Source organism: Stegostoma tigrinum, chromosome 15 (assembly GCF_030684315.1).
Source record: "Stegostoma tigrinum isolate sSteTig4 chromosome 15, sSteTig4.hap1, whole genome shotgun sequence".
In the NCBI taxonomy this organism is placed as follows: Eukaryota; Metazoa; Chordata; class Chondrichthyes; order Orectolobiformes; family Stegostomatidae; genus Stegostoma; species Stegostoma tigrinum.
In genome coordinates, this window is record NC_081368.1 from 65,090,356 (window position 1) to 65,212,251 (window position 121,896).

Consider the following 121,896-nt stretch of genomic DNA (forward strand, 5'->3'; position numbering starts at 1 on the left):
CTTCTTTTCTCTCCATTTTCGGTCCGCCTCCCCCTCTCTCCCTATTTATTCCAGAACCCTCACCCCATTCCCCTCTCTGATGAAGGGTCTAGGCCCGAAACGTCAGCTTTTGTGCTCCTGAGATGCTGCTGGGCCTGCTGTGTTCATCCAGCCTCACATTTTGTTACCAGCACTTCACTGGTTTACAACATGCAAATTGCTGTGTTATACACATTTCATAAAAGCACAATAATGAGATGCTTTCGTTTATTATTAAGACTTTTCATTGATCTTTCTTGCTTTTGCGTAAGGGCTTACAAAACACAACTGAGACGTAAAAAGTCCTTCAGAATATTTAAACAGCAGTGAATGATTAATAGGAAGTTGCACATTGTTCGGTCTCTATTTAAGATTCTACTGATTTCTGGATTCTACATTGCTCATGAGAGCTGCATTCATTCTCTGTTGAAAGAAAACAGCAAAGCTAAGCAGCTTGCATGTTTTTCTGGGCTATACTTCTTAGGCTGCTGTGCGTTTGCACAATTTATTCCCAATCCCTATGCTGCAATCAGCACTAACACTGTTGATCAAAATCTTAACTGGGCCACTTATTTAGACACTGTAGTTATAACGGCAGTTTGGTAGAATTTTTTTTGTAAGGTTACAAAATATTTCATGAGTCTATAGAATTATGTCATACAAAAGACAAAATTGTTTCATTGTTAGCATATCGAATAATTACAAGTAGTGCACTAAAAACTTAATACACAATACCATACATTACACTGCAAGTTACATGTAGGCCCAATGAGCACACACCTGACAGATGAAATTCAGTGCAGGGAAATGTGAGATGATGCATTTTGGTAAAAAAAAATGAAGACACAATGCAGGTTCAAAAGTACAACTTTGATGGCAGTACAGAAGCAGAGGAGGGCTCAAATGTATAATTCTCTAAAGATGGTCAAACAAGTTGAAGCAGTGAAGAAGGTTTATAGAATCTTTGGGTACATAAGTAGAGGCATAGAATATAAAACAAGCAAGTGATTTTACACCTCTACAAATCATTGGTCAACCACTTTTGTCATATTGTGTTTAGTTATGGACACCTTATCTAAGGATATTAAATCCCTGGAGAAAGTTCAAAGGAGATTTACTGGAATGATACCAGGAAGGACGGACTTTAGATACCGGCAAAGATTTGAGAAATTAGGCTTTTTTCTCCTCGGAACAGAAAAGACGAAGAGATGATCCGAGCCGAAGAGTTCAAAATTATGAAAAATTTTGACAGGGTAAAGAAGGATATTCTGTTTCTACAAGTTGGTATATCAGTCTATAGGAGTCACAATTTTAAAATTGTCAGTAAAAGAGATACAACTGAGATGTGGAGGACCTTCGTTACTCTGAGGATAGTTCAGATTTGGAATGCGCTGCCTGGGAGAGTGATAGAGGCTGATTCCGTATGAGGTTTCAAAAGAGAACTGGGTATACATTTGAAAGGGAGAGAGAATGGAGTTGGCTGCGTTGTTCTTTCAGGAGCTAGTACAGACACAAAGTATCAAATTGCCTGTTCCTGAACTGTAAACTTCTAAGATTCTACAATGACATTAAGAAGACACAGCATCGGAATTAACATTACCATAGAGTTAATTTCAGAGATAGGCCAAATAGAACAAAGAATTGGAAATCCCAGAGAAAGCGTGTTCTGAAATCTGGATTTGCTTTTATGCACAATTGAGAATAAAACCAATGATGTTATTACCCACCAAGAGGCAAAAGGTACAGATATTTTTGAAGAGATACTGAAAATATCTTTTGGCAATTATATTAATCATAAAATTAATAAAATTCTGCAAAGAATGCAATTAAACAGCATAGTTCAGTATCCAATGGAATCTATAGATAATTTCATTAATGATCTGTTAGGTTAGTGGAGAAATACAACTTTGGTAATGTCAAGTCATAATTTATGAAAGACAGAAATATTGTAGGAATTATTGCTGAGACTTTATCAGATTTATCACAGTCTAAAGAAGACCTGACTCAAGAGAAGACTTTTCAAAAGTAGCAGAGATGAACGACAAGAGGTGACAATCAACCTTGGCATAAGAGCTCAGCATAATCCTTCAATTTTTTAAGGTACAAAACAACATGAGGCATATTTGAACAACCACTACAACAATCAGAGTTGGCATTGAACACCAAATTCCTCATCAGCATTGCAGAGCAGAGAAACGTCAACTACCAAACAGTGGCCCACTGTTAAAAGTGAACACTTAACTGTCATATTTTACCGTGTGGACAGTTGAAAGTTGGGCACTGCTTCAGAATTGCAAGACATCAAATAGGTACCCTCACAAGGAGCTTAATGAGAAAGAAGGAAATAAATGTATCCAAAGTGCCGATAAGAAATATTTCTTGATTAACTCTGTTTGTAAATCATGGTGGTCATAAAATTCTATTAATCTATAAAGATTATTAATAATGTTATAAATGAGTTCTCTTGGAAGCTGTATACTGCTGTTAAATCTTATTTCTTGTTGTGGCTGATACTTAAAGTGAAGCAATTATTAAACACTCTTAGAATATTGTCAAAGCCACTTATCTCTTCGTGTACATTGTGTTGTGTTATGTACATGATCTGCTAGACCTACAGAATATATAAAGGTATTCACAATTAATCAAATTATATTGAGGACTTTCTAAATGACCGTACTGTTCTCAATGACTGTAGTTTTCCTATCAGTTTGGAATCATTACATGATGACTGTTCTAACAACTTAAGCTTTCCTTCAACTTCTCAGTGTAGAATGCTTTTCATGAAGCATAAGAATGTTTACCTTTATTCTAAGGGATTTAATTTATATTTTATGTCTGATATCAACCAGTCTCAGGTAGGTAATTGAAGAGTTATGTCTGATTATAAGTCTTGGCTGAGTGTGCAGAGACACATGACACAAGAGCTTTATCAGAATACATCGTTTTGCTTAGACTTACATCTTCCATGAAGCCCTTTGAGACTAAACCATGTGATGCTGCATCACTTCCTGTGATGATGAACAAAGTATATTCTTAACATATTACATAATTAGACCTGAAATGCTGACAGTCCAGTATTCAAGATAACACATTACATTAGCAATTAGAGGGGGCTCCTTTGTTATAGTAATAATGTTCACTCCCTCTGAATCATCAAAGGCCTAGATTCAAGTCCAAGCTAACTTTCCCCCATTCCATAAACAAAAGGTAAGAGCACATCTACCCATCAATTCTCCCAAATTTACAAAAGCTGCCTACCATCTGCAGGGCACATGTGGGAGTTTGATGGAATATTCTCCATTTGCACAGAACAGCCTGTAAATTTAATCCTTATGGTAAACCTTAACTCCATTCCCTCCCTCATGGGTTCACTTAGTCAATCATAGTGTCTCAGGTACACTTCAGCACATACACACCAAGGCAGAAACAGGCCATTAACCACATATGAAGAAGGGCCACTGGATCCAAAGCATTACCTTTGCTTTCTCTCCACAGATGCTGCCATACCTGCTGAGTTTCTCCAGCAATTTCTGTCTTTGCTAAGCAAAATAAAATGCACCAATCCTTATGGTTTTAATTTTTTAATGTTATTCACTTTACATATATATATGCATAAGTATACATAATCAACTTGTAACAGATCTTGAGTCCTGAATTCTCCCTTCGGAGCTGTAGCCTGCAATCTAAGCCTTTTCAGAGAAATTCCTTCTGAGTCATTCCAATTTGCATGGAGCAGGTTCCTCCATGGGCTGTTGCTACAGACTCTTCAATTCCTTGTCCTCGTTGACCATCCAGACATATCTTTCATTCCATCTTGTTGACAAGAGGTGACAGAACCCTTCAGTAGAGGGCTATCTATGCACTTAGCTACTGGCGATTCAGTTTAGAGATTACTGTGTGCAGCTTTGTCCTGCTATAGAACGTCAACCCGGCTCAGGGGCTCCCAATTTGATTGCATTTCCTGCTGCCTTGCTGAGTCCATGTTCCATGTGTACATAAGGTGCACCTTTTCTTAAGTTTTGTTTGCACTTCAGAACCGGCCCCACCCCTCTCCTGATCATTGGCCATCCGGTATCAGAGGGCTTCCTCATGCCTCATCAAATTCTGCTTGACTGACTTGATTGAACTTGCCTCCATCTGGCTGAACAACGGGAAAACAAGGTTGATAATGGACATGGGTTACATCTTTGCCAAAGACAAACAAGGCACTGGGCTTAGTACTGTCACTTCCAAACAAAGACAGTACCAGGTAGAAAGTAATTTTGGAGCTAAAGCCTAGTCAGTTGGGCATTTAGATAATCTACTAATCTTTGTTGATAGAATTTATCAGAAAGGTGCAAGTGAGATGTAGCCATTGAATGGTAAATTAAGGAGATGGTTAGTTACTCTATTTAAAAATTGTGGAAATTTAACCAGCTAAATACATGATTGCAGCCAGGAAATTTCTTGTTCAGTGCTTGCTTTCATATTGTTGGAATGTGTTATGGTGTCATGCATGGAAAGGTTCCTGGCATTAAATGGAATTTGATTCTCAGAAATGGATAGATAGCTCAATCAGATGTCTGAAGATTTTATCAAGAAAACAATTCTGGTAAACTAGCTTTTTCCAGTGGCCTTTGTGGCTTTAAATGGGACATCTGGCAGATCCAATGATCACTGCATTTTAAGGCTAATCAGATCTGGGGCAATGGCATCATAACATCAGCAGGATCACAGATAAAATTTATGAGAATGGAAACCAATTTGCCAGATATGGCAGGTGATAATAGAAGAATGATCCCCAGGAGAATTATTAATAGGTATTTGAAATATCATAATGTGGTACGTTATCCAAAGTGAAACTGAAGCACATTCATGGTTACCATATTGAATAATTACAACTAGCACACTAAAAACATAATACACAATATAGCACATTACACTACTCATTGGCCCAATGAGCACACACATGGCAGATGAAATTCAATGCGGAGAAACGTTAGATAATGCATTTTGGTAGGAAAAAAAATATGAAGAGACAATTTCACACAACATAGTAAATTCAGAAGAGGAAGTTGACAATATTGATCAGTCTGAGGAGATTATTGATTACATATAAAATTGTTGAGTGTGCCACTTTTTTATACATGCAGTAAGTAGTGAAATACTCTAGCTATATGTACAAATGATCCACGGAAATGTGAGAGCCGACATTAAACATGGACTATGATAATGTCCTTGGAAAGCCGGTAGTTTTGCAATTTACTCAATCAGACTGCTTTGTGCATGTGTGTAACAGAACCGTTCATCTCCAGCCAGAATCCTGTGAATAGCATCAGGCAATAGGAAATTAAAGGGAAACAATAACAAATTATCTTCAAGTTACATAGAGAATTTGCTCATCTCTCTTGTTCTGAAAGATATGCAGCTGTGGATGAGGACTATACAAAGTTTATTGAAGATATTGGTGAAGAATAATATGTGCAGAAAGTATGAGTGGCCACCATCAGAGCCTGTTGCAAACTTCCCATTAGCACCAGGCTTTACTGGAGTCGTAGTTATGGAGTTACAGTTATGAGATAAGGATGGAAGTATTTTCACTTCACACTTCATAGATATGGCAAAACATTTCAGTACACCTGTGGTAATTCATTGTAAAAACACAGGAGACAAATCATGGAGAAGTCGATAGGAACTAAAATGGGGAAGGCACCAGCTAAATGGGATGATAAATTCACCAATTATAAGAATATGAATATTGGAGCTGAATTCTGAAAAGCTTTGAAAAACTGTAAATCTGCAGCTGAAACTCCCTTCCGTAATGGGATTTGTGAAAGAAATAATGTGGTGATTGATGAGATATTAGTTGCCAACCAGATTGTAACATTTATCCTGACATGGGCAGTCCATGCAAAATGAACACACTTGAAATGGCTAGAATCATTGGTCCATAACAGTTGGTGTATGGAAGGAATCCATAAAGTTGTCCACTGGCCTTGGGAGAAGCTATAGTTAGCCCATCTTGTCTGTGCACTTGAATGTCCTACATGTAGAGGGAAGGGCATTCATCAAGGCTGAAGTCTCAGAGAAAAATTCAGTGAGCTCTATGGCATCACCATCAGAAATAAAATTTGGTCCTGTGGATTTTGGAATGCATAAAAGACACAGTCTGACAAAGCAGAAAAGTCTCAAAAATGTACTGCAGTTAATGAAAAGGCAATGAATCTCCGATATGATGATCGTACAATAAGGATACATTTGCCTAAGTTAATTGGGTTTAATTGTAAACTTCTAGAATCTGAATCAGCAGCAAAAGATGATGAAGCATCTTGTACATCACACAGACATATTTGCAAGTCATGAGGAGCAGAATATTATTGATACAGGGACAGTAGGCATTAAGAAAATCAATAAGAATGCATAACACAGGGTTATTGTTCCACAAAGCACAAATTCTGAAAATCCACATGAGGTTAACAATACAAGGGGCGATTGAATGGAGGAATGTGACCATTGTAGAGAGTGAGGAAAGCCTCAGGTAAATTCTGCACTTGGTGGTCACAAACAAATCCTGGTGTTGCTGCGGGAACAGCCTGTTCCTTCCTTCACTCTAAGCTTGTTTCTCATGTATTTTTCTTCAATTGCTTATTGCCATGTCCAGTTAGCCTTTAACAGCCTCATTTGGAGATATCATTTGCCAGCCTAACGCTGCAAGACTGAACATGAGCGTTGAGTCTTTATTGAGGCCCTGACAGATGGACATACTTGGGCATTGCCAGGAATCCTAACTTCTCACTGGCAATTCCTTTACTTCCTAGGATCCTCTGTGAATCACTGCAACGCTGAGCTAAAGTTGGAGAATTCAAACAGTTCCACAGTACTTACCAGGCGAGGCAAATGAAAATAGCATCTGATATGTTGGGAGTGAATTTATAGGTAAGAAGAGAGGACAATTCAAAGTTGACATCCAAGCTTTGGACATCTTTAAACATGCAGGATTAGATATTAAGCAGGCTAGGTCAGGAGAAACATTGAATCAACAATCTTGCTTAGAAAATTTAATCATTTCCTGATAAATTAGCTCACATTCTCGCATAGATACTTTTGCATCCAGAGAAGAAACAGCGCAGTTAAAAATATTGACTAGACAGTTAAACTGACATTGGGCTGGGAAGTGCTCTAGGACAATTATGGCATGTTGGAACTTTCTATTGTGATAAAACATTTTACAGCTGAGGAGGTTGAGAGGGCAAATGTAATTAAATTTGGAGAAATGTGCACCAGATCTCCAGCCTTGGGTAACTCAAAAAATATAACTTTAGTCATTTTTTTGAAACATCACACTCCAATCTTCCAGATGGGCATTTATGTACAGTTAGGTTGTTTGTGTTCTTGACGGGTAAAAATGAAAAATCTTGTCCTTTGGCATTGGAAGCCAAGAAAATAAAAAGACACAGCTAAAATTACCTTAGCAGCTGAAACAGAGGTGCTGCTTGAACTGATAGATATGATATTCTACTTCTGTAACATTCTAAAGGAAGTTCAATGCAAAAGCATTCTGAGAAAGGATCATAATTGAATGCTGGCGAATAATCATGTTTGGAAAAATGGGAAATCAACTAAAAACTCATTGACAAATGTTTGAGGATTTAACTTATTTGTGTAAGGGAATGTTGGAGAGAAAAGACATGCCTAAAACAATGCAAAGTACCAATTATCAGACTGTTGTACAAAGCGGAACTTTTGCTCTGGAAATAGTTGGAGGTCCTCAAAGAGCTTCTGTAATAATGAATTGTGAGAAAACCAAAATTGATTGTTTTGTATTTCTTTAATCATTTTACAAAGATTTTGTTTTGAGAGGAAAGGAAACAATCTGTTAATGATTGGTTGACTAAAAATATAAGTAAGGACTTTGTATGATGAAGGACCAAGATTGTATAGAAGGTGAGTCAGTCCACTGATAGTTTTCAGCCCTGCTGTGGTGGGTGGGCACCGTACAGGTCAGGGTGCATCATCACACCCACTATGATACTTTAGTGTGTCTTGTTAGAATTTTATTTTTTGTTACATGGGGCTATCTGCTCTGGTTTTGTTTGATTTATTTATTTCAAACAGCAGTAAGAGAATAAGAAAAACAGTCGATTAATAGTGAGATGGAACAGATCTGTAATGCTGCATGCAGTGAAGAAACCTACTAACAGCGAAAAGATTGGGACTCTGGTTTGAACTTTGCCTTCTGGCTCAGATCCATCTAAAAACAGGTGCATAACTGAGATATACCACATCTTCAATGCATCGTTCAATCCATAATTCATACATCTGTGCGCTAGCCTGCCCGAAATTGATGCCTGCAGTATGGGCAGAAGAAACATCAGCCAAAGTTGTACTTGAGACCTCAACTCTAAGTTATTAGCAGTTCTAGCAAGCACACAATGAGGTTCTAATGGGAGTAAATCAGAGTGATAGTGCTTTCTCAGGACATTGTTTACAAGCTGAGCAAGGCATACTCTGTTAAATGTTCATATTTGAGGAGTAACCAGAAGTTGCATAGGGATGGGTGTTTCTGCAGAATCCAGCTTCATTCTGTATCTTTCCCCTCTGTGTTGTTTTAAGTACGGACCCCAATCAGGGGCTGATGTGCAAGCGGCAGAAATTTTCTGTGAAAGAAAAAGCGAAACATTTAATCTTTTCTGTCTACTTTTTATCTGCACTAGCTTCCCACCAAAAACAAATCTTGTTCCTAACCATTTTTTGTGCAGTTTGTTCTAACAAAAAGCAATTCATATTATACTGACAAATATTTAACTTGTATGTTTATGACAGAGGTTATAATCTTGTCTAAGTTCTATTTTTGCATAGGCAATGTACTGTCAGTGAGATACAGTTAAGGAACTTGTATAACATCTCAATAATAATGGTTGAAAATACTTTACTGAAACTATTGTCACAGCAATTTGAGAAGAAGGTTCAATACTATATTCTCGTTTGATGAAAAAGCTACAAGATCAATACCATAACAATTTAACATACATGGAGTTTCAATATGTAATTATAATGAGTTTTATTAATCAATGCATCATTAATTTCTCATTCTGGAAACACAATGAGCATTAAATCAGAGATAATAGGAATTGTAGATGCTATAGTTGCGGGATAACAAGGTGTGGAGCTGGATGAACACAGCAGGCCAAACAGCATCTCAGGAGCAGGAAAGCTGACATTTTGGGCCGAGACCCTTCATCAGAAATAGGGGAGGGGAGAGGGTTCTGAAATAAATAGAGAGAGAGGGGGAGGCAGGTAGAAGATGGATAGAGGAGATAGGTAGAGAGGAGACAGACAAGTTAGAGAGGCGGGGATGGAGCCAGTAAAGGTGAGTTAGGTGGGGAGGTAGGGAGGAGATAGGTCAGTCCAGAGAGGACGGACAGGTCAAGGGAGAGGGATGAGATTAGTAGGTAGAAAATGGGGGTGTGGCTTGAGGTAGGAGGAGGGGGTAGGTGAGAGGAAGAACAGATTAGAAAGGCGGGGACAAGCTGGCCTGGTTTTGGGATGCGGTAGAGGAAGGGGAGATTTTGAAGCTTGAGAAATCCACATTGATACCATTGGGCTGCGCCCCCTTGGCCTGTCCATCCTCCCTGGACTGACCTATCTCCTCCCTACCTCTCACCTACACTCACCTTTAGTGGCTCCATCCCTGCCACTTTAACTTGCCTGTTTCCTCTCCACCTATCCTCTCCTCTATCCACCTTCTATCTGCCTCCCCCTCTCTCCCTATTTATTTCAGAACCTTCTTCCCCTCCTCCATATCTGATGAAGGGTCTAGGCCCGAAATGTCAGCTTTTCTGCTCCTAAGATGCTGCTTGGCCTGCTGTGTTCATCCAGCTCCACACCTTGTTACCTCGGATTCTCCAGGATCTGCAGTTCCTATTTTCTCTGATACAATTTTAACCCCACTGCAAAGCCACTTCCAAGGATGGCTAACCTGAAGAAATTACCCTCCTCCCTCCAGACAAACCTCAGGGGATCTCTCTCCCACCGCAACTCTCTTGTAATCTCTTCGGCCATGAAACAGCTAGACCATGCCCTGAAGCAAACCGGGTACTACAGCCACATTACCTTTCTTAGTACTTGCCTATGGAACAACATCATCCCCAATGGACTACAGTCCACATTCAGGTCTACCCAATTTTGTCCCAACTGTGGCAATATCTACACTCAGAACATTGAGGCCCTTCAGAAGCCTGAAACACACACTCTCAGCCATGCGCTGGCATCTCCAGACACTGCAATCCAGCTAACCCCAGCTCAGACCCTCTCTCTCACAGACCTGCAAAGGACCTCTCTTGTTTTTTTATTCTTCGTAGGATCCACAGCCTGAAACCACAATTCTACTCAGCTTTATTGGTCACTAAAACCATGAGTACAGTAAACTTACTGGTGCCTGCCCACCCCAAAACAGGATTCCTCCACCTGCCAAATCCCCAGCCGTACCCAGGGCCTCCCCCACAATGTACCCGCCGCCATTGGACATGTGCCTACTTCGAAGAGTGCACAGATGATGTCACATCCTCCACCGGCAGGAACACCACTTCCGGGGCAGCGAACGCCATCGTTCGGCTGTCTTCTCTGGGGTTGCTGGCTGTGGACCATTTCAACTCCCCCTCCCATTCCTCAGACGACATGTCCATCCTAGGCCTCCTGCAGTGCCACAACAATGCCACCCGAAGGTTGCAGGAACAGCAACTCCTATTCCGCTTGGGAACCCTGCAGCCCAATGGTATCAATGTGGATTTCACAAGCACAAATCTCCCCTCCCCCAACTGCATCCCAAAACCAGCCCAGCTCGTCCCCACCTCCCCAACCTGTTCGTCCTGTCAACTATCCCCTCCTTCACCTCAAGCTGCACTTCCATTTCTTTCCTACCAACCTCATCCCACCCCCTTGACTTGTCCGTCCTCCCAGGACTGACCTATCCCCTCCCTGCCTCCCCACCTATACTCTCCTCTTCATCTATCTTCTCCTCTATCCATCTTCGATCAGCCTCCCCATCTCTCCCTATTTATTTCAGAACCCTCTTCCCTTCCCCCATTTTCGATGAAGGGTCTAGGCCCGAAATGTCAGCTTTCCTGCTCCTAAGATGCTGCTTGGCCTGCTGTGTTCATCCAGCCCACATCCTGTTATTGCAGATTAAATTGACCTGTATAGCCACTGTTCTTTGAGCTGTATAAGGCCATATAAGGATTAAAAACATAGACAGCTTGGAAGTGTGCACAATATTATCTTGCAAAAAGACCAACAAGTTAGAAACAGCTATTATTGATTTTTATATGTGAATGATAGAGGACTAAAACCTACTGCTAGTTTCTGCTGCAGCTTCACTTTTGTATACTAGTCCAGTTAATCCGACTCAAATCACCATTTATTTTAGAAAAAAGGAATGCTTCCAGTTTCAAGCCATATTTACAGGCATCTTATGCGCAAAGTCAGAAAAATTCTGTGTATTAAAAGGAACTGTTCTGGTTTCTTCCATTCTGTTTTTTCTTGAAAAAGCTAAGGAACATTAAAGTGGTTAAATTCCGAATTATGTTTGCTAGTCCATTCAATGTGTCCATGCAATTTTGATATATGATCATCACCATGGCTAGAGCCAAGCTTTCTGGATCTTTGGAGACTGTAAAGTGAACCTAGATTCCCGTGTGGGGTCTGAGGATATTCTCCAATTTTGATCCAGAGTGGGTTGGTGCTCAATTGCTGGTTCAAGAATCCAGGATAATACAGACTGAATGCAGCCTAACGAATCTTTCTATTGATGGCAAACTGCCATCAAAAGAAGTACATCCTTAAGTAAGAAGACTCAAACTGTACACAGTACAATAGGTGCACTCTCACTAATTCTCTGTGCAGTATTACCAAGAGATCCCTAAATTTATTCTCCATCACTCTTGCATGCCATACCCTTATGATTAAATTTTGAGATTCATGTATGAGGACACTCAGATCACTTTTGTGCACGTTCTCTCTCTATTTAAGCAATATTCCACTTCTCTATTGTTCCCATTTAAAAGTATGTTTCTACTGCCAAATTCTGCTTCACCTATTTCTCAAAACCGTCTTTGCAAACTGCTTGTAACCTCCTCACAATTTGCCTCTACATCCATCTTTGTATTACCAGCAAATTTACCTAAAATACAGTCCGTACCTTCAGCTAATCGTTGACATAGATCATAAGTGGTTGAGGTCCCAACCCTAATCCCTTTGGAACTTCTTAGTTTCAGTTTACCAATGTACCCTAACTCAGTGCTTCCACTTTGTCAGTTAGTCCTTTATCGGTGCTAATATATCACGTCAATACCATAAGGTCCTACATTTTGGAGTGAAATTTTCTTGGGGTGTCTCAGTGAATAACTTTTATAAATCCAAATAAATTACATCTCAAGTTTGCTCTTTATTTACCTTGTCTAGTGCATGTTCAAAGAACTCAAATAAATTTGCCAAATGCGTTTTTCATTTCAGAACATCATATTGACTTTGCTTGATGATATCATGATTTTCTAAATATCTTGCTACTATCTCCTTAAAAATGGATGCAAGGATTGTCCCAACAATAGATGTTAAACTAACTAACATGTAGTTTCTTGCTTCATGTCTCCCTCCTTTCTTGAATAGAGATAGTAATGCTTGAAATTTTCCAACCTAGAGGAATTTCTCCACAATCCAGGGAATTTTGGAAGGTAACAGCCAACAATGAACCAAATAACAATGGTGGATGAACAGAGTAGGTGCTTTGCATCAGTTTTACAGTGGAAGACACCAGCAGCATACCAGAATTTCAAGAGAATCAGGGGACAGAGGCAATTGTGGTGGTCATCATGAAAGAGAAGTTGCTGGGGAAGCTGAAAGGTCTGAAAGAGGGTAAATTGCCGGGACTCTATGGATTACACCCCGGAATTTTGAAGGAGATAGCTGAGGAGATTGTAAAGATATAGATGGTGATCTCTCAGCACTCAGGGGAGGATCCACAGGACTAAACAATCAGGGGAGGTCCCAGAGGACTAACGTAACACCACTGTTTAAGAAGAGAGGGAGGCAGAAAACAAGAAATGTTCGGCTGGTTAGCCTGACCTTGGTCATTGGTAAGATTTTACAGTCCATTATTAAGGGTAACATTGTGGAGTGCTTGGAAGTGCAACGTTAAATGGGGCTGAGTCAGCATGACATCTTGGAGGGGAGGTCATGCCCTACAGATCTGTTGGAGTTCGTTGAGCAGGTAACAAGCAAGTTAGATTTAGGAGATTCAGGAACATGATCCATTTGGATTTCCAGAAGGCTTTTGACTACTTTGCAGACATCTCATTTTAACACCCTAAGAAAAAGTCTCTCAGGAGCCGAAGACTTTAAACTTGCAGTTCCACCCATTTGCTCAGTACCACCTCACTCAAGGTTGTAGTTCTTTTACGTTCCTCTCTCCCTTCCACTTCTAAATTTACAGCTGTTTTGGCTGTTGTTTACACCATCTTTGGTGACAATTAATGCAAAAAATCAGCTCGATTCATTTGCCACCTCTAACTTTTATCATCAATTTCTTCAACTTCTTTCTACAGGACTAATTGTCACTTTGCTCATGATGTGCTTCTTTAACATATCTATAGAAAATCTTACTATTTTGTTTTCATATTTTATTGCTTTCCATCACGCTAATATTTTCCTTCTAGATCTTTTAGTTGTTCTTTGCTGTTCATTGTATTCTAACCGATATTTTAACCAGCTACCTCTTGTGCAATAATATGCTTTAAGTTGACAGTATCTTAAACTTTTTAGTTAGCCACAGACAGTGTGTCCTTCCCTTGGCATTTTTATTTATCATTGGAAAGTGCATATTCTGTGTATTTTGAACTATGCCCTTTTATGTCTGTTATTGCATCATTATTGATCTATTCCTCAAAATAAGTTGCCAGTTCACTGATACTAACTCTGCTTTCATACTCTCATAACTGACCTTATTTCAGTTTTGAATGCTAATTTTAGACCCACTCTTCTCTCCCTCAAACTTAATTTAAGATTCACTAAAATGATGTTTCTGCTACCTGGAGGAGCATTTAGTATGAGACCAGTAATTAATTCTCATTGCATAACACCTTCTCTAATGGTGATTGCTGCAGGCTAGCTGCAGATTGTGCTGTTTGAAGAAAATACCCCAAAATCATTCTATGAACATCTCATTTAGGCTACCCTTATCCATCTGACTCTTCCAGTCTACATATAGATTAAATTCCCCTAAAATAACTGGAGTGCATATTTGATCCATAGAATGTAACTTCTCTTGTGTGTAATTGTGCTTGGACAGGGCGTGGGGGGATTTTTTTTTGTTACATTTACCTTTCAGCCAGTTGTGGGAATAGACATTTATCTTTTCTTCTGATTTGAGGAAGTTTTATTAAAGTCACAACACTCAAAGGGGTCTAAGGCGCTGCCTCTGTAACATTCCATGTTGCAGTCAACAACCAGAAGTCAAGAAAAAAAGTAATCCCACTGTGGTCTCTCTCGCATCTGTAAAATAGGGGAGGCAATGGTCTAGGGGTATTATTGCTGGACTGTTAATCCAGAGACCCAGAAACCGTTCTGGAGATCCAGGTTCGAATCCCACCATGGCAATTGATGGAATTTGGATTCAATTAAAAAAAAATCTGGATTTAAGAATCTAATGATGACCATGAAACTATTATTGATTGAGAGGAAAGAAACCAGCTGCTTCATAATGTCCTTTAGGGAAGGAAATTGCCATCCTTACCTGGTCTGGCCTACATGTGACTCCAGACCCACAGCAACTTAAATGCCCCTCTGAACCATTAGGGAAGGAATATAAACACTAGCTGGTTAGCAACATCCTCATCCATTGAGTGAATAAAAAAAAACATGCCATTCTAACTTTCAGATGATCTACCAATGAAGATACTTTGGGCACTCAGAGTACGTCACAAATCATTTTACATCATCTTTGAAATTTATGAAGGTACATCCCTACCTGTTGCAAGGTGGAGCCCTCAGCTTGAACTATTTTCAATATTGCGACAAGGGGGATCCACATAATACCAAAGACTGTCATACACCAGCCCAGTGCTATTGCCCAGCCAGGGTATTCAACAGCTCCATACCTTGGGGGGGCAAATGTTGCTAAGGACCAGAAGAAGATTACCTAATAAGATGAATGCACATAACAAGATCAGAAAGAGAATGAGAGACTGTGTGAAGTTTCATTACTTTCGATTCAAGTCTCTAAAAGATGTAACATCTCCTTACTGCCAGCAAACACGGGGTGATAAAAAACCAACACATTCTCCACCACAGCCAGAAGCACCAAGTCCTTTTCCCAATCATCATCTCAATGTCCTTGATGAATCTGTTTATCCCTGTGAGCAACAGAGAGAGACACCATTACTCGCTTTGTCTGCCTTCAGGGCAGCTTGTTTGCTGTCGAAATTTATCAGGTACTGGGAGGCACTAATGAACAGGTTAAAGCAGAGAAAGGATCACCTAGGATTTCAAATTGCTTGAGAACATTATGTCCTGATATCTCAATGCATTTTGGTTGCAAATTCTGATTAATAAAGTAGCATCTTGGCCATTTTATAATTTTACCAGTACTATATGGATGCAGATTGCATTTTATTTTCAGTTTCTGACCAGACGGCATGCGTGGAGCTGCTCTGAAAAAGGAGTCAGTCATTCATAAATCTCTGACTGCTCCTTTAGCGCCTGCAGACACTCAACACTCTGTCTAATGAGTAGGAGGGCGGTTACTCTTGTGCACCAGGGCAGATGAACCCAGCTCGGTGGGTGGAGACGGGTCAACACTGCAAGCAAATCACAGCCGCAAGTCACATTGTTGCAGACTGAGATTGTGAAGGTCTCTGATATTCTGCAAAGGGCTGGAACCAAAGCAGAGATTGTTCACCTGACTGTGAAAGAACATCTGGAGTCAAATGTTAAGTGCAAGCTTCTGTGTGTACAGCACCAGGTATGTGGGGATGGGGCAGGGATTACTGAAGGGGGAACGTTGAACCCTGCGGCACAAACAGTGAAGGAGTCCATGCAACCTATAAAAGCTACAATTGCCTACCCTGCACAACTCCACTGAGAGACTGTCAAGGAGTGTCAAGCTGAGCAATTCATGGATGGAACACTCGGTATGCATTCTGATGCACCTTGTATTGGAGCAACAGTGCCCAGAACTAGAGTGAGGGCTGGTGGTGGTGATGGTGGTGAAGGGGCTGGGGGGAATGAGCAGCCATGACAGGGTATGTCACAGGGGAATTGATGGGGCCATCCTCCCCACTGCTCCTTTGCCATTGATACCAAGAACTCAGCATGCTGCAGTGACAGATGGCATTCCTGCTACTGCCCAGGGGAAGCCCGGGATGCTGAGGTCCTCACAGTTTCAGGCAGTCAGAGAAATTTGGCCAAAATCATTCCACGCAAAGGACATAAAGGTCAGCAGCCTTAATGGAGCATAGCTGGCAATGAACTGGGCACACCATCTGGAGAAGAATCAAGAAAACGCATTAATCACACATGGATTCACAAAGATGGTTGTTTCGGTTTGTAGGTAGGTTAGTTAGACTCTATATTAAATGACTGTTCTGTGACTATTTGCTGTTCTAGCTTCACTTGTGCTCCTTGTGTGTGCTATCCTGGTACAAACTGTTTATTCAATGAATGTATGGATGTTTGGGAAGTGTCATACAGAGGTGAGTGAGGCAAAGATGCTACTGCATAATAAGGTCCACATTCCCTGTTAAATCATCTCATTTTAACAGGTGCCTGGATATTTCCCTGCTGCCGAAAGTAGTGCGCTTTCTTCTGCAGCTGGAATATCGTCCTTTCCTCACCCTCAGATTCATTGGCAGAAATGTGGCACAGCGAAATAAATCATCTATTTCCAAAGATTTCCCCCTCTGGAGTGCTACGTTGTGCCCTGTGGACCACAATGAGTGAGACATCATTTGGAGAATACAGCCAACTGAACACTCTGATATAGACCCTGATCCCATGCTGAATGTAAGGGGAGCAGTCAGACATCTAGACATTGCATCAGTCACCCCCTTGATACAATGATACACTGAGACTTGTCCGGTACTACAAAAGTCTTTGGCTGATGCTGGAATGCAAAAGAATTCCAGGCTACTCTTAGCAAAAGCACGTCAAGTAGCCAGGATCGGTCTGCCCTGATAATTGGCAGTAAGGGGAGCTCAACTGGCAAATAGCTGTTCAATCTGGATGAAGATGTTTAAGCAACGTTTCCATCAGAATTTAACAAGAAAATACTAGCAGGTCAATTTTCTCCATTAAAAAACAAGTATAATGCAGGAAGAGCAAAGATACCATGAGTGAAAGATATAAAAGGCATTGAGAAATTTTCATGATTTCCTACAGCATGATAATTCTGTTTTTCTCTACAAATGCTGTCTGGCCTGCTGAGTAAGTCCAGAATTTCCTGGGTTTTTTTATGACTGGGGACACTGCCTATCTTGTATTGGCTTCTGGAACTAAATGGGGAGATATCTTTGATAATTGAGGAGAACTTGCATTTTCTCAAGCTTTCAAAGAACAATATGCATCACGTCAGCAATTCATTTCTCATTCTTCCTCTAAATAGACATAGTTGTTGATTTTTAAAAAATTTCTGCTGGGTGTATTTCTGCTATTAATGTTCAATTGTTAATTGTGGAAATTATAGCTATGATTTTCATTTCCATTCAAATTAATGTTACTGATAATGAATTTGTGTTATGCCACATAACACAAGTTGAGAACTTTCCTTGTGTAAACCTTCTCAATTCAATTATTTCATTTTATTTTAATGCTTTTCTTGTTACATTTACCATAGATCCAGCTTAGACCCATCTGTTCCAGTAGGGCTGACACAATGAGAACCCATCCGATGCAGAAATGATCAATTAAATTTATCCAGTAAATCCCAGCCTAATAAGAAATGAAATTTTTTTTTAAAAATGCCTCATGACATGCCACACAAACACCCTAATTTTCTAGATGATCTGATACATTGCTGAAACCAGAGGTATCACCCTGAACAGAAGTCTTCAGTACCACTATTACCATGTATGTTCCCACCAATGAATGGGTTTATATACTCAACATATATAAACTTGCATAATCTTGCTTCATGCCATAACACCCACTGTTTCTGAGACAGTAAACAGCACAGCCCCTCCTCTGTACGTCAGCATTCTCAGCCCTAAAGGGGGATGCCCTGATTGACTCAATCCTGTGATGGCTCTATCATTATGATAGATGGGCCTGTATACATTTAAGTTTAGAAGACTCGGAGTTAATCATACTAGACATGTAAGAGGGGTCGTGACAGGCTGGTTCCTTTCTTATTCTGAAGTGAATGAGGATTAGGACACACAATTTAAGAATAAGGGGCTTTGCCTTTAAGAAGATGATGAGGCATCTTTAAGGAGATGATGAGAATATATCTTTCTCTCAGATGGCCATGTGTCTGTGGAGCCATTAAGATAGCGCTGGAGATTGGTGACACCATACAATGCTTTTCACTGTATTTTGTTACAAAATACACATGACAACATATCAATTCGAATAAACCTGTAGGTCTGAGTGACCCTCTGCATTTAAAGCACAGCAAGATCCTGGATGTCCTGGTTTGGATATGTTATATCCTTAGTTTGATGCTTCATCTAAAGGATGGGTATATCTGACAATACCAAACTCCTGGTAGTCACTGCTGTGGAACATTGACCTACGTATGTGCTTGAACTGTTGATTGGGATTCACAAGTCTCTTCTGATTTAAATACAACAGTGTTATAAACTGAGCCAAACTGAAAGTGAGATGGAAATTTACCAAATTACGTAAGTGGAGCTATTAGACAATGTCCTGCTGATTTAAAATGTGTGCAGTCACAACCTGATTTGCATGGTATTAACAAAGCTGAGTTCCAGCTCTACTCAGGCTCTGTGTTGAGCTACAGACAGAAACATTTCTAAACTATATTAAATAACAGCAAAAAATGATAAACATACAAGGTTCTTTTTAATACACAATGCTGTGAACTTTCAGATTTCATAGTTTTCTAATAATCACACAAGCAGAGCTATCGCAAATTATTACATGACAACATACCTGTGTTACAAGTAAAAGACTGAGGAAGTAAAATATCACACAAGCAGCAGTCGTCAGAGAAAGGCGCTTGGATCGTAGAAATTTGGGGAATTGGTCCAGCAGGCCTGTTATAATTGTTTCTGATGAAAAGATGAAAATGAAATGAAATCAGGATTTAGCTGATTACCATCAAGCACCCTCCCTCAGCTGATGAATTATGAATCTTTCAAGTTGAATGCCACTTGGAAGAAGTACTGAGGATCCATGGGTTCAGAATGTCCTCAGGATGGAGGATTTCAGTGTTCATCATTGAGAGTAGAACTTTTACTGACTGCATTGTCTAAATTTCAAAGGACATACCAGTCAGACTGGATTGCAGATTGTCTTAGGACCAACAAGAAGGAAAACATTGGCCTTATCCTAACCGAACAGCCTCACAGATGCATCTATCTACGATAGTCACTGGTAGGAGTAACATCAGCACAGTCCTTGTTATCTCAAAGTGTACTCTTTACAACAAAGGCGCCTTCATCAAATGGTATTCCCAGAACTGATTCCAGTGGCTAAAAACTAGATAAACTACTGTAAAAAAGTCGGCCTTGTTGATCATGGAAGTGTCTTCAACTACAATATAACTCAAGTGTTTCAGTCATAACTCAAGTGTTTCACTCACTGTGCCAACATTATCAAGTCAGAGGACCAATCCTAGTTCAATAGGCAGTTCAAGAGAGTATGCCAGGAGCAGCACCAGTCCTGAAAAAGGTGTCAAACCTAGTAAATTTACAACAAATGATGAACAAAGAACAAAGAAAATTACAGCACAGGAACAGGTCCTTCGGCCCTCCAAGCCTGCGCTGATCAAGATCCTCTGTCTAACCTGTCATCTATTTTCTAACGGTCTGTGTCCATTTGCTCCCTGCCCATCCATGTACCTGTCCAAAAAAATCTCAAAGGACACTATCGTGTCTGCGTCTACCACCTCTGCTGGCAACACGTTCCAGGCACCCACCACCCTCTGTGTAAAGAACTTTCCACGCATATCTCCCTTAAACTTTCCTCCTCTCACTTTGAACTCATGACCCCTAGTAATTGAGTCCTCCACTCTGGGAAAAAGCTTTTTGCTATTCACCCTGTCTATACCCCTCATGATTTTGTAGACCTCAATTAGGTCCCCCCTCAATCTCCGTCTTTTGAATGAAAATGATCCTAATCTACTCACCCTCTCTTCATAGCTAGCACTCTCCATACCAGGCAACATCCTGGTGAACCTCCTCTGCACCCTCTCCAAAGCATCCACATCCTTTTGGTAATGTAGCGACCAGAACTGTACACAGCACTCCAAATGTGGCCGGACCAAAGTCCTATACAACTGCAACATGACCTGCCAACTCTTGCACTCAATACCCCGTCCAATGAAGGAAAGCATGACATATGCCTTCTTGACCACCCTATTGACCTGCGTTGTCACCTTCAGGGAACAATGGACCTGAACACCCAGATCTCTCTGTTCATCAATTTTCCCTCGGACCTTTCCATTTACTGTATAGTTTGCCCTTGAATTTGATCGTCCAAAATGCATCACCTCGCATTTGCCCGGATTGAACTCCATCTGGCATTTATCTGCCCAACTCTCCAGTCTATCTATATTCTGCTGTAATCTCTGACAGTCCCCTTCACTATCTGCTACTCCACCAATCTTAGTGTCATCTGCAAACTTGCTGATCAGACCACCTACACCTTCCTCCAAATTATTTACATATATCACAAACAACAGTGGTCCAGCACAGATCCCTGTGGAACACCACTGGTCACAGGTCTCCAATTTGAGAAACTCCCTTCTACTACTACTGTCTCCTGTTGCCTAGCCAGTTTTTTATCCATCTAGCTAGCACACCCTGGACCCCATGTGACTTCACTTTCTAGCACAAGTTAAGGAGCAGAAGAAACGTTCCATTGACATGATAAGTGATTCTGCTGCCAAGGGATCAAGTCAGCGCTCTGCTATTCTGACACATCCCGTCATAAATCCAGCGAGCAATCAAACAACCAGCTGGAGAAAATGGCTATGCAGACACCCCATCCTCAGCAGGTCAGTTCAAGTAAACAGGCTGAAGCATTTTTATTCACCCGACGGCCTTTCCTAGATTTCATATCAACAAGGATGAGGAGAGACATGGGTGGGTTAAACTGGCATTCCCTTCCTGAATAAGGATTTCAGGGAGAGAGGCAATATTCCCAGCAGCCATCCCACAGTGACTGGAAGACCGAAGGTGTCTTCTATCATGGATAGCTACAGCCTTTGCACCGTGGGGTGGGGGACGAACGGGGGAGCCTGAAAGTGTGGGTGAGTACTTGCTCAGCAATATCAGCAACGGTGATTCCTCACGGTTCTTCCAATTTCCGCAGAGACTGTGAACATGTACATAGAAATGCGAACAGCCCAGAGCGGTCGAGTGAAAGAAAAAGATGCCGCAAGATTCCGCGAATTTGATTTGTTCACTGTCGGATGTGCCTTGTCACAAAATACGGCGTTGCATAGGTCGCGACTCTCTGGCGCCATGTCAAAACACAGAAAACAAAAATCAAAACATAGAATGTAGAAAGATGAAGAAGTAAGGAGAGTGCCCAAGTCTACAGTCCTTCCTGTGAAGTGCTCCACCACTAGCCCGGTGGCCAGGCACGAGCCCCCTTCACCGCGCTGCTGCGGCTGGAATGACAGAAGCCACCCTTCAGCACCTTCTCGCCTCCACCACATTGCCCTCGCCACTGTGAGCCCTGCGTCCGACCTTGCCAAAGCCGACGTCGCTGATGCTGTTGGGTGCCGCACTGGCCCAAACTCGACTCTATCGCTCCTTAGGCCCACCTCGCCGCAGCTGATGCCGTCGGGTTTCATATCGGGCCTAAATCTGCCCCCTTGCCTCCGGCACCGTGAATTTCAGCTGGGCACCGATGCCACCGGGAGCCCAAGCCCACCTCCGGCCCAGCAGTCATGAGTCAGTGCTAGGACTAACTCAGTGATGCAGAAGCTGCCAGGAACCCGGTACCAATTCAAGAAAACCGTGCTGTACGTAAAGAGCAAAGTGAAACAGAATAGACAAAGCAAACACTACTACCTTATCAATTTTGTAGAGCCTTAGGTTCGAGAATAAAGAGTTCCTTTAAGTATTGCAACGGAATCTTAGAGATTCATTCACTGCTGCTGGGACTAAATCATGATTTTTAAGCATTCACTTCTCAGCATTCCAGCTATTCTCTGATTAATGAGGTATTGTTAGGATCCTTCCGTTAGCATTTGGCTAAGTGGCCACTCAGCATTTTTTCTAAAGCCCCATTACTGCAGATTTCTCGACGTAATGTGGAACTCCACTGCATTGCTGCTTTAGAGAATGAAAATTCTCTAAAATTCTCAGAGCCTGAGCTTTCCAATAGAGGCATTAAATACAAAACTAAGGAACTTCATGATGTATCTTTATAAGATGTTCTGTGTCAATGAAGTGCTGTGTTACATTTTGTGTACCAATCCTTCAGAAGGAGGTGAAGGTGCAAGGGGTAATTCAAAGAAGATTGGTGAGAATAATTTCAGGGATGGTTTCATTCACATGGATAGATTAGAGAATTTGGGACTCTATTCCTTTTAGAAATGAATATTGAGAAGGAAATCAAAAGCAACATGATTTTATACAACAAATAAGTCGATGAGCTGTGGGTACTGGTGAAAAGCAGAAATCGCTGGCGAAACTCAGCACATCTGGAGGCATCTGTGAGAAGAAAGCAAGGTTAATCCTTACAGTCTCTGTGCTCCATGTACTGAGCCTGGACAGCCATAGACCACTTTCTCCTAATCTGCTCCCACAGCCCTGGTCCCCACTACTGCTCTACATCTCCTGGACGATTCTATCATCTTCTGACATCTTAAAGGGCTGAAGAACCTAGCTAATGAATGTTTCCAATGAGCAAACACACAAATAAATTGAAAGAAATGCACCTTCCTGTCCTCACAGCCCATTTCCATGGCAATGTGACATACTTCAGGATGTCGTGAACTGAAATGTAAGCTGACTATTTTTTAACCTAGAAAACAACACTTTTACCCTGTCACCCACATAAATAATTTTCCTGCCTAATGGATGTAATTTCACTCTTTTCACAATTGCTACGTCTACCAAGAAGCCCCTTTGTTTACAAATTGTTTTTGACTTTATTTGGATCCAAGAACAAAATGAACAACTGTAGGTGTTTTGGGTAAACCCAGAATTTGTTATTTCAGATTTTCCCAAAAATAAATAAAATCCCAAAGAACAGCGGATGCTGTAAAACAGAAACAGAAACAAAGTTGTTGGAAAAGCTCAGCAGGTCTGGCAGCATCCGTGAAGGGAAAAACAGAGTTAACGTTTCGGGTCTGGTGACCAGGCTCTAGTGTTTTTTCCTTCACAGATGCTGCCAGAGCTGCTGAGCTTTTCCAACAATCTCTGTTTTTGTTTCCCAATAATAACTTTGATTTTGTAAAATAAACTCAGGAAACAACCACCCCGCACCCCCCGCCCGACTTGTAATCATCTTGTTAATTTTTAACCGACTTCTCAGGCAGGATGTTATTTTCATTTTTAAAAAGCCCATTCCACATAAGGCAACTTACAGTATTTCTAAAATATGTGTTAATAAACGAGATATTCACAATATCTTATTTTACTTTAAAGTTCTTTGAAAGCATGAGAGAATAAACTCCTGTGTAACAATTACACAAAAGAACTAGGAAAAAAAACATTTCCCTTTAACTTTGATTAAGGTGGATTGTAAAGATACTCACCAAAATCGGCAAACTGACTGTCCAGTCCCAGAGTAAGCAGCATGAAGAAGAATAAAATGGACCATAAAGGTGCCAATGGTAACTGTGCCAGAGCCTCTGGATAGACAACAAAAGCCAAACCAATACCTAAAAAAGTAGGTACAATTAGTCCTGTAAAATTAATGGTGTTTAAAACAGACAAACGATAACCTGACATAACTCTTAAAAAAATTAAATTGTCAAAATCAACCCTATTTTGTTCAGCATTTGCTACTTGAATTTTTTTTTCATTCTTCAAGCTGAGCAACGTCACTCTAGAAAATTGGGTCATTTCCATCTCCTGCAACTAGGATTCAAAATGCTTTGAGCAGCTTACTATTCTAATGGTCGGAAACTAAGCAGGATCCATTTATGCAGAGTTTTGGTTCTACAGTGACGTTTCTAAAACAGGCATGCAGGGATGGAATTTATACCCACAGGTTATACAAAGTGTTCAATGATGGGGGACTGCATCAGTCTTTGAAGGGTGTGGTTTGACATCTACAAGGCTTGAAACTTTAATGACACATTATCAACTCTATTGTCTTTAGGATGAGACATCAAACCAAGTGTCCATCTGGTCTCTCAGAAGGACACAAAGATCCCATGGCACAATTTTGAAGAAGAGCAGTGGGTTTTTCCCTGCAGTAGTGAACAGTATTTATCCTTGAATCAACATCACAAAATCTGGTCATTATCATTGTTCCCTTTGTGGAAGCTTGCTGTGAGCATATTGACAACCACATTACATTACAAAAGCAAATACAACTGTGGTAGGGGTGGCCTGTTGTGTTCATCCAGCTCTACAACTTGTTATCTCTATACCTCAATAGTGATTCATTGGAAGTAAATTGCCTTGAGATGCCCGTTGATTATAAAAGACAAAAAAAATCCAAGCCTTTTGTTTATTTCTGCTGTAACAAAAGTTCTCAGACAAATGTTGCAGTAGCAAATTGGAAACATCACTGAAAATTCAAGGCCCTACACGATATTATGTATTTCTGAATGAATGAATTTTATTGCGATCAATATGCTGTGCTGATTCAAAGTTCTGGCATTTAATGGAGAAAGTTGAACGAACTTATTAGATCCCCTCGAAACCTTTCAGTTTACAATTCATCATCAATCCTTGACTGACATACCACTGTTTCACTGCAAGAATTTCAGAACTTGAAGTCATCTTTCACCAGGATAACTGCTTGGAATGCCAGTGAGTGATTATTGGGCCTGCAGGCTAGAAGAATTATAATTTCAGATCTAATGAAAAGATCTAGTTTACCTGACTGCACAACCTCTGAGACAGGTTTGTCTTGCACATGAGCCATGTGTCCAAGGACAGAGAAGATGACAAACCCAGCAAACACACTCGTAGCACAATTAGCAACACAGACAATGAAGGTATCTGTGTAACAGTCGTTGTGGAATTTGTTATAAGATGAAAGTGCTGTTAAGCCTCCCATGGATACAGCGGTAGAAAAGAATATTTGTGCTGCGGCATCTTTCCAAACCTAGTAATTAGGAGGTAAAAGAAATGAGCAGAAGGAGATTTTACTCGAACTCATTCAACACGGGAAGATAAAACTACATTAACAAAGAGGAACATTGTTAGCAGCACAGGTCAACAACAAGGGGAGAGAATGAAGCTTCTTTAATCAATAAAATTTTCATTGGAATTAGAGCTATCATTTTGTTTTCCAGCCTAATATTTGCTGGCAAATTCTCCCTTGGAACATTATTGCTTTTCACTGCTATGTGAAAATTGAAGATCAAGTTTAATACTGTGGTGTAGTGGGAGACTCTTGTTCTTTTCCATGGCGACACTTTTCTATAATTGTGATTGCTATTGACATGCCACTAAGTTACAATGTGTCTGATAACTGCAATATTGCTATTAATTTGCCTGTACACATAGATTGATCAGCTGATTATGCAATAGCTTTTTGAATGAATTTGTTACTAGTTGTTAAAACTAAATGTGTCACAAAAAATATCAAGAATTGTTTGCCATTCCACTCTGTCGCAGTCCATTCCACTAAATCTCATCTCATCCAAACCAAGCTCGCCTGATCCCTCCTTTCACTGCTTCATAATATCTCGTCCATCCAGCCCTACTAGTCCCATCATCACTGAATTACTGCTGAATTAACTCCATCTCATCCCATTCCTCCCTATCCAATGTGGCATCAACCTACTTCAATCAGTTCCAGCTCATCCCATCCTCCTCTGTCCAAGTCCATCACATCCATTCTATTCTGTCCTTCACATCACAGCCTACACTGTGCCATCGTATTCTATCAGAGCTTGCCATTGAATTGGGGGTCAGTTAGCACAGTTGGTTGGATAGCTGATTTGCAATATAGAGTGATATCAATAGTGTGTGTTCAATTCCCACACTGACTGAAGTTACTATGAAAGAATCTGTTTCTCAGCCCTTCCCTTCACCTGGAGCATGGTGACCCTCAGGTTAAGCCACCACCAGTCATCTCTCTCAAGTGAGAGAACAGCTTCAGGGCTGGCAAGACAATGGCAAATTGACCTTACTGTCTAATTCCATATTTCCCATCTGTTAAAACAAGTTGTCAAAGGTCTTTTTTTAAAGAAATGTCCATCGGAATAGTAATGAGAATGATTGAAATGGTGTTTTATGTGTTTAAATATGGCCCAAAAACCAATATTCCATCCTTAAAATGCTTATGTAAAACAGCAAACTAAACAAGACTGAAAAACCAAATACAACGGCAAAGAATTATTCTTAAAATTCAATCATTGACTTTGTTCTATTTACCTCAGCATCAGCCAGTTTGGAGAAATCTGACTGACTTCCGATGTAGAATTCAATACCGTTCGACGCTCCCTCTAGGGTAATCCCTCGGATCAGGAGGATGGTCAAAGCTACATACGGAAATGTTGCAGTGAAATAAACCACCTGACCATGGAAAAAAACATGTTAGATATTCTTGCATTGCTGGTACAACATTTGGAGTACTGGGTCCAAAAGAATGGAAAACAAATAGGATTGGATTTAATTTATAACTCATTTATTTCTCATATTCAGGAAAGCATCAAACTTAAATAGAAAAATAGAGCAGAGTGTGACGAAGATATTTCATTCCTCACTTTTACACCTCAGGTTTCTTTCCCATTCTCGTTGTTCAGACAAGTCTTATTTCGCTCAAATAAAACTCTGGCCCTAATCTGTTCAATCATTTTCCCCAGGCCTGCCCAGTCTCCCAGAAAAATTGGAATTACAGCCCAGAGCGCAGGGATTTGGGGGGAATTGCTGCTGTTCTTTCCCTCAGGAGAAAGATCTTCAGATCTCCTTCAGGCCTGAAGTGTTGACGAATTATGGATCTCCCACTCCCCAGACAGACACTGCTAACTTCACCTGGGAGATAAACCAGCTACTTCACAAATGATTTATAAATTCTAGTTTCACTGTTTCAGAAATCTGTACTTTGTCACTAGTTATATCTCATTTCATCACCAATCATTTACCTTTCCTGACGATTTGATTCCTTTAGATAACGCTGCCCCAACTGTCAGACGGACCAGAAGCAGACAGAGGGCTAAATACCAGACTATCCTCCCAGTCTCATCCATTGAACTGGAACGCTGTAAGACCACTTTACTGAAGAAAATGACAATAGAAAATATCTTGGATCAGGATAATATTTGATACACACAATGGGCAGTCAAATAAAAACAGATTTGCAAGGTAAATAATTTAAAGAGAAGTTCAACATTTAGAAGTAAATTAATATGATGATACTTCATATGCTTTTGTATTTTCTCTGTGTCTCTTGACTTTCTAAAGATATGATTTTGTTTAAACAGTGAGTGCTGACAAGATTCCCTGGAGGACTGACTTGATTTAACGGGTTCCTGTCAATGCTTCATTAACTACCATACATTGCGCTGTTGAAACTATCAGTGTACTTAGTCACTGTGGCCTCGAACAGATCAAACCCCCTCAAGATATATTAAGAAGGTAGCCTAGACTCTAAATTTTATCTTACTTTGAAGGTATTATGTCACTGATGCAATTGATTGGTTAAACTACTCAATGCTATTTATGCACTGTTGTTAAAATACAACAAAAGAAAAAGACAAAAAAATCCACTTAGTTGCAGCTCTATTGGAACACTTAACAGAACAACAGATTAATTAGCTACTAAACAGTCACTGCTCCAATCTTCCAACATCCAATGAACACACCTTTGGCAAAGGGCAAATTCAGAAAACAGGTTGTTTCACATGCAACTCCAACAGCTCAGGAGAAAAAAAACGTTAAGAGAACTCTGAGAGAATGTAGCAGGGAGAGATGTAGTGCAGCAGTAGACCCAGCAACAACTGCTACTGAAAAACTAAGAAACTCAAAACCTTGGTTCTGTGAGAGCTTGACCAGAAACATTTAAGCTGCTTCTATCATTCCAAAGTTTAAAAAAAAGGCTTCACAAGCTGTTTACTTTATGAGTTTTCAAGAGACCTCTGTCATAAAACCTATCCTCAAAATAATGCAGAACAAAATAATCTCTTAAAGCCATAGTATCATCAAGGAGTGCAGGGTCAGGAGAAGCAAATACTCTAGGGGTTGAGATTTCCATTCTGGAGGAAGGGGAAGGGGCGGGGGGTGGAAACTGGTGGTGTGTAGTGGAGCAGATGAAAATGGGCGACCCCAAGAACAGGCCTGTGGCATCACAACTGGCTCTGCTGTCGAGCAGTGTCAGGCAAGATCCAACTGAGCGATGGTGGTCAGAGACTCGTTAGTTGGGGACACAGACAGACATTTCCGTAGCCACATTTGAGACTGCAGGATAGTGTGTTGTTTCCCCGATGCCAGGGTCTCTGAGCAGTTGCACGAAATTCTCAAGGGAGAGGGTGAGCAGCCAGAGATCGTTGTGCATATTGATCCTAACGACATTGGAAGAAAGAGGGATGAGGTCCTGAGGAATGAGGACAGGAAGTTAGGAAAGACGCTGAAGAGCAGGACCTCGAGGGTAGTAATCTCTGGGTTACTACTCATGCCACGTGCTGGTGAGGCAAGGAACAGAAAGATAGGAGCGATGAATGTGTGGCTAAGGAGCTGGTGCAGGGGGCAGGATTTCAGATTCTTGGAACATTGGGACCTCTTCTAGGGAAGAGCTGACCTATACAAGAGGGACAGATTGCACCTAAACTGGAGCGGAACCAATATCCTTGCATGGAGGGTCTCCAGTGTTACTCCAGAGTGTTTAAACCAGAGTGGCAGGGGGTTAGGAATCAGGTCAGCAAATAAAGAGATTGAGGGGAAGGTTGATGTTAGGACCAGAAATTCAGAAAGAAAGGAATGTCAGAGACAGGTAAATGAACAGCATAGTACTAACGGGCTGAAGTGTGCTTATTTCAATGCAAGGAGTATCATAGGTAAGGCAGATGAGCTTAGAGCTTGGGTCCGTATATGGGACTATGATGCTGTGGCCAACACAGAGAAGTGAATGAGAGGGGGACAAGACTAGCCACTCAACATTCCAGGGTATCATTGCCTTAGACAAATAAGAGAGGAAGGGATAAGAGATGGAGGCGTTACATTGCTAATCATGGAGAATGTTACATCTGCACTCAGAGATGATATGTCGCAGGGCTCATCCACTGAGGCAGTAGGCATAGAGCTCAATAATAAGATGGGTGCAATCAATCTGGTAGAATTATACCATAGGCTCCCCCAGCAACCACCAAGAGATTCAGGAACAAATATGTAGGCAAATTATGGAAAGGTGCGATAAAAATGGAGTTGTCATAGTGGGTGACTTTATCTCCTCTATTATTGACTGACCGTTCAGTGGGACAGCATTCTGGAAATAGTGACTAAAAGTCCTTAATTTTTAAGACAGCTATGAAAAACGATAAGTCAGGACCTTGCGGAAAGGTACTAAATTGGGGAGGGCAAATTATGTCAGCATTAAGGAGGAGCTAGGGAGTGTTAATTGGTAGGAGCTGTTATCAGGCAAGTCCATGTTAGACATGTGGGGATTGTTTAGAGACCTGCTGATCTGAGTTCAGGACTGGCATGTTCCAGTAAGGTGGAAGGATAAAGATGGCAAGGTAAGGGACCATTGGATAATGAGGGAGGTTGTGGATTTAGTCAAAAGAGTAAAAGAAGCATATGTAAGATTTAGGATGCTAAAATTGGGCAGAGCCCATGAGGAATATGAGGGAGGCAGGAAAAAAAACTCAAGCAGGGAATTAGGAGAGCAAGAAGGGGCCACAAAATGACATTAGCAAGTAGGGTTAAAGGGAATCCCAAGCCATTCTATAGATGCATTAAAAGCAAGAGGATAATGAGGGAGAAGGTAGGACCACTAAACGATAAAGGAGGGGACTTGTGCTTGGAGGCAGAGAATGTGGGTGAGATCACAAATGAGCACTTCGTATTGGTATTCACCCAGGAGAAGGATATGGAGGATGGTGAGATTTGTGTGGAGTATGCTAAAGTGTTAGGGCATTTTAAGATCAAGAAAGAAGTGTAGTTTGAATCTCCTGAAGGTGGATACATCCCCAGGTGCTGATGGTATCTACCTCCGGCTGTTGAGAGAGACAAGAAAGGAGATTGCTGGGGCCTTGACCAAAATCTTGGTATCCAAACTAGCCACTGGCAAGGCCCCAGAGAACTGGAAAGTAGCTAATGTTGTTCCACTGTTCAAGAAGGGAAATAGGGATAATCCAGGAAACTGTAGGCTGGTGTGTCTTACATTGGTGGTTGGGAAGCTATTGTAAAGAATCCTTAGGGATAGGGCTTATGCACATTTGGAAAAGCATGGCCTAATAAGGGACAGTCAATATAGCTTTGTGCGCGCCAGGTCTTAGTAACTTTATTGAATTTTTTAAGGAGGCGATTGATGAAGATAGAGCAGTGAATATTGTCTGCATGGATTTTAGTAAGGATTCTAACAAGGTCTCTAATAGTAGACTCATCCAGAAGATTAAGACACATGGGATCCACAGTGACTTGGCCACATGGATTCAGAATTGGCTTGCCTATAGAAATCTGAGGGTAGTGGTGGCAAGGTGTTTTTCAGGCTAGAGGTCCATGGCTAGTGATGTCCCCCAGGCATCCGTACTGGGACTATTGCTGCTTGTGATATATATAAATGACTTAAATGAAAATGTAGATGGGTGGATTCATGAGTTTGCAGATGATTACAGAAATCAGAGAAGTTGTGGATAGTGTAAACGGTTGTCAAAGGATACAGTGAAATACAGATCAGTTGCAGAAAGGGGCAGAGAGATGGCAGATGGAGTTTAATATGGTTAAGTATGAGGTGTTGCACTTTGAAAGATCAAATGTTGAGGAAAAGTATACAGTTAATGGCAGGGTTTTGAACAGCACTGATGTACATAATGATCTTGAGGTTCAAGTCCATAGTTTCCTGAAAGTGGCCACGCATGTAGATAGGGGAGTAGAGAAGGCATATGGCATGCTTGCCTTTATTGTTTGGGGAATTGAGTACAAGAATCAGGATGCCATGTTGCAGCTTTATAAGACTTTGGTTAGACCACATTTGCCAACTATTGTGTTTAATTCTGGGGATGTAGGGGCTTTGGAGAGGTTTACCAGAATGCTGCCTGGACCAGAGGGTATGAGCTAAAAGGAGAGGCTAGAAAGACTCGGGTTGTTTTTCTCTTGAGTGGTGGAGCCTGAGGAGAGACTGCATGGAAGTTTATAAAATTATGAGATGCATAGATAGGGTTGATGGTCAGAATCTTTTTCCTGGAGTTGAAACGTCTAATACTAAGGGCCATGCATTTAAGGTTAGAGGGGAAACATTCAAAGAAGATGTGAGGGGAAAGTATTTTACACAGAGAGTGGTGGGAATCTGGAATGCACTACGAGGGGAGGTGTTGGAGATAGATATGATAGGGCATTTATGGGACATTTAGATAAGAACATGAATACTTAATAAATGGAGGGATATGGACCAAAGGCAGGCAGAAGGGATTTGTTTCATTTGGCATCATTTTTGGTACAATATCATGGGCCAAACAGCCCATTCCTGTGCTGTAGACTTCTATGTTCTGTGTTGTAATTCAGAGGCTACTGCTACAGAGACAGTCTAGACAAACATCTGGCTTATGTGTACTGGTATATTGTTGAATAATGAGTTAAAAACAATAAATCAAAAAAGAGATTCCCAGCCATCTCATCTCAGACCCCTCCACTCCAGTTTACTCTCCATGCCAACACATTATCGTATGCTATCTACTAAGCCCATGGCTTCTTATTCTCCCCCATGCCAAACTATTCCCCATAACACAAAGCCTTCAGCCTTTTGTCTATCCTCATGGTAATTTATACTCTCTGTGATACCAATGCATGACTTCTGTTTACACCCGCCATGCCAACTCATCCAACATTCATCAAGCGCAGAACTCAGTAACCTTGTTAAGATTAAGGAAAGTTTTCATTGCCCATCAATTTAATCACTATTTCAAAAGAAATACTTTCATTGAGAATGCATTTTAATGCAGTTCATCCCTTATGAAAACAAACCCTTGAATTCATAGACTAATTTCATTGACCACTTTACTTAGTCAATCAAATTGTGAATTGTTGGGCATCCCATTGTGATAATGAATGGTTCTGAAATCAGCACTAATTCTGTTATGATAGCCCTCAATCTTATGTCAAGAGGGAAACAGCAAATGCTTTTGTTCTGGTTAAGCACTAGTGATAATTTTCTTTCAACTGTTTCAAAGGCATGAGTTTTCAACATCTTGAAAGAATTACATATTTTCTTGGCAGTCAAGTTGATGTATCCTTTTGAAAGGTCTGTTGAGGGTTTCAAAGAGCTTATGCTTTTCTTTCCCACATTTAAGTTTAGTTTCAACACTTCTTAAGAGCAGTTACCTCTCCAAAAGTGCGCCTAACCTCCCCAAATGTGTCTAGGGAACACATCTAAAAAGGTTAATTTGCCTCTCCAAGAATACTCCTCAATTTCCCTGAGGAAGAGTGCAGAAGTTGTATTTTAGTCAGTCCATGAGTGTAAATTATATCAGACTGAGGCAGCTGCACCTTCACAAATGCTGTCATCTCGATGACCCATGCCTATAAAAAAATTGCAATCATAGAACATAGAACATTACAGCACAGTACAGGCCCTTCGGCCCTTGATGTTGTGCCGACCTGTCATACCGATCTCAAGCCCATCTAACCTACACTATTCCATGTATGTCCATATGCTTATCCAATGACGACTTAAATGTACCTAAAGTTGGCGAATCTACTACCGTTGCAGGCAAAGCGTTCCATTCCCTTACTACTTTCTAAGCAAAGAAACTACCTCTGACATCTGTCCTATATCTTTCACCCCTCAATTTAAAGCCATGCCCCCTCGTGCTCGCCGTCACCATCCTAGGAAAAAGGCTCTCCCTATTCACCCTATCTAACCCTCTGATTATTTCATATGTTTCAATTAAGTCACCTCTCAACCTTCTCTCTAATGAAAACAGCCTCAAGTCCCTCAGCCTTTCCTCGTAAGACCTTCCCTCCATACCAGGCAACATCCTAGTAAATCTCCTCTGCACCCTTTCCAAAGCTTCCACATCCTTCCTATAATGCGGCGACCAGAACTGTTCGCAATACTCCGGTGCGGCCGCACCAGAGTTTTGTACAGCTGCAGCATAACCTCTTCGTTCCGGAACTCGATCCCTCTATTAATAAAAGCTAAAACACTGTATGCCTTCTTAACAGCCCTGTCAACCTGGGTGGCAACTTTCAAGGATCTGTGTACATGGATCTGTCCAAATTAATCACTCCCCGTTAATCACCCTTTGCCCAACACTTGCGACCCCAACTCCCAGTATGAAAATGGTAGGTGCTGTAGTCAAGGGCAGGACTTCTGAAAGTGGATGTCCATCTGAATTTTAATAACAATGGAATCCTCTCAATACAATTCCCACGTTGACTAATTAAAGGGATAAAAGGAATCATTTGATTTCAAGATGAACCATTTTAATTAATGGATAAAAGGGATCAATGTAGGTTTTGTTGCATAACTGACTAATAATCCTCGAATATAAGCATCCAGGAGGGAGTTAGCCAATGAAAGGGCCGCTGTTGTGATGTTATTTTGTAACAGGTCTAGGATGTAAGATGCATCTCTACCATTGCATATCTCAATTTTATGCCCATTAAACATTCAGTGGTCTAACCAGGGAAGTGGTTATGCTGGACCTGGTTTTGGGGAATGAGCCTGGCCAGGTGAGTGAGGTTTTAGTGGGGAAGCATTTCGGGAGTAGTGACCAGAATACTGTGAGTTTTTAAAATACCCATGGATTGGGATAACAGCAGTCCTTGCGTGAAAGTATTAAAATGGGACAAGGCAAACGACAACCATATGAGGCAGGATCTGGAGAATCATGATTGGGACCAGCTATTTGAGGGTAAATCTATATCAGACATGTGGGAATATTTCAAACAGCAGTTGATAAGTGTTCAGGAGAGGCACGGTCCTGTAATAATGAAGGATAGGTATAGTAATTTACGTGAATCTTGGATGACCAGGATGTTATGCCCTTGGCCAGAAAGTAAAAGGAAGCATACATAAGGCCTAAGAAGGATGGGAACTGTCAAAACTGCTGAAGTATAAAAGGAAAATAGGGAACGACTTAAACAAGGAATTAGAAGTGCTAAAGAGGGTCATGAAAAGTCATTAGCAAACAGGATTAAGGAGAAGCCCAAGGCTTTTTATATGTATAGGCAAGAAAATAGATAGGGAAAAGGTTGGCCCACTTAAGAACAAAGGATACAATCAATGTGTGGAATCACAAGAGGTGGCTGAGGTCTTAAACAAATACTTCGTGTTGGTATTGACCAAACAGAAATAATTAGTTAAGGATGTTCTCATTTCAAATTTCTAAGCCAAGTTCCTTATTAATAGGAAGAGGTGTTGTGTCTTAAAAAGTATTAAGGTACATAAGCCCTTATGTCCTGATGGGATCTATCCCAGAATATTGAGGGAGGCAAGAGAACAATTGCTGGACCATTGACAGACATCTTTGTGTCCTCCTTAGCTGCAGTTGAGGTCTCAGAACACTGAAGAATAGACAATTTAATCCCATTGTTTAAGGAGGGTAGCAAGGATAATCCAGGAAATTACAGGCCTGTGAGCCTCACGTCAGTGGTAGGGAAATCATTTGAAAACATTCTCAGGGACAAGATCTATGCACACATGGAAGTAAATGGACTTTTAGCGATTGACAGCATGGTTTTGTGTTGGGGAGGCAGTGCCTCACAAACATGATCAAGTTTTTTGAGGAGGTGAGGAAGATAATTGATGAGGGCAAAGTGGATGATGGTGTCTACGTGGGGTTCAGTAAAGCCTTTGACAAGGTCCCTCATAGCAGATGGTACACAAGTTGAAGTTACATGGTATCAGGGGTGAGCTGACAAGGTGGATACAAAACTGGCTTAGTCATAGGAGATAGAGGGTAGCTGAGGAAGGATCCTTTTTGGAAAGGATGGCTATGACTAGTGGTGTTCTACAGGGATCAGTGCTGGGACCCCTGCTGTTCTTGGTCAACATAAATGATTTGGAATAAATGTGGCTGGTCTAATTAGTAAGTTTGCATATAATACAAAGATTGGTGGAGTTGCAGACAGTGAAGAGGATTGTCAGAGGATACAGCAATGTATAGATCAGTTGGAGACATGGGCAGAAAAATGGCAGATGGAGTTTAATGCAGGCAAATGTGACATGATGCATTTTGAAAGGTCAAATACAGATGGCAATTATACAGAGAACTCTTAAGAGTATTGATATGCAGAGGGAGCTGGGTGCACAGGCCCACAGATCACTGAAGGTGGCAGTGCAAGTAGATAAGATAGTAAAAAAGATCTGTAGCATGCTTGCCTTCAATGGAAAAGACATTGAGTGTATGGATTGACAAGTTATGCTGCAGCTTTATAGAACTTTAGTTAGACTTCAATTGGCGTATTGCATACATTTCAGGTCACCAAACTACCAGAAGGATGTGGATGCTTTGGGGAGGATACAGAAAAGGTTTACCAAGATGTTGCCTGGTATGGGAGATTTTAGCCATAAAGAAAGGTTGGATAGACTGGATTTGTTTTCACTGGAATGTAGGAGGTTGAAGGGTGACCTAATAGTAGTTTATAAAGTTGTGAATGGCATGGATAGAGTGGAAAATTTGAAGCTTCTTCCCAGCATAGAGGGGTCAATTACTAGGGGACACAGGTGCAAGGTTCAGGGTTGGGGGATAAGTTTAAAAGATATGTGCAAGGCAAGTTTTGAGTGCCTGGAATGCGCTGCCAGGTGATATCATGGAAGCAGACACAAGAGCATCATTCAAGAAACACATGGATGGATCCATGAATACAAAAGGTTGAGAGATAAGGGTCCTGTAATTGAAGACAGTTTTAGTAGGCAAGGGCAAAATGTGTCTGTACAGGCTTGGAGGGCCAAAGGGCCTTTTCCTGTGCTGTATTGTTCTATATTCTACGTTTCGTAGGACATTTGCCTACTAACTGTCCCAAGATGAGTTGCTGGCCCAGCTGTGCAGGTTATAGGTACAGGTCTCTGCAACAATCCACTTACTCCCAGTATTGCTCACTCGGGCTTTGGTGAGAAATGGAAATTTTTGATCCATTCGGGCAAGTTTCATTGTTTTTCTGTAGCCATGTTGTATTAACGATTTCAAAATATCCATCATCCAGAGTGAAATTGCAGAGTGGATCTAGATTGCATAAAATTAAACTTCATTAAGAACAAAGCAGTCATTTCTAATCATATAAATAAGACCATAATTTCACTCTGACTGAATCGGCCTAATCCTTTTCACTTTATTGTATTCCTAACAGCGTTTCCAAGATTTTGTATATAGTTTAAGTAGTCATATTATAGGAAATCCAATCTCATTAAGGAAGTAATGGATTTGAATTTTTAAAAATTATTCTCCATGAATCATTAGTAACATTCTTTCTGGGATGTTGGTTCTAGCAAGGGCCAGTGGATGTAACAACCAGGAATCATTATCGATTTGGCAGAGTTACGCACCGAGCAATACTGCCCATGTGAGCAAAGTCAGCAGACCGCAAACATTATATGAGATAGTTTGTGTTTCAGTACATTCCAATATTTATACCAGAACTTGAACCCAGCAGATGTTCTGAATATTTACATATGGGAATTGTTTTTCAATCAGTCCGGGTGTAAGCACTTAACTGTTTGTCATAAACTCACATATCCAAATACCCCGTCGTGGAAAGAAATAAGGTAATTTCTTCCTTTCCAAGAGATTTTGAAGACTAAATGATTTTTTTTTTAAATGGAAAGCATCAGAAAAAGAGGCAAATAGAAAACATTTGCAAGACACTGAAAGATTGAATGACAACATCATCCAGAAGATGGAAAACAAAAAGGAAGAATCTTATACAAACAAGGATGAGATTGAGAAGACTGAGCAGAATTCATAAATCTGTGAAATGCAAAATAGATACTGTGTAGAAAGCAGGAGACAAATAGGTAAAAAACGAAATGAAGAATCAAAACTGTAAAAAATAAAATCAAAAAACAAGTAATGATAATGGGAACTGCAGATGCTGGAGAATCCAAGACAACAAAGTGTGGAGCTGGATGAACACAGCAGGCCAAGCAGCATCTCAGGAGCACAAAAGCTGACGTTTCGGGCCCTAGGCTCTCTGATGAAGGGTCTAGGCCCGAAACGTCAGCTTTTGTGCTCCTGAGATGCTGCTTGGCCTGCTGTGTTCATCCAGCTCCACACTTTGTTATCAAAAAACAAGCAAACAGGTTTAAAGGGATAAAAGCACATTATCAGTAAGGAACACCACGGCACACAAGCTAATTTTCTTCGCATTCAATAAAAATCTGCAGATTTAGACTATCCACTATCCTGAAAGCTCAATGACTCACTCATGTTAGCGAGTTTTGAGAAGATTTGTAGCTCAGGTTGAAGTTCTGGATGTGAGTTTGCTCGCTGAGCTGGAAGGTTAGTTTTCAGACGTTTCGTCACCATTCTAGGTAACATCATCAGTGAGCCTCCGATGAAGCGCTGGTGTTATGTCCTGCTTTCTATTTATCTGGTTAGGTTTCCTTGGGTTGGTGATGTCATTTCCTGTTCTTTTTCTCAGGGGATGGTAGATTGTCTCCAAATCAATGTGTTTGTTGATGGAGTTCCGGTTGGAATGCCATGCTTCTAGGAATTCTCGTGCGTGTCTCTGTTTGGCTTGTCCTAGGATGGATGTGTTGTCCCAATCAAAGTGGTGTCCTTCCTTATCTGTATGTAAGGAAACAAGTGATAGTGGGTCATGTTGTTTTGTGGCTAGTTGATGTTCATGTATCCTGGTGGCTAGCTTTCTGCCAGTTTGTCCAATGTAGTGTTTGTCACAGTTCTTGCAAGGTATTTTGTAGATGACGTTCGTTTTATTTGTTGTCTGTATAGGGTCTTTTAAGCTCATTAGCTACTGTTTTTGTGTGTTGGTGGGTTTGTGGGCTACCCTGATGCCAAGGGGTCCGAGTAGTCTGGCAGTCATTTCGGAAATGTCCTTGATGTAGGGGAAAGTGGTTATGGTTTCTGAGCCCGTTTTGTCTGTTTGTTTGGATTTGTTGCTGAGAAATCCGCGGACTGTGTTCATAGGGTACCCATTCTTTTTGAATACGCTGTATAGGTGATTTTCCTCTGCTCTGCGTAGTTCCTTTGTGCTGCAGTGTGTGGTGGCTCATTGGAATAATGTTCTAATGCAGCTTCGTTTGTGGGTGTTGGGATGGTTGCTCCTGTAGTTCAGTATTTGGTCCGTATGTGTTGTTTTCCTGTAGATGCTGGTTTGAAGTTCCCCATTGGCTGTTCGCTCTACTGTGACATCTAGGAATGGCAGTTTGTTGTTGTTTTCCTCCTCTTTTGTGAATGTTATGTCAGTAAAGGGTATTATTGATGGTCTTGAAGGTTTCCTCGAATTTGTTTTGTTTAGTGATGACAAAGGTGTCAACTTTGGGTCCGCTATGTGGTTGACACCTTTGTCATCACTAAACAAAACAAATTAGAGGAAACATTCAAGACCATCAATAATACCCTTTACTGGCATAACATTCACAAAAGAGGAGGAAAACAATAACAAACTGCCATTCCTAGATGTCACAGTAGAGCGAACAGCCAATGGGGAACTTCAAACCAGCGTCTAAAGGAAAACAACACATACGGACCAAATACTGAACTACAGGAGCAACCATCCCAACACCCACAAACGAAGCTGCATTAGAACATTATTCCAACGAGCCACCACACACTGCAGCAAAAAGGAACTACGCAGAGCAGAGGAAAATCACCTATACAGCGTATTCAAAAAGAATGGGTACCCTATGAACACAGTCCGCCGATTTCTCAGCAACAAACCCAAACAAACAAAACGGGCTCAGAAACCATAACCACTCTCCCCTACATCAAAGACATTTCCAAAATGACTGCCAGACTACTCGGACCCCTTGGCATCAGGGTAGCCCACAAACCCACCAACACACTAAAACAGCGGCTAATGAACTTAAAAGACCCTATACAGACAACAAATAAAACGAACGTCATCTACAAAATACCTTGCAAGAACTGTGACAAACACTACTTTGGACAAACTGGCAGAAAGCTAGCCACCAGGATACATGAACTTCAACTAGCCACAAAACAACATGACCCACTATCACTCGTATCCTTACATACAGATAAGGAAGGACACCACTTTGATTGGGACAACACATCCATCCTAGGACAAGCCAAACAGAGACACGCACGAGAATTCCTAGAAGCATGGCATTCCAACCGGAACTTCATCAACAAACACATTGACTTGGAGCCAATCTACCATCCCCTGAGAAAAAGAACAGGAAATGACATCACCAACCCAAGGAAACCTAACCAGATAAATAGAAAGCAGGACATAACACCAGCGCTTCATCGGAGGCTCACTGATGATGTTACCTAGAATGGTGACGAAACGTCTGAAAACTAACCTTCCAGCTCAGCGAGCAAACTCACATCCAGAACTCACTCATGTATTTCCTGACTGTTATCCAAACTTTTTTGCTGTAATATCAAAATGGAGATAGCCAGTGAAAGTACTGGCAATGTTTTCTCCCTTATCTTTTTAAACAAAAATGAACAACAAACAGTCATTGAATGTCCCCAGTAGAAGTGAGCACTGTACCTTTGGGAATCCTGCTGCATATTTCATCTGCTCCCCACCAACTGAAGCAGTCTGCCCATGGCAGGGGTGATTGGAAGGAAGCAACCAGGTAGTACAGACTGTAGGTGAGGATGCAGGCATAAGAAATAATGGCAAATATTGATGAAAGCACCATAGTGATTCCTACACCTTAAAATGGAATGAAGGAAGACAGGTTGGATGAGATAAGTTATTGGCGTTGAACGCATCACTTCATGTAGATTCAGCTGCTTAACTGAGCAAATCAATGAAATAAAAATCTCTGAAATGCTTTTTTTTTGATATTTTTCTCAATTCATTGGGCAGTCTAGGCCCAACCCACACTTTTTGAGTCCAGTGTATTACATACAAAATACCACAATGTTCCAATTACAAGAGATTTCTTAGTTTAAAAGCTCCAGAGAATGTCTGGCAATTTCATCACAAGTTTACAGACCCAATCATTGAGAGGCTGGAGAAAATCTGTCTCAAAAGCACTTCAAAAAAATTCAAAGCTGCGAAAATATTTTGCAGAGAAACCCCATGTGAGCAGACACATTCTTATTGAAGCATTTGAAGTGAGATGAACAAGTCCATATAGAGCAATGGTATCCAGTGGCATCACTTCCCCTCCTAGTTAACATCCCTATTCCTTTCCTGATCTCTATATGCAAAGTGTTGATATTGCATGAAGTGATCAATATTGCCGACAGCACTGAGTTGTACAACACATAGTGTCCTGATACATTAGGATGACCAGGGTTTAGAAAGCCTGCAGGCCCATGCCCTGCAAAATGCATGGGTCTGTGTGTAATGTTCTTACTCTCTAAACAACCTCAAATTGGTGGGTCTTCCATTCACCCTTTCCCAAAGACTGAGGCCCCTAACTCACTCTCCTACTTCTAATTCTGCAGCATTAAGCTTAGTTCAAAAGGTTTGCTCACTAGCTTAATACTGGATATACTTCCCAACTTAACAAACCCTCTCTGATGAAGGGTCTAGGCCCGAAACGTCACCTTTTGTGCTCCTGAGATGCTGCTTGGCCTGCTGTGTTCATCCAGCTCCAGACTTTGTTATCTTAACAAACCAGGAATTGCCAATGAGAGATGGCCAATTAATATTTGCTTTGCCAGCAAGATGTGTAGTCATCTGAGATGGGAGTGTTAAAATCAACAGAAAATATTTATCCATCTCTGACAATTCTGTTCAACAGCTGATGAGTCCCCAGTTGCATCAAAATTAAATGAGTAAAACATACATAAGTCCCTTAATTAGCAAGTCTTTTGTAAAAATTATTGAAAACATGTCAACAACAAAATGGAATACTGTACATTCTACTGATATTACAAAAAAAACCTGGCAAAAATTACAGGAAAATAAAACATTACACATGTTACTTCTATCTCATCACTGGACTTTTTAAAAGTGTACTATGAATCAGATTGCAGGTAACTTCAATTATTATTTTTTATATATCACCTATTATAATAAATAATATAACATTTGCTCAATAAATATTTACCTTGTAATATTGGCACAGCTTTCCACACTGCAATGGGCCCAAGGCTGGTAAACTGCCCAAATGAAGTTTCCAAGAAAAACATGGGGATCCCAGCGAGTGTCAGCATGAGAGCGTAGGGAATAAGGAACGCACCTGGAAAATATGGGAATGGAAAAATATATTTGATTGTACAGGTGTTGGAGTGACCAGGTTTATGTTTGCAGTTTTTTGATTGTTTGTTACAAAATAATACAACTTTACTCAAGAAACATGTTCAGTATGAAAGCTGGATTGCATTGTGACTAACATCAAAATATTCATTAGTAGACTAAGTAATTGGGTTAAAACCATACAAACAGGTAACAGTCATGTATAAGAAAAATTGACAACAACTTCAGCGGGTACTGGGAAATGGTGAATATGCATTTAAATTAACAGTAAACGATGAAGTAAAATTATGTTAAAATTATGAACCAATACTCTGCTCATACATTCAATGCACTGAAATAAATTTAAATGCCATTACTTAAGTGCTTTGTTGTACACCCGAACAACGTAAGAAATACAGCTACAGCAATAGCTATGTGCCCTGTATCCTGCTTGAAGAGCTAAACAGACCAGTTTTTACCAACACAGCAACTAAATGGTGTAATTACAGGTTTACTCACTAACTCAATACAAAACAACAAAAATTCAGGCTTTTCTTCAACTGCATTATGAATGAATGAAAAATACAACAGACTACGCTCCTATAAGACACTCGTCTCTCTCTCTCCTTTTCATATTCTCGCAAACTGACCCAGTCTGCGATGTTCAGTGATTTTTTTTTGGGAACAAAACTTGCAAGTCAACCCTATAAAGACTTCATTTGAATTCTTTACTTCTCGAAACCTATCTCCTTTGCAACATGTATCACATAGGCCTTGTATGCAAATAGAAATGCTGCTTGGATATTCTTGAGATCCCAATCTCTTTCATGTGGAAGTAAAATGTTTAAAAAGTATTCAGATAATTACATGAATAGGAAATATTTGGAGGGATATAAGCCAAGCACAGGCAGGTGGGACTAGTTGGGACTTTGGGAACATGGTCGGCATGAACTAGTTGGACCAAAAGGTTTATTTCTGTGCTGTATGACTGTATGACTTAATGAAAGGGACAATTGGAAGCAAAGTTGTTTTCACCCTGATATACTCAACCTGATATTCCTGATATACCTTCCTGGGATGCTGGAGACTCAGAATCTCACTATTAGCACAGAGGTTGTGTCATTATCTGCAAGGTTAAATACCTTGTTTATTCTTTCCAGTATAACAATGTGGGCCTGCTTCTAATCTATAACCAGGCTTGCTGTCAGGGCAACATTATAACGGGACACTAGATCTTCATTCACCTGAAATTCAAGACACAGCCCCAATATGAACTATCTTATAATCATAGATAATAAAATGTGAGGCTGGATGAACACAGCAGGCCAAGCAGCATCTCAGGAGCACAAAAGCTGACGTTTCGGGCCTAGACCCTCCTGGAAGGGTCTAGGCCCGAAACGTCAGCTTTTGTGCTCCTGAGATGCTGCTTGGCCTGCTGTGTTCATCCAGCCTCACATTTTATTATCTTGGAATCTCCAGCATCTGCAGTTCCCATTATCTCTGATACTATCTTATAATCATAATGGGTACTATTTTCTGTTGTGTGTCTCCATTTTCTGTCTCTTAACCCTATCCTTCTTTTCATTATTGATTTCTTCTTTTGTACTTGTTTTGGCTTTAATTTCATCTATTTAAGTGAATATTCCCTTCCCGTTATTTCACAATCCTTCACTTTGATGGTTAGGGAGATATCCCATTCTTTTCTCTGTTCTCTCAGGCTCCAGATTCCCAATCTATATAATTATCAACCTGAAAATTAAATAAACCTATTGCAGATGTTGTTTGGTCATTTTCTACACATGAAATACTGATGCATAGGATCTATACTTTTGATTAAACTGCTTGTATGCATTATGGTACATGACAACATGTCTGGAGCGAGTGGGACCTAACCCAGACCTCCTGACTCAAAGGTAGGACACTACCACTGAAAAACAAGAACCTTCCAGCTCAATTTGGCTCAAGTATTCTCTCTAACATGAATATGGAGTCACCAAGAAGCAAAGAAAGACTTAAATTTAAAGATTATGCATGCTAGCACAAAAATGTTGACCTATAAATATCCAGGAGGCAAGATCTGTCCAGATAATATTTACCAGGTTTGTCAGTGAAGTAACTAACTTGTTTATTTGTTTTGTTTTTGTTTTCTAACTATTCCATTTATCAGATTAAAATTTGAACCTGCCTACCCTCTTGCAAAGTGCGAAAGTTCTCATGATACTATTTTAGAAAGAGCAGGAGTTTTCTTGTGCATCTTCTGATAATATCTAACCCTTCTATTCCTTGCCCTGTACTTTGAATTTAATTACGGTACCTCCTCCGTTTCTGTAAGCCAGGAACGGAAATCGACAGACATTGCCCAGACCCACGGCGTAACCAATTATCGAGAGCAGGTAGTCAGCCTTCGATGACCAGTTACCTCGCTCCACATTCTCATCATTTTCACCCACACGTTCACTGTTGGCAGCCTGGGGGAAGGAGAGGAGATGGCCAAATTGAAATCAGTCTTCTCATGCAATCGAATATAAAAGTACAGTTTTCACCCACTTACAGAAGCATTGCATTGTTCCACATTTAACAAAAATTGGTTGCTAGTTTGTGGAGATATTGACCCCAACAGAAAGTCTCTTCAATTCACAGCAAACAAAGTCTCAAAAATTATCAGTACCTCTCAAGATTTGACATGAATGAATTCTCATATTTTGATAAAAGTCTCACCATGTCTCTGGGAAGGTGTGTTTGATGCTAATTCTTTAAGAATCCAGTTAAAGCCAACTGTCACTAGTGCATCTTTGGATCTTTGAATTACTCTGCTTTTTAAGGAGAGTTTAGAGTTAAGCATGAAGAAACTTTATTGCAACAGAACTTTGGTTAAAGATTTACATTCTGAAACAGAGCCCAACAACAGGACAAAGTTCATTAACTATTCCACATGTAATTGCAAAGGAGTATAGTTTCATCGAACATAGAACAATACAGCACAGAACAGGCCCTTCGGCCCTTAATGTTGTGCCAACCTGTGACCTAATCTAAGCCCACCCCCCTACACTATCCCATCATCGTCCATATGCTTATTCAAGGACTGTTTAAATGCCCCTAATGTGGCTAAGTTAACTACATTGGCAGGCAGGGGGTTCCATGCCCTTACCAATCTCTGAGTAAAGAGGCTGCCTCTGACATCTGTCTTATATCCATCACCCCTCAATTTGCAGCTATGCCCCTTTATACAGGCTGATGTCATCATCCTCAGAAAAAGACTCTCACTGTCCACCCTATGTAATCCTCTGATCATCTTGTATGCCTCTATTAAATTCCCTCTTAGCCTCCTTCTCTCCAATGAGAACATACCCAAGTCCCTCAGCCTTTCTTCATAGGGCCTGCACTCCAGACCAGGCAACATCCTGGTAAATCTCCTCTGCACCTTCTCCAATGCTTCCACATCCTTCCTGTAATGGGGCGACCAGAACCGCACACAATATTCCAAGTGAGGCCGCACTAGCGTTTTGTACAGTTGCAGCATGACATCACGGCTCCGCAACTCAATCCCTCTACCAATAAAACCTAACACACTGTAAGCCTTCTTAACAGCACTACCAACCTGGGTGGCAACTTTCCGGGATCTATGTACATGGACACCAAGATCCCTCTGCGCATCCACACTACCAAGAATCTTTCCATTGACCCAGTATTCTGCCTTCCTATTATTCTTCCCAAAGTGAATCACTTCACATTTATCTTCTACAGTTTATTCAAGTCTCCCTACAAACTGCAACATTCTTCCACACTGTCCACCACTCCACCAACTTTAGTGTCATCTGCAAACTTACTAACCCATTCACCTATGCCTACGTCCAAGTCGTTTATAAAAATGACATTTCATGCATCAATGTTACATCAAAGGTGAATGAATGAGTGACTCACTGGGCCAAAAATTTCTGTTGGCTGCGTGCCAGTTTCAGAACATTCAGTGTTAAAGTGCAATTATTCTACAACAATTACAAAAACAACTGGCTTGGCATTAAATGAATTTTTCAATGAGACAGCACCAAATGGAATTCCAACAATCATGGGCTTGAGTGGAACAGAACTCAAAATGCAGTTGTTAAACTTTAGATTCCAAATACCCAAATGTTGCAGTGCATTTTAAATTTCAAGTTTGAAATTTTGTTTCCCCTCAGTTTCATGGCACAGTGGCTCAGTGGTTAGCGTTGCTGCCTCACAACGTCAGGGACCCGGGTTTAATTCCACCCTCAGTTGACTGTATGCGTGGAGTTTGTGTGTTCTCCCCGTGTCTGTGTGGGTTTTCTTCGGGTATTCCTGTTTCCTCACACAGTCCAAAGATGTGCAGGCTAGGTGTATTGGCCATGCTAAATTGTCAGTAGTGTAGATACGTCGATTAGGTGGGTGACAGGGGGATGTTCTGAGGGTTGACATGGACTTGTTGGGCCAAAGCGTCTTTTTCCACACTGTAGGGATTCTATGATTTTATGATTCTTGATTATCCGTTCTAGTTGCACTGACATTTTGGTTACACTGAGACCCTCTGCTCCAGTTAAACTGAGATTATCTGTTCCAGTTACACTGAGACCCTCTAACCCAGTTACACCAGCAACATTCCAACACCTAATTAATAAAGGCAATGTATGATTATGTAAAAAATGGCAAAAATTACTGGAGAAGCCGATCAGGGCTGGTAGCTTCTGTGGAGAGAAATCAGAGTCAATGTTTCAGGCTGTGGCCCTTCCTCAGCTCCCCATTGTCCTCAATATTATGAAAATCTACCTACTGTCACTTTAAAATGTTTAGCCTGAGACATTTGATTTGCAAGACATTGATGTGAGTTTGTTTTAATCAAAGCCCATTGCAACAGAACAGTTCTCTTTCGCTGGTACTGTTGCTCATGCCCATAAATTGGTACCCACCTCTTTCATACCAATTTTTGAGCAGCACGTTTACATTGCTACAAAAACAAAGTTGCTGGAAAAGCTCAGCAGATCTGGCAGCATCTGTGAAGGAGAAAGCAGAGTTAACGTTTCGGGTCCAATGACCCTTCCTCAGAACTGAGGGATGGCCACTGGACCCAAAATGTTAACTCTGTTTTTTCCTTCACAGATGCAACCAGACCTGCTGAGCTTTTCCAGCAACTTTGTTTTTGTTCCTGATTCACAGCATCAGCAGTTCTTTCGGTTTCCATTTATTTTGCTAATCTGATTTTCCTTATGCAAATTTGCACTCAGGTAGTAATTCTGAAATTCTGAAATTCTTTTCTTTATGGCCCAGCATTTTTAATTCAACACTGAGTTGCTTGTAATCGCTCAGCAGAACCTCCTTCCTAGTCCTTCCTCTGTCATTGGTACCTACAAGGACCACAACACTTGGATTCTTCTCCTCCCTTTACAAGTTCCACTTCCGCCCAGAGGAGACGTCCTTGATTTTCGTACAAGGTAGACAACATAGCCTTAGGGACTCCATCTTTGCTGCAGGGAGCAATATTAATTCTCTTAACTTTCCTATGTTAGTCTTATATTTCTATTTCCTACCTCCCTGCCCTTTACCCCACTTGAACGGCACTCTGTGCCACAATGGTTTGGCCAGTTTACTCAGTCAACTTGCACTCTGTGCTTTTGTCCACATGTATAGCAAGAACCTCACACTCGGGGTCACTGAATTATAGAGTTGTACATCATGGAAACAGATTCTTCAGTCCAATTCGACCATGCCAACCAAACATCCTAAATTAACTATTCCCATTTACTAGCATTTGGCCCATACACCTCTAAACCCTTCCTATTCATGTACCAATCCAAATGCTTTTTAAATGTTATAATTGTACCGAACTGCACCACTTCTTCTGGCAGCTCATCCCAAACATGCACCACCCTCTGCGTGAAAAAGTTGCCCCTTAGATTCCTTTTAATTCTTTCCCCTCTCACCTTAAACCTATGCCACCACTGTTTGGATTTCCCTACCCTGGGGAAAAGAACTAGGCTAGTCGCTCGATCGATGCACCCAATGATCCTATAAACCTCTATAAGGTCACACCTCAGCCTCTCACGCTCCAGGTAAAGCAGCCCTAGTTGTTGAATAAGGGGAGGAAGCACCTCCAAAGTTAAGTTCTGAATCCCAATACTTGTCTCACCATCACTGCCCTTCCTTATTCAGATCTGTTCTTGTTGCCTGTTTCTCAGTGTTGCCAACTTGTTGCACTCAACTCCCAGTCTGCTTCACAACAATACTGGCCTGACACACACTCCTCCAAGTCTAATTCACGGTCACACTGACCTGCTGCACACTCCTCCCTGTCTGCTTCACCGTGATGCTGACTCATTACATTTTGAAGCTTCAAATCTCCAGCACATCTTGCTAAAGACAGATCTCCCATGAATCAATGTTGTCCTGGGTCAGATACAAATTGCATTGCAATCACAATGCGTTAATCAATTTCGATGCCTTCATAGCGTTTGCTGTTTTGACCCATGCATTCGGTATCTTATTATTCTTAAAATACTTCACACCTCATCCTTGGCACTGTAAGGACATCCATTTCAGCCACTCTGTCCCCCACTAATTTTTATAATTTGAGTTTAGCATCCTCACCAAATCCCTTCTTTCTTCAATAGCCATCTCCTCATTGAGATACACACCAATGTCTGCAGGGGACCAAAATCTCTCGCATCACCTTTAATTTCATCAGCTCCATTACTATACCTACATGACTGTCCTTACTAAACTGGCATGATGGCTGGACGATCTTGTCTTCAGATTGTTCCAGTGCCACAAGCTTTTGCACTTCAAATCGCAAAATGTCCAATCCACCATCTGTATTGCGGGTGTATAAAATCCTATCCAATGTATAAATGGGTAAATGTAAAATTTTCTTAATAAAACCTCAAATAAAAGAGTCCAAAGCATGTAAAATATTCTGGAGTCCCTCTGCTAAAACCGAACGATAATGTAACCTGAGTATAAAATAGTTCCTAAAAATCTCAACTTTCTGTGTTGGGTGGAGGACTAATCTTTTCAAATTCTCTGCCCATTCTTTCAACTTACTCTCCCAGCCAGCTATTTGTTACATTGTGTAATAATCTTATATGTGGACTTTTGTCCAATACCTTCTGCAAAACCAAGTACAGGACATCAATGGGTTGCACTTTACCTAAAGTACATGTTAATTATTCAAGATTTCCAATAAATTGCTTACACACAATTTTCCTTTCATAAAATATGGTGACAGTTCCTAATTACCTTGAGCTTTTCCAAGTGCCCAATTATAACTCTCTTAATGATTGGTTATAAGACCTCAAGACAGATGCCAAGCTAACTGCCTATATTTTCCTGTTTCTTTGCCTCTTTTCTTTCTTAGAAGAGTTATATCTGTTACTTTTGGTCTGAAGGACGCTCTCCAAGTTCTAATGCATTTTGGGAAGTTAGCAGTAACTCCCCTACTACCTCATCACATTCCCTTTTAAGAATCTAGAATGAAATCTGTCAAGACTCCATGACTTGTCAGGCATCAGCTCCATTAGTTTGGGCAATACTGCTTCCTTAGTGATTATGATCTCACTGTATTTCCCTCTCCCTTCAACGTCCTGATATAGTGATATTGCTGAGATGCATTTTGTATCCTCTATAATGATGACAGAAACAAAATATCAATGCATTACTTCTGTCATTTATATTTTGTTGACTAACTCACCAGTCTCACCGTCTTGAGGATCAACACACACTTGCTTATTCTTTTCCAATGTAGATACATCTAGAAGTTCTTGTTAACTGGTTTACATTTCTAGCTAGCTTTAATTTATTTTACCTGAATAATCTTTTTGTCATTCTCTACCTTTCCCGGGACTCAGATCAGCCACTTATCTTTGCAGAATTATATACTTTTTTAATTTTGATGATTTCCTTCATATCTTTCTTTAGTTAAATGTAGATGATGAGTCCACCATTTGGAAATTTTCTTTACATTATGAAAATTCTTTTTCCATGTGTTCTGAAATAGTTCCCACTGTTTCTTTACTGATGTAACTGTTAAGCCAATATCCCAGCTCACTTCAGCTAGCTCTGGTTTCAGTTGCATTTAGTTGTCTTTCTTTGCTTAACTTTGAAATAGAATGTCTAGAGTGATTATTCTCCCTTAAGAACCTGACATAAAATTAAAATCGTATTGTGATTGCTGCAACCTAGAGATGATGTCTATCTGAGGCTAGTATTCCACCTTCTGACATTGCTAAATACTAAATCTTTAAAGCCTGCACTCAGGTTGGTTCCAGAATGTGATGCCATAAGAAATTATTTTGAAAGCACTTGACCCTTCATTAAAGTTATTACTACTTTCATATTTTCAGTTAAATGTTGACAAAAACTTCCATTATTGCCACTCTATTGTCACAAACACATTGAATCTTTTCATGTCTGTTCCTCTCTATATCTGGATCGATATTTAGGGTCCGTAAATCACTTCCACTAGGGATTTATTTCCTCTAATATTCCTCATCTGCATCCAAACTGAGTCTACATTCTGATCCAACATCATTTTTATCTGTTGCACTGATACCATCCCTGATTCGGAGTGCACACATAAATGACAGTCTCATCACACAAGTTCCAGTCAATGACCATCTTCAACAAGAAATAGCCCAACCGTTGCCTTTGAGAATCAACAAGAATACCCTCGTTGAATTCAACATCCTGGGGTTACTATTGACGAGAAACTGAACTTAATACACCATATACATACTATGGTAATGTCTCACAGATTTGTTTTGATTCCCAAGATAAAGTCAGCGCTGTGCCAGGGAAGTAGAATTCAAAAACAGTTTTGGGTTCCCTAAGGTAGATGGTGCCATCAAATGCAACACATGGCACTGTATCACAATGCTGTGGAATCATCAATAGGAAGGGGTTCTATCCCATTAATGTTCAGGTCATCTGTGATCACTGTGACCACTTCCTGGAAGTGTGTGCCCACTGTCATGATTCCTGCATCCTGGAGCATTCTCGTGTACCTGGTACATGCGAGGGTCCAGGAGCTGTGCAAAGCTGGTTAATGGGTCACAATTTTGACCATGGCTCATGGCACCATTGCACAAGTGCCTGACTGATATCAAGCACTGATATAATGCCAACCATACTCTCAACACACGCCGTGGTGAAGAGGATGGGGCTCTTGAAGACATGGTTTCATCTTTGGAGCAGTCTTGGAAGACTCTAGTATAGTCTGGACAGTATGTGAGTATGATGGAAAATTTTGAGTGATCAACCTTGAGCAATATCTTTAGAAATGGTTAAGGGAATGGCAGAAGTATGTAAACAAAGAAAACCACATTGCTATGTGAGCACCTTCATAAGCTTTGCAAACCACATTGCTACGTGAGCAAGGTAAGGAAGTAGACGGCTAAGCTTTGCATAGTACATTGCTACGTGAGCAACAAGCTTGTAGAAGATTTCCATACATGGTATGGAAAGGTACTGGTTCAGTTAAATGTGTAAGCCTTAATGTAACTAGCCCAGCACCAGCATATGTATAAAACCTGATAAAGTCAAGCATGGAGCGCGCCTTCCTCTTACTCAAGTGGTGCGAGGAACACGTCCTCTGCGCAGAGTCTGAAATAAAGAACTTGCTCTTATCCATGACAACCTGACTCTGAGTCTTTAGTGTTAATTGCTAACCCTATTGTGACAATTTTACTAAAACCACGACATGAGACATCATCGTGGCATGCTGTACCCAAAACAGTTGAGGCATTGGAAGCAGGAGGGCTTGGGAAATAGGAGCTGTATTCCCAAGGAAGAGGATAAGGGCATTGTGGTGGAAGAAGCTAATGCTGCTCATGACAGAGCCCAGATGCAATGGACACTACAAACCTGACAGAATCTCATTGACACCAGGTTCCAATCAGACAAAACTGTGTCCAGTGACAATGGTTAGCGTAACATAATTTTGGTCATGATGTTGAAATCTGATTGGTACTGTGATGGTGGCATTCAGCTTCTAATGCCTTCATTTCCTATTCTGATGTGGAGATGCCAGTGTTGCACTGGCGTGGACAAGGTCAAAAATCATACGAAAGGTTGCAGTCCAACAGGTTTATTTGAAGACACAAGCTTTCAGAGTCTTACTCCTTCAACAGGTGTCAGTGAGAGAGGTGGGGCATCAGACACAGAATTTATAAGCAAAAGATCAAAGGGTCACAGAACTGATGCAAATGCATTGAACAAATCTAAGATGGCTGTTAAATCTTTAATCAGTTAGAAAAGATTAATATGCAAATCCCAGAATTTCTGTCATGCCAGTGTCCTGAGCTAACTAAAGGTTTTATCTGTATACAAGAGGTGACATCTCAGGTCAGACAATGCATTTTAGATGTCTTGTTTAGAATCATGCTGTTTGTTAACTCAGAGTGAGACTGGTTTTATTTCCAAAGTAGGAATTTATAAAATGCCACATTGACTGTCTACGAATTGTGTGCTTTTTGAACAAAATAGAATGTATCTACAATTACAAATCTGTAAATACAAATTGACCTCATAGATTTATATGTGCTGCACGTGTGTGTGTGTGTGCGTGCGCGTGCATGCATGCGTGTGTGAGCGTGCGCCTGTGTGAGGGAGAGTGTGTGTGTGTGTGTGTGTGTGTGTGTATGCTTGTGTGAGACAGTGTGTGAGTATGTATGTGTGTGTGAGAGAGCGTATGCTGCGGTGGGGTCACCTGTAGTGTGACATGAAGCAAAGGCCCAGGATGAGGCTGTCCTCATGGGAACCGAACTTGGCTATCAGACTCTGCTTGGTGAATCTGTGTTGTTGTGTACCCCGAAGTCCACCTTGGAGGATGTTTACCCGAAGATCTGAGGGCAACTGTCCTTGATTGCTGAAGTGTTCCCTCATTGGGAGGAAACATCCCTGTCTTGCAATTGTTGCATCGTGTCCATTCGTCCATTGTTGTAGAGTCTGCATGGCTTCACCAATACACCATATCACAGGACATCCTTCCTGACAGCGTATGAGCTTTGGCTGAGTCGCATGAGTATCTGCAGTGCACATGGGTGGGTGGTGTTCCTTCATTTCTGTTCCTTACCTTTCTAAAAAGAAAAGCTCATATTTACGTTTGCATTTGTCCAGTTGCTCAGTGAATGGATATTCCCCTACTGGACATCTTCAAGAGCAGGTCTCCAGTCGGCATTGGAGACAGGGCTAGCTCTGTTTAGAGGGTGTTTGGTTGCGTTATAGCTTGGGACAGGGAAACTGTATGACCTGCTAGTTAAACAGCAAACAAGGTGAGAGAATGATGTTGCATGTACAAGGGAATGCCAAACATGTCTAGCTATTTGTGTTGAGCAATTTGGCTTCATTTTTGCTGTGAAATTAGTTTAGTGCATAAAGAAGATAAGTGCTATTGATCACTGGCAGATATTATATGGATTAAAACCACATTTCACTTGTATAGCTGCTTGAGTTATAAATCACTTTCACTTAACCGATTCAGTATTATAACCTCGAACAAATTCATCTTTCTCATGAAGTCAACATTTTTGAATGTAGTAGCTGAAATTTTCTGGTATTACCCTTTTTCTTCGTTCATACCAGAAAGAGCCAATAACAAATTTCTGAACTTAGTTTGATTCCAGTTGGAAACACATCCATAAATTCTCAAAACTCGCAAGCATGAAAGGTTAGACAAAATGCATTCAATTAACGATGTTGAAAACAAGATAAAGTTATAGCCCATACCAAGACATGTACTGCATCCTTTTAGAGTAGCTCAGGTCCCGAAAAGTATAACATACCATGTTGGCTTATCTGTAAGGGCTTTCTTAAGCGAAGATACTTGGGGCCAGAGAAATCCAATCCATGCTCTGGCAGTTCTGTTGTTTCTCCAAGGAGCACATGGAGAGAATCCTTTTCTCTGTCTTTTGTCCCAAGCCTTTTCCTTTTGTAAAACTAATTTGTTAACTCTTTTCTGCCTGTATTCAAGTACCTTGTTACTTTTGATCTCAATTGTCATACTTATATTGAAAGTAATTTAAGTGAAGAAAAAAATTTTGAGAGAAAATGACGAGAAAGAGAGAAAATTTAGAACTGCTCTAACGATGCCTGTTGATATTTGTGTAGACATATAGAAATTAAGTTCTCTAACATGTTGTCACCCGCTTCTTAACATTCAAAGCAGAAGCTTGTCTAAAGCATTTATGTATCTATGTGAATGTGTAATACTTCATTTGAAACAGTATAAACATGATTGTTGAGTCAATTTAAAATGTAAGAACGGCATTACCAACACATTCTGCTTAAAGCTAGCATTGCCCTTTTAAACTTTAATCTGAAACCCTGAAATAGCTGGCAGAAACCCAATTGAAACTATTCAAAACACTTGTTGTTGAAGCTTTTTTCTAATTTGGAATATGTATAAAGTTAGAATTAAATTGGGTGTTTTCAGCAAAACTAACCTATTAACTGTAAAGGTAGAAGTTTCCCTGCCAGTCACAACGAAAACTTTAGTTATAATATTGAAGTTTGTATGTCAATATCTTTAATTCTGAATAAAAGAAAAGGCTCACATATGTACAGTTTGGCAATTTCAAATCTTAGGTATTGACTTATGTGAATTGAAAATTTAACCTGACTAATTACTTATCCCCGTTATACCAGAAAGAAAATTAATTCTGGAAAAGAATGCATTTATAAAATTGCAAAAAGGTTTTGAAACAATTGTTTATTTAATTGAGAGTGACATTCACCTTGTTGACAGCATGAAATGTTTTTCTTCAGAGTTGATCATACAAAAAATTACTTATTCTTTTCAGGCTGTTTCAATTCCTAAGGATTTAAAGTTGATAAAAAGACCAGTTTACATCTTGAGTTTGGTTCTTTTTCATCGAGAAGCATTTTAAAAATTATGGAAGGTTTTACAGCTGCTTGCATCTAATAATATTTTATGTCCCACATAACATCCTGCAGTGAAGTTAATCCTTTATGCTGACAGATCCTTTCAGAAAATCCTCACACAGATTTTTATATTGTTGCGCATAACCTTATGTGTACTGGACATAATTAACTTCCACTATTGCTTGACAGTTTTGACTGAGCCTATTAATCCATTGGATTCCCAAGCAGAACCATGGGGCTTTTTTGTTGCATTTTTTTTTAAAAAGCAAGTAACAATAGATCCTGGCTTGATGCAAAGAACAAGAGAACTGTAGAAGGCTCAAAAAAAAGACACAGAGTGAAATTTCCTCATAATCGTAAGAAAGGTGAGAAAATGTGGTGTAGATGAAGAAAACCTAATTCACGATTTAGTTTTCCCTCAAGCCTAAAATGGTGAATTCAGAATCACACCATTGAATAACAATCACCTTATTCCCAATGTATTTGGATCTCATTAAAGCCTCAATTCACCATATTTATACACCACTTACAATTCTCTTCCACTTGACACAAAACTGAATGATGTAAATTCTCTCTATATAGAAACCAGAACGGTTATCAGGCAGCTCACTGAATGTTTGTCCACACATTATATATCTACTTCTTCACAATAACATATTTGCACACACCATGAGTACTAATCCCCTCAATTTTGCCCATGCCAGTCAGCACTGCCAAACCACCCACTTTACCGCATTATCATTCCCACCCTCTGCCCAATGCACTTCAGCTCCATAATGCTTTACCTTGGAGCTCAGTGGTGCAAACAGCTGTGCGGTTCTGCCAGCTCACCTTCTGCACAGAGCACATACTCATCTCATGCATCTTGCATCTCATTTTATTAACATTCATGCATTTTGTGCTTACTTGGAGACTGCCAGCATCTGTGTGGGTCACATCACTTCTTGATCATGCAGGGCCTTTAGCACCCAGTTACTGTCTGCCTCTTTGGCTGGTGATACATGTTAGCACCAAAGAAGAGACAAGCAGCATAGCATGGAGGGGAGCACCAAACAGTAAAGGGGACTGACATGTTGTTGCTCAGCTCTGTACCATATCAATGTCAGACCTATGGTATGTGCCAGCAGCTTCCACAGCAAATGCACTGCGAGTGTTTCAAGCAAATGGCCATGTCCGAAAACAAAATTGGAGTTGAGCTTTGTGGGCTGACAAAGTACACAAATCGCCCTGTAATTTGCTTTGACTGTGGGAGGAGACAGTGGCTTGGTGGTATCATCACTAGACTGATGATGCAGAGGTAACATTCTGGGGACTCAGGTTCCACTCCCATTGTAGCTTAGGGTGGAATTTGAGTTCAGTTAAAAATCTGGACAGTCTGATGATGAAGAAAGTGTTGCTGGTTGTCATGAAAAGCCCTTCTGGTTCACAAATGCCTTTTAGGGAACAAAATCTGTCATTCTTACCCAGTATGACCTATATATGACTCCAGACCTACAACAATATGGTTGACTCTTAATTATCCTCTAGGCAATTAGGGTTTAGCAATAAATGCTGGCCTGGCCAGTAATGCTCACAACCCATGAATGAATTCTAAAACAGGCATATTTTTACTAAAGGAACCACCACACATTCTGCAAAGATTTCCTTAACCAGGCCTCTACTGTGCTTTTGAGTGGAATTTCTTCATCTCCAGCCAAGAACTAAGTTTGTCAGTATCTTTGAAAATGTTGATTCCTTTTTCTGGTTTTTGGACAAGTTTGGAGTCAGTTTCCCCTTAAACAAAATAGCTCCGATTAAACCTGAATTGGTTGCTGTAACATTTAAACACAAATTTAGCACTTTCACGGCTGCATGGGTTTGACCACTGAGCCTCCTGCTGGTCAACATTGATAATGCCAACTTATTTTTAATTCAAAAGTATACTTTATCCATAAAAATATCTTTACATACATACATAGTCACTTAAGCAGTTCTTTTCTGTGCAGTAGCAGATGAAGAAACAGAAACAATGGAGTTTTACTCTATCCAACACACAAACCAAAGGCATTTCTCTCTCTCAAGACTAATCCTACAGATATTTGAGGCATTGGAAGAGTCCGATAACCAAGTTAAGTTTTCAGAGTGCTGTGACTTCCCACTCTGATAAAGCACTGGGTCTTCCCCTACCAAGTTATCTTTCAAGTTCCTTTGGGAAGGGTTGGGAACTGATCTATGTGTTTTTTTTTCCTTGTCTACTCTCCCTCTCTCTTAACCTCATTTTGCTCCAACGAAATCCACCTTATCTCCCACCTGCACATAACAGTAGCCAGGTCCAAGATTGTTTTGAATTGCAGATTTGTAGATCATTTCACATTCATATGCTATACAGAGGCTTCCCTGGCATTGGAAACTCTTTGTTCCTCCACATGATATTCAAGAAGAGCCAACTTTTTTCCCTAAAATGATTACATCTCTTAATCCTCCCGAAGCATGTGCAATTTTGAGCATTTACACCCACTGGTCGCGCAAAAACTGCTTAATTCTCTGAAATTTGAGTTCCCTTACTGCGAGAGTTCCTCAGGCTCTGGTGGCATTCTTCAGGCACTAACTCAATAGCACTCAGTGTAGATTTTTCATTTGTTGTTGGTTTGAAGAGTTCTCAGCAGGCACTATAGAGCAAACTGCATTACACTGTCCCGCGAACAGACCCTGCATTAGGAAGGTGGAATTTTTTTGTTGAGGTAACCTTTTTTTTCAAGTTCTCCGTCTCTTTCCCGTTTTGTTTCAGATTTTTCATTTAACATGCTATTCCAATTGGTTCAGGTTGTAAATACAGCCCCGGCTCCCCCATCTTGCTGCTGCGAAGGCTAAAAGACAATTAAAACTGCTGTACTCTTGTTGTCTGCAATCAGTCCAGTTTTAGAAAAGGAAGGAGTGTGTGTTTCTGAACCCCTGAGAGTACAATCAATTTGCACACTTTTCATAAACTTAATAAAGCGGATTATTTATTCACATATTTATCCTTAAAATCCTAACTCACTCACTGACCACTCACACATACAGATGTTCGCTTGAGTAGCATTGAGTTAAAATCCATAGTGCAGGCACAAGTAATAATTTAAATTCACTGACCACTCACACATACAGATGTTCGCTTGAGTAACATTGAGTTAAAATCCATAGTGCAGGCACAAGTAATAATTTAAATTTAATGTCAATCTTGCTCTTTGTGCATCTACTCTGCAGCCATAACATAGTATTCGTCGCTATGTTCTGTCACCCTGATGCACTTTGTATGGTATGATCTGCCCCTATTGCACGCAAAGCAAAACGTTTCACTGTACCCAGGTACATGTGACAATAATAAATCGAATCAGACAACAGGATATAATAGAAGGCATGTGCTTGCTGCATCTCAGTAGTGGTCTGGCAAGGAAGAGGGTCATTTCCATTCTTGGAACGTCGGTAGGTGTATTTGATAGGCTTGGAGGGCCGAAGAGCCTGTTTCTGTGCTGTTTTGTTCTTTAGGTGTTTGGTAATCGAAGTTATGTATCAAAGTTCTAGGAGGGTTCCTTCAAACAGGTGGATTTTCAACACATCACAAAGGAGTTGCTTCTCTGTTCTGAGGAAGGGCCACTAGATTCAAAACTCTGTTTCTCTTTCCATAGATGCTGCCCGACCTGTTGGGTTTCTCCAGCATTCTCTGCATTTGTTTCTCGTCTCTTTCCTGGGAAGTCATTCTTCAGTACCAAGGAACTGTGGACGCTGGAGATCTGTGACAAACAGAAGCAGGAATTGCTAGACAAATTGATCTGGTGGCATCCGTGGACAGAAAGGTCTAGAGAAGTCTGAAGAAAAGTCAAAGCATTGACTGTGTTTTCTTTCCACAGAGCTGCCAGGTCTATCCAACAATCCCTTTTGCTGTACTGGTGGATTGACAAGGGAACAGGCTTGGAGATCTTATGGTGATGCAGCCTCCAGTTCTAAGGCATAGATTTTGCACATTGAAGTATGAGTTAAAAGCAACAGAAAGCCTTCATTATTCACCTATGGGATGTGGGAGTGGTTGGCTGGCTAGCATTTAATGCTTGTCCCTATGTTGCCTTTGAACTGAGTGGTTTGCTTGGTCATTTCAGAGGGCAGTTGAGAGTCAACCATATTGTTGTGGGTCTGGAGTCACATATTGGCCAGACTAGGTGAGGATGGCATATTTCCTTCCCTGATGGAGATTAGCGAGGAATAGAATGGAATAGCAATATATTGGCACGTGGATTTTCACAAAAAAAATCACAGTGAGACGCTTTGTAAGTGGCTGTACCACGGCACCTAAATTAATGACAGAAGCCGTGAATAATGAGAAAAAAACAAGGTAAAAATTCATCACAGTTCAATTAATGGCCCCTGGGTTAGAGGTACACGGGAAAACCAGGCAAAAACGCCACGCAGGACGGGCCGAGACTGCCCTGTCAGGCCGAGATGAGAACCCCACGCCGGGCCGTTGGAAAGCCCAGAAGCTGCCGACGAGACCCTGTTGGGACAAGGCTGCCACTCCAGGCCGAGGCTGCCTCTCATGATTAGGCCCACTGTACCAGGAAGCTGACATACCCAGGAGACCGCCACACCGGGAGGATGGAGATAATGCGCCCAACATACAAACTCTCCTCCCACACAGCGCCGCCCCCCCCCCCCCCTCATTGGTTTGTGATTCATAATGGCCTTGCTGGCCATGCCTTTTCTTCATGTTCAGGCCACAGTCATTATGAGTTTGAGAATATCCTGCTTGGGGCATCTTCTCCTCTCCTGTACTCTGTGAGATCCTACCCTTCTACCTGAATATCCCCCTTACATTGCCATCATTCCCTTGGTGACCAGGCCCAATGAAGCCCAACCCCAAACTTGAGATTCCCTGATTGCTCAGGACTTCACAGACTGTCTACCGTCTGCTCCATGACATAATACCCACCCTCAGATTCTTTCCTTTTCTGTCCAGGTATGATGGAAAAACATAGGCTACTGGGTGAAGTATCAAATTCAGATCCCTTAAAACATTCATAACTAAATACAGTAACACCTCCAAGAGGGAAACAACTGGTCACGAGTCTCATCCATGCCTTTCTTTTGCTAAAATACACATCAAAGCCAGTTCCGTACATATTCAGGGGTTGGCTCAGTGGTCAGCACTGCAACCTCACAGCATCAGGGACCCAGGTTCGATTCCAGCCTCGGGTGACTGTCTGTTTGAAGATTGCACATTCTCCCAGGGTCTGAGTGGGTTTCCTTCGGGTGCTCAGGTTTCCTCCCACAGTCCAAAGACGTGCAAGTTAGGTGGGTTGGCCATGTTAAAATGCTCATAGTGCCCAGCAATGTGCATGCTAGGTGGATTAGCCATGGGAAAGGCTAACTTGCGTTCTTAGCCCAGAACTCCCTCAGATTATCGAGGCACACGTCTGGGGTGGAACCTGCACAGGGAGGAACCTTTGAGTTTTAATTGGGAAATCAGGCGACAGCATTAAAGTACACATCAGTTAGTATCTCGCCAGGAGGCCTGCAATAGCAGCCTGAGGAAGGAGGTGACGGCTCCCCAAGTGGGCGGAGGAGAATGACAAGACCTCCCATCTGCTGACCTCAGGGCCAATATCTGCAACTTTTGGAAACTAAAGTTATCCCTGGCCATCCTAATCGAATGGTGTACTCTGTTGGAGCAGGGCCAATGCCCAAAAAGATTTGAAGGACATGGGGTTCCAGCCTGAATTTTTAAGCCAGTCGTTTATTTCAAGAGGGGTCTAAGGAACAGCGCGGCATCTCGCAATTCTCAACGCACAAATGTATTTGAGATGTCGTTGGTGACTCTTTGTCCCTCAAGGATTTTGCCTGTTTACATCCCCCGGCCTCATCGAGGAGAGTGAAGCAGCTACGGCCATGTGATTATCATCCATCGCCAGCTTCTACCAGGTGTATGGTGCTATACATTGCATTGAGAGGGCCCCATCACCCAACCTGCAGAGCTCACCAACCCAAAAGGCTCCCCCTCCATCAATGTCCAGCACCATTGTGACCGTAGGTGGCAAATCGTGGAGGTGTATGCTAGGTACCATGGACACATACCAGAGAACTCAGAGGTTCCCAGTTCATTCCTCAGTTCATACAAGGATGGATGCCAGGAAACAAGGGCTATCACCTCCAACTAATAGCTCTGGGAATCTGATGCACGACAGAGTTACAACGCTGGTTGTTCTTCTACCAGAGCCAAGAGGAACTGATCACAGGCCGCCCCATGATGAGGTTTCAGCGACTGGAGCCCTCTGGTGGAGAACTGCAGGATAGCCCAGAAAGGCTGGGGTGCTGAATCATTGTGGTATGCTGTGCCCCTCACAACCAGAGCTGACAAGTGGAGGAATGTCCCGGATGCAATAGCGCCTTGAGAGCAACTTTCAGATGGTGAGGTTGACAGTCAGGACATCCAAGAGACCATGACAGAGCCTACACCCCAACAAGCACAAAAGGCTAGACAGAACCTGACTGAAATGCAGGAATAATGATTGAGCCCGGGCATCCTTTCAATGTGTAACTTCCTGTTGGTCATATTACAGGCAGCCCCTGGGATTCTGGCCCACTGGGATGGCACGGTGGCGCAGTGGTTAGCACTGCCGCCTCACAGTGCTAGGGACCAAGGCTCAATGCCACCCTCAGGTGACTGTGTGGAGTTTGCGCGTTCTCCCCACGTCTGCGTGGGTTTCCTTCAGATACTTCATTTTCCTCCCACAGTCCAAAGATGTGCAGGATAGGTGGACTGGCCACAGGGAATGCAGGGTTACAGGGTTAGGATTAGGCATGGGTCAGGTGAACTCAATGGGCTGAGTGGCCTCTTTCCATACAGTGGAGATTGTATGCTGTGGACCTGGCCATTTCTGCAGTCCTTGAACTTTGCTGTTGCTGAATATCCAAATAATGTTGTGTGTGTGTGTGTGTGTGTGTGTGTGTGTGTGTGTGTGTGTGTGCATGGTTTCTTCAAGGGATCGCACTTTGAAATATCTGTACTTAGCAGATCCTCCTCACTGTTCAGGAGAAAACAGCGGGCAGTGAGAAGGGGCAGGGATATCACAAGATACTAAGGTTATGAGGCTTTAAAAGCTTCAGTATTATGCAATGTAGACCCTCATGCTAGAGCCAGTCCTGATGAAGGGCCACTAGACCCGAAACGTTAGATAGGATGGACAATGAAAGTCTTTTTCCGAGGATGGTGACATCAGGTCGTACGAGGGGGCATAGCTACAAACTGAGAGGTGATAGGTTTAAGATTGATGTCAGAGGCAGGTTCTTTACTCAGTGAGTGGTAAGGGCGTGGAAAGCCCTGCGTGCCAAGGTAGTTAACTCAGCCACATTAGGGGCATTTAAACAGTCCTTGGATAAGCATATGGATGATGATGGGATAGTGTAGGGGGATTGGCTTAGATTAGTTCACAGGTTGGCGCAACATCGAGAGCTGAAGGGCCTTTTCTGCACTCTATTGTTCTATGTTCTATGTTAAACCTGCTTTCTCCCCACAGATGCTGCCGAACCTGATAGGTTTTCCAGCAATTTTTGTTTTTGCCTCATGAAATGGCATCATGTTGGGATTATAGCTGAGACCCACCTTCTTTTCATCCTTCAACATTAATACTCAACTTTACAAGAATTCGAGTCGTCTGCTCAACTGAGCGTTTAACCAGAGAAAGGCAGGAATTTGTGGATGCCTCATTGTGCCCTAAGGGAGGTTGGAGATGTGAACTGTCCACTGGCCGTCTCCCAGCATTGGCTGGCTGTAACTCTCTCAAAAAGTCGAGAGATGGTACAAAGCAATGCCTGCGCTGATTCCATCCTGTCACACATGTGGGGTTGGGGGGTGGGGAGTACGTAAGTGTGGACAGTCTGTGCAGGGCAGGTCCTACCACTGCCACTGCACATTGCTTGTAGCCTCAGTTCTGTCCACATTAAAGTCAACCTGGGCCACAGTCAACAACAATGATCTATGACACCTGACGCTATCTCCCAGATGAGGATGGGGGAGTTTCTTGTGAACGATGAGCAATGCTGAGCCACTCCAATCTTGTTCATCCTTGAGATGGATTACCTCTCAGATGGGTACAACATAACCATGGTTCAACAATAATAATGACGCCAAAGCTGACATTTTAAGAGTGTGCTTTAGTACTTGCAAAGATGTGTCACTCGTGCCATTACATGCCCTTACTAAGGTGTTTTTTCTTTGTTCCTCATCTCCTCTACAAACAAGGGCATTGCTGACAGCTGGGGCCTTACACACAACTCCCCCAGCTGCCCTGGGAGACATAGCTGGTCCATGCCAGAGGTTTTTGGGCTTAGAGTTCCCAAGTTGTTTGAGAGTGCCTTGCCTAGATGCGGGTTCATCTGAAACAGAAGGTACAGCTCGAGGGTCAGGAACTTTGGAGTGTTCCTGTATGTGTAGCTTCTCTTGTCTAATGTTGGCACCAATCAGTGAGAGGAAGCTCGGGCACCCCAGAATGAGATGTCAGAGCTCCTCATCCTTCGTTTGCCTTTGATGGCAACACAGAGGGCCAATGCTACAGAGACGGAGCGTGGATTTTCACATCTCTAGCTGACACTGGTAATGCTGGGCCTTGGTTTCCATGGCCGCAGCCAGCTTGTCAATGGAAGCAACCAGAAGCACGTCCACCAAAGTCAACAGAGAAAGTTGGCTGACTCTTCCATCCTCCGACCCAGCTCACCACCCCGCCTCTGTCAAACCTGCCTGTTGTTGATGAGCCTGCCCTTCCATTGTGGTAAAGTCACCAATGGCTGAGAGCACTGGAGCATCTCCTCCCTGGGTTACAGTGAGTATTCGCTTTCTATAGCCCTTGGAGTGTCAGGGACCTGGGGCCATTCCTTCTTCCATGAGCTATGGAAACATGGCGGTGATGTTCTCACCAGTCTGTGCTCCCAAGTCTCATCTAATCTAAAGAGGTGAGCATGTCTGAGTTTTTGGAGGCTTCAAGCCTCACGCAGTCAAGTCTATGTAATGACTATCAAATCACTTTCATTCATTTCAACATGCGAGATCAATTTAAAAACTGAAAGGACTGTGGATGCTGTAAATCAGGAACAAGAACAGAAGTTGCTGGCAACTGTACGTGTGTGTGTGTGTGTGTGTGTGTGTGTGTGTGTGTGTGTGTGTCTGTGTGTGTGTGATCAATTTGTTCACTTTGTGATGTTCTTATGATAGAGTTTTTAGTTTTACCTTTTTGCTATAATTGTAACATTTGGCCTTACCTATTGGTTTATTCCTTCTGCTATTCTCTGACTTTAATTATCCATATTACATTTTTTCTCTCCCATCTTAGGCTAACTCTTGATATGCTGCATTACCTAAGCTTGATCCCTTACACCACCCACTTTGTTTAATTTAAAGCCCTCTATACTATCCTCGTTTCAATGTTCCTTGAATACTGGTTCCAGCATGGTTCAGGTGCAGACCAGGCCAATGGATCAGCCTTCACATTCCCCAATACTGATACCAGTGCTCCACAAACAGTAACACACTCCACCCACGCCAATCTTTGGGACAGGTATTCAATATAACATTCTATGTGATTTCTGGCAATTAATTGAATGTTACCCCAGCCACAATCCAGAGAATAGTACCCTCAAGGTTATGCACTTCACTTTGATGCCTAGTTCCTCACACTGTCTAAGCATGACCTCTTTCTTTGGCCTGCCTATGGCATTGGTGCTTATGTGTTGGGACCTCCCACATGAGATGGAGATGTTGATGGAAGGCACTGGGCAAGGGAACTTCACCAGTAGGTGGCGATGGTGTGGGAGGTCAGCTGGAGTTGAACTGGAAGGGTATCCTCAGTGGGGAAAGAATTGATGGGGAAGAGGGAGCAGACAGGAAAAAAGAATTCTTCAGTCTAATATCATATTCATAGTGTAAATAGATCTTGATTTATATTTAATTTCCTGACTTGTTTGGGATGACCTAATGACAGTGGAATAAAGAATCCCGCTTCATGATTTTTATGTCACCTGAGCATTCAAATCTCATGTGACATTTCTGGCACACTCAGCAGGATTCTACAGCGTAGGCATTACGTCATGGTAGATGAGGTTAAAAGGTATCTTGGAGAACTGGGGCTGATACCGGAGGAGTTGAAACCAGAGATGTCCAACAGGAGAGGCTGAAGTTGCTCCAGGGCTATTGGAGGATCAGGTATTGACAGGCAGACTTGAACTTTAGGGCCAAACTGGGCAGAGGATCCCCATGTGCATTCTCCTAATGCTATAAAGGAAGGAAGCAATGTGCCTGGTTAGATATTCTACTTGCTGATGAATAGGAAGCTGGACAGATTTGGGGAAAGACCAAATGATCTGATAATTGAAGACTGGATAGAAGATACACAGCTCTTTTTGATGATGGAATTTCGAAGTGAGATAAATCCACCAGGAAATACTGGGCAGAGATATCAATATTCAAAGAAGCTGAATTCAAATATGAGTCACGGCAGAGAGAGCTAGCAGCAGTTAACGTGAAAAGGATTGATGCCCATTCAACAGTGGAGTTTGAAAGAGTAAGCTCTGCAAGAGGTTTAAATCGCAGGGAGCAGAAAATAAATTGTTGGTTTAATACATGGAGTTTATTTTTTAATATTCATTTGTGGGATGGGAGCATCACTGGCTGGCCAGCATTTCTTGCCCCGTCCCTGGCTGCCCTTGAGAAGGCGGTGGTGAGCTGCCTTCTTGAACTGCTGCAGTCCTCCTGTTGTAGGTTGTCCCACAATGCCCTTAGGGAGGGAATTCCAAGATTTTGACCCAGTGACAGGAAAAGAATGGCAATATATTCTCAAGATAACAAAGTGTGGAGCTGGATTTACACAGCAGGCTAAGCAGCATCTTAGGAGCATAAAAATTGACATTTCGGGCCTAGACCGAAGCGGCGTCTAGGCCCGAAATGTCAGCTTTTATGCTCCTGAGATGCTGCTTGGCTTGCTGTGTTCATCCAGCTCCACACTTTGTTATCTTGGATTCTCCAGCATCTGCAGTTCCCATTATCTCTGATCACAGTATATTCTCAAGTCAGGTTGATGAGTTGCTTGGAGAGGCTTCTTGCAGGGGTGGTGTTCCCACATATGTGCTGCCCTTGTCTTTCTGTATGGAAATGGTTGTGTGTTCAGAAGATGCTGTCTGAGAATCTTTGGAAGTTTTCTGCAGTGCATCCTGTGGATGTTACTGAGTGTCGGTGGTGGAGGGACTGGACGCTTGTGGATGTGGTGCTGTACAACAAGAAGAAATATTGAGGACCCAAGCTTGATCTAGGGCCACATGAGAAAAATTGCGAGGGAGAAGCAATCAGCTGGACAGAACCCAAACAGATTCGAGCAGAAAACTGAAGATATAGGGCAGTGAGACTAAAAAAGTGAAACTGCATTTGGTGTACTTGGGACTCCCACTGAAGTTTTAATTGAAGTACACTAGAATGGTGGTTGATGTTAGGACAATTGTTTCCAAACTCAAAGTAAATGGTTGCTTCAAAATTTCACATTTCGTGTGTTGCCAGAAGCTGCACCCCATGAGGACCGTCTGTTGAATCAGGTCTTTTTCTGTACCTTCCCCCTCTGTGTTGTTCCAAGTACGGACCCCAATCAGGGGCTGACGTGCAAGCGGCAGAAATTTTCTGTGAAAGGAAAAGCGAAATGTTACGTTTCTACCTGATTTTAACCGAACCGTTAGCCTCTAACTGATTTGATTTGATTCATTGTAGTCACGTGTACCCAAGTACAGTGAAAAGCTTTGTTTGTGAGCAGTACAGGCAGCACATTAGCAAGCAAGGACATACAGAGCACAGGGTGCATAGGCAGAGTGAGGTGTACAGGTTACACTGCTCAGGAGGTGCGCGAGACAAGATCAACATTAACAAGATCGATGATCCTGCTTCTAATCAATTAATCCTGATTTTAATGTAGTGAGTGAATCACAAGCGGACGTCTAGGTGGTCCCATTGCTTCAGATGTGGACAAGGTCAGAAGTCACACAACACCAGGTTATAGTTCAACAAGCTTATTTGAAATCACACCTTTCGGAGCGCTCTTCCTTCATCACTTGTTGGACTGTAACCTGGCGTTGTGTGACTTCTGGCCATCATCTCAGTGCTGGGCTTAGTCGTGACAGTTTAATTTAACTGGGTGATTCATCCCTGCTCCGGGATTCATGACCCAGTCCTAGAATCCCAGTGTTGGCTCCTCCCTGTTTATTAAAGGGACCCCAGCAACAGTTGGAATGGCTACGTCCTGTTTTCTTTGGCACAAAGATATGAAAAAGCTGCCTTCAAACCCCTGCCTCCTATCCCAATCTCTGACTCCTTTCCCAAGGCTCAATGTGATGGGGTAGGGGTTGGAAGGGAGGGATTGATCCCCATGGAGAGAAGGGGGGCCAGCTGCCTAGTTGTGGCTGGAGTCTGCAAAACCAGTGAGTAGCGGTAGGACTCTCCTGAGAATATGGATACAGCACCCGGGGGTTTAATCTCCTAAAAAAGGAAAGGAAAGGTCAATCACAAAGCACCTACAGGTGACCGTCCCAACTCTCTGTCTACCCGAGCATTCTCCTGCACAGCATTGTCAAACCAAATTACCTTGCACCTCTACTCATCCATCTCTCTTGAGAACAATTCTGACATTGTAACAATGGAAAGGGAACGTTCATGCAATATACAATACATAGTTTCATAAAACAATATCCCAGCAACCCAGTTGAGGAACAGCTTGCACTCATTCTGATATTTTATGATCAGAAAAATTTCACTGCAGAGAAGGAGCCTCTGTGGCAGAATGATTGCAGTGTCTTTTCTATTTCATCTTGAGTTTAGAATGCACTTTACTTCAGGTCGAGGGTGTTAAATCCAAACAAAAGGAAGATAATATCAGATCAAAGGCACAGTACAAAGTGATCTGCTGCTCAGGCCGGTAGGCCTACACACTCAGAGGATGATATATCAGAGAATTGTGAATTAGAGATTAGTAAGGAAATGTAACAGAAAATGCAGAGGCCATGAGCAAGGCATATGAAAATGACTGAAATATTTCTCTCATTATGGCAAACTGGAATTACCTACTGAATTCAAAATAAGCCTGTTACAGGCAGAGGCACATGTCACGTTAGGGAATGAGGAAACAGCGGAGAGCTTAAACAAATATTTTGTACACTCCAAAACAAGATAAAGTATAAGAAACACTTTTGGAGATGGCGAGGAACCAAAGGTTGAACTTTACCACAAGGACATGCATCCCAATCCGCTATCCTGCCACTGGTACTCGCCTTGGAGAGAAATAACAGCCATACAATAGCATGCTTGACTTTGGTAAATACAGTGTAGAGTATGGAATAAAAGACCGTAGGCACATCTCTCCATTCGTGAAAGGTAATTGGTTCCATACAGCTTGAGGATAGTCACACCACAAGCATGGGATAAGGTGAGGGGACAGGATCACCATGGACAATCAGAGCCAGTACAGAACTGAATAATTCTGCACAGTTGGCATTATTCTGTACCACATTCTGGATGTTTAATCAGCTGAGCTAACTGATGCATCCCTCGAACCCTGGAAATAAATAAATCTCATTTAAATTGCCAGGCAGCATGAAATTCTTATACTACCTGAATGGGTTAGCCGCACCTTGCTTTCGGCCTTGTATAATATTTCTTTCCACCAGTTTTGATGCATTGACACTATTTAAGTGATGGCATGAATAAATATGGGTTCAGCATGCAAAAACTTAACAGATTACCCGGGAAAACAGCATAAAGCCGAAAAAATTTGTTTGTTTATTATCTCAAATTTTCTACTGACCTGCTGAAAAAGCAGTACAAATTGGGAGACCAGAGTTAGAATAGAAGAATTAGGGGCAGGAATAGCCTAATCAACTCCTTGATCCTGCTCTGCCATTTAATGGCTGATCTGATCTCTGTCTCAGCACCACTTTCCTGCCTGCTACCCAAAAACCATTAATTCATGAGTAACTAAAAATGTCTATCCCTCCTTAAATTTGTTCAATGTCTTGGCATCCACCACACATTGAGTGCCACAGATTCGTAAACCTCTGTCAGAAATAATTTCTCCTCATCTGTTTTCAATTGCCCCACATGTGGAAATATCCTCTGTGTCCTCTTTGAAATTTATTGAGGAGGTTCCTTACCTGCCACAAAGTGGAGCCCTCAGCTTTGACAACTCTCACCACGGCCACAATGGGGACCCACATAATACAGAAGATGATCATACACCAGCCCAGTGCTAGTGCCCAGACAGGGTATTCAACAGGTCCATATGTTGGAGGGGCAAATGTTGCTAAGGACCAGAACAAGACTACCTGTTCAAGATGATGGCACAAAACAAAATCATGTGCAGAATGAGAGTGATGACCACCAGCTTGATGGCTGAACAGTACTGAAAATAAAACATTACGAAGTTACATGCAACATAAAAACAGGCCATTCAATACAACAGATCGATGCTAGTGTTCAAGTTTAAAGCAATAGCTCTCCCACTTTTTTTTAATTCAGTCATGAGATGCAGGCAACGCTGGCTGGGCAGCATTTATTGCCCATACATAATTGCCCAGAGGGCAGTTAAGAGTCAACCACATTGCTGTGGGTCTGAAATCAGATGTAGGCCTGACCAGGTAAGGATGGCAGTTTCCTTCCCTAAAAGACATTAGTGAACTAGATGGGTTTTTTCAACAATCGACGATGGATTCACTGTCATCATTAAGACTCTGAATTCCAGATATTGATCAAATTCAAATTCCACCATCAACCATGGGCAGGATTCGAACCTGGATTCCCAGAATGTTCTCCCATTGCTGTCGATCTAAGTCTATCTGTGTAATCTTTCACCCTTTTTCCCTTATGCACCAATTTGGCTTCCCCTCAAATATATCTCTCCTATTTGCCTGAAGTGTGTCTTGTGTTAGCAAGTTCCACATCGTTTCTGCTCCTCGATTAAAGAGTTCTCTCTGGGCTTCTTCCTAGCTTCACAAATGACTGACCTGTGGTGTGTTCCCTCTTACACTCAGTGCATGCCACACATCCTAAGTTGTCTAAAACTGTAGAAAATGCAATCAATCCCCAAAATATCACATCGCTTAGAAATGTAACATTTTGCTTGTACTTGGCCTGGCCGCCTGTACTGTCTCGTACTACATAATGCCCAGGTTAACAGTTTGGCTATTCAGGGAGCAGCTTTTATCCCATCATCATGGGTAGGGAGTACACTGTACCTGTTGGATAGGATTCTATCTGTGGAAACTCCTTAACTACCTCCCATTAGCTCCCCTGCCTTGCTTAGTAACACATTCTATCCCTGTTTCCCTACTTTGCTCTGAGTTGTGACTGACTCTGGAGAAAACTGTACTATTTTTCCCGATCCCTGAAGCCGGTGCGGGTCCATACTACTGAGGTGGACTACCACGGCAGGAACATGTTGCTTAGATACAGTAATTCAGGAAGCCTTGTTTCCTGCAAGTTTCCATTAACTGCAGTTCCAAACTCTGCCAATGTTGATGTCTCTAATCAACATTAATTTGATATTTTAATAAGTTAGCAATAACTTTGTTTAGTAATAATGTAACATCTCCATACCACCATCAAACACGGGATAACAAAACTCCAACACATTCTCCACCACATCCAGAAGAGCCAATTCCTTTCCCCGATCATCATCTCAATGTCCTTGGTGAATCTGTTTATCCCTGTGATCAACAAGGAAGCAAAGAGGCACCATCACTCACTTTGTCCTGTCTTCAGGGCTGCTTGTTTACTGTCAAAGTTCATCCTGAAGGAGCCTCTCTAAGAAAGAGAGATAATGGGAACTGCAGATGCTGGAGAATTCCAAGATAATAAAATGTGAGGAGGCTCTAAGAAAGACGCATGTTTCTGATCTGTGCTGAGATGGGCGGACCCGTTATCAGACTGGGGGAGGACTGACCATCAAAGGTTGTCCTGTGATAATAAAATGTGAGGCTGGATGAACACAGCAGGCCAAGCAGCATCTCAGGAGCACAAAAGCTGACGTTTCGGGCCTAGACCCTTCATCAGAGAGGGGGATGGGGTGACGGTTCTGGAATAAATAGGGAGAGAGGGGGAGGCGGACCGAAGATGGAGAGAAAAGAAGATAGGTGGAGAGGAGAGTATAGGTGGGGAGGTAGGGAGGGGATAGGTCAGTACAGGGAAGACAGACAGGTCAAGGAGGTGGGATGAGGTTAGTAGGTAGGAGATGGAGGTGCGGCTTGGGGTGGGAGGAAGGGATGGATGAGAGGAAGAACAGGTTAGGGAGGCAGAGACAGGTTGGACTGGTTTTGGGATGCAGTGGGTGGAGGGGAAGGGCTGGGCTGGTTGTGTGGTGCAGTGGGGGGAGGGGACGAACTGGGCTGGTTTTGGGATGCGGTGGGGGAAGGGGAGATTTTGAAGCTGGTGAAGTCCACATTGATACCATTGGGCTGCAGGGTTCCCAAGCGGAATATGAGTTGCTGTTCCTGCAACCTTCGGGTGGCATCATTGTGGCACTGCAGGAGGCCCATGATGGGCATGTCATCTAAAGAATGGGAGGGGGAGTGGAAATGGTTTGCGACTGGGAGGTGCAGTTGTTTATTGCGAACCGAGCGGAGGTGTTCTGCAAAGTGGTCCCCAAGCCTCCGCTTGGTTTCCCCAATGTAGAGGAAGCCACACCGGGTACAGTGGATGCAGTTACCACATTGGCAGATGTGCAGGTGAACCTCTGCTTAATGTGGAAAGTCATCTTGGGGCCTGGGATGGGGGTGAGGGAGGAGGTGTGGGGGCAAGTGTAGCATTTCCTGCGGTTGCCTGTGCTGAGATGAAGAATGGAAAGTGGATCCTGGGAGGTCACAGGAAGCATCATGCTTACGCAAGTTGTTCTGCTTTCCCACCTGCCTTGATGATTGGGAAGAACTGAACACGTACAGCAGTTACCTGCAGATAAACTTGGGATGAAGGCATTTGAACAACTTCCCCATGAACAATTAACAGGAACATGCTAGCAGCAAAACTGACCCCAACCACAACCAGCTGTAACACAGCAATACAAGGCGTTCACACATGGTTGGTGCAGGGAGCACTGGAACTACTCAAGGACAGATCTTTGACAATTAAAGAGGGTACACTTCTAATCCCATTGTCTTCCCACGTGAAGATATGTCATTCAATTCACTCATCTTGTGTTTTCTGAAGTACCATGAAAACCTGTGCCGGAAATTTTATCTGAATTACTTCCTATTGTTTCAGTTCTTTCTCAACTTACCATACAGCCAGCTTACACCCATGAGTTCCAGCAGCGTTATTATAATGGGGACCCATCCCACACAGAAATGATCAATTAAATTTATCCAGTAAATTCCAGCCTGAAATGAGACATGATCACTTGAGAAAACCACAGCAGTCTGATACACAAAATATGTGATTACTGTGACATAAAAGTTCTGTGCTTCTATTCAAGTACAATCTGAACTCAACTAGGATCTCAGGCACTGTATTTAGTAACAGGAGACGGGGACGGGTCCATGAGTCCCGCAAAATCATTGCATATTATTAATAATATAGCAAAATAACCGTCATCAAAATTGCAGTTTTTATTTCGGAATAAATTGTAGTTTTTGACTTCCAAGCTATAACTAGCAATACATAAAAACTCACCACAAATTATCAGAGCAACATACCTGTGTTACACTCACAAGGCCAAGCAGATAAAACAACATGCAAATGCCAGTTGTCAGACAAAAGCGCTTTGGTCGCAGGTATATAGGAAACCTGTCCAGCAGAGTTGTTATGATTTTTTCTGGGAAAATGAAAATTGCCGTTTGCAATCAGTAATTAACTAATAACTTACACAGTCCCACAGTTTCCTGGCCAGGAGGTACCAAAGCTCAGCAGAGCAGAGGAGCAGATGTAGACACATTCCATTTTATCATGATAATAAAATGTGAGGCTGGATGAACACAGCAGGCCAAGCGGCATCTCAGGAGCACAAAAGCTGACGTTTCGGGCCTAGACCCTTCATCAGCTCTCTGATGAAGGGTCTAGGCCCGAAACATCAGCTTTTGTGCTCCTGAGATGCTGCTTGGCCTGCTGTGTTCATCCAGCCTCACATTTTATTATCTTGGAATTCTCCAGCATCTGCAGTTCCCATTATCTCTGATACCATTTTATCATGAGTCTGCTGTCTCAATCATTGGAGAGACTCTCAGGCTTTCAATCCTTTACAGTATTCAAACTGGAATATTATCACAAGGGTCATTTGTGGTTAAATATGTTTGCACCAAAAACAGAGATTTGACCATGTTGGATCTGTGTTTGGTGAGACACAATTGAGACCTGGGCAAATAATACCTGACCAGGGGAATCAACACAGAGTTATAATGGGTAAACCATGTCTAACAAACCTGATTTGAACATTTTGCAAGAATTAACATGATAGATAAGGGAGTAATAGATAAATAAGAGACATTGGGTTCTGTTCAAGAGCCCATTAAGAGAAATGTAAATATATACTATGATCTCTGATAAGCATGCGACATTGGTTAGCAAGTAGGGAACTGAGAGTAAGAATAATACTTAATTACTGTATTTGGCAGGATGTGGCTATATGTTTTCAAAAAAAATTCTGTACTGCGTTATCAGTTTTTCACCAATGACTTAAATGAAGAAATGCAAAGCCATGTATTAAAGTTTGCTGACAAAATGAAGTTTGGTGGCATGATAAGTCATGCAGAAAATTGCAAGGAGATATGATTAAGTTAAGTGAAGGAGGTAAAATGGTAGATTGAGCTCAATGTGATAAATTTCAAACATCCACTTTGGATTTAAGATATGTGAACATGTAATAGAAGTGAGACTCAACGGTTCAGGCATAAAAATAATTAAAAACATGATGGACAGCTCCAAAAGTAATCTTAGAAGTTTAACTGAATCTTGTCTTATATTTCAATGAGCTGAAATAGAACACAGTAAACATTATGTTACAGCTGGAGTATTGAGCTCGGTTCTGTTTACCGTTCCTCTGGAAGGATTATATTAAACTCGAAGGAAGTCAAGTGAAGGTTTATCAGAATTACATCGGGGTAAAATTATGAGGAGCTGTAGTGTAAATTAAGCTTCTAGACCCTCTAGTATAGATGATTATAGGTGAGATGTGTAATGCGGTGAAAGCATTTGACCGAATTGAGTCCAGTGGGAAGTTCAGGAAAAGAGGAAATAACCTCAAAATCTCAGCTTGACCGTGGAGGGGTGATGGCAGGAAGTACTTCCTCACACCAAGAGTCACAGAAATTTGGAATTCACTCCATCAAAAGGGTGTTGAGGTTCAGGTTCAGTTGGAAAATTTCAGAACTGAGATTGACAGACTTGTATTAGACAAGGATATTGTTTCTGTGCTCCTGCACAAGAATGGTGGAAGATGAGATGAACTGGGAGAGGATTAAAGGGAGAACTGAAAGAGACCAGTGTGGGAATGAGACTGAGTGTGACTGTGTGGGAGAAATCCAGATAAGAAGCAGTGAGAAGGTTTTATATCATGGATAGGCATCTGAGATCTGTTACATGGTCTTCCTGCCCCATGTAGTTTCTTCAGGATGCTACATTTTGTCTTGCATGGCTTTGTGCATATAGAGTGTCTCTTGCAGCTTCACTTCAAGATTAGGATTTCTGGGACTGTGGAGAAATTGGACTCACTGTGGAGAGTCAGGAAGGAAGAGAACTTTCTGGATCATTCATTGCAGAAGGTGATCAACCCACAGGCATTGAGGGGTCAGTATAATAACCTGATAACATATAGAAGAGCAAGAAGAAATAGGAAATTCAGGAGTCCTTGAGAGATATACCATTCCCAAACAAATGCACCTTTAGAAACTGCTGCACCATGCGTGCTCCGCTAAGAGTCTAAACTCCCATATAATTTAACTTGTTGTCACATTTGGGAAGATGTATGACAGTTTATGGTGTTATAATTAATATTTTTACTTGTGATCTGTTTTGCCAATGGCTCAATGTAATTTGTACAAGCTAGAAAGATGTCAGATGTTGTTGGTTATTGGTCTAGTTGACTGAATTTTCTTTCCGATTACAGCAATGTATTTTCCGAAAAGTGTGAATGTATGTTTGTAAGCAGTTCCACACATGCCATTGTTTCTATGGATATCATTGTTTCTGTGCAGAGTGTGAATTAAATGGGCGGGCATGGGAATGCAATGCGTCAGAAGAGAGGGTATTAAGTATGGGTGTGGATGATGTGTCGGCATATAGCGTTTGCAGGGCCATTGGGATCGAGGGGATGGCATGAGTCGGCATGGAGAGGTACTGAGTGGTATTAAATTCAAATAGACTACCGGGGTCATGGGTTCAGGCATGAACTGGCATTGAATTGGCATGGTTGGGTTGGGAAGGCAAGGATTGAGCCCAGAGGGCATAAAATGCAATCAAACAACTAGGATACACCATAAAGTCCCAAGGCCAATCTGTTTAAACAGTTTACCCCAGCATCAGGCAGACCACACAGGCACCTCTGATGCATATCTGGACACAGTGGATTTCACTTCAGCTCAAATCCCGTCCATCCCAGGATGGAAAACAGTGTAATTCCAGGCACTTTCTCCTGAGGCCGTGTGACATGATGGGACATTTCCTGAACAGAGCTATGCATCTTGTTAACACAAGCAAACCATACCATTACACTGTTCAAAAGGGAATTGAGCAAAGGTGTGAAAAGGAACAATGAGAAAAGATACATGAGAAGGGTAAAAAACTTCAATGTGGATAGCTGGAAGCAGCTTATAAAGGAAGAAAATGGTCTAGGCCCGAAACGTCAGCTTTTGTGCTCCTGAGCTGCTGCTGGGCCTGCTGTGTTCATCCAGCCTCACATTTTATTATCGTGGAACAGCTGGGCTGTGGTGGGCTTAGTGGCTTCCTGCAATTTGTATTAACTTTATTGTTTTGTTAAATATATCTAAAATTTGAAACTGAGCAATTAATTTTTGCAATAAATGTTCTGGTGAACCGGAATTATTCTGAGAGTTTTTTTTAAGTGCAAGGGTGATTTCCTTTGAATTTTAATGAGGTTGTTAACTCATTTAAAGCAACCTCATTCTTGACTAAGACAACAAGCAGATAATTGATGCAAGGATATTGAACATTCATCCAACCATTTACTAAGAATACTTTATCATCTTCTTTTATAATTCAAAGCCACACAGAAAATGATTAAAACATGTCGTTCTTACCCAAAGCTGCAAACAGAGTGTCGATTGCCAAAGTCACCAGCATGAGGAAAAATAAAATTGACCATAAGGGTGCCCACGGCAACTGTGCAGCAATCTCAGGATACGCAATGAAAGCCAAACCAAAACCTGATATGGTAAAAGTAATTGTGCTGTAAGAAGAGAATAAAGGTCCATCTAACTTAACCAACAATGTCTTAGAAGGCCACTCTTGAAACAGTGACCATTGTACCATTTTCCCGTTATCAATCCATCTCGGGACACCATTGAGTAATATTGTCAATTCAGTACCAGATTTGAGCTGTGGAAGCATTTCCAAAATGTTATTTTCACAGTGTGCGTATTTTTCAAAACTATACATTGACATTAAATATTGTTTCAATTTTTTTTGAATTGCGACTAATTATTAACTCGACAACTTTTTTTGAGAACATGTCTAAAACCTAGGACTCAATTTTAAATGCAGCTAAGGCATACTCAGATAGTCCATTCCCATTCATATGTAGCAGCTAGCTCATTAATGTGGTGCCATATGGTTCTTGACCACTCTGGACAGTTGGCTTTATCTATGCTGTCCGACTGCTGCATGCATCAACAGGAAGCTGCCCTGCTTGCAAGTGTTTAATTCTACTTTAAGACAGACCAGCTCCTCAAAGGCCAGGTTTATTATCACTGCACAAAGTGACGTTTCAAAAGGCCATCTGCTCTGCATTAGTTTTGAATAAAATTTAACATCCCACAGTGAATACAGGTTTTCAGAGAATGCGCTAAATGTCTTGATGTATAGGAAACAAAATATTCTATCTAACTAGGGGACAAGAGGCACTCCTGAAATACATGGAAAAGGCAGTAGGAGAAGTAATAGTTGGATTCATTCCCAGATTGTTGCTCCGAAAATGTGGATGTCATGCAGGAAGATCTGACACAAATGTCCTGAATGATTTTGCCTCCAAATGACCTCTAAAAATAAGTTGGCTCACCAACTTCTCAATTCCCCACTCTCATAACCTTTAACCACGATCAGGACTTAATGATAAAATCCATGTATTTTACCCTTGCAGTCTCATTGTATTGGAAATGTTTCAACTGATCAACTAATTTGGAGTTATTCGGGCTGCTAAAACACATTGCCTCACAAGTAAACCCTTGAAGTTCTATCTTAAAGCATAGCCAGTTCCCCAAATAAAAGACAGGTTTGTCCTGCCCAACCCATTTTCTTCCAAATTTCATAGCTTTCCTATAAGTACACCCATGACTACAACAGCACAATCCATTGTTACAGCTCATGCTGTGCCTTTTTTTATATAGCTTTAGAGATTATCGACTCACCCAGCAACTCCCTTCTAATATACAAACCCACTCCTGTGACATTCTCCTCTTTAATCCTCTCCATAGTGAGTTTTTTTTTCAGCACTTCTATCCTGTAAGTGACCTTTACTGAGTTGAGGCACCTTCTAAAATCACCTGATGGTGACCAAAGCTCTCACATTTTTCAAACTTTGAAAACTTATGATTACCTCACACAACATCTATGTAAATCAATTCCATGGTCATCAGGAACAGTGGAAAGTGGAAATGATATTTAAGAATCCATGCATTAGTCCCCACGTAATGAGGAAATGTGAGAATTTTGACTTGCTCACCATTGTCTCAAGAAGGATCAAAGAATGGTTACAACATAGGAGGAGTCCACACAGCCTACCATACCTGCGCTGGCTTTCCAGAAGAGCAACGCGCTTTGGTTGCACTTCCCTGGCCCTCACCTTTGGGCGTGTAAAATATTCTCCTCAGGTAATGAGCCAACTATCATTTGAAAGCCATGGTTGAATCTTCCTCCACTACGCTTTCAGGCAGTGTATTCCAGATCCTAAACATTCGCTGTGTAGAAACCTTTTCCTCATGTTACCCACAGTTTCTTTTGCCAATTGATGTGAATTGGTGTCCTCTGGTACTTGATCCTTACAATTAAGGACCAATTGCTCACTATTCATACTGTTCAGACCCCTCATGATTTTGAATACACTGATCAAGTATTCTTTTAATCTCCCCTTCAAGCTCAGCAGGCCGAATTTCTCCAATCTATTCATGTAACTCAAATTTCTTCTCCCTGGAATCAACTCCTATGAAATTTATCGGTATGCTATCCAATGCCTTCACATCCTCCAACAGTGCTTCATAAAGTCTTTCCTAATGTCCTGACCTGGACACTAGACTCCAACTGTGGCCATAGCAGTTTTCTATTCATAAAGCTCAGAATCCTTTTTGCTTCACAATCATTATCTCAACCTCTTCTTCCAGCTTCAAACTTTTGCGTGTTCACATTCAACTCCCTCTGATTTCATAGCCTGGCACTTGTGTGATCTAAATGTTAGTCAAACTTATATAAAGCCAAGCCTGAACACAACCAAGATCTTGCTGCACATGAGTTGGGACTATGGAGTCACAAATGGCAATGAACATTTTGTGATCAACAACCAACATCTCACTTCTGACCTTACATGGAGGGGAGACCATGGACGAAGCATCTGTGAAGATGGCTAACATTAGGAGTTTCTGCAGTTAGGGCACAGGCTGGCTCCAAGACTGCCACAATCTTACATGCAAGGCCATCTTGTAAGCGAGCATTATGGAAACATGTAAACTGATAGGTAGGAGAAGTGGGCAAAGAAGTTTAGTCTGTGATGAAGTTGGTTAGGTACCATGTACCGAAGGGTATAAAAGTGGAACAATTTTCCTTCAAAATCTATAATCCTCTTGTAAAAGTTATAAATCCTTTCACTACATTGGGATCATAGAGACCCAAAGCTATCACTCTGACCTTAGGAGCCATATTGCAACAAATTGCATGTATTGACTTATTCTGCAGACCAGATCATACTGTCATTTATCAATTTTGATTAGAGCCATTTGTGCCTGAATTATTCAATGGTTACTGTTGCAGTTCTGACTAATATTTGTTGTAACCTTGGCTGAGAGAACTTAGTTGACCTGGGACTTCCCCAGTTCCTACCTATAAAACCACCCCAACCCCAGTCCATAACTCAAAACATTTTGGCTCCTAAATTATATCCGTTCAGTTGGAAGTTCACTTAGCAAACTTAACTAAAATTTTCTTGTGAAGCATCACAATATTTAATGGAATGTTGAGCCTCTTCAGGACTGATCTCCTCTAATTGTTAAAAGTCAGTTTAGTTCATTATGCAGCTACAACAATCAGATCCAGACTTTGCCAACAGGATGGAGAGGTTGTGATTGGGTGAAATGCGAACATGTGAAAAAGAGGGAGGAGTCATCCATTCTGTTCCTTGACCCATCTCTACCATTCAACAAGATCATGTCTAATCTGCCTATAACCTCAAGTCCACATTCCTGTCTACCCAGATAACCTTTCACCCACTGCTTAACTAGAATCTATCCAACATAAAAAGTATGCAAAGACTCTGTCTACACTATCTTTTTGCCAGAGTTCCAAAGGCCTTAAATTGTCTGTGAGAGAAATGAAATCACCACATATTTTAAATAAGCATACCTTTATTTCTGACACACAGTTCTAAATTTTTCCATGATGACCCACCAGGATCTTAAATGTTTCAATCAAGTAACTTCTTATGTTCCATCTGACATAAGCCTAGCCTGCCCAACCTTTCTCATAAGCTATCTTATACATTCCAGCTATTAAAGTAATTAAATTTCTCCCAGCTGCTTCCAATGCATTTACTTCCTCTGTAAATAAGACGACCCTACCTAGGCAGTCTCACCAATGTCCTATATAACTGAACAATAACCTACCTACTTTTGTATACAGTTCCTACCACAATAAAATATAACATTCTATTAGCTTTGCTAATTACATGCAAAGTTGGCATATTAGCTGTTTTTTTGTAATTCAAGCAGGAAAACAGTTAAATACCTCTGCAATTTAGAGCTTGGAACTCCTTTGCCATTTATATGAGATGTTTTATTTGTATTCTTCCTGCCAAAATGGACAATCTCATCTTTTCCCACATTTATCACATTTTGTCCACTTACTTCAGCTATCTGTACCTTTTTGTAGCCTCCTTTGTCCCCTTCTCAACTCACATTTCTAACTCACTATTCTAACTAATGAGACTAGGGCTTTAAGAGTTGTGTTCTGTCCTGTTTTTATTTTATGAACAAAGGTTGAGATAGAGAGACTAAGCAGTCTGCTCATGGCTAATAAAGTAAACAGCTTGTGAGACCTTAGTGTTTTTAATTTTTTTTAAAAGTTGGAACAGTAGAAGCAGCCTGAACGGGTGGGGCTCAAGCTCAAACAGAAGAATGATTTTTACTTTAGTTGTTCAGTAACATTTGCTGCTGGGATCTCGAAGTTGGATGCAGACGCTGCTTTTCCTCCCTCTGTTATAGCTAAAAGTCAGGGGTTCTCTTCCTGCTGCTAGAAGTACCTGTGAAACAATTTATTTCACTGAATTAGCCTTTGCTAAAGGTGTGTTTATAGGATGTTATAATATTGAAACAGTTACTATTTAGTAGTTAAATAATCTATTATTCTACTAAGTTTTCCAATACAGTTAAGTTATTCCCATTTCTTCTCTCATCTTGTCTTTTAACTGCGGTGTATGAGAAAAGTGTGCTTAGCTTCAAGACTGGTGTTGCATCTGGAACGCAACACCTGGCACTGGCCTTTAAAATAAGAAAATGTTAGGGTGTAGGCTATTTCCTTGACATGGTTTGAGGGGGTTTGGTCTGGCCCATAACATTATCCTGATGTTGTCAACAAATATGGCAAACTTGCTCTGCATCTCTTCATCATAGTCATTTGTATAAATTGTAAACAATTGAGGTCCCAGCACTGATTCTCATGGAAGAGCATTTGCCAATCTTAAAAAGACTCATTGATATGTATTCTCTGCTTCCTGTTAGCCAGCCAACATCTTCTACATCACAAGCTTTAACTTTCACGACAGCTTTTGTGGCACGTTGTCAAATGCCTTCTGGAGGTTAGAACATCTCAGTTTACTCTTTATCAGGAACACTTTAAACCCTTCCTTAAAGAACTCTAACAGACTAGTCAAGCATTATTTCCCTTTCACAAAAACATGTTGGATCTTCCTCGTTATCTGACATTTATCTAAAATACCACAATATGATTTATAGCTTGTAACATTTTTCCGATGAAAGATGTTAACTTAATTGATCTGCCTTCTTTCTCCCTCTCTTTTTGAACAAAGTGGTTCCATTCACTACTCCCCAATCCAATGGTACCTTTCCTGAATTGAGGGTGCTTTGGAAAATTAAAGCAAATGCATCACTACGTCACTAGTCACTTCTTTTAAGACATGAGAATAAAGTTAGTCAGGACTCAAGCATATGTCAGATCACATTCCAACAACTTGTTTATTATCACTTCTCTGTTGATGGTGATTTTCCTGAGTTCCTCCCTCCTTTCTGCTCCCTGATGTATTGCTACTTCTGGAGAGTTACTTGTATCTTGTATGATGAAGTCTGATGCAAAATCTCTGTTCAATTAATTTGCCATCCCTTTATTTTCCATGATTAATTCTCCAGACTCACATTCTCGATGACCAATGCTTAGTCTGTTCATTTTTCTTGTCGAAACATTTATAAAAATGCTTACGACCTGTCTTTGTACTTCTGGCTATCTTTTTTTCCAACTCTAATTACTCCCTGAGAATTACTGTTTCGTCATTCTTTGCTGTTTGTTATATTCTGCTGAGTTTTCTGACCTGCCACCTCTCTTTCCACAATTAAGTTCTTTTTCTTTAAATTTGACACTATTTTTAAATTAACTATGAATGGTGGGTCCATTCTTAAAATTTTTATTTCTCTTTAAAATGCATATGTTGTGTATATTCTGAAAATCCCACTGAATGGTTTATTCTGTGTCACTATTAAACTGTCCTTCAGTCTAATTTGCCAATTCAATTTAGCCAGCTCTATTTTCCTGCCTTCATAGTTGTCCTTATTTAAGTTTGCTGAAATATTTTACTCTCATTTCTCCTGCTCTAAGCTGAACATAAAATGCTAGTTTAGAGCAGCTTCAGCAAGAGATTAGGCATTAATCCTTTCTTGTTGCACAATACCAGGTCTGGTATAGCTTGTCCTTTTCATTGGCTTCCAAACTTGCTGTTCTATGAAACTATCCTGAAACCATTCCTTGAACTCCTCAGCTAGGCTACCTTTGCCCATCAGCTTCGCCACAAGTTTGGAAATATTTTAACAGAAGACAGCAAATTGGATGCTGCATTTACCTGACTGCACAACTTCTGAAACAGGTTTGTCTTTTACAAGAGCCATGTGTCCAAGGGTGGAGAAAACGACAAACCCAGCAAACACACTTGTAGCACAGTTAACAACACAGACAACGATGGTATCTCGGTAACAGTTGTTGTGGAATTTGTTGTAGGATGACAATGCTATTAAAGTACCAGAACCCACAGAGAAAGTAAAGAAAATTTGGATCGCAGCATCCTTCCAGATCTATGAAACAGAAGGAGAGAAACAACCAGCATCAGGAAATCACACTGAAGTTCATTGAACAGACAAAATTGCACTAAGCACAAAAAACTTGGAATGGGTTTGACCCCCAACTTAATTGGGGATAAAAAAAGAACTTCCTGCTGATTACTGGTGTTAAGTAGTGTGGTCACTATTATGTCCCTCTGTTTATTAGTCATGGCTAAATTCCTTTGGGAGCATTGATGGATTTCCTCTATAAACTATGTTTTCGATTAAATGGTTCAATTCTTTCCTTGTAGCACATTCATTGGTACTTGGCAACCTCTATTCTTTAATTCAAAACAGCATCCAAGGACTGATATAAAATACCAAAACAGAGCCTTTTATCTAAAGAGAACAAAGTCTGTATAAATTAGTAATTAGATCTGAACATTGGTTAAATGCTTGTTACAGGTAGCTGTCTGTGTGGAGTTTGCACATTCTCCCTGTGTCTGCGTGGGATTCCTCCGGGTGCTCCGGTTTTCTCCCACAGTCCAAAGATGTGCAGACTAGGTGGATTGGCCATGCTAAATTGCCCGTAGTGTCCAGGGGTATGTGGGTTACAGGGGTATGGGGATGGGTTTGGGTGGGATGCTTCAAGGGGTGGTGTGGACTTGTTGGGCCGAAGGGCCTGTTTCCACACTGTAGGTAATCTAATATAAAAAAAACTTATTTTCCAATTAAATAAAATTATAGTTTAAAAATGACTCAGACATATTTACATTGGTCTGACAATTAACTGAGAAAAGTTGATGAATTTATTGCACAATATTAAAAAAAAATCGGTCACAAGAATGGAATACAGCAGCCATTTCATGATACTCCATCCCATCCTGTCCACTTTTTTTTCTATATCTTTCCATTCATTTTAAATGTAACAAAGATCTGCGGATGCTGGAAATCTGAAACGAAATCAGAAATTGCTGGAGAAATTCAGCAGATCTGGCAGTATCTGTTGAAAGAAAGCAGAGTTAATGTTTCAGGTCCAGTGATCCTTCCTCAAAATCAATTCCATTTCACTCTGTTGCATCCCACATTGTGCCTACCTATCTCACACCATTCTAACCATTTTCTCCAATTCTTTCACAATTTGTTGGCATTAAAATATCAAATTTCGCAAGATCTCAATGTAAGGAGTCTGGATATTGCTGCAACCGAAATCAGAGATGATGTTTTAACTGCCACAGGGTAGCATGTGTCTGACAGTAGTCATGTAGTTCAATCTTTGAATATTGCCAGCTCATTTGAAGCCTGACGTGATCCTGCTGTCTTCCATTTTTAACCAGGTCATGTCTGAAGTCTATAACACCATAAAATACAGGAGTAGAATTAGGCCATTTGGCCAAATGAATCTGCTTCAGTATATGATTTTGGCTGATATGATTCTGAACTGAATTCTCCTGCCTTCTGCCCTATAACCATTGATCCCCTCAGTAATCAAGAGCCAATCTATCTCTGTCTTAAGACACTCAATAATTTGGCCTTCTGTGGCAATGAGTTCCACAGATTAACCATCCTCTGGTTGGAGAAATTCCTCCTCATCTCAGTTCTACAGGGTCGTCCTTTCACTGTGAGGAAACATCTTCTCTATGTTCATTCAACCCAAACCTCTCAGTATTCTGTATGTTTCTAGGAGGTACCCCCACATCCTTCCATGTTGCATTGAGAACAGACCCAAGGACTCAGGCACGCCTCATGTGACAAGTTCTTCAATCCCTGGATCATTCCTGTAAACCAGTCATATGAAACAACTCGTTAGTATGCTGGATCTTTAGTTTGAACATGCAAATAGCCAATTAATCCAAACTTAGGACCAGCGTTCTGGCATTAACAGATTGTGCATAAATTTTTCAGGATGAATAAATTGAGATCACCGTGGAGATTTATCACCAAAAGAGGCTGTCAATATGAAATCCTTCATAGAAAAAAACCGCTGAGCTACTTCTCTGTCATTGTGAGAGTCCTGCACTCCCAGGAGTGCTTCTGAGAGTGCAGTTTCACAGCTGATTTCAACATTTTCTAACATCTCAAATCCTGCCAAGATGGAGCACTAGAACTTAATTTCAATAAAAATCTTGTATTAAGATCCGCACCTGCATGGGTTTGACTCCCAACTGCCCTCAAAGTAGTTCAGAATGGATTAAAAAGCGCTGACCTGACAATCAATGTCCACATCCCTTGAATGAATATACAAAAATATCTCACTTTAATCTGGACTCCCATGCTGTCAAGCAGCATAGGATGGGAGCTTTTCCAGCTCCAATTGGGACGTCTGATGGGGAACTGGAGAGATGCCAATACCAACAGCACAAAGAGTAACACTGCAAACTTCTCCACAGCCACATGCCTCTCCATCACACAGAGATGGTGCACACAGAGATCCAGTTCCAGGGAGGATGTGCACCTGGCACAAGGTGTACAAGTAAAGGATTAGCTTCCTCGATATAACAGAAAAGTAGTGCCTTCAGAGATTCAGACTTCTGTGGCATGTCTTTGCTGATATCCACAGCCTTCTGGAAGAAGGTGGTTGAGGTGGGTATGTATTATCAGTCTTGTCCAAGGTAAGCACAGCCCTGAAGAGCTTCACCTCCAGACTCCTGCAGGATTTCTTAGTTAGCTGCCCAAAAATATGTCTCTCGAGTGTGCAAGGCTACATTTGCCAAGAGTACACCTCATATCCACGTTGATACTGATGAGGACCCCAGGCATGGAAATTCACACCATGGCTGATAAATGGACCCGTGGAAAATATACATGTGGCATTGAAGACAACCTTGGATCCACCTGTAATATTTGACAAATTCCAGGTATTCCATTCCATCAATGTTCAATCAGCATCTGAGCTGTGGAAGGTTTCATGTATATGAAGGTTTCATTCCAAAGCATTTTGGATGTTCCTCCAGCTTCTTTATTCAGCACTTTTTTTTCCCAGAGAGCTGCAAAAATGCAAAGCTGTGAACAATTCTGTGGAGATAAGATCTGGCTTCCATGGACATAGGTATTATATCCGTGAGAAACCTTGTGACTGATGCAAAGGAAAGTTACTATTATCACACAAACATAAGGACAAGCATCGAGCAAGACATTTAGTTAGTAAAGATACGATTGAGTTCCCTCGATAAATCTGCAGATGGCCTTCAGGCGTCACCAACAATGGTGTCCAGGATAATAGAGCTCTTGCACAACATAGCACTGCAGAGAGGACAGGAACTTCTGAAGGAAGAAGCAGCTAACCATCCTGCATCATTGGAGGACATGGAGATTTAAAAGCAGGAGACCTAAATGATCAGAGTAGCTCTTACCACTTAAGTAGTTCTCAGAGATTTCTACATTACAGCCATTGGCATTCATTCAGCTAATCAGAGTATGACAACCCATAAGGTACTCCAATACAATCCTACTGACACCCGGCTCCCACTCCCAGGCCCTCAATACAAACATTCCAACGGACAAAGCATTCTTTATGAAGGCCACATACCCTTCATACCCTTCACCTGAAGAATACTGTCCACTTGGGAGGGCAAATGACAAAGAAGATTTGAAGAGCTTAGTTGTTGAGATTTTCATGCATGTCATGAAATTTCCATCAGTGTAGCATTTCAAACAGAGCCCTTTTTTCAATTCAATCAATGAGTCTTCCTCTTCCATTTAGTTTGATGAAACATATCTGGGACTGTCCTTGCAGCTTCAGCAGATGTAAAGGTAGGCTGTTTGATCATCCCCGGACCCTGATGTCAATACCATGGCTGAATCACACAGTCACAGCCAAACCCACTAGACTGTAGACATTCCTACTGTGAGCAGAGCAGTTCACAAAAGTTCTGCCTTTGTTTTCCTAGCTTTGAACAGTAAAACAACAGTAGCAGGTAGCTCTTTAAATTGTTTACCTATGGTATGCAGCAAATGGAGAGCTTCACTCAAAATCACAGCTCAAATTCTAAGGATTGAACTGGTGTACTTGCCTGAGCCTCAGCCAGTCTGGAGAAGTCTGACTGGCTTCCAATGTAGAACTCAATTCCTTTAGAGGCTCCCTCCAGGGTAACCCCTCGGATCAGGAGTATGGTCAGAACCACATACGGCAATGTCGCGGTGAAATAAACCACCTGAACATGGAAAATAAAGTATTAGGTGTTCCCATATTCCCCATCTAAAGCATTCAAATTAATTGAAGGTTAAGGTAATAGGATTTTAATCAATGCAGAGAATGAATCAGAATTGAATTAGAAGAATAATAATTAGATGAAGCACACATTTGAAATTGAGCTACATATTGCCACTAAATTTAAATAGCACAGTATTTTTCTGAGTTACTATATATACTCATGTGAAAGTTATGTTTCCAAGGCTAAGAGTTTAGTTTCGCAGGAGTGAGACTTTGAAAAGATTACAATCTGTCCAGTCCGATCGACTTACTTTTGCTGTTGTCATGTCAAAGCCTGTTCCCATCAACCCTACCATTAACAGTAGTGTGAGGGGATAACATGGTTTGTAAGCAACTGTAGGAAGCTGAACAGACACCTCTGCTGATGTGCTTGTCTATATTATTATCCAGTAGACTTACATCATAACATGTTTGATTTTATGCTTGAAGTGGGGTTAAGTATGAAGAATTTGTACTTTTTGGCTGTAAGTCAGGATTCAACACACACATGAGGTATATGAAATTCCCCAGAGTCCTAGTGTCAGTGACTGTAATCCTTAGAATGAGGGAGACATTGCAGAGGTTTGGGGGGGAATTGCTGTTGTTCATTCCCTCAGGAGAAAGATCTTCAGCACTCCCTCAGGCCTGAAGTGTTGATGAATTATGGATCTCCCACTCCCCAGACAGACACTGTTAACATCACATGGGAGATAAACCAGCTACTTCACAAATGATTAGTAAATTCTAGTTTCATTGTTTCAGAAATCTGTACTTTGTCACTAGTTATAACTCTATTCATCACCAATCATTTACCTTTCCTGACGATTTGATTCCTCTGAATAACGCTGCTCCAACCATCAGCCAGGCCAGAAGCAGGCAGAGGGCTAAATACCAGACAATGTCCCCAGTCTCATCCATTGAAGGTGTACGGTGTAAAACTGCTTTACTGAACAAAATGACAGAAATCAATTTGAATAAGGTCTAAGTTCATTGCACACAGAAGTTTTCTAACATTAACAGATTTTATATACATGTTTTGCAATTAACCTATTAAAAGATGTTATTAATATCTCTGAAGAAGGTGGGACTTGAACTCAGAACCCCTGACTACACCTGTACCACACAGGTCTTTCAAGGTTTTTTTTTATATACTGTGAGCATTGATGAAATTTCCTGAGGTTTAAATTTGATTTGAAGACATTCATAACAATGATTTTGCTGACTGCTTTAGCATGCATAGAAACACAGGAACAGAAAGAGACTAGTTACCCTCTTCATTGACTTCCTGACCATACACAGAGATGCAGGAACAGAGGGAGGCTATATATGCCCTTCAGCCTGCCCTGACAAGAGATTGTAGCTGATCTGGGACCTGAACGCCACCGCCTCACCTTTGCCCTCACCCCTAAATAAAACATATACTGGCCTGGGATGAATAAGGATATCCAGCATCTCATGGAAGCACATGTCAAAGGAAAAAACTAACCAACCCCAGCAATGCAGAGAACCTTTATATCTACACAATGTTCTTTCACTCCTTGAAGAAAAATAACAACCGACTTATTTACAGTACATGGGGTAGTTTACATCCTCGTGACTGATAACTTTCCCAAATTTCTTGTTGTTTGACAAGTTGTTAATACAATCACTGAAATAATGCCTGCCATTTTCAGTTTGTTTGGTGTATTGGAGTGGATAGTATCTGACAATGGATCACAGTTCTCCAGGAAACCATTCGAAGACATATCTGCTAAAGGAGGACAGACTCATATCACAGTGTCTCCCACTACCCATGCTGAAACCATGTAGCATTACATATGGTGCATAGCATCAAATCCACGCTCATCAAGTGTTGAGAATCAAAACAAGACGTTCATGTTGCACTGCTACATTTTCGTGCAACGCTGATAGAGAATGACATCCATCCTCTATACAACTTCCGTTTGAAAGGCAAGAGTTAACAATCTTGCCTAGCAACCAATTGCCCAATCATTTTGAGATTCGAGATGTTCCTCTTCAATATCAAAGAGAAATATTACTAGCCAACAGGTCAAGGATGACCCTAACTACAAGCCAGAACAGTGAGTGCAAGTCAGAAATGCAGTCACAGATACCTGGGTAGTGGCAAAAGAAGGATTATGATTGTCAAATGATGCTGAGTGCCAGCAACTAGCTGCAAGACATCCCGATTGTCAGCTGAGAGCAATTATATCTCAGCAAACAGATGTATTATCACCAGGTCAGGATGAGATGTCAGGTGAGCTTGACATCACTGGTGGGCAACTTGGTGAAGGGGTTCCTTAGGGGCAGGATTTAAATGTATTTGGAAAGGCAAGGACCAATTCGAAATAGTCAACGAGGCTTTGTGCATGGGAAATCATGTCTCACTAACTTGATTGAATTTTTTTCAGATAGTAACGAAGGGGACTGATGAGGGCAGAGCAGTGGACGTGATCTATATTGACTTCAGTACGGCATTCAACAAGGTTCTTCACGGTTGACTGGTTAGCAAGGTTAGATCGCATGGACTAAAGGGAGAACTAGGCATTTATTATCAGTCACATGTCATGATATATTGCTGGCATCATGACCATGTTCCTTAATGGTATATCACACAGTTACGTTTAGATATGATACAGCACAGTCCTTTTTCCGAAGGAAAGAAATCTCAGAGATATATGTTGTTTCATACAGGTATTTGTTGTCAATTCAATAATTATAGGAATATTTAGAAACAGAGTTTACAACATTAATAATTCAAACTTCCACATGACTTAAAAGTTATAGAGCTGTACAACATAGAAAAAGACCCTTTGGCCCAACTTGTCCATGCTAAGTTAACATATACTAAATTAATCTAGCCCCATTTGGCAGCATTTGGCCCATATCCCTCGAAACCTTCTTATTCGTATACCCATCCAGATGCCTTTTAAAGCCTCCACCACTTCCTCTGGCAGCTCATTCCATATACACACCACCCTCTGCATGAAAATGTTGCCCCTCAGGTCCCCCTTAAATCTTTCCCCTTTCATCTTAAACCTATGTCTTCTAGTTTTGGACTCCCCTGCCCCAGGGAAAAAACCTTGTTTATTCACCATATCTATGCCCCTTATGATTAGGCGCAAAGGTAGGAGGCAGAGGATGTTGGTGGATGGTTGCCTTTCTGACTGGAGGCCTGTGACCAGCAGTGTGCCACAAGGGTTGTTGCTGGGTCCAGTGCTTTTCATTGTTTATATGAATGATTTGGGTGTGAACACAGGAGTTATGGTTAGTAAGTTTGCAGATGACACCAAAATTAGAGGTGTAGTGGACAATGAAGAAGTTAACCTCAGAGTACAATGGGACCTTAATCAGATGGGCCAATGAGCCAAGGAGTAGCAGATGTAGTTCAATTTAGATAAATGTCAGGGGGCTGCATTTTGGAAAGGCAAATCAGGGCAGGACTTATACAGTTAATGGTAATGTCCTAGGGAGTGTTGCTGAACAAAGTGAACTTGGAGAGCAGGTTCATAGTTCCTTTAAAGTGGGGTCCCAGGTAGACAGGATACTGAAGAAGGCATTTGGTATGCTTGCCTTTATTGGTCAGTGTATTGAGTATACGAATTGGTAGGTCATGTTGCGGCTGTACAGGGTATTGGTTAGGCCACATTTGGAATGCTGCATATAATTTTGGTCTCCCTGCTATAGGAAGAATATTGTGAAACTTGAAAGGATTCTGAAAAGATTTACGAGGATGTTGCCACATTTGGAGGGTTTGAGTTATCGGGACAGGATGAACTGGCTGGGGCTAAATTCCCTGGAGCGACGGAGGCTGAGGGGTGACCTTATAGAGGTTTATATAATCATAAGGGGCATAGATATGGTGAATAAACAAGGTTTTTTCCCTGGGGCAGGGGAGTCCAAAACTAGAAGACATAGGTTTAAGATGAAAGGGGAAAGATTTAAGGGGGACCTGAGGGGCAACATTTTCATGCAGAGGGTGGTGTGTGTATGGAATGAGCTGCCAGAGGAAGTGGTGGAGGCTTTAAAAGGCATCTGGATGGGTATACGAATAAGAAGGTTTCGAGGGATATGGGCCAAATGCTGCCAAATGGGGCTAGATTAATTTAGTATATGTTAACTTAGCATGGACAAGTTGGGCCAAAGGGTCTTTTTCTATGTTGTACAGCTCTATAACTTTTAAGTCATGTGGAAGTTTGAATTATTAATGTTGTAAACACTGTTTCTAAATATTCCTATAATTATTGAATTGACAACAAATACCTGTATGAAACAACATATATCTCTGAGATTTCTTTCCTTCGGAAAAAGGACTGTGCTGTATCATATCTAAACATAACTGTGTGATATACCATTAAGGAACATGGTCATGATGCCAGCAATATATCATGACATGTGACTGATTGGTATAAAGTTCTCAGCCTCCTTCTTATTGGGTTTTGTCCTCTTTCAGCATGACATGCTGAGAGAAGCACATTACAGCACATTTGAATTGCTGAGCCTGAGTCCAAACACAGAAGTGCTGGGTATGTGTAAATATAAGGAGCTCCAATAAAAGTCCATTGAATTCTTTAAAGCCACATTGCCCACGTCAAGTACAAGTGTTGTAGGAGCTAACATAAATATCATAGGGTGATATTTGCAGATCACCAGTATATAACATCAAGGTCAGAAATAGATAATAACCAAATAACTAATAATAATGAAGAACTTAAGGTAACTAATATCAGCAGGGAAAAGGTACTGGAGGAACCTAAGTGATGAAAAATTAATAAATCCCCAGTCCCAAAGGAGTACATCCTACTCTGAAAAGAGATAGTGGGCTAACTAGTGAATATTTTTCAGAATCCCCAATAGTTTAGAATGCCATGAGTGAATTTGAAATCAGCAAATGTAACATTATTTTTCAAGAAAGAAGGGAAAGAGAAAATAGGGACTGACCAACTGTCAATCGATGGAAAATGTTTTAATGTATTTTAAGGAAAACTTAACAATGCATCACAAAACTATTGTACGATCGTAAAAAAATCAGCATGATTTTACTAAATGGAAATTATATTCGATGAATTTATTAGACTCTATCGAGGATGCAAAATGTAAGTAGATAATTAAAAAAATCACTCTGTATGGTTCTCATGGGTTTTCAAATGTATTCAGTTATTCCACAGAAAAGATTAACATACAAGTGGTGTTCTTGGAGATTAAGGTGGCATATTATCATGGATGGAAAGTAGACAGCATGATTTTAAAAAGCAGGTGAAACTTGACCATTTCAATTGATAATTTTTAATGAAATAATGGATAATCTTGATCAAGGAAACCCAACATGTGTTGTCTATCTCAATTTTAAAAATGTACTTGATGCATAAATAAAAAACTAGTTAACTAAACTGAAGGTCATGGAATCAGAGGATCATTGTCCAATCTGGTTTTTTAAAAAACTTGTTTAAATGCAGAAAAGAACAGTGGAAATTGGTTATATGTCAAAGGATAATATAGAGTGATGTTCCCCAGGGGCCAGTGCTAGATTCACTGTTTTCTTTGTTTCCTCTCTAAATAGTTTGACCTTGGAATGCAGAATGGAATTTCGATTTTGTAAATGAAACCAGACTTTGAGGGCTGGTGAGCGGCGATAATAGGACAAATTTAAAGTTTTCAAGAACATTTGAAGCTCAGGTTGTGGATGAGATTGTAGACGTGCTTGCCAAGCTGGTGGGTTTGGTTGCATTTGTTTCCCATCTGCAAGCCACCATCTGCAACTGAACGCATCAACTTGGCGAGCATGTCTACAACCTCAATGGTATAAATTACCTGCAGCTTTACAATGAAGAGCTCAAAATGCACAGATATAATGTGCATCTTCATACCGAATGGGCCAAAACGCCCCGGAACATTCAATTGTGGGAGTGACCAATGAAGTAGAGAGGTGACTTTATCGAGGTTTAAAAAATCATGAGAGGTATAGATAAGATGAATGGCCGTTGACTTTTCCCTAGGATGGGGTATTTCAAGAATAGGGGGCATATTTTTAAGGTGAGAGGAGAAAGACTTAAAAAAGATGAGGGGCAATATTTATTACTGCAGAAAATAGTTTGTATGTGGAATGAACTGCCTGAGAAAGTGATGGATACAGGTACAGTTACAAGTTTTAAAAGATGTTTGGATGAGGACATCAGTAAGAAATGTTTGGAGGGATATGGGCCAAGCGCAGGCAGTTGGGGCCAGTTTAGTTTGGGACTATAGTCGACATGGACTGGTTGGACCAAAGGTCCAGTTCAGTGCTGTATGATTGTATTATAAGAGAAAAGAAGCCCTGTACATGGAAACAACAGAATCTCCAATCATGGGCTGTTTCTCTCCTGTGATAACAAAGGTGTAGAGCTGGAGGAACACAGCAGGCCAGGCAGCACCAGAAGAGCAGAAAAATTGATGTTAAGGGTGTAGTTGCTGCTGATAGGCTGACTGGTGCAGAAACGCGGGAGAGAAAGAGCCTGTGCTTGCAGGAGCAATAAGCAGTGAAAAGTGAATGGTGGGAGGGTCATCAGCCTGAGCACCACACTGGTGGCAGTGTGAGAGGCTGTGGGCAAGAGGTTCTTCTGAGGATGGAGGCTACCACAGAAGAGAGACAGTGTAGAAAGATTAATGGGAACAAGCCTGCCAAGAGGAGATGTTGCTGTGTGGAAGGGCTGCAAGGGAGACAATGGTTACTGGCAGTAGAGGCTATTAGGGGAAGAGTGGCTGCTGGAAGAGAAAGACTGCAACGCAGAGACTAGAGGTGGACAAGGTGAGGAAGGGGAGAGGTTATGAAGGAGAAATAGCAGCTTTAATCTTGTCAGCTAAACTTACTGGTGGTCAAGCAAACCTGAAGTCTCTGAGACAGTAAATTCCTTGAAAGTGAATGTGGAATCCTTAGCTTAAGGCTGTGTAAATTTAAGAGCTGCAGTATGACGAAGCAAGTAGTGGATGCTATTCTAATACACACTGTATTATTTGAATAATTTAATACTGAACAGATTTATTTCATAAGAACTTGTTTCATTTTTGTGCTATCATCGCTCAAAACATTTTGCATAACATGAAAACCAGAGATGTAAGGGCAGTATTAGAGATAAACCTGCAATGTTTTTGCAGACAACAAAGGCCCAAACAACAATAAACAACTACATTTTTAATAATACTTTTCATGACTTCAAGATTTCACAAAGTGTTGGTCAGTGAAGGAAATACTTGGAAGTACAATTTGATATTATACTGGAATAAAAATGAATTGAGTCAGCTAACAAATAATTTAGTGGAGTCTAGGACAGAGGAGCATAATCTGAAAATTAAATCCAGTGGACCCTCAGGAGTGAATTTAGGAAACATTTCTAAAAGATGGCTGGAAGAAGTTTAGAACTCATATACCCAATGAGCAATTAATGCTTGATTAAAATCAGTGCTAGATAAATTATTAAATTTAAATTTGACATTGAAATAAGATGTAATAAGTAAAGATAATAATTGCCTCGTTAAAATCATCCAACTTCAAGTATAGGCAATGAAACCATTTTAGCTGTGACATCACCAGCATGGAGAGTATGTTCAGAATTGTGATTTTCTGTGTTGCGGTGTTTATCTGTTATTTTGGGGAAAAAATGCTTTTGTTTCTAACCCCTGCCTATTACCTTATACCAATTTAAATTTGTGCCAACAATGCTAATGCTTACCTTGTGTGTGACGTTTTTTATGTTTAAAGGAGGGGTGATCATTATTGAGGATTTGATGAATTCTTCAAATTCTGCTTCTGAGTGAGGTCAAATACTGCACTTGTCAACACAAGTACAGAAGACAATGTTACCACAAGACTGTAACGCCTAACGAAGGTGTGAGTGAGAACGGAAAAGGAGCCCCAGAAAACCAAAAACAAGCCTCAAAAAATCAAGATGTAGCCCTCGAGAAAATCTCAGAGGAGGCCTTTAAAGAAAAGACATTTGACTTCCATGAGATGGATAGGCTGGGCAAACAGGCAGATGGATGGCAAATGGGATTTCATCCAAAGACATATGAGGTGATGCATTTTGGCAGAAATGATGAACAGTGGTAATATCAATTTAATGGCCCAGTTAGAAGGAGTACACATAATTGAAAGTTGTTGGTAGTTCTTTTCCATTAATCATTGAGGACAGCAACTTATTTGAATGTGAATGTGGAGGATTGATTAAGACAGACAGGAAGCAGAGAGCAAGGCTTTTAAACAGGCAGGGTTCAACTAGAGAGATCTGGCAAAGATCAATGCTGGGACCCCAGCAATTTACAATCTCTGTACGATAAGGCACCACAAGTCATTAACGTTTGCTGACAACACAAAGCTAAATCAGAATACAATTTCTGAGGCAAAAAAAAATTGCTTCTCCATCAATGAGAATAAGCGGGCCCAATGGCAACCCCCCACCCCACCCCACCGCCCAGCAGGCTGGTCTGTAAGGGAGGCATGGTGGCTCAGTGGTTAGCACTGCTGCGTCACAGCACCAGGGACCCGGGTCCAATTCTACCCTCGGACGACTGCCTGTGTGGAGTTTGCACAATCTCCCTGTGTCTGTGTGGGTTTCCTCCCACAATCCAAAGATGAGCAGGTTAGGTAGATTGGCCATGCTAAATTGCCCGTAGTGGTCAGGGATGTGTAGCCTAGGTGGGTTGTAGGGAGATGGGTTTGGGTGGGATGCTCTGAGGTTCAGTGTGGACTTGTTGGACTGAAGGGCCTGTTTCCACACTGTAAGGATTCTATGATAACAAACAGAACAGTCAAAGAAATGTGTCAGTGTGGCTCAGTTCCCCAGAAGCATGTGGCATTGAGGTATTCATGTTATTCCCTAACTTATCCAACCATAACCATGTATTCTTGATGTCTGCCAGGGTCCTTCTGGGCCACAACAGCATCCTCCCTTCCAGCTACCTCCTCAAATAAAACCTCATATTCCTTTATCATTTCACCACCTGAGACATTGCCCTTTGGTAGAGTCAGGTTGTGGAGGACACTGCAAACCACTATGATGCCGGACAATGCATCTAGAGTCTACAACATTGTACTTGACCTGCCTGGGTATCTTTTTCAGTAGCCCTGTTGTGACAGTACAATGCCTTTAAGAGAGATGTGTTCTGTGCTGTTTCTCTTGCAGAGAGGTGTTGCCACAGTGGTGGTGGACTGTTTGCTTCAACTGGGCAGTTGATAAACAGTTTGGAGTTAACCTTGCTCTTTTCTTGTTCAAATTAAACAAAAGAAGCATGAATGAGCATGAGTTCACGCAGACCGAGGATGGTTCCTCGTTTTGCTTTCAGTTGCTTTCAGCTGTTGCTGAGCTATCGGCTTGAGTTCTCTGCTGCTAGAGTCTTAGATGAGAGGCCTCCTCTTAGAAATAGAAAAGGCCGAACTGTTTCTGTCAGTATTTCATGCTGGTGGACCAGAGAGAGGCAGCACGTGAGAACCTTAACAGTTTTGCTAAACTGCCTTGCCAGGGGACTGTTGTTTGGTATGCTTCCCATAGTGATTAAGTGGTGCATTATCTTGTTAAGCATTTCAATAGAGTTGAAGTTATGCCAGTTTTTTTTTGTATTTTAACTGTGCAGTGAAAATAAAGTGTGTTTTGATTAAATACTAGTGGTGGACCCATCGAATCACATCTGGATCACCGCGCCTTACACTTGCCTTCAAATAAATATAAAAGTTAGGGTGTAGGCTATCTCCTTACTAGATATTTCTTCAAGGGGGACGGGGTCTAGTATTGTCCATAATACCTTAAAATGACCCTTGTGGAAGCATGTGTAATGTTGTCCAACATCTCAACATCAGTCTGTGGATTCCTGGTAGGTGACTATTATATAAACAAACACTCTGGAAGAGTTAATGTTTGAACTATACTAATCTCCACCCAGCCTGTTCGTGTCCCACAACTCTGAGTTAGGAATCAGTTAAAGTCTGAACTTGTCTCCTTATGGAGGCACACATGTCTGTGCGACCTTTGCTTGGTAACAGTTAAAATGCATTAAGTATTGGTGTAAACTGTACGTAGCTACTGTAATGTGATAAAACACATCTTGTTACCTAAGGCAAGTACTGAGACTTAATTGTGATCCATCATACTCATCATTTGCTGGTGAGATAGCCAACCCCTTCCCCCACCCACCTGAAAGAGATATTCGTTGCTGAACCTTGATTCAACAGCGAGAATCTGACTTTTTGCCTGTTACCTGATTAAGTTCACCCACCTACCATTCTTTTCACCAGCTCTGAGAATGGAAAATTCCACCCATTGTTTTGTTTGACTGGAGAATCTAGAACATGGAAGTCCAGACTCAGGATCCAATGTCAATTTCTTAGCACTAGGCAGAGGAGGAATTGATCAGATTGCGATGAAAGCCAGGCTCAATGGGCATGTACCTATTCTTTCTGTTCTTGTAACATATTTTGGTTTCGCTTCCTGTGTTGAAAAGGCAAAGCCACAATATAAATGTAAGAATTTTCTGAAGAAGGGTCCAGACCCGAAACATCAGCTTTCCTGGTCCTCTGATGCTGCCTGGCCTGCTGCATTCCTCCAGCTTTATACCTTGTTACATAAATGTAAGTAGTTGTTACTAACATCCTTGTAAAACTTTATTCTGGTGTCCAATCATTGGCCTAAAATTAGAGACTAAATTTGATATTGTTTTAAATATTCTCTCTCAGTCTATTCATTTTTATTATTAAATATAAAGCTTTGTTAAACAGTCAGTGCAGGTGTGATTCCCTTGGGAGCTGATTCATTTTGAAGGAGTTCCTGACAGTGCTTCATTGACAGCCTTACATTGCACTGTTAAAGCTACCTGGGTTAGTCACTGTGTCTCGCAGTGAACACAGCTTTCATCTCATTTAACATGGTGTTACTCCTGAACAGTTTCCTTAATTTATTTCCCAGGACCATGTGTTAAACACAATACTGTATTCAATTGAAAATACAGAGAAAGAGGGATCAGTCACAGAAACCTGAATAAGTATGAAACTAAGTATTTATTCAATAACTTATACACTTTAGATAATGTTAAAGAAAAGCTACAATTTTAGAAATGAGGGAAATACAAACTAAAGAATGAGCCCCTGTTGTGATGTTATTATGCTAGGGGATGATAATGTAATGCCTCTATTGAATTCAAACAGCTGCTCTCTCATTGAACAGGATATTTACTAACTAACTGTCCCAACAGGGGTTACTGGCCCAGCTGTACACCTTATAGGTACAGCTATTTGCAATGTACTTACTCCCAGTATTGCTCACTCGGGCCCTGGTGAGGAACAGAGATTTCTGATCCATTCGGACAGGTTTCATTGTTTGCCTGCAGCCATGTTGTATTAACGATTTCAAAATATCCATCATCCAGAGTGAGATTGCAGAGTGGATCTGGAAATTATGGAACATGTTTTTAAAGGGTAGTTTACTTAATATTTTTATGATATACATAGTCTTAGGAGGGTAGGCATTAACTGCTCATTTTAGATGTGGAGGTTCATAGATGTCTGTACATGGCAGATTTGCTAAGAGAAAACCAGAGATGCCAACTTTTTATTTCCAGTTTATTTTTCAAATTCTCATGTTGCAATTTCTAGTGATATAATCAGGGTCATTGTTTCAATCTGTCTGAATCAGTCCAATCCCTTTGCATGGGCAAGATTGGTCAGAACACAGAGGTATATCCTGTACACTCTACTCACACTGCAGTCCAGCTCTGGGGATTACTCTGCAATGGTCAATTTCATGGATTCTGAACTGCTTGTTACTATTAATATTGCATTCAGATATTAAGCATGACTTCAATAAATGCTGATTATCACAGATGGTTTCAGGATAAGCAAGAACATCGACAACAGTATAGTTCAGGATTTCAACATATTTCTAATGAAGGCTCAGCGTTGAAGAACTTCCACTCATTGTTAACAAAACTCACAGAGAAAGGGAGTTTAGTGAACAAACTTCTAAGCGCACATGATCAATGTGCATTATACTCATCGGCATCACGTCATCCCATAAACAGCAACTAGGGTTTTCCCAACTGCTTCTATCTCTTCTACCTATTTGGTAAACCAATTCTCCTTTCTGTCTTTTGAGGTAGAACTTGAGCCGAATACAAGTCTTGTACAATGGCAGCAGGGGTACGGAGTTGGAGGTGGGAGACCTCAGAAAATTCAAAAGCAGCAGAAAAGGAAATGCCAGGGCTTTGAGACAGAGCAGTGTTTCGGATGAAAATAAAATGTGCGGATTCGGAAAGAACAGGAAAAGAAAGGGCATTAGTGATGAATGTGCATAAGAAAGACGTAGGAAGAAGTGTTTTGATAGAAGCACTAATACAAATACAGGAAGCACTCTGGACAAATGAGATGAATTATGAGTACAAATGCAAATTATATAGGCTCTAATGACTTATTATTATTAATATAATCTATATTTTACGGGCAGGTGCTTGGAATGGAAGATTTGAATTATAAAGATAGGCTGGGACTTTATTCACCGGGTTGCAGGAGGTTGAAGACATTATTGAGGTTTTTCAATTCACCAGAACTATAAACAAGGTGAATAGCAAGGGCCTGTTCCCTCGGATGGGGGGAGTTCAAAACTGGGGGCATATTTTTCAGGTGAGAGGAGAAAGATTTAAAAAGGACATGAGGAGCGACTTTTTTGCACAAAGGCTGGTTCATATGTGGAATGAATTGCCAGAGGAAGTGGTGGATGCAGGTACAGATACAAAATTTAAAACATATTTGGATAGGTACACAAATAGGAAAGGTTTGGAGGGGTATGAGCCAAATACAGGCAAGTAAGACTAGTTTAGTTTGGGAACATAGTCAGCGTAGACGAGTTGGATTGAAGGGCTTGTTTCCTTGTTGTATGACGCTATAACTTATAATTATATCAAAGCCATAGTAACAACGGGACTCTGGAGTAATGACAGCAAACAGAAAAATAGATCTAACCTTGGGAAATTAAGAGCTAAAATCAGTTTGGGTGGATCTAAGATAAATTGAGGGGTAGAAAGCACTAGTGGAAGTTATTACACAGTACCCAACAGTAGCTGCTATATAGCACTGAGTGAATGTCAGGAAATTAGTAGTCCAGATAATTAGTGTAATAATCATCAGGGGCAAATTTAATCTTCATATAGACTGAGCAAACATTATTGACAGTAATGCTATGGAGGATACAAACAGAGAAAGTGTGCAAGGTAGTTTTCTGGATCAGTATGTTGATGAGCCACTGAGGGAACAGGAGGCCATTTTGGATCAAGTACTAAGTAATGGGAAAGGGCAAAGGAGTCTCTAGGGAAGACTGACTGTAATATGAAATAATTTCACACTGAGTGTGAAAACACTTTAATGATGGCCATAATCTAGGGTCGTATATCTAAACAGCAGCAGGTAGGATAATGTAACCTGGGAAATTCAATTAAAGTTAAGATAGTAAAAAAGCAATGGCCGGAATTTAAAGACAATCCATAATGAATATAAATGAATGCATAATCTGATATATAGTATATAATTCATATATGAATATAAATTTCTTTAAACTACAAACACTACATTGAAAGTGTAGCCCAACTGTAGCTAAAAGACAGAAGACTATATTCAATGAAAGCTAAAATCCTATAATGTTGCCCTAAAAGGTTGTAGACTTCAGCAAAGGATGAGGAAAGAGAAATGAGAATGAGAGTCGGCTGGCAAGAGAGACATGGAAACAGTTTGTAAATTTTTTTGTGTGTTTTTTTGTGCATGTATGATTCTGAAGCAGTTAGATGAAGTAAAAATGTGCCCATCAGATACAGGATGAAATAGGAATTTGACAGAGATTTTAGAAGTAGCAAATAGAGCCCTGCTGTTTAAGAAACTGGTTAAAAAAAAGATTAACCAGAGACCAGTTAACCTGATGGGCAAAGTGCTGGATTCCAACATAACAGTATCACAGTTACAGGTAGTGGAGTGGTTACAAATGCAGACTTTACATCACAGTTATGTTTTACAAATTTTCTTAGGTTTAAAAAAAAACTTTCCTGATAGGAGAATGGTGGGACGTCTATGTCTCTGCCCAGAAACTGGGATGTCATGAGAAACAGATCTGAACCCAAAACTGACAGAAAATCAAATGACAGCTTTGACAACGCAACGCAGAAAAGGAACAGCATTTTTTTCCCCAGTACTGAAACACAGGGACAGAAAGAAAAAGAGAGAGAATGCAGCTGCTCTGAAGACAAGAAATGACTTTTTTTTAATGTTGGCAGCCAGTTCTGGCAAGATTCTGCTAGTATTCTTCAGTTTTTGCTGCCTGGCTTAGCATAGTACCTCAGGAACTGATTGTTAGACAGCGTATGCAGAACATTGGTTCTTCCACTGACCCATCAGGGCGCAGTCATTCAATCGTGCTTTGCCCATGACCATCGTAGTTGTACAGTGTCATCACAGAACAGCCTGCCTTAGAGGGAGCAAGCCAGCAGAGAACCTTGTACTCAACAGCACAAAATGCCGTCTTTATACGAGGGGAACAAATTTCGGGCCACCCTACACTTACACAGCTCCATTGCAACTGTCTATCTCCCCTGCTGAGCTGGAGAATTTCAATTACTAAGTGGCCTGTTCCTGTGTCACAAACTCAGTGTGATCCTAGCAACCGTGCTAATGGGCAGGCAGCTAGAAGATTGCATCTCAAATCAATTGGGCGTAGAGAAACTGTGCATTTGCAATTTCTTACCTGAAGACTGATATCACAAAGTTGTTAGTCCAGCAATTTTTAAGTTGATGAAAAAGTTGGAATTCAGGTCATAAATCAGACAATTTATAACTATCTGTGATAATGGGAACTGCAGATGCTGGAGAATCCAAGATAATAAAATGTGAGGCTGGATGAACACAGCAGGCCCAGCAGCATCTCAGGAGCACAAAAGCTGACATTTCGGGCCTAGACCCTTCATCAGAGAGGGGGATGGGGTGAGGGTTCTGGAATAAATAGGGAGAGAGGGGTGGCGGACTGAAGATGGAGAGAAAAGAAGATAGGTGGAGAGGAGAGTATAGGTGGGGAGGTAGGCAGGGGATAGGTCAATCCAGGGAAGAAGGACAGGTCAAGGAGGTGGGATGAGGTTAGTAGGTAGGAGATGGAGGTGCAGCTTGGGGTGGGAGGAAGGGATGGGTGAGAGGAAGAACAGATTAGGGAAGCAGAGACAGGTTGGACTGGTTTTGGGATGCATTGGGTGGAGGGGAAGAGCTGGGCTGGTTGTGTGGTGCAGTGGGGGGAGGGGACGAACTGGGCTGGTTTTGGGATGCGGTGGGGGAAGGGGAGATTTTGAAGCTGGTGAAGTCCACATTGATACCATTGGGCTGCAGGGTTCCCGAGCGGAATATGAGTTGCTGTTCCTGCAACCTTCGGGTGGCATCATTGTGGTACTGCAGGAGGCCCATGATGGACATGTCAGGCAACCAGCTTGTAACTGATGTCCATTTCAAGCCCACCGACTCCCACAGCTACCTAGAATACACCTTCTCCCACCCACCCTCCTGCAAAAATTCCATCCCCTATTCCCAATTCCACCGCCTCCGCCGCATCTGCTCCCACGATGAGGCATTCCACTCCCGCACATCCCAGATGTCCAAGTTCTTCAAGGACCGCAACTTTCCCCCCACAGTGGTGGAGAATGCCTTTGACCACGTCTCCCGCATTTCCCGCAACACATCCCTCACACCCCGCCCCCGCCACAACCGCCCAAAGAGGATCCCCCTCGTTCTCACACACCACCCCACCAACCTCCGGGTACAAGGCATCCTTCGACACTTCCGCCATCTACAATCCGACCCCACCACCCAAGACATTTTTCCATCCCCACCCTTGTCTGCTTTCTGGAGAGACCACTCTCTCCGTGACTCCCTTGTTCGCTCCACACTGCCCTCCAACCCCACCAGACCTGGCACCTTCCCCTGCAACCGCAGGAAATGCTACACTTGCCCCCACACCTCCTCCCTCACCCCTATCCCAGGCCCCAAGATGACTTTCCATATTAAGCAGAGGTTCACCTGCACATCTGCCAATGTGGTATACTGCATCCATTGTACCTGGTGTGGCTTCCTCTACATTGGGGAAACCAAGCGGAGGCTTGGGGACCGCTTTGCAGAACACCTCCGCTCGGTTCGCAATAAACAACTGCACCTCCCAGTTGCAAACCATTTCCATTCCCCCTCCCATTCTTTAGATGACATGTCCATCATGGGCCTCCTGCAGTGCCACAATGATGCCACCCGAAGGTTGCAGGAACAGCAACTCATATTCCGCTTGGGAACCCTGCAGCCCAATGGTATCAATGTGGACTTCACCAGCTTCAAAATCTCCCCTTCCCCCACCGCATCCCAAAACCAGCCCAGTTCGTCCCCTACCCCCACTGCACCACACAACCAGCCCAGCCCTTCCCCTCCACCCACTGCATCCCCAAACCAGTCCAACCTGTCTCTGCCTCCCTAACCTGTTCTTCCTCTCACCCATCCCTTCCTCCCACCCCAAGCCGCACCTCCATCTCCTACCTACTAACCTCATCCCACCTCCTTGACCTGTCCGTCTTCCCTGGACTGACCCATCCCCTCCCTACCTCCCCACCTATACTCTCCTCTCCACCTATCTTCTTTTCTCTCCATCTTCGGTCCGCCTCCCCCTCTCTCCCTATTTATTCCAGAACCCTCACCCCATCCCCCTCTCTGATGAAGGGTCTAGGCCCGAAACGTCAGCTTTTGTGCTCCTGAGATGCTGCTTGGCCTGCTGTGTTCATCCAGCCTCACATTTTATTATTTATAACTATCTGTTCTGCCTGCAACCTAAGGTATATTTACAACCTAAAGTGCATTGAATTCCCTACTATAAATGATCATTATTTTCAATAAAGTTTTCCCTGTATTCAAACAAGAAAGCTATGATAGTTTATCCTTGGAAGTCCAGTGACTCAGTAATAATATTCTGGTTGCTGATGTCTATCCAAGGCTTCCTGTTGTACATTTCCGGAACCTATATTCCACGTCTCTCCCTCGCTTGGACTGACAGAATGAACAGTGAACAATCAATGTTTGTGCTTCCCCAGTAGAAGTGTGCACTTTACCTTTGGGAGTCCTGCTGCATGTTTCATCTGCTCCCCACCAACTGAAGCAGTCTGCCCACGGCAGGGGTGATTGGAAGGAAGCGAACAGGTAGTACAGACTGTAGGCCAGGATGCAGGTATACGAAATGATTTCGATTGCTTCAACTAGAACCATATTTACACCCACACCTTAAAATTGAACAAGGAATACGAGATTAGATTTGAAACTGCTTTGAAATATAACATAGAACATAGAGAATATAGAACAATACAACACAGGAACAGGCCCTTCTGCCCTCAATGTTGTACCGAACATAATGGCAAATTAAATTGATCCCTTCTGCCTGCCTTTGGTCTATATCCCTCCATTGCTTGTGTACTCATGTGCTCTTCTAAAAGTCTCTTAAATGCCCCTATCACATCTACATTCACCACCACCCCTGGCAGTGCATCCCAGACTCCTATCACTCTCTGTGTAAAAAACGTACCCCTCACATCTCCTTTGAACTTTCCCCCTCACCTTAAATCATGCCCCCTTGCATTAGACATTTCAGCTCTGGGAAAAAGGTTCTGATCATCAACCCTATCTATGCATTTCATAATTTTATAAACTTTTATCACGTCTTCCTGCAGCTTCTGCTACTCCAGAGAAAACAATCCTAGTTTTTCTCACCTCTCCTTATAGCTCATACCCTCTAATCTGGGCAGCATTCTGGTAAATCTCTTCTGCACCCTCTCCAGTGACTCTCCATCCTTCCTATAATGTGGTGACCAGAGTTGAACGCATTACTCAGAGACAAGTCTCAAAAAGCTGCAATATGACATCCTGACTCTTGTACTCAACTCCCCGAACAATAAGGGCAAGCATGTCATTTGCCTTCTTTACCACCCTATCTACTTTTGTGGCTACTTTCAGGGAGCTGTGGTGTTGAATTTCTCTGTACATCAGTGCTGTTCAGGGTCCTGCAATTAACTGTATGCTTTTCCTTAACATTTGATCTCCCAAAGTGCAGCATCTCAGACTTACCCAGATTAAAGCCTACCTGCCATTTTTTTGCCCACTTCTGCAACTGATCTTTATCCCATTGTATTCTTTGACAACCTTCTACACTATGTATAGTTCTACCAATATTTGTATTGTCTGCAAACTTACTAACCCACTCATCTACTCAGAGGTCCCAGTATGGGTCCCTACAGAACACCACTAGACATAGACCTCCCATCGCTACAGGGTTCCCAAGTGGAATATGAGTTGCTGTTCCTGCAACCTACGGGTGGCATCATTATGGCACTGCAGGAGGACCAGGATGGACATGTCGTCTAAGGAATGGGAGGGGGAGTTAAAATGGTTCACGGCTGGGAGGTGCACTTGTTTATTGCGAACCGAGCGTAGGTGTTCTGCAAAGCAGTCCCCAAGCCTCCGCCTGGTCTTCCCAATGTAGAGGAAGCCACAACAGATACAGCGGATGCAGTATACTACATTGGCAGATGTGCAGGTGAACACCTGCTTGATGTGGAAAGTCATCTTGGGGCCTGGGATGGGGTTGAGGGAGGAGGTGTGGGGGCAAGTGTAGCACTTCCTGCGATTGTAGGGGAACGTGCTGGATGTGGTGGGGTTGGAGGGGAGTATGGAGTGAACAAGGGAGTCCTGGAGAGAGTGGTTTCTCCGGAAGGCAGACAAGTGTGGGGATGGCAAAATGTCTTTAGTGGTGGGGTTGGATTGTAGATGGCGGAAGTGTTGGAGGATGATGCGTTGTATCCGGAGGTTGGTGGGGTGGTATGTGAGGACTAGGGGGATTCTTTTTTGGCGGTTATTGCGGGGGCGGGGTGTGAGGGATGAGTTGCAGGAAATGCGGGAGACTCGGTCGAGGGTGTTCTCAAACACTGGCGGGGGGAAGTTGCAGTCCTTGAAGAATGAGGACATCTGGAATATACAGGAGTGGAATGCCTCAACCTGGGAGCAGATGCGGCGGAGGTGAAGGAATTGGGAATAGGGGATGGAATTTTGGCAAGAAGGTGGGTAGGAGGAGGTGTATTCTAGGTAGCTGTGGAAGTTGGTGGGCTTGAAGTGGACATCAGTTTCTAGACGGTTGTTTGAGATAGAGACTGAGAGGTCCAGGAAGGTGAGAGATGTGTTGGAGATGATCCAGGTGAACTTGAGGTTGGGATGGAGGGTGTTAGTGAAGTGGATGAACTGTTCGAGCTCCTCTTGGGAGCACAAGGTGCCACCGATACAGTCATCAATGTAACGGAGGAAGAGGTGGGCTTTGGGGCCTGTGTAGGTGCAGAAGAAGGGCTGTTCCAAGTAACCTACAAATAGGCAGGCATAGCTTGGGCCCATGTGGGTACCTATGGCCACCTCCTTTGTCTGTAGGAAGTGGGAGGAATCGAAAGAGAAGTTGTTGAGGGTGAGGACGAGTTTGGCTAGGCGGATGAGGGTGTTAGTGGAGGGGGACTGGTCGGGTCTGCGGGACAGGAAGAAGTGGAGGGCCTTTAGGCCATCTGCATGGAGAATGCAGATGTATAGGGACAGGACATCCATGGTGAAAATGAGGTGTTGGGGACCGGGGAATTGGAAATTCTGGAGGAGGTGGAGAGCAATGGTAGCATCACAGATGTAGGTAGGGATTTCCTGGACCAAGTGGGAGAAAATGGAGTCCAGATAGGTGGAGATGAGTTCGGTGGGGCAGGAGAAGGTGAAGACAATGGGTTGACCAGCGCAGGCGAGTTTGTGGATTTTGGGAAAGAGATAGAAGCGGGCGGTGCAGGTTGGGTAACAATGAGGTTGGAGGCTGTGGGTAGGAGGTCCCCTGAGGTGATGAGGTTGTGAATGGTTTGAGAGATGATGGTTTGGTACTCGGGCATGGGGTCATGATCCAGGGGGCTGCAGGAGGATTTGTCGGAGGGCTGGCGCCTGGCCTCGGCGATGTAGAGGTCAGTGTGCCATACTACCACTGCGCCTCCCTTGTCTGCGGGTTTGATGGTGAGGTTGGGGTTGGAGTGGAGGGCTGCCCGTTCTGCAGGGGAGAGGTTGGAGTGGGTGAGCGGGGTGGAGAGGTTGAGGCGACTGATATTTCGATGGCAGTTGGAGATGAAGAGGTCGAGGGAGGGTAGGAGGCCTGGGGGTGGTGTCCAGTTGGAGGAATTGTGTTGGAGGCGGGTGAAGGGGTCAGTGGAGGGACGGTTAGGCCCTTATCTGCCTTCCGGAGAGACCACTCTCTCCGTGACTCCCTTGTCTGCTCCACACTCCCCTCCAATCCCACCACACCCGGCACTTTCCCCTGCAACCGCAGGAAGTGCTATACTTGCTCCCATACCTCCTTCCTCACCCCCATCCCAGGCCCCAAGATGACTTTCCACATCAAGCAGATGTTCACCTGCACATCCACCAATGTGGTGTACTACATCCGCTGAATCCGTTGTGTGTTCCTCTACATTGGGGAAAACAAACGGAGGCTTGGGGATCGCTTTGCAGAACACCTATGCTCGGTTCACAATAAACAAATGCATCGCTCAGTCGCGAACCATTTTAAGTTCCCCTCCCATTCCTCAGATGACATATCCATCCTAGGCCTCCTGCAGTGCCACACTGATGCCACCTGTAGATTGCAGGAACAACAACTCACATTCCGCTTGGGAAACCTGCAGCCCCATGGTATCAATGTGGATTTGACAAGCTTCAAAATCTCCCCTCCGCCCCTGCATCCCAAAACCATTCCAGCTCATCCCAGCCTCCCTAACCTGTTCTTCCTCTCACCTATTCCCTCCTCTGACCTCAAGCTGCACCTCCATTTCCTACCTACCAACTTCATCCCAATCCCTCGACCTGTCTGTCCTCGCCGGACTGACCTATTCCCTCCCTACCTCCCCACCTTTACTCTCCCCTCCACCTATCTTCTCCTCTATCCATCTTCGGTCTGCCTCCCCCTCTCACCCTATTTATTTCAGAATCCTCTTCCCATCCCCCTTTTCTGATGAAAAGTCTAGGCCCGAAACGTCAGTTTTTGTGCTCCTAAGATGCTGCTTGGCCTGCTGAGTTCATCCAGCTCCACACTTTGTTGCCCCTTACCTTGCCATCTTTGTCCTCCCTCCTTACTGGAACATGCCAATCCTGAACTCTGATCAGCAGGTCTTTAAACAATTCCCACAAGTAAAATGAATTCCTTCACTCAGATTAACTTGTCTAGTTGCCAGATGGCACTGAAATTTCTGTTTTTTTTTTGTGTGTCCATAATTCTCTGGAGTTATGTGACGGATGAGTATGAGCTGTACTTTAATTCCAAGCACCTTAATATGAACGGATATGTTTCTAATTATTGACATGTAGAACTTTTGAGTCCTCCTAACTTCAAATGTCACATCTTCAAGGCAGTTGCAACGAAAATTATCAGCTGGGATTTTCAGGGTCCAGGACATGTCTATGCCAGTTATGTATTTTAGAAGGTTGGAGGGAGGGGATCCCACATGAAGAGACTGAAGTCGATGTTCATCTGAGAAATAAGGTAATACTAAAGCCAATAGGCTGAGATTTTACTGGCCTGTCCAAATATCATGCAAAGTGCAGAAGGGCTGATCTGAATCCTATGAAGGCAGCAAAGAATTATCCACTGAGTGAGGCCACACATCTTAACAGCAAGGTTAGATCACTGAGGGCATTACCTTTTACCGTGAATAAAAATAAGAAAGGTATCCATTTGTACAGCCTTTTATGGGAAATCTCTATGCACCCTACAGCTAATTTATAGCAGGAGACAATGGCCTAGTGGTATTATTGCTGGGCTGTTATTCCAGAGATCCAGATAATGTCCTGGGGATGAGAATGCGAATCCGACCATGACAGATGGTAGAATTTGAATTCAAGGTCTGGAATTAAGAGTTGTCTAATGACTCATAAAAAGGCTGAATAAAATGTTTGAGTCTTTGTTTTTGACATTTGTAATAGTACCATTTCAATCAGTTCTTGTATAGCAGAATATAATTAGCGTTTCCCTTCCCCTTTTCTTTTGCATAATAAATCATTTTATTTCTAAGATAGTGAGTATGATAGCAGCTTTCATTGAGTTTGAAAGCAATGTAGTTCAATCAGAAATTATATCAAAAGCACAAATTGTATTTAATACAAATTATATTGAATAAACTGTGAAGGGAAAAATTGGCTGAGGGTGAATTATGACCCAAAATGCGAGGTAAGAAAATAAACAGGCAATGGTTAACACCGAGCAATTAATAAAGATGACTGGATATCACAGACCCCTGCCACATACAGGTTTGGTAGAGATGCATGTAATATGGGATGGCAGGCTAACCAACAAGATTCCTGCATACTCTCTGAATTTACTCTCAGAGCTCGGAACAAGGTCAGCAGCTCTCTCACTATATGTGAAGAATTAACAGTCAAATGATTCGTTAAAGACTCAAACAACTACAGCATTACACTGCGCACACCATCAAACAGTTGGTGCAGGCAGGAGTGTGATTCCTTTCTTGTAACAATGTGTAAAACAGCAAGACTTAAGGATGAGTGCCTTCTACCCATTGGCGGACACTGCCTGAGAAGATGTGATGCCAATCCACCATACCTCCTTGTATTTTAAAACTCCTTGCTGCCCACAAAGTGGAAACCTCTCCTTGCCTTTCACCCAGCACACAACATCCTCCCCAGTATCAAACCCCGAAGTATGGAATCCAACAGTCCTCCTGTGTGGATCTGCTTGCAGTCCCAACAGCCACCACTAGAGAGCTCTGCTAATATCATGTCTGCCACAGTTTCCAGCTAAACAGATTGGCTGGTATCAGCATTGGGCAGGGTGTTCTCCACTGTGTTTCATATTTGTCCTGCCCATAGTGCTTTAAGGCTTGTTTTGGCCTGTGAGTTCACTGCTGATTTTGCTTCTGGAAGAGCTGGGGAGACAAACTATCTGAATTCACTCTCCCTATTTCACAATAAAAATGCATTCTTTTTAAGCACAGAAACCTACCAAGGGATATGTTCCAATCGTGGGAACAAAAAAAATCAAAAGTCACATTGGGTTAGAGGAAGACAACTATAACGTTTCGAAATGAAAGTAAATAAAAGATTCAGAGCATTTTAGCAAGGAGAACTAATAAAAAGATTAGGAAACGGAAAATAGAATAAGAAACTAAATAAAACTGAAAGAATGCGGATGCTGTAAATCAGGAACAAAAACAAAGTTGCTGGAAAAGTTCAGCAGGTCTGGCAGCATCTGTGAAAGAAAAAACAGAGTTAACGTTTTGGGTCAGGTGACCCTTCTTCAGAAGAGTTCTGAGGAGGGGTCACTAGACCCAAAATATTAACTCAGTTCTTTTCCTTCACAGATGCTGCCAGGCCTGCTGAGCTTTTCCAGAAACTTTGTTTTTGTTCCTGAGAAATATTGAAGCAGACTGTAAAAGCTTTTATAGATATGTTAAAAAGGAAAATAAAAGCAGAACCAGGCAGATGCAATTACAGATAACAAAGTGTGGAGCTGGATGAACACAGCTGATGAAGGGTCTAGGCCCGAAACATCAGCTTTTGTGCTCCTGAGATGCTGCTTGGCCTGCTGTGTTCATCCAGCTCCACACTTTGTCATCTTGGATTCTCCAGCATCTGCAGTTCCCATTATCATAGATGCAATTACAGCCCACTTAGAAAATAATGACAGGATTTGGCACAGTCTACATGGATTTATAAATTGGAATTCATTTTTTTGAAGACCCGTAAGAGGTTAAAGGATCTACAAAACAATATATAGTGGAGAACCTCTAGATGTTGTCAGTTTAGATGTTCAGAATGTTTTCAAAAAGGATCCACACGGGAAGGTAGTAAATAAAATCATAGAATTCTTGCAGTGTGGAAACAGGCCCTTCAGCCCAACAAGTCCACACAGACCCTCAGAGCATCCCAACCAGACCCCTCCCTAATCTGCACATCACTGAACACGATAGGCAATTTCGCATGACCAATCCACCTAGCCTGCACATTTTTTGGACTGTGGGAGGAAACCTGTGCTGACACGGGGAGAATGTGCAAACTCCACACAGTCAGTCACCTAAGGGTAGAATCAAACCTGGGTTCCTGGTGCTGTGAGGCAGCAGAACTAACAACTGAGCCACCGTAAAGCACATGGGAGTGGAAGGACGATATATCAACATGGATTGAGAAACGATTAATGGTCACAAAGGAGTGCAGGTACAAATGGTTCAATTTTAGTTTGGCCGACTTCAACTAGTGTGGTTTGACAGGGATCAGAGTTTGGGACCCAGCTATTTACAACTGATGGGAATTTTTTCAATCAAAATAAAATACTGCAGATGCTGACAACCTGAAACAAACTCAGAGAATGCTGGAGAAACTCAGCAGGCCTGGCAGCATCTATAAGCAGAGAAACAGTGTTAACATTTCGAGTCCAGTGTGACTCATTTTCAGTGGGGATTAAACATCACATTTCTAAGTTTGCAGGTGTAGTTTAGAAGAATGAGAAGTGATCTGATGCCATCATGCCAAATTCTTACAGGGACTGACGTGGTCAATGCAGGAAGGAGGTTTCCTATATTAGAATAAAGGGTGGGTCATTTTGGAATGTGATGAGTCAGAATTTCATCAATTAATCAATCAAAAAGGGAGGCAGAGCGGTTGAATATTTGGACGTGTCTTCCCTCAAGGATAGTGGAAACTCAATAGTTTAGCATGATCAAGACTGAGATTGATAGATTTCTATATATCTAGAGACACAGGATTACTGCAGGAAACTGGAATTGAAGTAGCAACCTTGATCTCATTGAGTGACAGAGTTTGTTCAAAATATGACAGGGTTCTCCTCTTCATTGGCCTCAACATATTACAGCTTAGTCTTGAGGATCATATCGCTTCTCTTTACAAGGCTACTTCTTTGAAAATAGAACACAAATATCTTACATTATGAACATGGAGCAGCATAGAAAGGTATTTCACTGGTTTGGAGAACCGGGTGATTGCCCTGAACCATTAAAATCTCCTTTAAGATATTTATACTGGAGAAAATCATCACTAATTGACTCACTGTGGTTTTAGATGTTGTTGCAGATCCCAGCAGAATCACCCAGAATATCACGCTCATAAATAAGTTTGATCATATTAAGGAGTTAACAAACTGAACTCTCTGGCTGTTCCAGGTGGTATACTTCAGTTAGAGTCACAGAGTCATACAGTGTTACAGCACAGGAAGATACTCTTCAACCTATTGTATCTGTACTGGCTGTCAAGAACTGATCTACTGAAACCGCATTTCCCAGCACTTAGCCTTATATGCTATGGTGTTTCAAATGATCATCTAGACAGTTCTTAAATGTTGTAGTGGTTCTTGCCTCTAACACCCTTTCAGAAAGCAAATTTGAAACGTTGAAAGGTAACTTTCCACCCACCGTTTTGATTGTGAACATTTCTGCAAGGTCACCAACATCTGGTGAAGGATATACAGCAACTATATTCATAGATCTGAAACACAATTGCTCATTTAAACTGTTGTCAAGTTAAGTTTGTTCAGTGGACACTAACCCTGTAAGATGGGCACGGCCTTCCACACTGCAATGGGCCCAAGGCTGGCAAACTGCCCAAAGGAAGTTTCCAAGAAGAACATTGGCATCCCAACAAGTGCCAACATCACAGTGTAGGGAATAAGGAAAGCACCTGGAAAATATAGAAAAGGGTAAGTTAAATAGATTGCCTGAATGTTAATGTCACCAGGTTTCATTAAGCTGCTTTCAATTGATGTTTAAAAAACTAAATAGTTCTTTTCATATTAAGACTGGAACAAAATGTTGTTGTTGACACAACAGTGCCACTGCTGATTGCAGGTTGAATAAGATGTAAATACAAAAAAGACACAATCAACATTTAGGGATCTACACCACTATGTTGCTCCTAAAACCTTAGGTCAGCCAGACCTGCTGATTTCTCCAGCATCATCTGTGTTTGTTTCGGATTTCCAGCAGATGCAGTATTTTGCGTTTATTTACCCTAGTTCATCGTATTTGGCAGCCTCAAGATTACTGTCAGAAAAAAAATGTGCGATTGCAATACGGTCAAGAGGTTGGAAAGGGCTTCATTACAGGGTTGGAGCTTGTAGTGATTGTAGAGTCAGTATTGCCACCTAAAACTTCTTACATTGATTCTATTTCCTTCAGGAGAGCTGTTTCTGTCACGTTTATGGCTCAGGAAGAAGAATCATGATTGTAGCAAAACATAGTGTGATACCAGAATAGAAGGCTATCTGTAAGCAGGGCAATTGTAACAGGAGTGCCAGAGAGACTCTCCAAATTTAGAGTGATGTATCACATTCTCCACAAAGTCCCTGCCATTAGTGGGCCCCAACATTACCTCTGTAAGCTGTTTCCTGTCTTGGGAGGAGGAAGGGACAGACACTGGAAAGAGGAGGAGAGAGGGACGAGGTGACATTGACTTCCCTGTGTATGGGTATAGGGAGATTGTGAGGCTATCCCTTAATCAACACAGGCTCCCCCACCCTAACAATTACCAACCATTTAGCAACATCACACTCACTTCAAAATCTCTCACCCAGAAGTTCCTGCACAAACATCAATCAATGAAAGCCACCAATAAAAAACCTTTACTAACCAGCTTTAGACCACTGTACTCTTCACCATTGTGTGCAAGCCTTTATTACCTGCCTTTCAGATACACCACACTGCCTAATGTTACATTGTTGCCCCAGTGACTGAAGCTTCGCTCATGGAAACTACCAGCTCTCACAGCGGGAAACTACAGACGGCCATGCATCGTGTCTACAAACACAACAGGATTTGACGGCCTGGCTTCAGATTGGGGTGGGCACAGTGGCCCAGTGGTTAGCGTAGAATCCGAGAGTCATACAACACAGAAACAGATGCTTCAATCAAAGTTTCCACACTGACCAGACATCCCAATCTGAGCTGGGTCCATTTACCAGCGTTTGGCCATGTCCCTCTAAACCTTTCCTATTCATGTACCCATCCAGATACCTTTTAGATGTTGCAAATTGTACTAGTAATTGTACTACTACTTCCTCTGGCAGCTCATTTCATATACACACTATCCTCTGCGTGAAAAGATTGCCCTTCAGTCCTTTTTAAATATTTCCTCTCTCTTCTGAAACGTATGCCCTCTAGTTTTGGACTCTACCACCCTGGGTTAAAGATCATGGCTGTTCCTCGTATCGATGCCCCTCAGGAATTTACAAACTTCTGTAAGGTCACCCTTCACCCTCCGATGTGCCAGGGAAAATTGCCGCAGCCTATTCAGCCTCTCCCTATAGCTCAATTCCTCCAATCCCAGTAACATCCTTGTAAATCTTTTCTGCACCCTCTCAACAGCATTCTTCCTATAGAAGGGCAAACAGAATTGAATGTAGTATTCTAAAAGTGGCCTTATCAACATCCAGACGAGCCTAGATGATCAACAACCATTAGATGACCATAAGTGGCCTTACCAGTGTCTTAGACAGACACAACTTGATGGCCAAACTCCTATACTCAAAGCTCTGACCAATGAAAGCACATGCGCCAAATGCTTTCTTCACCACCCTGTCCACCTGAGACTCCATTTTCGAGGAGCTATGCACCTGCGACCCAAGGTTCCTGTTCAGCAACATTCCCCAGGGCCCTACCATTAACTGTATAAATCCTGCTCTGGTTATCCTTCTCCAGTTTTCCCCCATTTTCCCACACGGCCGTGTCTTGTTGGCTTTGCACTGAGCAGTGTGGACAATCGCTCTTTCACCACCTTTAAAGTTAGAAGTCCCTCGACACCAGGTTATAGTCCAACACTTTTATTCAAAATCACAAGCTTTTTGGGCCACTGCCCCTTTGCCAGGTGAAGTGTCAGTTTAGAGAGCTGGAACATTCCAGCTGTTCACACTGTGTGGAGTTTGCACATTCTCCCTGTGTCTGCATGGGTTCCTGTCGGGTTACCCTGTTTCCTCCCAAAGTCCGAAAGTGTGCAGGTTAGGTGGATCGGCCTTGATATGTTATCCCATACTGTTCAGGAATGTACAAACTAGGTGGATTAGCCAGGGAAAATGTAGGGTTGCAGAGGTAGGATGGTGGGGTGGGAGGGTTGGTGCAGACTTGATGGGCTGAATGGCCTCTATTTGACTGTAGCAATTCTCTGATCCTCAAAGAGATGCATAACTTGACATGGGCAGCGGTAGTCTGGACTGGCTGCTTGAGAGGCAACAGGAAGGTTGAATAGCATCGGTGGGATTACAAATACTGCCATCTCGATCGGAAATAGCGCATCTGTCTTTCACAAAGCCAGATGTCCAGTTATGTCCAGTTCGGTGATCTTCTCAAATTTGTTGAACTGCTGTCAAACACAAAGAAGCACAAATAAATAAGATTCCTAAGAAGGGTCACTGGAGCAAACTCTTTGAAATTGAAGCCCTTTCTGAGACGCTGTGCTCTGTTCTCCTCTGAACTCTCCACAGTCTCCAAAACTAATGACAAACGGATACCACCTGAAACACTGAAATAATCTACCAGTCACCAAATGCAGATTTTGAAGTCGGCATCAGCTTCCATCTAGTCAGAACGGTTAGTTGTTTTTGTAGCACCTGTTTGTGATTGTACATTTGTGTTAATTTGCAGACGCGCTGGCATTATAATTGAAATTTGATAACAGTGCGAATATGGGGTAAGTGTGGATGGTATAACTGTTGGTGACTGCAGGTTAAAATGCTCTCTGGTTCACTGAATGCTATTTTCTTAACACCATTTAATTATGCAATTAATGTATTTTGCCCTCCCCTGCGTTTTAGATTTCACGACAGTACCTCCTCCATTTCTGTAAGCCAGGTAAGGAAATCTCCAGACATTACCCAGACCCACAGCAGAGCCGATCACTGACAGCAAGTAGTCAGTCTTTGAGGACCAGTTCCCCCGCTCCACATTCTCATCACCTTCAGCCGCATATTCACTGGCAGCAGCCTGGGGAAAAGAGAGGAGTTGTCTGATTCAAAAATAAACGGAAATTCAGCAGGTCCGGCAGAACTTGCAGACAGAAAGCAGAGTTAATGTTTCCAGTCCGGTGACCCTCCTTCACCACTGATTGCATGTGGGAATAAACACTAAATGCTGATGACAGAGACTAAGCCAACAAAGCCCAGAGGGGAAGAAAGAAGGTTAGGCAAGAGGATGGTTTATGGAATGCCAGAAAAGCGCATAAAGTTGATAATGGGGACCATGAGTCAGTGAAAATTGATTGACTTGGTTAAAAACAACCTACGTCATGACAGGGCCTAAGGTGGGTGAAGGACATTGTTAGCTCAGTTGGCTGGATGGCTGGTTTGCGATGTAAAGTGATGCCAATTCCTGCTCTGTCTGAGGTTACTATGAAGGACCCTCCTTCTCAACCCCTCCCCTCGCCTCAGCTTTAACAACCACCAGTCATCTCTCCCTAATGAGAGAGCAGTCCTATGGTCTGATAGGACTGTGGTGGCTTTACCTGAGAAGGTGCTCAGGCCCTAAAATTACAGAACTTGATATGGAGTCCTGAAGGCTGCAAGGTCCCCAAGCAGAAAAAGAAATGCAGTTCTTCCAGCACGCACTCAGCCTTGCTGGAGCACTGCAGCAAACCTGAGACAGAGATGTCGGCCAGGGAACACAGTAATGTGACAAAGTGACGGGTAACTGGAAGTTCAGGGCCATTTTACAGAGTGCAGATGCTGCACAGAGCAATTGCCCAGCCTGCAATTTGTCAGTCCAGTCCAGTGTAAAGAAGACCATATTCTCAGCAGCGGATACAGTAGACTTGATTGAGTGAAGTGTGGGAAATAGGCCAAACACAGCTAAATACCCTGTCAACTCCAGTGACGGGGAATCCTCTCTTGAGGAGAAAGGTAACCCCTTTTCAGGTGCCCCTGCATCAAAGCAGTGTCATCAGAACACATGCACCAGAGGCAGAGGAACGGGGAGAATGGATGGAGTCCTTGCAGAAGCAGGGTGTGAGAATGAATAGTCCAGGTAACAGTGGGAGCTGGTGCGGTTGTACTCGATGAAGGCTGATTTGGCTTTGTCCACCCAGAGCACAAGCACAAAATACAGTTTCCACCCACAGGACAAACAAGGTCCGTGTTCCCCTTTTACCAGCAATCAGTTTGTAAACACCCTGAACCCACAGAGAAGCTCTGTAATTCATGACAACTAAAATCCCCAAGTCATCCACACCTCGCAGAGTTTTATTTTAGATTACTTACCATGTCCTCTGGAGCATGTGCTTGATGCTAAATCGGTGAGAACCCAAATAAAGCTAATTCTCTTTTGTCCATCCAACGACTGCTGAAAGATTCTTCTGTGACTGAGGGTATGCTTGAAGAAGTCACCACGTTACAGTGCAATAGTTGAAGAAGTGACAGATTTCTGAAACAGAGTCTAAGTGCAGTGCAAAGTACAGTAACTCTTACACTTGTGATTTGAAGTACGTGCAGCTCTGCTTAACAGATTACAGGTTTACCTAAGATTCCAGAATATTGAAGCTATTCATTGGCTATTGTGTGCATCAGAAGCAGAATTTTCAGTATCAAAGTGCATTTACCCTTTTGACTGCAGGTAAATTTTTAAAGAGGGCAGTACCTTATAGCTGTGCGTGTCAGAAAACAAGGGAAAATCAAACTCTCCGTGAATTCACTAAAATGGCAGAAGTTGCTTCTGAAACAGATAACAATCTATTAGACAATTTGAGTTCCTACAACCACTGCAAAAATACTTCTTTTCATTTTATTTATATAGCAATCTTTGTCTGAATTTTAACATTTTGACCCTTTCATGTGTGGATTGCCAGGTAAACTGGGAACCTGAAAATGTCAGCAGTTCACTTCTCCATAGCATTTTGACCCAGATGTTGAATTTGCATCGGTGTCCTGGGTTTCCTGAGCAGCTAGTTTGAGCTGGTGCGATGAATACATGCATCAGTTTGTTTTGGCTCCACTGTTTCCTGGGACTCCATGTGGATCAGAATTGAAAATCTACACATATGTTTTGACAGTCATAAACTGTAGTGATGGAGACTCAGTAGCAAAGTACCGTAGCAAGGGAGCAGTACAGTTCCATGATGTGGCCAGGGTATGATGTTTAATTACATATTCTTTCATGGGATGTGAGCATAACTGTCAAGACCAGCAATTGTTGTCTATCCCTCATTATCCTTTAAGTGAGTGACTGGCGAGAACATTTTAGAGGGTGGTTATGAACTAGTCAACCACATTGTTGTAGATCTGGAGTCATATATAGGATAGACTCAATAAAGGCAGCAGATTACCTTCCCCGAAGAACATTAGCAAGCCAGATAGGTTTTTGTAACAATTGCCGAAAGTAGCCACAGTCACTGAGACTAACTTGGTATTAAAGATTTGCCAATCAATATATATCTGATGGAAGGATATGAATCCCAGAGGATTAGCCAGGTATATGAATTACTAGTCTAATATCATTACTATAATGCCACTATCTCACCTAAAATTATTTTCTTTTGTTTACTTCCTTTAGCTCAAAGAATATTAAATGTATTCTGGGAACCTTACTACTTCTTTAAACATTGAACTCTCTTAAACAAAAGACCAGTTTTTACTTTACGCTGCATCAGGTTATTCCATTCCACTAACCTCCCTTATTTATACTGTTGGTTTCAGATCACTCTCTTAGCAAGCTGTTATGCAAACCAGTCAAGTCCATTACTTCATCAGCTTATCTCACTTGCTACAGAAGTCTTAATCAGCTTGATTAGCACTGCGATGACTCAAAGGAACAGCAGAACCAATGGGCTGAATGACCTAATTCTGCTCTCAAACCTGAAGGTCATAGATCCATCTCTGAGAGTTGCAGATGTTGAACAATAACTTTAAGTGAAATGCTAAATTACAGGCAAACTTTGCACTTTGCACAACAGCAGCAGTCACTGGCAGACAGCACTCGCTCGTACGCAGTTACTGTCAGAAGTCATTGAAATATGTGGCCTTAGAATCCTTGTTTCATGTTCTAATTCTTGTTCATGCCCTTGCAGCTTGCCACAGGAGTTGCTGCTCAGGTCATTGAAGAGTCCTAAAAGGTCACTCACTCTGAGGAAACAGCATCATAGCACACTATCCACCTCCTCAGATACACAAAGCTCAGTAAGGCCGGCAAGGAAAGGAGGTGGGTTATGACCTGGTGAGTCACACGTCACAAGTGAACAAAAAGGTTTGTTGGACATAGGGACAGCAGTGCTGGGTCCCCATTAGAGGGTCCAGGCTTTTCCAGACTCTGCTCAATCAGTGTAGATGCGGAGAGTCATTTGAAGTTCTCTCAAGTTTTCTGCTGCGCTAAACAGAGATTGAAAGTGTTTATGGAGTCTTGCAGCACAAAAACACAATCCAGTCAGTCCATGATGAACATAATCCCAAACTAAACTAGTTCCACCCACCTGCTTGTGGCCCATATCCCTCCAAACCTTTCCTATTCATTTACCCATCCAAATGTCTTTTAAATGTTGTAATTGTACCCACATCCACCAATTCCTCAGGAATTTCATTCCAGATACGGATAACCCTCTGTGTAACAATTTTGTCTCTTATGTCTTTTTTAAATCTCTCTCCTCCTACCTTAAAAATGTGCCTTAAAATTCCCCATCTTAGGGAAAAGACAACTACTTATCAACTCTATCTATATCTCTCATTATTTTATAAACATTGATCAGGTCATCTCTCAACCTTCTATGCTCCAGTGAAAAAGCCCCAGGCTTTCCTTATAACTCAAGCCTTCCATGCCCAGCAGCACCCTAGTAAATCTCTTCTGAACCTCGTCCAGCTTAATAAAATCCTTCCTAGAAATGAGCGAACCCGACACAGTGTTCCAGAAGAGGCCTGAACAATATGCTGTACAACTTCAACATAACGTCCTAATTTAGCATGAATGCAAGTGTGCCAACCACCTTTTTAATTATCCTGTCTACATGTGACGCATCCCTGTAGCAATTGGCACGATGCCTCAGGCCTTAACACTGATGGAAGGAGAGTTAACCTGCATGGAACATCAGAGACAATGGGAACTGCAGATGCTGGAGAATCCAAGATAATAAAGTGTGAAGCTGGATGAACACAGCAGGCCAAGCAGCATCTTAGGAGCACAAAAGCTGACATTTTGGGCCTAGACCCTTCATCAGAGCGGTCTAGGCCCGAAACATCAGCTTTTGTGCTCCCGAGATGCTGCTTGGCCTGCTGTGTTCATCCAGCTTCACACTTTATTATCTTGGAACATCAGAGACAACAGGTAACTGAGAGTGTGCTGGTTCCCATTAATGATCAGATTGTCACCTTGGAGAACTGAGGGATATCTTAATTTTAGTGTTCAATGCCACAAGAAACTGCAGGAAAGAGCTCTCTGGCTCTTGGGTAACAAAAAAATGCCAATGGGATATGAAGAAAAGCGTGATGAGGGTTAAAAGTGTAAACGTGACTGAGTGTGGAACAGAGTAGGATGGTGGCATCAGGGAGGAGGTGAACTGCTGAGTGGCACATCACAGAAAAATAGTGCTGAGCTCCAACAGTCAAGACCTACAATTAATCCAGTTCATCATCATCATCTATCCATTAGAGAGGGACAGACCATTTTGTTACTTAAATTTTGTAGACTGCCACAGTGCTGCTCGTCCAAAGAGGCAGGACCCTCATGGATGGATGATAGGAAATGAACCTATCCCATTGGCATCATTTTGCATCATCTCCTAGGCATCGCAATTAACTAAATCCCTGATTAAATCCATCAAAGACACTAAATAGGAGTGCAGTCATCTTCAGGGAAGCAGTGTAACCCATCATAATTTGTAAACTCATTATGAATAACCAAAAATTACTACATATTAGATGCAAGCAAGTGCTCAGTGAGTTCAAATGGCGCAGGGGTTGCTAAATGGTGGAACGAAAAGAGATTTAGCTGTTTACTGATTTTGTATCTTTTCTGTCATCATCCTCCTTATGAAAATCTGGATTCCATTCCCTGCATTCTGTAATGAAAGCACAGAGATCAGTTCCATTCTTAACACCTCAGAACAGAAAGCAATCCTGTCTCACGTGCAGCAAGATCTGAGCAAAGTTGAAGAAAAGGCTGATGAGTAGCAAATATTGTTTGTGCCACAAAATTGCCAGGCAATGATGTAGTTTTAAGACATGTGTTTTATCCTTCTTTAGAGAGAGAGAGAGAAATTGGGGGACAAGTGCTCAGCAGTATATGATAAGATAGACAAGTTGTGAAGCCTTGTCTTTTTTAAAAATTTTTTGGAACAAAATTAGCAGCCTGAATGGGCGTAGTCGAATTTCTACAGAACCAGGATTTTTAGTTTAGATTTCAGCAGCTGCTGTTAGAGTCATGAAGTAGTGATAGCTATTTTTCCCTCTCAGTTACAGTCAAATGCTGGGAGTTTTCGGTCTGCTACTGGAGTTGCACATGAGACAATCTATTTTCTGAATTTGTCTTTTGCCAAGAGTTGCGGTTATAGAATGTTACTAAATTGGAACAGTTAATTTGTAATAGTTATTATGTCCATTATTCTGTTAAGCTTTCTAGTAAAGCTATTCCAATTCCTAATTTTTTGTGTTTTAATTATAGTGGATGAATAAAGTGTGTTTTATTTTAAATCTGGTGGTTTGACCAATCGAATTGCATCTGGAATGCAGCACTTAACATGGGCCTTTAAAATAAGAATAAGTTAGAGTCTAGACTATCCTCTGAATATTTTAAGAGGGTTTGGTCTGGTCCATAACAATGAGCACCTCCAAGTACAACTATTTGCCTTCAATTGGCATACAGCAGTATTACCATTGGTGAATCCCAAACAACCAACATCCTGAACAAAACTAAATTAATACAGTATCTTAAAGCCGAATATTCTGCTACATAGTTCATCTTCTTACTCTTCAAAATTTCTTGACTACGTGCAAGGCACAGCACAGGAAACTGTTGGGAAAAATGCCACTTGCCTGAATGGGTATAGCTCCAACAGCATTCAAGTAAATTGAGAGTACCCATGCAAAAACAGTTTCCCCGAGCTGCTAAAGATGCTCTCCCTGCAGCATCTACATAGGGTTGTAGATTGTACTATCTATGGGATGCAATACAGAAGCTGAGCAAGGTTTCACCAGCAGAACAATGCAAATCAAACCATAACAAATCACCCAAATGTGCAAGTGCATTGAA

At 41.8% G+C, this 121,896-nt stretch overlaps 2 protein-coding genes across 8 annotated transcripts; both read right to left on the reverse strand.

The window, feature by feature from the left end:
• Positions 1–7,810: 7,810 nt before the first annotated feature.
• LOC125458776 (sodium- and chloride-dependent neutral and basic amino acid transporter B(0+)-like) lies at positions 7,811–53,721 on the reverse strand. Of its 6 annotated transcripts, none has more exons than XM_048544423.2 (14): positions 53,600–53,721; positions 44,128–44,281; positions 41,686–41,817; positions 40,167–40,334; positions 36,553–36,691; positions 27,455–27,587; positions 26,745–26,885; positions 25,239–25,467; positions 23,942–24,067; positions 19,156–19,274; positions 17,874–17,973; positions 15,292–15,401; positions 15,017–15,187; positions 7,811–8,654 (listed from the first exon to the last, which is right to left on the reverse strand). In XM_048544423.2, exons 1-14 carry the CDS (start codon positions 53,600–53,602, stop codon positions 8,517–8,519), a joined length of 1,863 nt encoding a protein of 620 aa, XP_048400380.1. In that variant the 5' UTR covers positions 53,603–53,721; the 3' UTR covers positions 7,811–8,516. The 6 variants fall into 6 exon arrangements, with proteins under 6 accessions (XP_048400380.1, XP_048400381.1, XP_048400377.1 ...); XM_048544424.2 differs by having other exon boundaries at positions 53,544–53,699; XM_048544420.2 differs by lacking the exon at positions 53,600–53,721 and adding an exon at positions 44,532–44,643.
• A 12,395-nt stretch (positions 53,722–66,116) lies between these two features.
• On the reverse strand, positions 66,117–117,172 carry LOC125458775 (sodium- and chloride-dependent neutral and basic amino acid transporter B(0+)-like). 2 transcript variants are annotated; one of them, XM_048544418.2, is made up of 14 exons: positions 116,928–117,170; positions 115,506–115,659; positions 112,235–112,366; positions 103,723–103,890; positions 97,871–98,009; positions 87,415–87,547; positions 86,423–86,563; positions 82,214–82,442; positions 75,966–76,091; positions 72,411–72,529; positions 71,996–72,095; positions 70,321–70,430; positions 68,880–69,050; positions 66,117–66,363 (listed from the first exon to the last, which is right to left on the reverse strand). In XM_048544418.2, the coding sequence occupies exons 1-14, from the start codon at positions 116,928–116,930 to the stop codon at positions 66,226–66,228; spliced, it is 1,863 nt and encodes a 620-aa protein (XP_048400375.1). In that variant the 5' UTR covers positions 116,931–117,170; the 3' UTR covers positions 66,117–66,225. The 2 variants fall into 2 exon arrangements, with proteins under 2 accessions (XP_048400375.1, XP_048400376.1); XM_048544419.1 differs by lacking the exon at positions 68,880–69,050 and having other exon boundaries at positions 116,928–117,172.
• Between the last annotated feature and the right edge of the window lie 4,724 nt (positions 117,173–121,896).

What these genes read in the sequence shown, in the direction of transcription:
- LOC125458776 (XM_048544423.2), bottom strand. An exon ending in GGCTTACAGAAACGGAGGAG is followed by an intron (nt 41,818 to 44,127) that starts GTACCGTAATTA and finishes CATATTTTCCAG; the next exon opens with GTGCGTTCCTTATTCCCTAC. An exon ending in CCGAGTGAGCAATACTGGGA is followed by an intron (nt 27,588 to 36,552) that starts GTAAGTGGATTG and finishes CATTTTCTTCAG; the next exon opens with TAAAGTGGTCTTACAGCGTT.
- LOC125458775 (XM_048544418.2), bottom strand. An exon ending in CCAGACTGGCTGAGGCTCAG is followed by an intron (nt 82,443 to 86,422) that starts GCAAGTACACCA and finishes TCTGTTTCATAG; the next exon opens with ATCTGGAAGGATGCTGCGAT. An exon ending in CACTCTGTTTGCAGCTTTGG is followed by an intron (nt 72,530 to 75,965) that starts GTAAGAACGACA and finishes TCATTTTCCCAG; the next exon opens with AAAAAATCATAACAACTCTG.